Here is a 144,179-nt window from a genome sequence, read left to right on the forward strand (position 1 = left end):
TAAAAGCAAAAATGAACTATTGGGACCTCATCAAGATAAAAAGCTTTTGCACTGCAAAGGAAACAATCAACAAAACTAAAAGGCAACCAACAGAATGGGAAAAGATATTTGCAAATGACATACCAAATAAAGGGCTTGTATCCAAATCTATAAAGAACTCACCAAACTCCACACCCGAAAAACCAATAATCCAGTGAAGAAGTGGGCAGAAGACATGAACAGACACTTTTCTAAAGAGGACATCCAGATTTCCAACAGACACACGAAAAGATGCTCGACATCACGCCTCATCAGGGAAATACAAATCAAAACCACTACTGAGATACCACCTCACGCCGGTCAGAGTGGCTAAAATGAATAAATCAGGAGACTATAGATTCTGGAGAGGATGTGGAGAAACGGGAACCCTCTTGCACTGTTGGTGGGAATGCAAACTGGTGCAGCCACTCTGGAAAACAGTGTGGAGGTTCCTCAAATAATTAAAAATAGATCTACCCTTTGACCCAGCAATAGCACTGCTAAGAATTTACCCAAGGGACACAGGAGTGCTGATGCATAGGAGCACTTGTACCCCAAAGTTGATAGCAGCACTTTCAACAATAGCCAAATTATGCAAAGAGCCTAAATGTCCGTCAACTGAAAAATGGATAAGAAGATGCGGTTTATATATACAATGGAATACTACTTGGCAATGGGAAAGAATGAAATCTGGCCATTTGTAGCAATGTGGATGAAACTGGAGGTATCATGCTGAGTGAAATAAGTCAAGCAAAGAAAGACAGTTACCATATGTTTTCACTCATATGTGGATCCTGATAAACTTAACAGAGAACCATGGGGGAGGGGAAGGGGGGGAGTTACAGAGAGGGAGGGAAGCAAACCATAAGAGACTTAAATAGTGAGAACAAACAGGGTTGATGTGGGGGGGAGAGGGGAAAGTGGGTGATGGGCATTGAAGAGGGCACCTGTTGGGATGAGCACTGAGTGTTGTATGGAAACCAATCTGACAATAAATTATATTTAATATAAAAAAATTATAGACATGCCTTTGTTCCAAATCACTACTCTACACCTACAATTTTGGCCCTAGCTTTTTCCTAAGCTCATGTGAACAAGGTCAAGAATTTAGTAATTGTCACTCTGTTGTGAAAATTGTATTGCTATAAAGTAGTATGGTCAGCAAGACTTGTTTGGCAAGATAAAGATCTTACACAAAACATGAGGTTAAGGGAAAAATAATAAAATGGCAAGAAATACAACTTCAAAGCAGGAAGCAAACCTTCTAGAATCATCCATTTCCGGACGAAACCAGATTTATCCATTAAAACCTGCTTTGGTAGGTAAGTATTTTTTTGAATCCTCCCATCAGAAAAAAACTGCAGATTTTTCTGCTAAGACAAATTCTTTCATAAGTTTTATGTTTGGCAGACTCCATGGCCGCTCCATATACGAAAAGAGTTTATGGGCAGCTGTCTGGTCAGAAGATGGGGACTTGACTTGAAGCAGGATTATTTGCTATAGTAAACACCTTGGGTCAAATGCTTAGTTGCGAATTGAAAGCTAGGACTGTCAAAGTCCCCAAAACAATCCCCTTGACATCACTATGGTACAGACCAGGTTTCTTTTCATAGTTTCCAAACAGATATAGCAATTAAACATCATTTACATAGCATTTTCTTTTGTTGTAGTTGTTTTTCAGAAGTCTCATCAAATGCTTGTTCGTCAAGTATATTAACTAAAATATAACTCATGAAATGTTCATGAAGTATGGTAACTACACTTAATATTACCCTTGTCTCGACCTGATCTTTTACTCGTATATTAAAATTATGGGGCATGTAACAGATTAATTGTTCTGCACTATTTAACACACCTAGAAAACCCCGTGCTTGCCTTAAGAAATTTTGAAGGATATAAACTTAAATATATGTTGGATAATATTGGTTTCCTTTTTTGAAGAATGCTATACCACATTGCCATGGCTGTATTGGCCAGAATGGATGTTATCATTAAGAAGAGAAGCAAGGGAAGATAAATATCAGGTTCCTCTTGTCCAAACTTCTATTGTTCTCAGCAGTGTGCCCTTGGTGTTCTCTCTAGTTCTTAGGCGTTTGGGGTCTACACTAGACTGTATGCTCTCTGAAGCAGAGATTTGCTTTTATATGTATTTAACGCTAAAATTTCTAGCATTGCTGTATGTAAAAAAAAAAAAAAAACTTGTCACGAAGTATTTATCCTTGGAGAGATACTAAATTTCACAGGCAGGTAAGAAGGAAGTATTCAGGAGAGAACACAGTTTGCCAGAGCACTGAGGCATGGGGCAGGTGCATTCAGTGGAGTCCCAGCAGAGCAGAGGGTGCGTGGTGTGGTCTGTGAAGGTGATCTGCATAGCCATTTCATCTAGCTTCTTGGTCAAAGGGACACATGGTAAACTTACAGCCAACACTCCAAAAACTAAATTTCTCTGCCCTGCGTCTTCCTCCCAGCAGGAGTGAGGACTAGCTACCCAGGCGCCTTTGCAATGGTCATTCTTTCTTCTGCCTGCAGTGATCTTCCTCTGGGTCATTTCATGGCCACTCTCTTCTCATCATTCACAATTCAGCATGGGTGTAACCTTGTCACAGACCAATTCAACTAAGCATAGATCTGTCCAACCATTCTATCTTTAAGTATGTATGTAGCTTTCTTTACATATGTAAGTTTTCCATCAGCCCCATGCCTCTACCTGGCAATATAATTTGAACTTTTTAAGGGGGAGCTCTGAGTACCTTTTCTTCAATGTATCCCAGCAAGAGAAATGGTGCCTGACTCACAATGGCACTGTTATGGACTGAATGTCTGTGTCCCCCACCACCAGCAAATTCATGTGTTGAAATCCTTCCCCTCAGTGTGATGGTATCAGGTTATAGAACCTTTGAGAAATAATTAGATTTAGATGAGGTCATGATGGGGAAGACTCCATAATCGGGTTAGTGCCCTTACATGAGGAAGAGACACCAGAGCTTCCTCTCTCCATGTCAGGTCTCGACAAGAAGGCAAGCCAGGAAAATGGCCTTCGTCAGACACCAAATCTGCCAGGACCTTGATCTTAGACTTCCCAGCCTCAAAAACTGAATAAACATTTATTATTAAAGCTACCTAGTCTATGGTACAGTATTTGGTTATAGCAAGCCAAGTTAACTAAGAGACCCTCAGTGTATTTTCTTGAGTACTATTGACTCACTAACCCTCCACTGGCTGTTCTGAGACAGTCTTTAAGAAAACAAGAAGATTGAAGGCAATGTCCACCTGCAAGCTAAGGGTATCTAATATCAGTTTTACTTCATTGGCTTTGACACATGGGATACTAGGAACAAGCTCTGGGCATCGCCATAATCTCATCCTACATGTTTTGGACCCAACTGATGTTATTAGCAATAATAATTATTTACAGCTAAAATGTATTGAGTGCTTACCAAGTGCCAACACTGTTGTAAGTGGTTTACATATATCATTTCTTTGCTCCACACAATAAAGCCCATGATGTACATTCCATCAGAGGTCTCATCTGACAAATGAGAAAACTGAAGCCCAGGAAGGAAGAGTGACTTGTCCAAGGCCACACAAAATGCCATCAGTTTCCCTTCTTTGACTTCTCTTTCCGTCAGGATTGGAACTGTACACTGAATGCCTGTGTGTTCCTTCTGGAACTTATATACCCTTATGACTTGGGTGGCTTTTTGGTCCTGGGTGGATAGGAACTTCCTTCACTACCTTCCACCCTTACCTCGGGAACTTCTCATTCTTCAGGTCTCAGCACAAGCGCCATTTCCTCCAAACACCAGATTTCCCCAGGTAGAGTTTAAATGTCATTCTTGAGTGTTCATGCAGTCTATACTCCCCCATTGGAGCACTTCTCATCCTGTGTTAAAATTATTTATGTGTTTGCTTCTGTTCTGAGACTTCAAGCTTATGGGAGCAGGAACTGTATTATCCCATGTATGTGTAACTCAACAGTCTATCTCTAATATGCTAACCCCTAGCACGGTGCCTGCTACACTATAAGATGTTCAGTACGGAAAGGTTGTAAAGGAATGAAGGAGAGTAAATGAACACTGCCCTCTGGACTGAGTTATGATATGAATAGAACGCCCTCCTAGTCCATGACCCTGCCATTAGCCTGTGTCACTCAGGGTATCACTTCCTCCCTGGGCTCCCTTTGTTATTCTCCTACCTGTTGGATTCAATCCCCATTATGCTCTTCACTTGATCCATAGCTGAGCCTTTAGAAAAATTATAATTCTTTACAGGCAAAAGAATGTATTTGTTCACTACTATTTCCCCAGCAAGGAAGACAGTGCCTGGCAAATATAAATAATTAGATATGTATTTGTTGAAAGAATTAATGAATAAAAAAATTAATGAATGGTACATTGAAGAGTCCATTAGCCTCTCAGAAACCAGACTTCAGAACCCTGACAGATTACTCCCACCCTTCTTCTACAAGCCTCAGATTTCTTTTCTATCTCCACTAGCTGTGATGCTGAAAACCAAAAACATCTTACATTCAGGAGTGCCCTAAAGTGACATCATGAACCTGTTCTCATTCAGATTCATCCTGACAACATCTCAGATGTAATAATCCGCTTTTATCTGGCTTGTCAGCAGACAAACCCTCCTTTCACAACTTGTCAATGGCTAATACCAAGCAAATTCCAGAGCCTGCAAATTCATCCACGCCATCTCCACTGAACTTTAGACCTACCTGGATCCTGCCACTCAGTTCTGTTCCTTATTTTTTATCTGGGGTTTCTGAACGGCCCATAAAAATTTCGTTCCATATTTTAAATTTCATTACACTTGACCTTATTAAAAGAAGGTTTTTAGATATTTAAAGAGAAAGAAGGTTTTAAAGATATTGAAATCTCTATTTAAAATTTAAGCTTCATTTAAAGCTTTGCAGATATCATCCCAGACCGATTTTTTTACCCATGAGCTTATAGTTTGCTTTTGGCTTTCCTGACTTTGACCCCCAACATGTAACAAGAACTTTAGCTCACATAATCATTCTTTCTTTTTTCTTTTGACTTCAGCTACCTAAGGTAAAATATGTTGCCTTAATTTTTTATTTTAAGACTTGGTGTCAAACATTAACTCTTCTGACACAGATTCCAGCCAGGATGATCTTGGTCCTTAAATGGATGGAGATTGAGACTGGGATACTCTATTCTACTACAAAAGAATTAATATATCAGCAGCAAAATTATAAGTATGGTGTCATAGGAGAAGTACAAAGTCATTTGTATTCTCTTACCCTTGTTTATAGAGCAGCAAAACCAAAGAGGAACTCATTTCTTTTCTTTGATGCAACTGATATAATTTTGGATTATAAATTTTATGTGAAAGGTGGCTTAGTTATAGTTATATAAATAACTTGTAACAAGAGATAATAACACATTTGAAAACTTCTGGATAAATATGTGTATTTAGCACAAGTATTTAGCCCTAAAATGACTGTAAGTAAAATTTTTAAAAGACATAAACCCGCAAGGACAAAGAGAAAGGGAGAGATCCAGAAACTTAACAGCAGATTTATGAGTGGTAACTGGCATTACAAATCTGAGATTTTAGAAAATATTCCAAATTTGGAAAGCTGAGGAACAAAACTATTTACATTGTAGAACCTTCAAAGTCTCAGGCATTGATAGCTTCAGATATCTTGGAAAGTTGAGACCAAACTGGAGCTAAAAACAAAGCTTGGTTAAAGGTCTAAGAAACACGTGTCCACACAAACCAGTGTCCCTCTCTCACCCTGACAAAAGACTGGAGATTTGTTTTCTGGAATGGTAACAGAAAGTCTCAAGGTTGTGATACACTGACCATAGCCATAGATCAATGTGACAGGGGGAGGCCTCAATTTAAAATAGTTTACAACATAGTGGACACACTGAAGTTCAGCTCTTCAGCTTTTTTCCACCTGTAGCCTCCCAGAATGCTGACAACCAGACATAAATGCTCCAATCAAGAAACTGGAGAAGACTGCTCTTAGAAATCTGACCAGCTTAGGAAAAAAAAAAAAAAAACCATCTAAAGAAATTGGCATTCAGGTTTACCAAGTTACTCAAGGCAAGGGTTAGTTTCAACACTACAGGAGTAAATATCACATTTAAAGACACATGCACAGAGCTCTAAACAGCTTGTTACTTTCCCATCTTTATTTTTTTTTAATTTTTTAACGTTTATTTATTTTTGAGAGAGATAAAGAGACAGAGCGAGAGCAGGGGAGGGACAGAGAGAGATAGAAACACAAATCTGAAGCAGGCTCCAGGCTCTGAGCTGTCAGCACAGAGCCCGACCAGGGACTCGAACTTACAAACTGCGAGATAATGACCTGAGCCAAAGTCAGACACTTAACCGACTGAGGCACCCAGACACCCCATGTCCCATCTTTAAATATAAGGCAGAGATCACCACATATCTGAGGAAACATCTAATATGAAATATGGTAACCAAGAGAAAAACAGAAGAATATAATCTAGAGAGAAAAGAAACTATACAAAGAAAAAAAATCTTCAAATACTATCATTTCTAACCAGAAAGAAATAAGAAAGGACATTGTATATTTGTGAAGGAAGAAGAGGATGCTATTTTTTTTTTAATTTTTTTTCAACGTTTATTTATTTTTGGGACAGAGACAGACAGAGCATGAACTGGGGAGGGGCAGAGAGAGAGGGAGACACAGAATCGGAAACAGGCTCCAGGCTCTGAGCCATCAGCCCAGAGCCTGACGCGGGGCTCGAACTCACGGACCGCGAGATCGTGACCTGGCTGAAGTCGGACGCTTAACCGACTGCACCACCCAGGCGCCCCTAGGATGCTATTTTTAAAAAGGGAAGAGGGGGGCGCCTGGGTGGCTCAGTCGGTTGGGCGTCCGACTTCAGCTCAGGTCATGATCTCACGGTCCATGAGTTCAAGCCCCGTGCCGGGCTCTGGGCTGAAGGCTCAGATCCTGGAGCCTGCTTCTGATTCTGTGTCTTCCTCTCTCTCTCTGCCCCTCCCCCATTCACGCTCTGTCTCTCTCTGTCTCAAAAATAAATAAACGTTAAAAAAAAAAATTTTTTTTTAATAAAAAGGAAAGAGGGTATTTGGGAAAAAAAAGGAACTCTTGGAATTCAAAATATGATAGCAGAAAGGAAAAACAATCTCAATCAAATGTTTAGAAGATAAAGAATATGTTGTAAAAAGACGGAAACATGGAAATAGAAAAAGATGATGAAAAGAGCCCAAAATGAAAAAACAAGGGCGCCTGGACAGTTCAATCAGTTAAGCATCCAACTTTGGTTCAGGTCATGATCTTGCAGTACGTGGGTCCGAGCCCTGTGTCAGGCTCTGCGTTGACAGCTCAGAGCCTGGATCCTGCTTTGGGTTCTGTGTCTCCCTCTCTCTCTGTCCCTTCCCTGCTCATGCTCTGTCTCTCTCTGTCTCTCTCTCAAAAATGAATAAACATTTAAAAAATTAAAAAAAACAACAACAGAAAATAAAGGGAATGAATTTTTCAAGTAACTATTTTAAGCATTTTCCCAGAAATGAGCCTCTGGGTTGGCTTATTGAGTTGACTTGAGAAGAGTTCAGCCTCATGGAATGAAATGGACTCACAACAGTGCACGTCATCATGACATTTCATAACTTCAGAAAAAATACAAGATAATATACGCTCCCAGAGAAAATAAAACAGGCGTTATTATAAATAGTCAAGAATCGGAGGGGATCTAATGTAAAGCATGGTGATAATAGTTACTAACACTGTATTATATACTGGCTAAGAGAGTCGATCTTAAATATTCTCACCACAAAAAAGAAATGGTAACTATATGACATAATGAAGGTGTTAGTGAAGGCTATGATAGCAATCATTTTGCAAAATACATAGGTATCAAGTCAACACTGTGGTGCACCTTAAACTTATACAATATTATATGTCAATTGTATCTCAATAAAGCTAAGAGAAAAGGAGAATCAGAACATCATCAGACTACTCAACAGCAATCTGAAAGAAAATGATTTCCAATACACAAATCCAGCCAAATCACTAATCAAAGGTAATGGTAAAATAGAGACATTTCAAACATTCGAGATCTCAAAACATACACCTCCCATGTAGCCATTCTCAGAAGGTTATGAAGAATGTGAACTACCAAAACGAGGGAGTTAATCTAGAAAGAGAAAGACATGGGATCGAGGAAATGGAGATTAAACCGAAGAGAAAGGCAAAACCAGAGAAAGTTTATGAGATGACCATGGACAGAAGATTGAGAAATCAACCAGCTAATCTACAGCAAGTTACTAGTTTCAAGTGAAAAGTCTTCAAGGAAATTAAATTGACAGGGTACTTAATGTGTTTGAAAATGTTAAGGATAGATTTTAATGGCTGCAAAGAAATTGGCAGATAAAAGAAGTCTATGACAAATATTAGCCCTGGGTCAGAGGCTGAGGGATAGATTATACACAGAAAAGGAAATTTATCACAGTGGGCTGCATGGCTGCATTACGAATCTTGCTACATAATCAAAATAATATCAAGATTGTGTATTGATCTAAGCAAAATCAGTGTTCGTACACATCTATCCATGTTTGTAATGGGGCAGAGCAATGAAAGAGGGCTAAATCCTCATCTTCTATAGCCGGAAGTCAGTAAATACAAACTATAAGTTTTGGGGGAGGCAGCAATAAGGCATGTTATTTAGAGATATGTAGGTAAGTACCAAGACAATTGCATCAGTGTCATATGATGTATAAAGACATAAGAATCCCCAAAGATATATTACGTTGCCTGGAAAATAGAAGGAAGGACCTTCTTACCAGAGAGAACATCTTCATATGCTGTGGTCATAAGTCTACATCCTCATCCAAAGAGCCACCGTCCTCCCTGCCACAGCTTTACTCACACCCTAACTTCAGGAGTTCCTACACCATTCACATTTGGTTATTCACTTCAAACTTAGTTTATATTTGCTGTCAGTCCTGTCCAGCAGAGTTTGGTCTTTCCTTTTCCACATTCCCATCTGCCGTTTTTACTTTGCTCTCCACTTTCCCTCACAGCCACACAGAGCTTCTTCTCCACGTTCTGCTGCAACAAGATTGCCTGCCAGTTAAATAAAGGTCAAACACAGGCGCTCTCTGTTCTTCAGGCTGATATGGTTGCTCTGACGGATTGCTATTCTTACCAATATTGATGGCCTTATTAGATTCCAATTACAGCTCCCTTCAGCCTGGTACCTAATTGGATTAGAATCTGGAGGCTTCAACTACACAAGCTCCCTCTGCTCTTAAAAAATGCAGATAGTCTTTAAAGAAAGACAGTCTACTCCCAATTAAATTAGATACACAGTACACATGCCTGATAAGTTTTGATATTAAACTCCAACATAGGTGTCTGTTTTGTAGGAGGCTAAGGGCTAGCTAATGAAATAATTTTAATTTCTCAGGGAAAAAAGTACTGACCAGCAATACCATAACAGCAACATAGAGTAATCATTCATTTACACCCCCAATCATTCAGCAAACATTGATGAGAATCTGCTCTCTTCTTGGAATGCTGGTCAGTAGGGGTAGAGAATAACAGAGGCATGGTTTCTGCCCCATGGAGCTCATAATTGAACAAGGATGTCAGTCTACAGAACCGTTGATTATGATGTGTCTTCCAATAGCTCTGTGAGAAAGATTTAGACCTCTTTCACTCCAAATGCTAGAGCACATTTCCAAAACGTGATTGTCACTCAAATCTCCAAAGTTTTCAGTGATGCAAGATGGGAGCAGACAGGGGTATATTTATTATTTGTACTTTCCCGAGTGCCCATTTCTACTGCTAACGGGGATGGGATATAGTACCTTCATCTAAATCACCAAACCTTGCTTATTTGTAATAGGAAACTGCTGTGGAGACACAGGAGTCACCTGAGAAGGCATAAAATAAAGAAAATTGCCAAAATTAGGACCATTGCCCTTTCTTCTGTCACCGTTCCAACTGCACAAGCAGTATTTCCTAATGATCTTTGAGTCCATGGACTTCAGACACACTCCGTGTTCATTTATACCCTTATCTTGCTAATTGCCCATTCCAAGCTTAAAGTAGCCTCTCTGACTCTACAACTGTGTCAGCAGGGGTGAGCTGTTCCATAGTTTTCCTTGAAAGCTAGAAATAAAGTCTGATTTCTTTGGGGAGTCCCATGATAAAGCTCTATTGAGATTTCCTGCAAATGGTAGTCAATGACATGCTTGAACACATCCCTGGCAGAAAAAAATCACACCATATGATCATATATGGTGGATGCACTGATCCACTGCCTAGATCCCTCTTAAGGAGTGAAGGGCTGTTCTCCCAGCTGTTGAGAATACTGACAGAAGACGGTCTTTAATCACTAGCCCTCCTTGAGGACTGACTTGGCCGAAGAAAACTGCCCTGTTCAAGTTTATACTTCCTTCTAGGGGCAGCTTGCATTCACACATCAGTGTTAGATTATGAAGACTCTGCTCCTTCATCCCAACTCAAGAAAGTTCTTCTAAAGGGCCATCCAGTGCCAGAGCTCCCACAGGATCAGCTAACACAACTGTGCAGACTGGTTGCAGCTCAACGTCTTCCTAACCAATCCTGCTTTCTTCCACTCCCTATCACAACCCAATAGCAATCCCTAATATATGGCCTGTTCATTAATCTCCATTTCAAAATTTGTTCCCCAGGGAATGCAATTTGTGACCATAGATCAACTAGTTTAGAAACACTATGCATTCCTGCTTTAGAACTTTGGCTAAATAGAGACTCTGGAAGTTACTTTGCAGTTGTCTTTCATTAGATTTGGTACTGTTGGTAAACAACAGTGGTGGATTTTTTTTAAAAAAAGAATAAATGAGATCTTCCAGCCTAAGTTAAACTTCTGTCACTAAAGAGGACTTTGACTTGGCTGTCTTCAAATCTCCTCTCTTTCCAACCTTCCATTAAGGTGATCCCTTGCTTAAAAGGAGCATCAAAAAGGAAGATGGTGATGGGTTGCTTGCATGGCTCAGTCTGTTGAGCGTTCAACTTCAACTCAAGTCATGATCTTACGATCCATGAGTTTGAGCCCCACATTGGGCTCTGTGCTGACAGCTCAGAGCCTGGAGCCTGCTTCGGATTCTGTGTCTCCCTCTCTCTCTGCCCCTCCCCCACTCATGCTCTGTCTCTCTCTTTCTGTCAAAAATAAATAAACATTAAAAAAAAAGATGGTGGAGAGAACATCCTAGCTTCATAAAAGCTAGGGAATTCTTAGGGGAGAGGTTGGGAGTGAGAAGCTGAGAGCTGAAATATAATAAACAGGGGTGATGGAGAGGAAAAAATAAAAGGGAGGTGGTAAGAATTATTCACAGACATTGAGTGTCCCCTTCGTGGTGATCAAGAAGTACAAATGGAAGACTTGAGTTATGTTGAAATTTCATTTGTTTGTATATCCTCTTTAGACCAGAGCATCATTCAGGATGCACCTATGGGTCATGCCTTAAGAATCTTACCCATCTCGGGGCGCCTGGGTGGCTCAGTTGGTTAGGCGACAGACTTTGGCTCAGGTCATGATCTCACAGTTCGTGAGTTCGAGCCCTGCGTCGGGCTCTGTGCTGACAGCTCAGAGCCTGGAGCCTGCTTCAGATTCTGTGTCTCCCTCTCTCTACCCCTCCCCTGCTCACGCTCTGTGTCTCTCTGTCTCTCAGTAATAAATAAGCATTAAAAAAATTAAAAAAAAAAAAAAAGAATCTTACCCATCTCAGTGAAGATGGAATGGATTAGCCCACCAGCTACATGTAAGCTCCTCCCCAGCTGGACATCAACAGCTCCAAGTAATAGATATGTACATTGGAGTGAACACAAAGCATTCTGAGTATTGACCCCAAAATGCTGTAGGAAGAAATGACATTAATTATTCTTACTTTAAACATGAGAAGCGGGAAATTAACAGAGAGAATAAGTTAAAAATAAGAGTAAATAAATTTTAAAATGTGAAGATTAAAATGCAATAAAATCCATTTTACCTAAAATAATCATCACTTGATACTCTAAAGTAAAAAAGTACTTTGTTGTAAGACAAATAGAACCTGGAAATTATGCCTACTAAGTAAGCTAAGCTACTGTCTACACATCAGCAATTATTTATGTATTAGTTCTGAAAATCTGCCTTACACTGCAGGAATAGGCATGGAGATTTTTGCTATACAGGTGATAGAGCTAATGTGATCTTTTATGAAATGGCATAAAATACCTTGTGAAAAAAATTCAAATACAAGAGTAGTTCTTTCCCTGTGATAAAATCTGTATAATTTGAACTCTGGCTGCCAAGATAAGAAAGTGGACAGTGACCCAAAAGAACTTTATATGTAGGTTTCATTAAATCATACATTCAAGAGCGAGCAGTATGTGACCAAAAAGGGATGACCATAGTGATCAACTGTGGCAATCTAAGTCCATCAGGAGTTAGAATTCACACAGTAAGTTAAATAGTGGAAGTTTAATACAAAGAATGATTAACTGATAAAAGAATAACCAAGTTATGAGGGCACTCTTACATGGTACCGTAGGGCTAAGGAAGGGACCTAGGGAAGGATAAACTTGGAAGGGGTGAGTAGATGTGGTCAAGTCCACCATATTGCTGAACAGTTTACTGGTTTGGCTAGGTTAGAGCCAGTGGGTAGCTTCTGGCAAGCAATAGGTCACCCTCCAGAGTGCAGGTGGGGAACAAGAGATTAGCCATTGATTCTTTGCAGCTAGATGCTTGTTTCCTAGCTGGCTATAAGCTGAGGACTGCTCTATCTTTGTGGAAGCCATCCACCTTCTACTCATGCACCCCCCTTCTTCAGCAGTGGGGCATCAAGTCTTATTTATATTTTGAATCTTTCTGACTTCCCCTTTTGCCATCACTCCTTTCTGTGAAAGGGCTCATGGGATTAGATGAAGCCCACCTAGATACCCCTCAATGTTAAAGTCCACTGATTCTACATCTATATGATTCTTTTGAGTGTGTAAGAACACATAATAACAGGACTACACAGGACCACTAGAAAGTGGCAAAGACCTCCTCAAATTCCACTTACCACAGAGCTTCGCTTTAATCAACTCTTACTAAGAATACTTTTTTAGATCATACTATTGATTAAACAAATATTACACCTAGAAAATGGTGACTATAGACTCTTTAGTATCAGTACATTGGTAAGGAAATTTATGTTTGCTAAATTCCCTCAGATATTATATTAGTACATAATAGTTAACGAACATCAATTCTGTTGCCATTACTTTCTCATTCTGCACTCCAGATGCCAAGAACTATGGGCGGATCAGGTAAGAACTGTATGTGGCCTTTCAAGCCAACATAAGGCAAACTGCTTATTAGCTCCTCCCAAGCAGTGGAGAAGAGTCTGTAGTTGCAAGCTGTGGTGTTACTCAGTAGGATGGTTAGTACCTGCCGGAAAACTCACCCAACTCTTCCTTTATAAACCAAAATCCATAGTTTAAAGGGTTGGAGTCAGCTAAGAGCTATAGAAGATGCATTCAAAAACATCTTTAGCTCAATACACAAGGCTTCATTCTATCAGCATTTAACATATACACACCAAGGGCCTAGCCCAGCATGTTCTTGACCTTTGGGTACTGCCGTGAACAAGACAGAAAAGGTCTGTGCTTTCAAGAAGTTCACATTCTAGTAGAGATAGCAAAGAATAAGTAAACAAATATACAGGTAAGTAATAGAAATAAGAAACTCCCAGAAGGTGTTAAGTGTCATGGAGAGAATTCAAATAGCATGGAATAAGGAGTTAGTAACTGGGTGTATGCTTAAGTCTGGGTGGTCAGAGAAGATTTCTCAGAACGAATGATGTTTAAGATGACATCTGAATGACAAGAAGCTGGGAAAGCAAAGAACAAGTGAAAGAGCATTCAAACTCAAGAAAGAGTTTGTATTAAGGCCCTGATTCAGGCAGAGACCTGGCACGTTTGAGGAACAGGAAGAAAATCAGTGTGGCCAAAGCATGATTGGCCTGAAGTATGTGACAGAAGAGGCGGGTGGGACAAGAAGGTTGCTTATTAATATGACATGAGGTAAACATGGCGGGCAGGGAGCAGACTTATATAGGATGTTATAAGCTAAGAGAGACAGAGTTTGACTTTCATTCTAAGACTGATGAGAGCCTTTGGGGTATTTTAACAGGAAAGTGACATGAGCTTATTAATCATTTTAAAAGATTACTCCTAATACTTTAGTGAGTGAGAGTAAGGAAAATGGAGGCAGGGAAAGTAATTAAGAGGATAACACAGTAACCTAGACGAGAGATCAAGGTGGCTTCAGACTAGGAAGGTAGTGCTGGAAATACAGTGAAAATTAAAGGTATGTTTTGAGAGAAAGACAACAGAACCTACTGAGGATTTGATGTAGGGCTGGAAGAAAAAGGAAAGAACTGACAGTCATTCCTAGGTCTGTTCCTTGAGCAGCTGAGTACATTGTGTTGATGTTTAATGAGACGCAAAAGACTGAGGGAAGAACACATCTTGGGAGAAAACTAAAAGTTATAGCTGGCTGTGTTAACATAGAAGCATATAAAGATGTCCAATTCACAGTAAGATATATTTAGCTCTTGAAATGGGGAGCAGGCAATGACTAAAAATATATTTTTGAGGATGTAGATGGCAGTGGAATCTGTGGGATTCATAAGTCCACCCAGAGAGAGGATAGACAGCGAAGGAAAGTGAGGGAGGTGGTGAAGGACAGAGTCCTGCAGTAACCTGAGAGAAATCAAGCCCAGGCAGCAAAGCCAGCAAACACAACTTAGATGAAGTAGCCAAGCAGACAGAAAACACAGAAACTGCCATGTTCTAGGAGGTAAGAGAAGACTATGTTCCAAAAAAAGGAGAGTAATTGATTGTGTGATAAATTGGCGAGAAATTATTGGTATCATCGAGCAGAGCAGAACCAGTGGAGTAGATGGGATAAAAGTCCAATTGGTGAGAAAGTGCAGTCAGAGACCCAGACACCTATGTCCTAAAGATTTGTGGTGAAGGGAAGAAGAAAAATAGGTGATCAACCAAAGAGGATGTGAGGAAGGGAGGATTTATTTTTCAATACTTAAGGCAATTATCCAATAGAAATAAAGAAAGTGATGAATCTCTTTCCCCATGTAGTCTGTATTCTGCTCTAAAGCTAGAGGCAAATGTAATCCTCATAGGAGACTTTAAAACCTTGGGATGTGTGGTAATATGGAACAATTATTTTCCATGTCAAAAACAATATTTATTCCTCCAGTGGGTAACCAAATACTGGCTAGTCATTTGAGCAGAAATGAAAGGAAATATTCAACTAAAATAGAAGGCAGAGGGAGTAAGCAAGATACTCAAGTGTATTTAATACAGAATAAAATTGTTTCACAGGATATAAAATATATGAATGAGGGGCGCCTGGGTGGCACAGTTGTTTGGACATCCCACTTAGGCTCAGGTCATGATCTCGCAGTTCATGAGTTCGAACCCTGTGTCAGGCTCTGTGCTGACAGCTCAGAGCCTGAAGCCTGCTTCGGATTCTGTGTCTCCCTCTCTCTCTGCACCTCCCCTGCTTGTCCTTTGTCTATCGCTCTCTCAGAAATAAACAAACATTAAAAATTTTTTAAATAAATAAAAAATAAGCAAAATAAAATATATGAATGAGGTGTCATGTGAGATCAGTGGAGAGAAAAAATCTGGCATCAATATCAAGCTACTGTGCCAAGCAAGATGAGTGGTTGGTCACTGAATGGCCTTGGCCCAGTATAAATGCAGAACTAAATGGAAGGGAAAATGCTATGATCACTCACTTGACTAATGGAAGAATTATATACCTCCTACTAGATTATACTGGCTCCTGGGTTTGGAGCTCAAAATAAACCTCCTCATACATTGCACCTCTGTTCGTACAGAAAGACCTAGAGAAAAGAATAATTACAAATATACCATGCTGTATCTATTCATATCTCTGAATATTCGACTAAAATGTTAGCAACCAAAGCAGACTCGACAAATATTCTTACCTGCAGTTTTCCTGTTTTATCATTCTTCTCAATTTAATACTGCTCAAAGGGGAGCCCTTGGTCTATATCTTTTTTAAGGGAGGGTATTCATACAAATACACATACACTTTTATACATATTCCTCACCCCATACCCCCACATATATAATATATGCACACATACGTGTGTTTGTGGGTGTATATCTACATATACACAGAGACAAAAGCAGTGTTAACATGAATAATACAAACTTCAGCTCATATTAACATAAAAGTCAACATAAGAAACTGGAATGTATAGTGTTCTACAATAAAGTGTTTTAAAACTTGACTTTCAGTAACAACAGAAAGCGTAACCCGGTTTCATTGAAAACAAAATTGACAACTTTTTAATTTTTTTTACATTTTTAATCATTTTTTGAGAGACAGAGAGAGACTGTGAGTGGGGGAGGGGGAGAGAGAGAGAGGGAGACACAGAATCCGAAGCAGGCTCCAGGCTCTGAACTGTCAGCACAGAGCCCGATGGGGGGGCTCGAACCCACGAACCATGAGATCATGACCTGAGGACCTGAGCTGAAGTCTGCCGCTTGACTGAGTGAGCCACCCAGATGCCCCTAAAAGAAATGACAATTTTTTCAAATGTCTTTTTGTTTGGACCCTTACCTGGTTTCTCTCCAGAGAAGTTGTAGCTATAGGAATAAAACTTCTTCTAACATCAGTAGATTCACTAATGGATCCCTTTCTCTGTTCATGGAGACAGAGTTTGCCTGGTTAAATTCAGGGCCCTCTAGTAGACCTGGCTGAGTTCCCATCTTCCTCTGGCGCGTCCTAGTTATGTTTTGACAGACAAGCTAATTAGCCACTTTGCACCTCAATTACTTAACCATTTAAGTTTGGTCAGAAAGACTACCTACCTCATAGAGATTTTCTCAGGATAATGGAATCACATGCCCATGTCATGTTACACAGAAGCCACCCATAGTAAGCATTCAGTGAATGTTTTTTTTTTATTTTTTTAATGTTTTATTTATTTTTGAGACAGAGAGAGAGAGAGAGACAGAGCATGAGCGGGGAAGGGGCAGAAAGAGAGGGAGGCACAGAATCAGAAGCAGGCTCCAGGCTCCAAGCTGTCAGCACAGAGCCCGACGCGGGGCTCGAACTCATGAACTGCGAGATCATGACCTGAGCCGAAGTTGGATGCTCAACCAACTGAGCCACCCAGGCGCCCCATAAGCATTCAGTGAATGTTAATTATTATTTTATTATTCATTTGTTGGTGACTTACTCCATTAAAATGTATTTCCATTATTGTTGCTGCATTGTTGAGTACTCACCATGTGTCAAGCCTGTGTTAGGCGCTGGGATACAATGTTGAAGAAGATACAGATCTTGCCTGAAAGAACTCAAGCACAGAACCCTCACAGGCTCAGATGCAGACCAAGCAAAACTCCAGGGGATCTTCCTTATTATTCCTGCCATCCTCACATCCGTGTATCTGTCTAACAAATTATTCATAATATGTACATTCTATATGTGTGTGTATGTGTGTGTCATGATGATAATAGAAAGGGATCATTACAACCCTAGAGATATAGGAAAGGCAAACAACAAGCATAGTCAACATGTTCTTTATAATTTAAAGCTCCATGCCTGGTAGCCAAACAAAACAAAAAGATACATCATGAAATTTTCTTTGTTTGATAAAAAAGAATCCTATCAGTAAAGTGTGACAGACAGCAAGGCCCACAGCACTACCGCCTGCCAGCATCTCCCTGCTGGGACCACAGCTCCACCAGCCCCGCCAGAGAATTCCTATTATCCGCACACTGCCGACTGCAGTCACAGCAGCAAGACTCCCCTTCCAAACACTATTCTTTTAGGAGCAGATTTCCAAGATAGGCCATAAAAAATATTTTTCAAATGCATGATTTGACATTTCTTTTTCAAGAGAGGACTGGTAACGTTTTAGTTAATTTCCAGTACATTTCTTTAGATTTGCAAGATCAGTTGCAAGATCAGTTGTTTTGTACCATGAATGCCCTACTTCATTCACTGTTGCGGGTAAGTGGCTCTCTGAGAGAGCCTGATTTCCACACGCTTACCCACATTTCCCAGCAGATGGAAGTTCAGGGCTGTCACTGAGGGCCCCAGGCTCCTCTAGCCCAGGGCTCTGCCTGTAGCCATGCAGCTCTCTCCCTCCTGGTCACTCCTGTGGCCAGCAGTAATGCACTGTCCTCTTCTGTCAGTTTTAACTTTTCATGAGTCCATGCCTTCTGCCTCACTAAACAGATTTTAAGGCTCTTGAAGTCAGAATACTTGGAGGTGGTCAATAACTTTCATTTCATTTACAATCAAAATCAGGGGTTTTAAGTTTTAAAAGTGTTTCCTATAGTTAACCTAAAAACAGGGCCATAATTACCGTCTGTACTTGTTACTCGATCCCTGTTGTGAAACACAATTCCCTGCTTGTAGAACTTAACAAGGAGGTACAGGACCACATTAGATGTAGTCAGAGAAGATAGGGAGTAGCTAATAAAAGAATGCATTAGAGAGGGGCCCTTGGGTGGCTCATTTGGTTAAGCTTCTGACTCTTGATTTTGGCTCAGGTCGTGATCTTATGGTTGATGGGATCGAGCCCTGCATCGGGCTCTGCGCTGACAGCACAAAACCTGCTTGGGATTCTCCTTCTCCCTCTCTCTCTCTCTGCCCCTCACCCACTCCTTCTTGCTCTCTCTCTCTCTCTCTCACACACACACACAATAATAAATAAGCATTTAAAAAAGAGAAAAAAGAATGCATAGATTTATACAGGGCTAAAAACTCAGCTACGTATTTTTCAGTAAGATAATAAAATGAAAAAAGGTGCCATTATTTGAGCTTCCACTATATATCAGGATATATGTTTATGTATTAATTTTAAACCTCGTAAAATCATTCAAATTGGCTTGAATGGCCTCATTTTATAGATGAGGAAACCGAGTCTGAAGTTTAGTAGCACTCGTATTCTCACAGCTAGCAAATAAGACAACCAGGGTTTACATCCAGATCAGGCAAGGTATAAAACCCAAGTCTCAACCATTACACTCTCCCTTTTCCACGGTGGCAAATGCTATATACAATAGGCTGTCACCCAAATTCCAAGCCCTTCTGTAGCAACTGGTTATTACTGTGCTTATCGGCCTTTCTCAGCAGCCACAACGCCCAAAGCCCAGGACTCCCTCCCCCGCTGTTAGTTCTAGAAATCTGTATTGTTGTTTCCAAACTCCTAAGAGGCCCGGCAATGAAACAATGAAAGAATGAGAAGGCGCTCCCTTTAAGTCTAAGGAGGATAAGAGGTTCCTATAAAAGGAGCAAACTTTTGCTCTGGGGCTTTATCTTTCAAAGATTCTTTCATCTAAAGAGAGCTATACTAACATTCTCAAAGAAAGCAATGAATTTTTGTTTGAGGAGTAATTTGGGGTTATGTCAATTATTTTCCATGTTTTTAGACTGGATCTACAAGAAATATCCTTTAACCAAACTTTCTTCAGAAGGATTGCAAATTTTTCCATCAGAGATTAAACCTGTCAAAGGTTCCAGAACTGCGACTGAAATCATAATAAAGAATTCTTAGTATACAAATTCTTATTTTATATTTGCAGTGCATGTGGCTGATATTTGGAAAAGGGCCTAGAAACCCTACAATTATAATCAAGTTTATAAATTCTGGTCTCACTTAATTATAAATCCTGATTACATTTTCTCTGCCAGATTCCTGCCTAATGTTCCCATTTGATAATGAGCTCTATAAAAGCTATCCAGTGCACATGATCTCATGTGATGTTTCCCCAGGTACCAATGTACTCTGACTTGAAAAGATTACTCTAGTCCACGCATTTGGAAGTGAGTTTCCTGAATTCTGTCGTTCTCTGGTGTGCTGCAATGAAGCCCAACTAACTGGGTCAGAGAAGTAGGAAAGAGGTTCTCCTAAGTAGTAATGAGGATGAATTCTTGCACTTCATTCTCAATGTTAAGAATCCTTTCAGAACAGAAGAGATTTATGTAACCCTGCGCTGAGAATGGCAAAATCCAGATCTGGATGAGAAGGATATTTGGATCAACACATAACCATGAAATGTAACCTCCTTGCTGAACAATTTGCCTGGAATTAGTGAAGAGAATCGCCTAAGACACTCCTGCCCACTGAATTGTATCTGGTAAGGGGGTTCTCCCTTTTTGTAGAGTCCCAAAAGCCGTTCTTAGGACGTTTTTCTCTGAAGTAGGCCAAACATCAGTAGACTTCCTCCTAGAAAACTTACTGTTATAAGGAAATACAATGTGCAGCTAAAGTGTAATCTTGCGATAGCCAATAAAACAAAACTATGTTTAGATGTATTTTATTCTGTAGGTTTTAAGAAATGAAAGCTTATTTTCAGATATTTTTCTTAGGGAAGTAGCTTTCCTGGGTTCTGGTTTCAGGCCAATCCAGCTCAAAGTCCACCAAGGAAACAGGGAGGAAGGTCACCTGATTTTATGTATACAGAGTTTTGAGACTGGAGTTAAGAAGAAAGTCCACTGGGGCGCCTGGGTGGCGCAGTCGGTTGAGCGTCCGACTTCAGCCAGGTCACGATCTCGCGGTCCGTGAGTTCGAGCCCCGCGTCAGGCTCTGGGCTGATGGCTCGGAGCCTGGAGCCTGTTTCCGATTCTGTGTCTCCCTCTCTCTCTGCCCCTCCCCCGTTCATGCTCTGTCTCTCTCTGTCCCCAAAATAAATAAACGTTGGAAAAAAAAATAAAAAAAAAAAAGAAGAAAGTCCACTAAAAGCCTTCCCTAGCCCCAAGAGCACCCAAACAGGGAGCAGATGATGGAAGAAGGGAGGCAAAACTCACTGGGATTAAAAGATTGCCACCCTCTTTCCCTTTCTTACTTCCACAGTGACGGTGGAAAAAATGAGAGTTCTCTTCCTTTTTCCTTACATACCTTCATTATTATACAATCCACATTTACACAACGTAATGTGTGCCTTTTCACAAACTTTGCGTCAGCCCAAGCAATGAGTGCAATTATTCTGCTGAAAATGAAAAAAGCATTGCAAGTGATTTTCACACATAAACAAAGAACTTGAGAGAAGATGAGTCAGAACGAATGAAAACTGGAAAGGAGTCACTTGTCACAGGGTCAGTCAGCTGACTTTTATAATTGCTAGAGAGGAGTGAGACGCTCCTCCAGACTGTTACTCAAAACGACCACGAGTCTCCAGTCTCATTTCCGGCTCCTTTAACAGGCATTTTGGTCTTCCGACACAGCCATTAGTGCTCTCTACAGCCCAACCCAAGAAAGGAAGGAATCATAAGTAAAGAAGAGACAGGTTTTGTTTTGATTTTTAATTTTTTTTAATGTTTATTCATTTTTGAGAGACAAAGCATCAGCGGGGGAGGGGCAGAGAGAGAGAGGGAGACACAAAATCCCAAGCAGCCTCCAGCCTCCCAGGTGTCAGCACAGAGCCTGACGCGGGGTTCGAACTCGCCCGCAGTGAGCTCACGACCTGAGCCAAAGTCCTGCACTTAACCAACTAATCCACCCAGGTGCCCCAGGAAGAAACAGGTTTTGAAATAAAGAAAAACACCACGGGGCGCCTGGGTGGCTCAGTCGGTTAAGCGGTTAAGCGTCCGAGTTCTAACCGACTTTGGCTCAGGTCACAATCTCATGGTTCATGGGTTGGAGCCCCTGTAGGGCTCTATGCTGACAGCCCAGAGCCTGGAGCCTGCTTAGGATTCTGTGTCTCCCTCTCTCTCTGCCCCTCCCCAGCTCCCGCTCTGTCTCTCTCTGTCTCAAAAATAAAAACAAAAAAATTTTTTTACAGATCTCCAAGTAAATTTATACTCACACTAAAAAACAATCTCAGAATCTGATTTGTAAACAGAATTCTGAGTGATGCTTTCAAAAACAACACCAAGATGATCAAAAGTCTAAACTAATAATATCTATTGCTATATGTCTATTGCTACATGGGATGTGTCTGTTTTAAGGACTTTTGTGCTATCTTTCAAGTACGTGTGTATGAATTACTAATAAAGATGTGGTTGTCAGCTCTATGAGCTTCTATCTCTACATTTTATAAGTAGAAGGAGGAAGAATTAATACATCATGACTAAAGAATGATACAGAAAGTAATTTATATAAATGTCCATACTTATATATCCTGTACACTAGAAAATGTTTTAAAAACTGTTTCAGGGGTGCCTGGGTGGCTCAGTAGGTTAAGATTCTGACTTTGGCTCAGGTCATGAGCTCAGGGTTCCTGAGTTCCAGCCTCATGTTGGGCTCTGTGCTGACAGCTCAGAGCCTGAAGCCTGCTTCACATTCTGTCTCTCTCTCTGCCTCCCCAGACTCATTCTCTTCTCTCTCTCTCTCTCTCTTTCTCTCTCTCACCCTCCCTCTCAAAACAAATAAACATTAAAAACAAAAACAAAAAAACTGTCTCTTCCCTTCTCCCCCACTGGTTTTGGGTAAATCAATAGCAGTAATGAACTATATGCATTTTTACACCACTATGCTTACAAAAACATAATAAAAGGAAGCTGTGTCTTGAATGTGGTAAATAATTATGAACTAAAAGTACAAGTGAAGAAACTTCTAGAGAATAGGATCATTAGATAAAATGGAAGGGGCCTAGTTAAATTTGAATTTCAGATAAACAGTAAATCATTTTTCAGTGTTAGGTATGTCCCAAATATTGCACAAGACATTGTTACACTAAAAAAAAAGTAAGTTGTGTTTATCTGAAATTCAAATTTAACTGAGAGTCCAATTTTGTTTTCTTTTTTTTATGAAATCTGAGAGCCCTAACTAAAAATCTGAATGGGGCTACATTGTTGTATCTTAGAGAGCCACCAAGATATTGCCAAATTTATCCTACACACTGGACCTTGCACTGTATTATGCGTCTATATTTTAACAGATTTTTTTTCATCTTTTATTTTTGAGACAGAGAGAGAGAGAGCATGAGCAGGGGAGGGGCAGAAAGAGAGGGAGACACAGAATTGGAAGCAGCATCCAGGCTCTGAGCTGTCAGCACAGAGCCCAACGACACAGGGCTCGAACTCACCAGCCGTGAGATCGTGACCTGAGCTGAAGTCGGACGCTTAACCGACGGAGCCACCCAGGTGTCCCTGAATAGATAGGTTTTGTCTGCACCATCATTCGAAAATCAAATTCCTCTTTAAGCGTGATTTTGAATCAACTATAGCACCATACTTGCTGTTGTATATTTAGGGTCCCATTACTTCACATTTCTTTTCCTCAGTCTTCTTACTTGTAAAAGTTAGGATAATACATACCTCATAAGTACCACAAAGTAATTGAAATATTATCCATGTCATGCATAGTATAATACCGGACAAGCAGAAATAAATTTAGTAAAGTGCAGGGATTAAGAGAGAGGGCTCTAGAACTGGGTATTCTGGATTCAAGAACTAACTGCATCCCTCCCTAGCCATGTGACCTAAGGCAAGTTACCACACTTCCCCTGCTTCAAGTTCTTCATTTGAACTTAGAGATAATGATAGTAAATTTTTCATAGGGCCGTTATGAAATTTAAAGAATCATTGCACATATAGCCCTGATTTTGAACTTTATAATAATTTGATGATGGTGAATTTAAATAATTAACACTCTTGAGGATTTCAATAAATACTTGTTAATTAATGAATTAAATGCACAATTTGCAGCCCAACATTACTAAATGCATTGGATATACGTTGCATTCCCAGTTTATTGTGTCAAAGTTTTGCCTTTTACTTTGGATTTTGTGCTACAAATCACTTCCTAAATTCTAAGCTCTACATTAGAATAGAAATTCACATGTAAATAGTAGCTATGTTTACCTGAACATTTGAAATATAAATTTAGCAAGACTGTATATTCTCTCACTTGGCTTGAAATTAACAATGCGGTACCTGTTTATAAACTGTCAGATCTTTTTTAAAAAAAAAAAATGTTCCTATCCCTTTCATAAATGTAATATCAACCCTGGAGCCTATACACTGATTTGATTGAAAGATGTTTTTATCTAAAGAAATAGAATGCTCAGGGCAGTCGGGTGGTTCAGTCAGCTGAGCATCTGACTTCCACTTGGATCATGATCTCACTGCTCGTGAGTTCGAGCCCCATGTCGGGCTTTGTGCTTACGGCTCGGAGCCTGGAGCCTGCTTCAGATTCTGTCTCCATCTCTCACTGCACCTCCCCTGCTCGCTCTCTGTCTCTCTGTCACTCTCAAATGTAAAAGAAAAAACATTAAAAAAAAAAAAAAAAGAAAGAAAATGCTCAACTAATGAAATTACTAGGAAATTGTAGTGCCCTGGCAGAAGTGTTCACATTTTTACCTGTATCTAGTGGTGTTGACTATGATCCCATGAAACAATCCCTGAAACAAAAACAAAGGCTTTAAAGTAAAGTTGAATAAGGGTGCTTGGAGTGCTCAGTCGGTAAAGTGTTCAACTCCTGATTTCAGTTCAGGTCACCATCCCAGGGTCGTGGGATCAAGCCCCACATTGGGCTCTGTGCTGAGCATGGAGCCTGTTTGGATTCTCTCTCTCTCTCTCTCTCTCTCTCTCTCTCTCTCTCTCTCTCCCTTTGCCCTCTCCCTTGCTCTCTCTCTCACTCAAAACATAAATATAAATAAATAAATAAATGAAGTTGAGTAAAGAGTTAGAAACTATGGTAGTTTGTCTTCTACTCTCTTTACCTCTGTAAAATATATGCATTTTTAAAAAGTAAAATGGAATACTTCAAAAGACAATAACAGAGCAACAAAATCCATATGCAGTCCGAATTAGCTACATCTATGCAATCATATTAATTAGTACACACTGAATTATGCCACACTAACAAATTAAGCCCCAAGCTTAAGTGGCTTAATACAACCCCAGGTTACTTCTGGTTCATCTAAAGGCCAGTGCAAGTCAGTGAAGGTTTCTGTCCCCATATACTCTTTTGGGGGTCCCAGCAGGTGAAGATTCCACTTTGGAACTCACAGTGGCAGAAGAGTGGACAGCTTCCACCTGTCCAAAAATGCCTTGGCCCAGAGTGACAGGGTCACTTCCTCTCCAACCTGTTGGCTAGAAAGTGATATGGTTGCATGTACCTGGAAGAGAGCCCAGAATGTGAGAGAGCAAAGGAGGCTTGGTGAACAGTAAGTGTCCCTGCCAAGAGGCGACCGTCATGAAATAGTCGAGTGTAACTCTGACCATCGCAGCTCTTCTGAAAGACATGAAGTTCCCAGTAACAAAAGCCTGCCCTTGCTTCACAATATACAATCACTGTTCCACCCCCGCCCCCAGTCAGTCAAGATAAAAAGTGAACGAGCTTATGGTTCAAGGAATTTAATTATTTTCTTCTAACCAGCTATAGTTGAACTTGTCAGCCATGTTGATATTGAGTAATTGCCTATATATCTTGTCTTTCCTCACAATTTGATTTCTTTTCGTAATGAAAGCTCAAGGAATTTGTTGTTTCCTTTAGTACAGATGTTCCTCATTTGATGTTATAAATGTGCTACTGAAAAGTTGTGCGTAAATCAGATTTTTATAAATTGAATCACATTCCCATTAACTTTATCTTTGCTTCTGCTTCACAGTAGCTCTGGACAATTTATCTTTAAATTAGTCTCAGTTTTATAAAGAAGAGTGACAGGTCAGAGGGTATTTCCCAACAGGCTGGGATAAGAATAGACCTTCCATCACCACGATATGGACTAGTTCCTCACACTGACATGTTATCGGAGTCCATTTAGGAAAAAGGTACCCAGTTTTTGAGAATAAAAACAAAAAAGAAAAGGAAAGGCTGTCAGAGAAACAGGTACGGGAGGAAGGATTTCCTTCCATTTTAAGAGTATGTCACCCAGTAAACATTATTTAATCCAAGTGAAAGGGACTTTTCTGGAGGGCAGCATGCTCGTACAAAGCACTGAAAGCTTTTTCCTCAGATATAATGGGTCCTAGTCAAACAAATTAACAACGAGATTTCATGAACCCATTTGATAAAAAAGAAATGTTCACATTGAAATAAAGAAAAGGAAGGAGGTGTCAAAAAGATGTGGGCAAGATGTTTGACAATTTGTCCAGATATATGTTCCTGCACTAATTTTGTTAACTAAACCCTGAAAAGAAAAAGCTGAACAAGACTTTTTTTTTTTTTTGAAAACTGAACTGTACAATTCTCTTATCTTTTCTCTCTTTGCCTTTTTCCTTCCAATGATTTGCTACAGTCTCTAGGGACTCAGAGAATAGTCAGTACAGCATGAAAGAGCTTTCTTTATCTGTTACGTTATTCTGAGTTGTTTTCTCCTTATAGCCCAACTTTATTCCGATGGCCATTCACTGATCCACAGCAATCACAGACTCATGAAATCTTAGGGTACAGAAGGACCTTTAAAAAATCACTAATCCTCTTGTGTGCATTCTGGGCCATATCCCATGAAACTAAGAGGAAATGTCAGTGAAAACTAAAAAGTCCAGAGGATGCATAACACAGAGCACAAATGCCTTTGTGGGCAGAGAGAAGAGCTAGGAACATACTAAGTAACTATTGAAATTAGAAACCTAGTAAGTCTCTGTTTTGCTTTTCTGGTCCCATTGCTGTTCCACAGATATCCCACATCTATACTGATCCCAGAATGTTATGACCTAGCCCTCTTTCCAGTAATATGCATATTAACTATGCTACTGTTCTGTAGGATAAATTGCTATTTGATACATATTAAATGTAATGAAGATGCTTGAGAATGGTAGCGTCTTGTCAGGACCAACACCCAGTGTTAGAAATTGGTAAAAACATTAAAAGAGAGATTGGGGCACCTGGGTGGCTCAGTCGGTTAAGCATCTGTCTCTTGGTTTCAGCTCAGGTCATGATGAAATTGTAAAGCCTGCTTAGGATTCTCTCTCTCCCTCTCTCTGCCCTTCCCCCCACCCCCCACCTCTCTCTCTCTCTCTCTCTCTCTCTCTCTCTCTCTCACTCTCAAAATACATAGACAATAAAAAAGAGAGAGAGGTTAAAAAACAGAGTTATCCTTACAAATTAGGGAAAGTCTGGGGTTAAATTACAAGGACTTAATTGTTTGGTTAAGACCAGAGATCAGAGAACAATTTTAGAAGCAGAGTAGAGGGGATAACCTATCAAGGAATGAGAAACTCAGGATGTCCCTTGGAGCCTAAGAAGTTCCCTGACACTCAGGACAATACCTTGAGAGCCCCTGGATTTGTAATTTGCTGCTTAATTTCAGGTATATAAAACAATGCACATTTTGAAGGAATATAAACACGGACAATAAATGCTTATGAAACATATGAGAAAGGGGGCAGAAGGGATGATAAAAGGCAAGCAAGCAATCCTCTCCGTCAGTGAATCCAAAAGGGACCTCTCTCTCTGAGCCCGGCAATTGTGGGAGGACTGAGAAATCCTAGTGGCTTTTGACGGCTGAACTGAGCAGACGTGCAGAGTTGTTTACTGCAGTAGTGACTACAGATCCCACGCGGAGTGGATTGTCAGGAATTTTGTCAAGTGGTAGAGTGATCAGGGGCTCTACGGACTTAAGGGGACAAGGGGACCTGAGACAGAACATAGGAGGTGTCGGTTTCATCCTTTTAGGAATCAGTGACTCAATTAGGAGCATATTAAAAATACAGACCCTAACTTACTCCTAGACATTCTTACTCAGAGGTGGGGTAGAGCCTAGGACCTCGCATACTTAACAAGCTTTGTAAGTGACTGTGAGGAGACGGGCCATAGAATACACTTTGAGAAGCACAGCTTTGAGGAAAGTAGCAGGAAAACAGCTTCTCATCACATTCTAACAGAAGAGACGTAGGGCCAGGAGATAACAAGGGAGGGCAACAAAGCCAAGTCCACACACAGACCTGATCCAGATATTTATAACAAACCAGACTTCCAAACAAATTTGCCAAATTTTATAGATATCTTCAGACTCCTTCAATATTACAATCATATGATTATCTAAATGAATTAGATAAAGGTACGAAGGGATTTGAATCTTCCTAACAGTTACATCAAATCTGTTATGACGTATCTGTAGAAATCACCTAAATTAGGTGAGAATATCACTTTGTATATAGAAATCACTCACACAAAAGGGTTTTAAAAATGCTCACATTCTTACAGCTTCAAAGGCATGCTGCCCTAATTTAAATTTGTTGAAAAACGTGTCTTTGTGCAAGTGCTGTATATAGGAAACATGATGCTCTATGTATTAGAAATATTTTTCTTTTTTTTTTAAGATATATTTTTAAAGTTTACTTATTTCTACTGAGAGAGAGAGAAGGAATGTAATTGGGGGAGAAGGAGGAGATGGACAGAGAGAATCCCAAGCAGTCTCCACACTGCCAGCACAGAGCCTGACCCAGGGGCTCGAACCCAAGAACTGTGAGATCATGACTTGAGCCAAAATCAAGAGTCAGACATTTAACCAACTGAGCCACCCATGAGCCCCACAAAATATATTTCTAACTCTATCTCATCCAGTTGTAGGACCTCCTTTCCCCATCAAGGAAATTTTCATAATTTTTCTGAAAGTCAATAAATACTTTCCATCTTCAACATGACGTCAATTCCTTTCCCTTCTACTCCAACAATCATCAGAACAGGAGAACATGCCTCAGCAGGACAATTTCTCAATGTCCCTCCTGCTGCTGGTGCATCAGTCACATTGTGCCAGTTCCATGAGGCACGGAAGCTGGCCCACTGATGTGGAAAGAATCACTTCCTCCTCAACCCTCAAGTGACTTTGTGCCATACTCTGCCACAATGATGCCAAATGTTAAGCCACAGGGGAAAATTTCCTCTAAATACTGAGTGTTAAAGCCACTGTTTCTGTCCCTTTTTTCATTCCCACTTTCCCTCAGACTCAGACCAGAAAACACAGGAGCTGGTCAGAAAACTAACCTTGAAAAACACTCCCCTCTCTTCCAAACATCCCATCCCAGAGCAAAGATTATCTTTCTCTGTCTTCCTGTGCTATCCATACTCCGACAGAGTTTTTAAATGGGATTCCGGAAACTCCTGGATCAGATCTCCAAAGCTACTACTTGTGAAATAGGCAGACTCCCAGGTACCATTCCAAGCTGCTGGCTCAGAATCTCTGGGCTGGATCAAGGAATTTGGCTTATGACAAAGCATTCCAGGTAATAATTATGCATACTAAATTTTATGATCCTTTAGAATTGTGCAATTAGCTCATTCTACCCAAGGGTTTTATTTCACTTGGAAACTTTACATTAAATGAGCAATTAATGTCTCCTTAAAAACTGAGACTTAGATATAATTGCAGCAGGCTCCCTGAACCAGTTAGTCTCAGTTGGGATTGATCAGAAAGGATCTAGAAAGTTTAAAAGGCTTTATTTATACTTGTAGAAAAACATTATTTTATAATTATTATTTGCTCTGATGCTATTTCTGTCACATTTGCTTAGAAAAAATGGTAAGAAAGAAAAATGAGTCCCTCTCTTAGAAAATTACAATAGACATCTATAAACCAATAACAAAGCAGCAGAAACAAAAATCAAGGAATTGATCCCATTTACAATTGCACCAAAAATCATAAAATAGGAATAAACAGAAACAAAGAGATTAAAAAAATTTATACACTGAAAACCATAGAAAGCTTATGAAAGAAATTGAAGAAGATGCAAAAAAATGGAAAAATATTCCATGCTCGTGGATTGGAAGAACAAATATTGTTAAAATGTCAATATTACCCAAAGCAATCTACATATTCAATGCAATCCCTATCAAAACAACACCAGCATTTTTCACAGAGCTAGAACAAACAATCTTACAATTTGTATGGAATCAGAAAAGACCCCAAATAGCCAAAGCAATCCTGAAAAAGAAAACCAAAGCTGGAGGCATCACATTCTGGACTTTAAGATGTATAACAAAGCTATAATCATGAAGACAGTATGGTACTGGCACAAAAACAGACACTGAGATCAATGGAACAGAATAGAGAACCCAGAAATGGACCGACAAACGTACGGCCAACTAATCTTTGACAAAGCAGGAAAGAATATCCAATGGAATAATGGTGTTGGGAAAACTGGACAGTGACATGCAGAAGATTGAACCTGGACCACTTTCTTAGACCATACACAAAAATAAACTCAAAATGGACGAAAGACCTAAATGTAAAACAGGAAGCTATCAAAATCCTCGAGGAGAAAGCAGGCGAAAACCTCTTTGATCTCAGCCGCAGCAACTTCTTACTCAATACGTCTCCGGATGCAAGAGAAACAAAAACAAAAATGAACTATTGGGACCTCATCAAAATAAAAAGCTTCTGCACAGCAAGGGAAACAATCGGCAAAACTAAGACAACCAACGTAATGGGAGAAGATATTTGCAAATGACGTATCAGATAAAGGGTTAGTATCCAACATCTATACAGAACTTATCAAACTCAACACCCAAAAAACAAATAATCCAGTGAAGAAATGGGAAAAAAACATGAAAAGACACTTCTCCAAAGAAGACATCCAGATGGCCAACCGACGCATGAAAAAATGCTCAGCATCCTTCATCATCAGGGAAATACAAATCAAAACCACAATGAGATACCACCTCACTCCAGTGAGAATGGCTAACATTAACAACTCAGACAAGAACAGATTTTGGTGAGGATGTGGAGAAAGAGGAACCTGTTTGTACTGCTGGTGGGAATGCAAACTGGTGCAGCCACTCTGGAAAACTGTATGGAAGTTTCTCAAAAAGTTAAAAATAGAACTACCCTACAACCCAACAATTGCACTACTAGGTATTTATCCAAGGGATATAGGTCTGCTGTTTTGAAGAGGCACATGCATCCCAATGTTTATACCAGCACTATCGACAATAGCCAAATTATGGAAAGAGCCCAAATGTCCACTGACAAATGTATATGTATATATACATACGTATATATATGTATATATGCATACACACACACACACACACACACAAAATGAAGTAATACTCAGCAAATCAAAAAGAATGAAATCTTGCCATTTACAACAACATGGATGAAACTATAGTGCATTATGCTAAGCAAAATTAACCAGTCAGTGAAAGACAAATATCATATAACTTCACTCATATGTGGAATTTAAGATACAAAACAGATGAACATAAGGGAAGGGAAACAAAATAACATAAAAGCAAGAAGGGGGACAAATCATAAGAGACTCTTAAATATAGAGAACAAACTAAGGGTTGCTGGCAGGGTTGAGAGTGAGGGGATGGGCTAAATGGGCAAGGGGCATTAAGGAAGATGGTGGTTGGGGCTCTTGGATGGCTCAGTTGGTTAAGCATCTGACTTTGGCTCAGGTCATGATCTCACAGTTTGTGGATTCGTGCCCCGCATCAAGCCCAGTGCTGACAGCTGGGAACCTGGAGCCTGCTTGGAATTCTGTGTCTCCCTCTCTCTCTCTCTGCCCCTCCCCCATTCATGCTCTGTTTCTGCCTCTCTCTGTTTCTCTCAAAAATAAATAAAAACATTTAAAAAAAAAAGGAAGACACTTGTTGGGATGAGGATTGGGTGTTATATGTAGGGGATGAATCACTGGATTCTACTCCTGAAATCATTAATGCACTATATGCTAACCAACTTGGATGTAAATGAAAGAAAGAAAAAGAAAGAAGAAAGAAAAAAAGAAAGAAAGAAAGAAAGAAAGAAAGAAAGAAAGAAGAAAGAAAGAAAGAAAGAAAGAAAGAAAGAAAGAAAGAGAAAACTATAATAGACATGGCATTAGATTGGTCCGAAAGTTTATCTACTTATTTCTTAGGGTAAAACCACACACCAGAGTTAGCAGTATATCACCAAGGATTTAGCTAATAAAAGAAAGAAAGCTGATATTGGGGGAAAAATGGTGTCTTCCAACTGGTACATAGCATAGATACTGTCTAAGAGTGAGCTAGATAGTTTATGCCTAAAACTTCTTACAAAACATGAGTGCTATTGTTCTAACTCAAAAGAGATGTGGTAGCATTGGCTGATATATAATAGAGCTTCTCCAGGCCTCCAGCAACATAAAATCTAAAGTTCCCACGGGACCACATCAGCTACAATATAGGAAAATTGAATAGGGTGGACCCTCTTAAGAAAGAAGCAGCATTTCATATTGACACGTTTAGAGGATGCTTAGCCTTATGTGGATGGCATCCCTGGTTGAAGGACCCGGTGTGAAACGGCACTGCAGTGAAGGTTCTCGGGCAGGGGAAGGTAGAAATTCTCAGTTTCAGGTAGGTATCCGAGGTATGGGTCAAGAAAGTTCCAGGTTCAGTTCCTTGATATGGAAATAAAATTCATAGCAAGAACCAAATAAAAGGGAACCAAGCCGAGGTCCCAATTCCAAATGGAAGGAGAAGCCTAAGCAGATAGTCTGCCATATGGTAAGGGGTGACTAAACAGGGAGATCTCACCTACTTCCAGAGCAGAGCCAGAAGCAGTGGCATCAAAGCAGCTGACTTCTAGGCTCACCCGATGAATGAAGATAGAGCTCCTGCTTAAAGCCAAGCACTGTTGTTTCTCTCTGCCTCAGGGATTGGACACAGCTAAGCCTGTAGGGCATGAGTGTTTCATTTTAGGTGATTTGGTGTTGTTGGGAGGCAGGTAGGTGGCAAATCAATGTTTTCTGGAAGATCACTAAAATAACTAAACCAAGAGCAAACTTTTGGTCTCAATCTAAAGAGAAGACCGGGAGAAGAAAAGGGGGTTCAAGTGATAAAGTGACTCTCCTATATGATTGAGGCAAACAAGAATGTGTGACTCCTGGGTATGCTTAGCCATCGGTAGGAAAGCTCCCAAAAGTAATACATTATTGGAAGTTGGGAATAACTTACTGATGAGAACAAATTCTGCAACACCAGGAAGATTTCAAAGAAAATGTTTTAAAAACAGAAAAGACAACAGAAACTGGAAAACTATTGCCTCGTATGTTGCAATATTGAGAATTGGGTGAAACATGTCAATGTTTATATAACACTGTCCAAAAGAGATTGAGTAGCTAATTAACATAATATTTTAATCATCAGAACAGTGTTAAGATGCATGAAAATATTTTGTAATCTGAAAGTCAACAGGTTTTTTTTTTTTAACTGCATATTTTTCCTTCATATTGTGCACACTTGTGCCATGGAACAGAGCAAGGCCCTTCATGGATTGCTCAGAAAGGGTACTCACCTCAAATACATACAACCTCTGGTTATTCAAGTCTTTTCCCCAGATGTCTTGTTGCCTCAGATGTAGCTAGCGTTTCCTATGTATTCTTTAAATGCCAAGGATTTGGCTAAGGATTTTTACATACATTGCTTCATGTAATATTCTAGTGTGCTTTATTATATATTCTTTTATACTGTGCTCAGTTATAAGTCATACTCCATATTACAAATTAATAAATTGTCACAATGCTTTATAAGATCAATCGGTTGAATTTGAAAAGTGAATCTGTTCTGTGGGAACTAATTATTCTTTAAAAATTTGTGGATTTTGTCCTGTAGGAAAATCAACTCTTGACTAAAACAGTCTCTCAACCCCCCCCCCAAACCAGCCCACAATGATATCCATACTTTTACTGTATTTACCTATTACAAACTAGGTCATTCAAAATAAAAACCCAATTTTATTAGAATAACTAAAAGCCTTCCTTTGAGACATTTAAAACAAAACACTTATTCTTTAAAAGGGTTCAAAGTTTATTTCTTTTCTAAATAATTCTCTGTGAATTGTATGATTCCTTTAATTTTCCTTTAAATGAGGAAGCAGCATTGAGTAGTTCCCTGAGACCAATAGAGAAAAATCTTCATCTTGCCTTTACTCGCCTTTCCTACCAAGACCCTCTCTTGGGAGAAACATAACAACCAGAGGTAACGCAGAGCAGAAGGACACGATAGGATAATGGAAAGAGAAATGTTGTCTATACATCTCCAGCTGAGAAAGACAGCACATATTAATAAAGCAACCATAAAACTCTTTCAACTTCTTCAAATGAAAGAACTGCATAGAAAAAAAAGGTGATTTAACGAAAAATCTTTTAATAAATACCAGCACTGGATTATAAAGATGGCAGATAAGAGCACTTAATAAAACACGTGTCAAGCAAAATCCAGGCCAGGATCATTTGAGATAAAATAGGCTTATTATCATACAATCTATAAAAGATTAATGAAACCTTTAATGCAAAGCATTAATGGAGCTGGCTGCATTCTGACCTTACCTAGACTTTTTTAGGACTTTTGCAGTCTTAAGTAGAAAGAATAGCTTTATTCAAGAAGGTTTCTTTTCCTTCTAAAATTTGTTCACATTTAAGAAAATTCAGATATATGGGCTTTTCCCTTAACATATAGTGCTGTTATCATTCATCTATAATTGTCCATAAAACTCCTTGAAAAGTCTATTAATCTCTTCAGTATCCATGAACTTAATACCATAATTGTTCTTAACTGTAGCTGTAGTAGAACTGCTTGCCTGTTTTCTTGCTAATAACCCACTGGTTTTATGACTGAATTGAAATAAAGCCAGTTCTTCTAGCAATAAAGGTGAGGGTGACCCAGATGAATTAGATAATTGGCTTCACAGCCTATTGATCTTCTATTTGAGGTCTTTTAGGTCTGAATATTTTCTCTTTACTAATAGAGCTTCACATTTTTTTTTTCAGTTGCTAAGAGATGTAGCTGGAGTCTAAAGAATATTAGGGGGAAAAATTGAGGGCAAGATAATATTAAAACCTGCCTGGGTTCAAAAGTTCTTTCAGTTTCTGACATCAAGATGGCATTTTCCATGACAAAACATGGAACCTAGAGCATAAAAAGTAACTCATTTGCTCACGCAGGTGTATTGTTACCGTGTGTTGTTCACTATGTTAGACCTGCAGTTTGAAAAAAGAAATCTGTCCTGAAGAACCTCAGAGTTTGGTGAGAAGAAAGGTACATATATAGATACTTAAATATCAATCATACAATAGAAGAATGCTTAGGTTATTACGAGAGCGGAGATGAGACACATCCAGCCCAGAGTGAGGGAAAGGAGTAGAAAAATGCAGATGCGCAGAATATGCTTTGCAGCCTGAAGTGCCGTCTCAGGTTAAGATTTCCTGCTACAAAAAGTGAGAATCCGTTAAGCCTCCTTGCCTTTGCGCAAGAAAAAGGACACCTCAGTCATTGAAACTGGAACAACAATAATCAAGATATTAGTGATTGAAACAAATGTGCAGTTAAAGTGGGCATTTTAAGGGAATTGGAGAGCTGGCATGGTAGGAACAATAGGAAAAGAGGATAGAAGTTTACAATTTCAGGGCAAAATTGCAGAAGAGTAATTGAAATTGGAATCACAAAGATCATTCTAGAAAATGCAGCAGTGTTATTACAACCAATCTGACCTTCTGCCAGTCAGACCACTTTCCTTGAGTTCTGCAATTTGCATTTTGTTCCAACCTTCATGTCCTTCTTATTGGAATTTCATCCCCTTCTCTTTCACCAATAATCTTCATCCTATATGAGACATCGTGTTATATAATAAGAAATATAGATTTGATCTTTGTCCCTATTTCTGACACAGAGCTCCTAAATCCCTTGAAATTTCTTAAGTAATGAGGACTGTAAAGGTGTCTTTTGTTATGTTCTTGATGTGAGTTTTGGACCACGTCTAAGGAGGGGGCTGGCTGTCAGGAGCCAGCCATGTGATTAGAGAGCTGGAATTTTCAATCTCACCTTCCACCCCATCACGTAACTACTCCGCACCTCCCCCCGGTGGGAGTGTGGGGTTGAGATTAAGTCCAATCACCAAAGTCCAGTGACTGAATCAATTGTGCTTATGTAATAAAGCCTCCATAAAAACACAAAAGGATGGGATTCAGAAAACTTCTGGGTTGGTAAACACGTGGAGACTTGGGGAAGGTGACACGCTCTGAGGGCATGGAAGTTTCACGCCCTTTCCCACAAATCTCGTTCTATGCATCTCTGCTAGCTCCCTATTCCTGAGTTGTATCCTTTAATAAAAAACCAGTGAACTAGTAAGACGTTTCTCTAAGTTCTGTGGGCCACTCTAGCAAATTAATTAAACCCAAGAAAGGAGTCATGAGAAGCTCTGATTTAAAGCCAGCTGTCAGAAGTCCAGGTAATAATCTAGACTTGCCATGGACATCTTGTGTTGGAGGAGGGTCATTGGAACCTCTAATCTATCACTGCTCAGCCAGAAGCCCTGGGCTTGCAACAGGTGTCTGAAGTGTGTGTGTTTAGGAAAGGGGAAGAGGGGAGTCTCTTAGGACTGAGCCCTTAACCTGTGGTGTCTGATGCCATCTCCAGGTGGATAGTGTCAGAATTGACCTGAATCATAGGACACCAAACTGGTGTTCACGAATTGCTTGGTGCTGTGGGGATACTCCACACACATTGAAAATTTGGTATAGAACCCTTTTACTGTACTTATTGATGATCCAGCCCTAGACTTTGTCTCTTATTCTGTTTGGGCTGCTACAACCAAATACCATAGACTTGATGGCTTATAATCAACAGACATTTATTTCTCACAGTTCTGATGGTGCTGGAGGCTGGAAAGTCCCAGATACACTTGCTGACAGATTTGGTGTTTGGTGAGAACTCTTTTCCTGGTTCACAGACAGCCTTCTTCTTGCTGTGTCCTCACATGGCACAGGGGATAAGGGAGTAACTGAGATCTCTTATAAGGCGCTGCCCTCATGACCTAATCACCTCCCAAAAGCACCACCTGCAAATACTATATAACATAGGGAATTAGGTTTCAGCATAATACTTGAGGCAGATGGGACATAAACATTCAGTCTATAATACTTACCTTCCCACAAACCTGCAGACTGTTTCAGCCACCACTGATCTTTCCATACAACCGAACCACTTGAATCACAAGGTTTTAGAATTGGATCAGGAGGTTTTCACATGCACCCTACTCATTTTACATATCAGAACAAGAAAACTGAGTGAGTTTCAATGATTTGCCCAAGATGTGCCCAATCCCATGAAAACCCCCTTTAAGGAAATATTTAGCGTGTTAATTCCTTTGTGGCAAGCTTACATGGAACTAACTGAAATTGAAAAATATATTTCTATATTATTATATTAAATATAAGCACACAGAACAAGGAAGTATTGTAGGGTTCTGCTTAAAAACTCAAGAATCACTGGGGTTCCTGGGTGGCTCAGTTAGTTAAGCATCCAACTCTTGATTTGAGATCAGGTCTTGATCTCAGAGTCGTGAGTTCAAGCCCCATGTGGGCTCCAGGGCATGGAACCCACTTAAAAATTTTTCTTAAAAAATGGCACAAAAACAGACACTCAAATCAATGGAACAGAATAGAGAACCCAGAAATGGACTCACAAACGTATGGCCAACTAATCTTTGGCAAAGCAGGAAAGAATACCCAAGGGAATAAAGACAGTCTCTTCAGCAAATGGTGCTGGGAAAACTGGACAGTGACATGCTGAAAAATGAACCTGGACCACTTTCCTAGACCATACACAAAAATAAACTCAAAATGGGTGAAAGACCTAAACATAAGACAGGAAGCCATCAAAATCCTCAAGGAGAAATCAGGCAAAAACCTTTTGACCTTGGCCACAGCAACTTCTTACTCAAGATATCTCCGGAGGCAAGGGAAACAAAAGCAAAAATGAACTATTGGGACCTCATCAAGAGAAAAGCTTCTGCACAGCAAACGAAACAATCAGCAAAACTAAAAGGCAATGACAGAATGGGAGAAGATATTTGCAAACGTCATGTCAGATAAAGAGTTAGTATCCAAAAGCTACACAGAATTTATCAAACTGAACACCCCCCAAAAAATAATAATCCAGTGAAGAAATAAGTAAAAGACATGAAAAGACACTTCTCCAAAGAAGACATCCAGATGGCCAACCGATGCATGAAAAATGCTCAACATCACTCATCATCAAAGCAATTCAAATCAAAACCACCATGAGATACCACCTCACTCCAGTCAGAATGGCAAACATTATCAACTGAGGCAACGACGGATGTTGGCGAGGATGTGGAGAAAGAGGATCTCTTTTGCACTGCTGGTGGGAATGCAAACTGGCTCAGCCACTCTGGAAAACAGTATGGAGGTTCCTCAAAAAATTAAAACTAGAACTACCCCACAACCCAGCCACTACACTACTAGGTATTTATCCAAGGGATACAGGTGTGCTGTTTCAAAGGGGCACATGCACCCCAATGTTTATAGCAGCACTATCCACAATAGCCAAAGGATGGAAGGAGCCCAACTGTCCATCGATGGATGAATGGATAAAGAAGATGCGGTATATATACATACAACGGGGTATTCCTCAGCAATCAAAAAGAATGAAATCTTGCAATTTGCAACCATGTGGATAGAACTAGAGGGTATTATGCTAAGCGAAATCATTCAGTCAGAGAAAGACAAGTATCATATGACTTCACTCATATGAGGAATTTAAGATACAAAACAGATGAACATAAGGGAAGGGAAGCAAAAATAATATAAAAACAGGGAGGGAAAAGAACATAAGAGATTCATAAATATGGAAAACAAACTGAGGGTTACTGGAGGGGCTTGGGGAGGGGGGATGGGCTAAGTGGGTAAGGGGCACTAGGGAATCCACTCCTGAAATCATTGTTGCACTATATGCTAACTAATTTGAATGTAAATTAAAAAATAAAATTTTTAAAAATTTTTAATTTTTTTTTAAAAAAACTCAAAACTCTCTGCATATATACTTGTGTCCTCTCCCTACTTAGCAGCTTATGTCAGCGCTCTTTGAAAAGAGCACCGCTCACAGAATCCAAAGATATTCTGGTCAAAGGGAGAATAAAGGATCCAGAGCACGGGAGCACTGCTTTGGGGTTTCTCTGATGAAACGTGATACAAAGTGGTGGAAATAGACATGCACTTCAGAAACATGAGGAGACCCTACACTTGGTACACAGCGCATGACCACCCTGGTGGAGGCTGAGTACCTAGCAGCAAGTCAATGACGAGCACCCTCCAGCAGCTTCATTGGCAGAGGATGCCAGTGAGTAGATCTGAGCCACAAAGGGAAGAATATGTCAGATGTGTGTGATGGATGACACATTCTGAGGAATTTCCAAAACCATAGGTGAAATTTTGAGGGGGGCGGGGGGTGCGGGTGGAGAGTATGGCAGGTAAGAGTAGGAGTCAGGAAAATATGACTTTCTAATGTTAATGTGACAAAATTATACCAGCCAGTTGGTATAAGTCTGTGAACAAAAACAAAGATCTCTATTTTTATGGAACATCTATGTTAGGCTAAAGGAGGGAGATTCATGATTTTTTCAACCTTATTTTTTCAATCTTTCTCATGCCCCCTCAGATAACTTTTATTACCATGAAGGACTCAGAATTATAAGATAACCAACCACTCTTTTTTTTTTTTAATCAGCTAATTCCCATTCTATATCCAATTTTTAGGAATTGGATATAGCATTCCTACAATTATATAAAAGGGTTAACAAAAAAATTTCACATACCACAAGGTGGGTGGGTCACAGATATATTCATTCCATAAGACATTTTATGTCACACATAGTTACACTGGGTCGCACCCTACACAAATCAGTTAGGTTAAATACAGGTTAAGAGACCTCAGTCAGCAGTGGAAGAAAAGGGTTCCTCTCCCAGATAAACCATTTGTATCATAAGTAGCTAGCTCATTAGCAAGGAAAATTGTAGCATGTTTCATTTTCTTCTAAGTTTTCTAGCTAAAAGAAAGGATAAAAAAGAATTCGAAGCACATCAAAAGAGCTGGCTGTCCTGAGGTAATTCACTCTGGGTGCCGAGCAACTTAACATTCCTTGGGAATAGACAACAAAGTATCCACTAGTTACACCAAGGACTGTTAAACCCTTCAAGGAAAAAAAAAAAAAAAGAATCCAACCACTTCTTTTGATGAGAATAACCCTGAAGGAACTAATAATAGAAATTGAGTAAAATATACTACTGATGTCAAGAAATCGATGTAATTTAGATCTTCTTTAAAGAGGAATATTAATAAAATATACCCTGAGATCACAGGGTGTATTTTTTATTACTTTGCAAAGATAAAACTTCATTAACGGGGACATAAAAAACTATAACAACATGCCAAGGAATATGGATGCAATCAAATTAATTGAGATTATTTCACAATAGTGATAAATCAGACATAGAACCTTACTAACCTTCATTTTATTATTTACCCTACATTCTTTATGTACAAAGTCAAAAGTTGCTATTCTCACAATATTTCAGAGAAAGGTCATTAATATTAATAATTGTTTTATAGAATTCAATTGAAAAAAAAATGTGTTGAGCTTCCCACTCTCTGCAAAGAGCAGGGCAATGAACTACAGAAGCTTCAGGAAATAGGAAGCAGTCCTTTCTCTCCAGGTGTTTGTACCAAGAAGTGGGGAATGACCTGCGTGAAAACAAATAAAGCCTCGTTTTAAATGGAGATAGAAGCCCTGAAGGGGGAGCTCTAACTCAGGTACCACTCACCGCAGCCTGCATAACCAGCAGGAAGAATGAAGATAATTATTTTGACAAAGGAATTTTTTTAATGCTTGTCTATTTTGAGATAGAGCTTGAGTACAAGATGGGGAAGAGCAAAGAGGGAGAGAATCCCAAGCAGGCTCTGTGCACTCAGTGCAGAGCCTGATATGGGGCTGAAACCCACGAACTATGAGAGCATAACCCAAGCTGAGGTCGAAGAGTCCTATGGTTAAACAACTGAGCCACTAAGTTGCCCCTGGAAAAGGAATTTTCACGTGGGAATTTATCTCCTGCCTGTAAGAAAAAAAGAAAGATCTCTCCCTGCCCAGCAACAACATGCTAACCACTGACTGTAGCCAGTAAGAAAGCACTGCTACCTTGAATTCTTGTTCTTCTCCAATAACATTTCATTCAGAAACCCTCCCCTATTTCCTCTTAAACCCTAATAAAAACTGACCATCCCTTTGTCTCTTTGGACTTGCCCATAGTTCACCATAGCTTGCTTGTCCTGAATTGCAATCCCTGCTATTCTCAAGTGAATTCATTTTTTTACTTAAAGAAAACTGCCTTGGGGCGCCTGGGTGGCTCAGTCGGTTAAGCCACTGACTTCAGTTCAGGTCATGATCTCGCGGTCCATGAGTTTGAGCCCCGCATCGGGCTCTGTGCTGACAGCTCAGAGCCTGGAGCCTGTTTCGGATTCTGTGTCTCCCTCTTTCTCTCCCCTCCCCCACTCATGCTCTGTCTCTCTCTTCTCAAAAAATAAACGTTAAATTTTTTTTTTTAATTTTTAAAAAATAAATAAATAATAAAACTGTCTTTGTTCTATTTAAAGCTAGCACTTGTAAACCACAAAAATAATTGCAAAGTAATATCATAAAAAAGAATGTAGATTACTATAGAAATCCTTTAAAGATGGTGGGAGTAATACAACTAATAAGTTTAGGGGAAAGTTTGGGTTAAGTGGTGGCATTGAGGAAGATCCTGAAGTCAGGATAAGATTTTTGTATTCATAGTTGAGAAACGTTCTAGGTAGGACCATTTCAGCAAACATGGTTAGTAAGTTAAGACCAAGTGAAGGAAAATATATGAACATGTTCTGATTCTACATGCATTGCCCTTGTAAAACTTAGATTTTACGTGCATTGCTTTTGTAGAGCACTCCAGTCTCCAAGAACTACTTAGCACATCATCTAATTTTAACCTGAAAATATTCAGGAATTATATGCAATCAGAAATTAGCATATCCATCTTACAACTAAATAGAGGAGACACAGCCAAACTGAAACTCAGACAGGACAGGAAATTTGCCAAAGGCCATCATGCTAATGGTGTACGATCTACATTAGAAATCCTTACCACTGCCCCTTTACTTAAGTAAGCTTGTGTGGACCACAATTCTTTGCCTCTTCCTAAAATTTTAGTTGTCGCCAAGTAAAAACTGTGGACAGGCAAGATAAAGTCATCTCTTATCTTTGCCATGAAAACATTAAGGAAATGTTTCTCCATTTCCATAGTATTGATTTTGTCTTGTCTATTCCATGAAGGATTAGTTTCATTTTTAAAGAGAACAAAAACTTCAAAAAAGCAATTCAATTATCATGAGGAAGACCATTTTATCATCTATAAAAATGTAATTAAAAATACATTTTTCTCAGAGTTGTTTTGTGCGTTAAATGAGGTAATGAATGTGAAAGGCCTGGCACAAATCAATGCTCAATTAGTATATTTCTTCTCTATCTGAAGAGGGAGTCTTAAAAACCAAGTTTCTGTAACATATTTCTTATACAACTTATATCATGTTATATCTACTAGTAGGTAACACTTTGGATGGACGTAAGTAAAATTTACTACTATGTACTCAGCTACAGTGAAAATTGTAGAATATATCAAGGAAATACTCCATCCGCTCAAATAAAGACCAAAAGTTATAAAAGTTATTCAAATCATTATTTATTAAATATCTGAGTCAAAACATTTCTGATAATTTTTTTGTGAAATAACTCTGCTACAGTGCTTAATTTTTGAGTCCTCACTGGCAAAACTTTTGCTTCCTTGAGTAAAACTGGTTTGAAAAAGTTGGGAAAATAAATTGAAAACCAAAGGCGATTAATTAACCAAATGGTTAGCAGATTAAGTTAATCATTTCATTATGCTGTCAAAGGAAAAGAAATGCAAATCCTTACGTTCGTAGGGAGAGACTACGTTAAGGAAACTCTTGCAATAATGCAAGGAAGGGAGTTAGTGCAATAGGGAGAAGCCTCGAAATGTAAGATCTGCAAATGTCTTCTGTGAAAGTTGAACGAGAAGGGGTTTCTTTCATAGAGAGAAGTAAAACAACCCAGTGGAAAGAGCTGAATGTGGGCAAATGGAGTGAGCAGGTGGCATGATGGGACAGTTTAGAAGGAATTATTTTTCACCAGTCTCCAGATTCTCAGGAGGGGGCAGTAAGGGAGGTTCGCTCCATGTTTCAACGTCTGCTTAAGCTCAAAGGTAAGCAAAAGTTCTGGGGCCTGGGGAAGTTTGGTCAAGTCAAGTCAACAGGAATTTTATCCATATTGGTCAGTGAAAATAAAGAATTTGGCTAATCATTTACAAAACAAAGAATGGGAATTTGGAGGGTCTGTCTCTGGCCTTGTCATAGGTAATAATCTATTCATAACAGAAGGCAAGCAAATAAAACTAAACAAAGAAAACAAACAAACAAAAAAACCACCATATAGCCACCAAAAAAAAAAAAAAAAAAAGCATTTCCTAGAACAGAAAAGGGTGAGATTTGTTAACTGTTACTATTTTCCAGAAGCATAGGGCTTAGGTAAAGTTCAACATCATATGTGTTCATTAGGTCAGGAATCCAGGTAAGATATAGTAGAGAAGGGATGGTCTATGCTCAGTAATCTCTGAGTCCTAGGGGAAGATCCAAAGCCTAGAAGTAGCTTGATGGCTGGGGACTGGAGTCATCTGGTGCCTGGGCTCAGTGACTTGAAGATGAGGACTGCCAACTGGAGCATCTTTATGTGGCCTTTCCATGTGGTTGGTTTCCTCACAGAATGGCAACCTCAAAATAGAGCTCAGGGCTCCAAGCACCAGCATGCAGATGAATAAGACAGAAGCTGCTGTATCTTTTATGACTCAGCCTCAGAAGTCACAGAGTATTACTTCCAGAGGACTCCACTGGCCAAGGGGAAGCAAATTAGCCACTTCTTAATAAAAGAATGACAAGGCCACATCATGCAATAGCACGTGAGAGATTTTATTGCTACTGTCTCGGAAAATACAACCAGTCACAATCTTCAGATCTATATCTATAAATATCACAGGACTATTTCTGGGTAAAATATACAACCAATTGGCATTTTAAGTGAATATTGAGAAATAGAGACCATAATAAAATGCCAGACTCAATCTAAAGATAATTTTAACACCCCACATACATATTAAATACTGTACAATTATTTTATTATTTGAGTACTTTTATTATTATATTATAATCTCTTTTACAGATACACGTTTTTATAAAATTATGTAAATGTACATCTTCTCCTAAGAATGAAGTTTTACTGGGAGTTAGCATGTCATAGCAGAAAGAAACTTTGCTTTTGCATTAAGGCAGATATACCTAAAAATTCCAGCTTGGTCACAAGCTGGTATTGATGCATTTCCTACAAAATCAGGAATAAAGTAGGATGTCCACTATCACCAAAATAATTTAACATTTTACTAGCAAGAAATGGATAAGACCTATTGTTCAAAAAATGTAAGCTTTTCTAAAGGACGAAAACTAATACTTAAGTAATAAAAAGCTACATTAGGAAGACATAATAAAGACATAAATTACCCTAAATTAATTCATGAATTTAGTGCAAAAACAACAAAAATACGATTTCAAGGGAAAAACAAACAAACTGATTTGAAAGTTTATGTTTAATAAAAAAAAAATTAGCCAAGAAATAAAGGAAAAAATCTGAAATACAAGAGCAAAAGAGCCAGAGGAGAATTTGTCCCATATAATATTAAAACATATGATAAATCTCCCAATATTAACAGTGTAGCATTAGCTAAGCAAATAGGTGGTTCATAAAATTAGACTTTCACCTCATAATAAATTCAGTCAACATGGTTTATTTGGGACTACCCTGGGACAGGATGCAAAGTATTTCATATATATGCCTCATTTTGAAATTATATTGATATAGTGTTTCTTTATGTAAATAGCTAATGTTGACTAATTTAAGCCACTTTCATTCACAGCTGATCACACTTTCAGCATCCAACTCCTTAAAATATCACAAATTTCTGTTAAACATCCCATACTAAATATAATACTCTCTTACCCAAAATAATAAGGAAAATCTCTCAAATTAAATATATTTGTACTATTTGTACCAAATAGTCCTGACAGCTGTTCTAGCTTTTCTTTAGAATACTTTTACATAAAAATTTAATATTGGTGAGGCATCTGGGTAGTTCAGTCAGTTAAGCATCTGATTCTTGATTTCAGCTCAGGTCATGATTTCACAGTTCATAGATTGAGCCCCACATAGGACTCTATGCTGACAGTGGGGAGCCTGCTGGGGATACTCTCTCTTCCTCTCTCTCTGCCGCTCCCCTGCTCACGCTCTCGCACTCTCTCAAAAATAAAAAAAGTAATAATAACATTGGCTTACACTCAAGTACTTAAACTTTTATATTATCGTGCATAGAATATAGTGGAATACATTGGAACATACTACCTTCCTCCCAAACCATTAAAAGAATAAGACTTTCTCTCCTGACTGCCACATTTCTTTTCATCGTATTACACTTTTCTAATCCAGAAATTTGAAATTTCTGTTTCATGCCTTCATGTCCCTCATACCATATCCCCAGTCACAGAAGCACAAGGGACTAGATATTTCAGTAAGCTCTTGCACTACAGAGCAAGTATCTCCTCCATAAAACCCATTCTTCAGTGCACTAGTGAACTGCTCCAAAGTGAGGAAAGGTCCACCCCCAAAAGAGCAAACAAAGCAAAACACACACACAGTAAACCGAGAGCACAGAAAGGACTGGAGGGCAGAGAGCAATGACCATTGGACAAATCAGAAAGGTAGTGTCGCCACGAGTGTGAAGCTATAAGTTTGGCTGACCCTAAGACACCTGCGCCGAACTAGGGACGCTGGAAAGGACTTCAGTTTGGGAGAGTACCTGGCTGCCATGGGACCTCTCTACAGAGATGTATCTCGATTATGACTCCCGGATTCCCACTGATTATGATCAAGTAAAAAACATGGTCTCATCATCAAATATCATGAAACACCCAACAAACCAGCCATTACTAGTGAGCGTCTGGGGAAACATCACACAATGGACTTACATATTAAATGTTTTCAATATTTGAAATATTGGGTGAAGGACATGTTTAAAAGTATACATTTTAAAGGAAACTTTGAGAAATAAAAACAATTAAAAATGAAGAAGCAATAAGAGCGTATAAAGGTTACTTCAAACAAAATAGAACTTGTTAAAGTGAAAAAGAATTTTGCAATAGCAAATTTCCCCTTGACATGCATCTCACAGTTAGTTTCCCTTCCAATAACATTTCCACCTCAGATTATCTCTCGTTGATTTAAACAAAGCTATGTGGTGCAGTGATCTGTCATCCAGACCCTCCCCCCCACCCCCAAACTCCAGGTCTGCAACATTGATGCTTTCAGTTGCCTGGAGAACTGGCTGCCAACACATTCCAGCAAGTGCCTCTCTGGGATGTGTCCTGGGTGGAAGAACGATGCCTCCAAAGGTCACAGCCTCTTCTGGGAGCAGTTCACGTCTAATAACCTGTTGCTGTCATAATAAGAAGACCCACCTCCTTCCCCCAAAACAGGACACCCCCGAAGGGTCCGCCCACTGGAGTTCCCCCGGATTAACTGACGTCTTTGTTGTGACGGAGGAGAGGCAGGTTAACTTGCTCTCCCAGCCAGACTCTGATTCCTTCATTCTGTCATTCTGAGAGCTGTCCCGAGGAATGGCTGCATGCAAATCTCCATCTCAGAGTGCCTTCCTAGGGAACCTGAATCATGATTGGATACAAACTATCCCCATGCTTCAGGTATCTCACTTCTTCCGTGCACTCACTTCTTCTGTCATCTTGATTTGGACCTGACAAGAATCTTCAATAGTTACCCATTACACATAGCAAATATACTACCTTTGTATCGTTTAAGACACTATATGGAATTTGTTGTCATCTTATCTTTTCAAATCTATAAACTTACATCAAGCCCCTTTTTTCCAGACCTCTCATTCTGTTCTACTCCCTCACGGGCATTTCCAATCCTTGTCTGGGTTCATGACCAATTTCCGAGCCAGATTAACGATCCTTCACCCCCACCCCAAAAGCTAGTTTCACACTTTCTATCCTTTAACACTCGGCCTAACCCCCAATTTTTCCAAAATGCATTTCTTAGCCACAGAGGCACAAAAGCAATGCCTGAGCCAGTGGTTTGTTGCAGCAAACTCTGTGTAGATTTGCAATAGCCGATTATAAATTGTCATGAACTTTGATAGGTGATCCATTTCGCACTCGCAGTTTGAAATCAGCTATGGTGGAAGTATTTAACACCACAGAAATCAGCAGCCCCTACAGGTGAGGACTCCTCCCTTCCCCTCCTCAGAGAGCCAGTCGTGTACCAGAACACCGCTGAATGCTTCCGTCCTGTTACACAGTATGGCTCTACCTTCCTTCGGCAGTAGATTTGAACCCCCAACTGCTTCCCGACTTACAGATTTTGGTAGCCATGACATCCCAACTGGCCAGGATAATTTTTGTGACGGAAAGGACATTTTATCCAAGTTCAAAACACTTTTCTCGGCCTTTTCCACGTAGTAGTAATCCAATCATGGTTTTTATAAGAACAATGTACCCTTCGGATTCATCCTGCACAGAAGATTTGGGGAAAGAAAAACAAACAAATGGCGGTCATGAGGTTTTTGTTTTCTGAATATCTATCTCCTTTACCCTTTAAGTTATTCAGCCCCAGCATTCTCCCATATTTTTATTTCCGTCAGCATATTATGGACTTTTCTCAAATCCAATATAAAAGCACTCTACAATTTTCAGTTTATATTACTTTTTCCCCAGGAAGTTATTTTCTTCACATAGATATTTGCTTCTTACTTAATAATTGGACCCTCTTTGAAAGGAACTTTCTAAAAAAACTTCATCTGTAAAATGCATGAGTCACGGTGTTTTTCTCCCTGGACGATCATTCTTTCTTCAAAGATGTCCCTTGTCACACTTTTATTTCACCTCTTTTGCCACTTGGGAATAGGTTTTTAAGACTACCAACCGCATTCTTTATTTACTGTTAAAGATAATTAATACAAAATAACGTTGACTTCAGTCAGTACAGTGTTCTGAGAGAACAACAGAATATAAAGAAATTTCTTTGCCTTTCCTTCTGCTGACACTCTGTACTGTTGGCTGGGCACCGTGGAGACAGGAGATGTCCTGCCCATCACTTCGGATTCATGAGCCTTGTCAAGTGAGCTGCTCTTGTGCCACAGGCTCTCAGGCTGGACGCTGTCAGCACTGCATGCACTGCTGAGTCAGCATGGTGACAGAAACATGCTTCCTTAAATCACTCCCAGCACCAGTGAGCTGAGCCTCCCTAACCGGGAGCCCCGTGTGACTTCGAAACCAGATGTGACTTGGGGCTGTATGCCCTCTGGTATGTCTCTTTTCACCGGTGCTGCGCTTCCCTATTTGTGACTCGGTGGCAGATGACGTTACTGATACTCACTGTCCTGCCCCTTAGACAAGCTCCCTGGCTCGTGTCCCACCCTCTCCCCTTTCCACACTTAGTTCCCTATATTGATGCTTAAGCACTCACACCAGGTATTAGAGCATTTGCAGGACGCCCTGAGCCTATCGCTGCACATGTGTCTGAAAGTTGCAAGCTCTGTTCTCACACAGCCATGTTGATCAAATCCCTGGTACGGAAAGGCCTGGCTTGAGATCTCACTGCTGTGCCTTTCTGGAACAGTAGAGCAGCACTGGGTCACCTGGGATTAGAGTACGAGCAAAGACAACATTTTAAAATAAGTGGTGCTGGAGGGTCTCTTAGACCAGGGCCCCCACGTCTCACTTCTGTAGTGAAATATAGGACCATATTTTGCTTGTGTTAAGTGTCAGTAAAGAGAGAGAGAGAGAGAGAGAGAGAGAGAGAGAGAGAAAGCGCACTCACAAAACTGGGTCAAGAAACTATAACACTTGACTGTATGTTGAGTCCTGCACCTGCTTTTGCCATGATGCTTTTATATCACCGTTGGCAAGTGGTGTAAGGTTTCTCTTTTCCAAGATATTCCCTGCTCACAGTTAGAATGATTTTCTTTAATTCTGTTCCTCAGGGAGATTGCAGGAGGAACAAAATAGCATTTAATGAACATTTAGAGCTACTGATATGAGATCTCTGAGAGAAGAAGTCACCTGTCTCATTGTGAATTTCATTAGTCAAGCCATTTATGTAAAAATAATGTGGGTCTTCTGGTTTTATCTCCAACATGGAAAGAGCTTAGAACTTGTCACTCCCTGGGCACCTGGGTGGCTCAATCGGTTAAGCGGCCATCATGATCTCACAGTTCTTGAGCTCCAGCCCTAGGTCAGGCTCTGTGCTGACAGCTCAGAGCCTGGAGCCTGCTTCGGATTCTGTGTCCCGTCTCTCTCTGCCCCTCCCCCACTCAGGCGCTGTCTCTCTCAAAAATAAATAAACATTAAAAAAAAGAAGATTTAAAACATAATTAAAAAGGGGGCGGTACCTGGGTGGCTCGGTCAGTTAAGCATCTGACTTCAGCTCAGGTCATGATCTTGCGGTTTGTGGGTTTGAGCCCTGCATCAAGCTCTGTGCTGACAGCTCAGAGGCTAGAAGCTGCTTCAGATTCTGTGTCTCCCTCTCTGTCTGTCCCTCCCCTGCTCACTCCCTGTCTCTCTCTCTCTCTCTCTCTCTCTCTCTCTCTCTCAAAATAAAATAAAATAAATAAAAACATTTTTAAAAAAAATTTTAAAGAAGTTGTCAATCCCATCATTACAATAAAAAAAGTCTGAGATAGGGGAGCCTGGGTGGCTCGGTAGGCTGAGCATCTGACTTCAGCTCAGGTCATGATCTCACGGCTCACTGTGATAATACAGTCGGGCTCTGTGCTGACAGCTCGGGGCCTGGAGCCTGCTTCTGATTCTGTGTCCTTCTCTCTCTGCCCCTACCCCACTCATGCTCGTTGTCTTCTCTCTCTCTCAAGAATAAATAAAACATTTTTAAAAAAATAAGAAAAGAAGAAAAAGCTGGATAACTGAAAATCAATGAGTCGTCTTAGACCCATTGGAGAACTGAGGCTACAGGGCATACGCCACATGAAAATCTGGAGAAACCGTGCATCTGGAGCCCCATCTGAGACCTACTTACAAAGTGCCAAAGCTGTAGGAGCCAGAAGCTGGTGGGAACACTCCACTGGAATTTTAAAGGATTGCTGGAGGCTGAACTCCTAGGTACCACAGTCTTAATGGAGCTCCCTATACCATCATGGGTTTTACCTCCAAGAGCCCCTCTGGGTTCATAGTGAAGGTCCACAAAAGAAACCTCATAACTCTAGCAGGAGGAAGGGAAAAGTGATCATTATGAAACATACCCAGGGTGTTCTCCATAACAAAAGCCTATTCTCTAAGGGAAAAGAATTTACTAGAGATTTATTCCATCTGGGAGAAGGCATTCTTCCTACTCCATCCTGCTGTAGCTTTCCTGCCTCACCTGAAGGGAGAAACACATATTCACCAGGGGTCAGTTGCTCAAGGAAATAAATGGAAAATGCTGCAGCCAGTGAAGAGAATGGGGGACAAGGACAGGGATGGGGGAAAGAGACCACCAGAGACATGCTCGTGAAGGTCATAGTCCTGGGACACAGGATGACTAACTGATTGAGATTTAATCAGAAGACTATAGAATGTCTCCTCTCCACACTGGCCACAACTTACCCGCCCCGACCAACAGGGCACAAGTATCGCAGCCTACAGCTGAAAGGGCTGCAAGATCCAGACTCTCCAAGAACAGGAGCACTCAGGGCAGACCAAAGTCGAGAAGACAGAGAGAGACAAAAACAAGGGCACCAAAAGAATTCGAAGGCTCTGTCACCTATGGCTACAGCAAACATTACAAAGAGCCCAACTCCTGACAAATTAACATAAATGCTCACACTAAAGAACTATTTACAGAAATTCCCATTTCCAGTACAACATATCTAGCTTTCAACAACAGCAACAACAACAACAAAATTACAAGGCATTCCACAAAGTCAGAAAATGCAGTCTGAAGAGATAAAGAAATCATCAGACCCCAACTCAAATATGATACACGTGTTGGGATTATTAGACAAGGAATTTGAAATAACTGTGATTACAGTAAGGACTGTAATGGAAAAAAGTAGAAAACACATAAAAACAGATGGTAATATAAGCAGAGATGTAAACTCTCAAAAAAATAAAATAAAATAAATAAACACTTAACAAATGTTAAAAAAAAATGGGGCGCCTATGTGGCTCAGTCGGTTGAGCGACCGACTTCAGTTCAGGTCCTGATCTCATGGTTTGTGAGTTCGAGCTCCGCATCAGGCTCTGTGCTGACAGCTCAGAGCCTGGAGCCTACTCCGGATTCTGTGTCTCCCTCTCTTTCTACCCCTCCCCTACTCATGCTCTGTCTCTCTCTATCTCAGAAATAAATAAACACAAAAAAAAAATGTTTTAAATAAATAAATAAATAAATAAATAAAAGCTAAACATCCACAACCCTAACAGAAATGGAAAATGCCTTCAAGAGGATCATTGGTAGACTCAACACAATAGAAACTTCCTTCAGTGAGATGCAAAATAATGATAATAATAATAATAATAGATAGAACAATATATCTAATAATCTGAGAACTCAAGGATAATCTCAAAAAGTGTAATATGCACAGAATTAGAATGACAGATGAGAAGAGAGAAGAGACCGAGAAAAACATTTGACACAATAATTGCTAAAATCAGTCCAAAATTAATGAAAGAAAACAAACCACAGATTCAAGAAACTCAAAGTAAAACATTCAGAATAGATACCAAAAAGTAACACACCTAGGAATATCATATTCAGAATCCAAAAAACTAAAGACAAAGAAAAAATCTTTAAAGAGGCCAGAAGAGAAAAATTCTTTACCTATAGAGGAGGAGGATAGGAATTACAAAGGACTTATCTGTAGAAATCATGTACATAATAAGAGAGTGTAGTCAATTATTTAAGTATTAAATTAAGAAGAAAAAAACCCCAGCAACCTAGAACTGTATATCCAAAGATATCATTTAGAAGTTAAGGAGAAACAAAGACACATATTCAGACAAACAAAAACTGAGTAAATTCATTGCCATCAGAATGCCCTGCAAGAAATGCTTAAACAATATCTTCAGGCAGAAGAAAAATGATATGACATAGGTCAGATATAAAATTAAATGTCAGAAATGTGTATCCACATAAAGAAAAGGATTGGAGAAGAAATACATCAAGGTAAAAAAAAAACCTTCATTTTTCTTATTAATTGATTTAAAAGAAAAATGTATTTTCAAAGTAATAATAGTAACAATGTATTGAGTGATCATAGCATATGGATAAGTGAAATGAATGACAGCAATGTCATAAGGGACAGGAGAGAGGAATTGGGAATACCCACACTACTGTTTAAGTGGTGCAGTGTTATTTAAAGGTAGACTTAGATTACTTAAAAATGCAAATTGTAAACTCTAGGGCAACCACTAAAAAAATAAAGAAGTATAATTAATACATAGGCTAAGAGAGTAGAGGAAGGAAATCATATAAAATGCTTAATTAAAATGAGAGGGGAAAAAGAAGAAAAAGAAAAGAACAAATGCAACAAATAGAAAACAGTTACAAACATGGCAACCCAAAATTGAGAAGAGACAAAACAAGAGCACTAAAGGTATTGACTATATCAATAAATCACTTTAAATGTAAATGATCTAAATAAACCAATTAAAAGGCAAAGATTGTCAGAATGAATTAAAAAAAAAACCAACACCCAAATATATGTTGTCTACATGAAAACCACGTTATCCAGAAAGACTAAGGTTAAAAAGTAAAAAGATGGAGAAAGATATGCCATGCCAGTGCAAATCAAAAGAAAGCTGGAGTAGCTATTTTAATTTCAGACAAGGAGCAGGCATCAAAACAGAACAAATGATCAAAGATAAAGAAGGGCATTGCATGATGATAGGAGTGAAGTCTCCAAGAAAACCTAACAACCCACAGAGTATATGCACTTAACCATAGAGCATATAATGTGAGCCAAAAAATGATAGAACAGAAAGGAGAAATAGACAAATAGTTGGAGAATTCAACACCTCCCTTTTTGGAATTGATATATCCAACAAGAAGAAGCAGTAAGGATATAGCTGACATGAACAGCAGCACTATCAATCAATTTATCTAACTAGAATTTATAAACTACTCTATGGACAAGTACAGAATATACATCTTCTAAAACTCACGTGGAACCTTCACCAAGCTAGGCTACATTCTGGTCGTCACAAATTTAAAAGAATGGAAATCATAAAAGGCATGTTCTCAGACCAAATGGAATTAAACTGGAAATTATGTATTTTCTCTTCCTTATGATTTTCTTAGTGATATTTTCTTTTCTCTCGCTTATTTATTTCTCTAGCTTATTTATAGTATATATTATGCACAACATACAAAATATGTGTTAATTGACTGTTTATGTTACTGGTAAATCTTCTAATTAACATTAGGCTATAAGTAGTTAAATTTGGGGGGAGTCAAAAGTTACACATGGATTTAAAACTGTGCACAGTGTTGGCACCCCTGACCCCCACATTATTCAAGGGTCAACTGTATCAGCAAAGAAAAAAGATCTAAAATCAAAAATCATGAAGTGGACCTTGATGTATTCAAATTTTAAAAATTCATTTAAGAGGTTAAAGAAATCCCTGGACAGGATATAGAATATGAACAACAATCTAACTGTATTATAAATGTATAAAACAACCTCACCAAAGGGATCAGAGGGGACTGTGCTGACCTAAGTAACTTTAGGAATGAGTGGAGTCTACAAAACTAAAGGCAAAAGGAACTATGCATAAACACTGCACTCTAGTTGCTAAAGTTATTTCCCACAGGGATACAGGTTAACAATTCTGATACTGCAATACATAAATACTAGAATTATGCAATTACATAAATTAGAAGCTAATGGTGGGAGCCAGTTTTCTCACCGTTGCAGGGGGAATTTACGGATGAACAAGGGGATATAGCCAGAATAATTCATGTGTTAATGGACCAGAATTGGAGACATCAATACAAACTGATTTTTATTTGGATATAGATAATTACATACAGAAATGTTTGTAAATCTTGTAAATTTTGTTTACACACAAATTAGTACACACACACACACACACACACACACATTTTCTTCTTCTGTGAACTCAGAAGTCCTGGAAACAAGGATATCCCAATAATAACTAGCACATGTAATGCCCAGAGGTTTATTTCTAATACCATTCTCAAATAAGAGGACCCAGGGCTTCTTGGGAAAATGGTTGAATCTGGAATTCAGGTAGAAAATATACAGGATGAACCTGAAACATCTTGTAATTCCAGACAGTAAGAAAGTACTTCAGGTAGATGATAGATAGATAGATAGATAGATAGATAGATAGATAGATGATAGATAGATGATAGATAGATAGATAGATAGATAGATGATAGATAGATAGATGGATAGTAGATAGATGATAGTAGAGGTATACTAAAGTGACACAGGCTCCACTGAAAAGACTCTCAATAGTTGAACAACAAAATAGATAAAGTAGCATTGAGTTATAAGCCCAAGTATAAAAGAAAACTCCATACATCCTTACTGATATAAATGATTGAACAAATTACTAAATGGTGATGAGACAATATATCACATACAAAATAATTCCACATAACATATATATATAAGTATACTATAGTATATATATATAATATATATACATATATATTATATATACACATATATATATATATTCCACCCTCAAGAAGGGGATCATAACTCCTTTTAATTTTATGCTGTACATAGTATACATAGTAGAGAAAGGGAGGAAAGGGGAGCCTGATAAAAGTGACCTCAGCCGAGTAATGAAAGTCAACATCAACAATAATAAGTCATGTTACTATTATGTATCCGTGATGTGATGTGATGTGATGTGATGTGATGTGATGAAAATGGCACTTTGTGCTCTGCCTCCCAAAAACCCACAGCCCCAGTCTAAAAATGAGAAAAACATCAGATAAATTCTTATTAAGGAGCATTGTACCAAACACCTGACCAGGATTGCTCAAAAGTATGAAGATCATCTAAAGAAGAAAAAAGAAAAGAAAGGGAAGGAAAAGGAAAAGGAAAAGGAAAAGGAAAAGGAAAAGGAAAAAGAAAAAGAAAAGAAATGAAAAGAAAAAGAAAAAGAAAAGGAAAGAAAAGAAAGGAAAAGTAAAGAAAAGAAAAAAAGAAAAGAAAAGAAAACCTCAGAAACTATTACAAAGCACAAACTGCACCAAAGTCAAATAGGCAAGGAAGGCTTCAACAGGGGAGAACTCAAGTTCATTGAAACAAATGGCAAGAGGGTGTGTAAGTGCTGGAATGAACTAGTGGAAAAATACCAGAAGACACTAGGGGAGAGATTGATCAATGGGATGTGTCAAGCACATTGAGTTATTCCTGAGTTTGCAAATGTTTTTCTCTGGGATTAGGCCATCTGTGTTTGCTAATTGGCCCCAGGAAGTTAGGTTCCTACCCTCCTAGAGAGGCTAGGAGATAGGGATGCCATCTCCCAGCTTAGGTTTATATTTCAGCTTGTCTTCAGTTTCTATTTATATTATATTGATACTCAGTTTATATTTATATTTTAATGTATGTTTATATTTCAGAGATGGTTCCCGGGTCCTTGAGAAGGAGTCTATGGACTGTGAAAGTGGTAAGATATTTCCATACATCTCAAAGGAGTGGAGACATAATTTACAATTGCATGTCTCCTAAAGAAAACTCTCTTAAAAAAGGGATATCAGAGGCCTCCCATCACAGAGAACCTTGTCTAAAGTTTAGTTAAGTTAAGGAGAATGTTAAGGCCATCTTTGTCACTGTCAAAGCTGAGAAGAACTTATGGAGATACGGCAACTAAATTTAATGTGGTATTCTGGATACTACATTAAATTTGAGGAACAGAAAAAAGATTTTTGGTGAAAAAATAAGAAAATGTCAGTAAAGATGGACTTTAATAATAATCTATCAACCAATATTGATTGATTCAATACTGTGATTGGTTCATTAATTGTGACAAATGTACCACAGTAACATAAGATGCTAATAATAGGAGACATGAGTGTGGGGTTTATGGAAATCTTTCTACAAACTCAAAATTTTTCTGCAATTCTGAGACCATTCTAGAATTAAAAGTTTATTATAAAATAGTAGTAAGTCGGGCACCTGAGTGGCTCAGTGGGTTCAGCGTCTGACTCTTGATTTTGGCTCAGGTCATGGGATTGAGCCCCAAGTCATCATGGAGCCTGCTTGGGATTCTCTCTCTCTCTCTCTCTCTCTCTCTCTCTCTCTCTCTCTCTCTCCCTCTCCCTCTCCCCCTCTCCTCTGCTTGTGTGCACTCTCTCTCTCTCTAAAATAAGATAAAATAAAAATAGTAATAACTCTGTACTATTCTGGACCTGACTTTCTTATTGTTTAAAGAATGCACTTGTTTCATGGCGGCCACAGAATAATAGGACATGAGTTGTTCTCCCTGTGGCAGACATTTGAATGCCTGTTTTACGAAGCAGGAGCTCCGGAGAGAAACTGTTGCTCAGCGTAGGAAGGCTTTACGTGTAGAGTCCTTGAGGTCTTGTTTGAAGTAAGCATGAAAAGATAAACATCATCCTAGAAAGATCCTACATAAATTTTTGGTTTGTTAAATATAGGGATGGAGTATTGGCAAAGCAGCATTTTATTATCCATTCACCGCCTCCACCTTTCACCCTGCCTTAAGGACAGGCATCCAGGGACCCACACTACAACTGCTGCCCACGCTGATGCCAAAGGAATACTGGTGACTTTCGCCTTAGGAATCATAAGCTCTAGGAAGCTCAATGAAGACCGACCCAGAGAAACTGGAAGGATGTCAGATTATGTTGCTGGATGCTAGCTGTAGGTATGCTACGAGGAAGTTTAAGGAAAGCAGAACATGCAACTGATGACTATGCCTAGAGACAAATAAACTAAGAAGTATTTGCATAAAGTGCCTGCTAGTCTGGGCAAGGCTTGATTGGGCTGGTCTGCCCGGGGCTGGGCTGGGCTGGACTGCCTCTCAGCTCCTGACTCAGTAACTCACTGATGACTTGAAAAAGCTAAAAGAGATGGGCTGCATTTAGTTCACGGAAATTTTGTTTCTTGTTTGTTTTTAAGTAACAGCGTATCTTTCCTTTCCAAGTTTCTCCTCTAAGAAATGGTGTACACATAAGCTGTAATATTTTTAAAGAATCATTATATCACAGTCATGTCTCACAGTTACAGTTACATTGGTGACAGCATACCATGCAACTTTGACACCTTTAGCTGGAAGAAGTGTGGTTGAAGTTAATTATGACATAGTGATATATTTTCGTACTGTTAATGGAGTCTAAAGATGCACAAGGGCACAAGGCAATTTTATGAAGAGACTGATATTTCAGCAATTCTCCTGTAGACTTCTGATACTATTTGGTCATAATTTGATTATAGCATTTATGGCATTTTATTTCGTAGGGGTTTTTTTTTTTTTTGGTTTGCTTTCTTTTTGTTTTGTTTGCCTCCTGCTCTGAATGGACTATTAACTTCAAAGAGTAGGGCAGCTCCTTCATTCACAAAATTGATAATCAAAATGTATCTGTTGTTAGGACAAAATCAGAAAAATATGCATTCTAAGTCAACATTATTTGGTATTTAATATTTCATGGACTCTCTGACCTATTTCTTCTTTTTATTTCCTGTTCCTCAAGCCCTCTTCTTTCTACAAATATGGTACCAAGTGAAAATATAATCTATTAGTTCCAATAATTTTTTAAATTAAATTTGATTTATATCCTGACCTCATTTCATATTCCTCCAAATGTTGAAAGGTAATTAATTATTTATTGTTTATTACACCCTCCTAGTGTGCATGGAAGTGATCAGAATTAATTAAAACACACAGGCATCTCAATGAAATCCATAAGCACTTCACAGAGATCTTTTATCTACCTCTAATCATGCACCACTTAATTATTTTATAAGGACACGTATTTGCTCAAAAGGCAACAGTCAGGGGCGCCTGGGTGGCTCAGTCAGTTGAGCCTCTGACTTCGGCTCGGGGCATGATGTCTGTCACAGCTCATGAGTTCGAGCCCCATGTCAGGCTCTGTGCTGACAGCTGAGAGCCTGGAGCCTGCTTCAGATTCTGTGTCTCCCTCTCTCTCTGCCCCTAACCCACTTGCATTCTGTCTCTGTCTCCCTCAAAAATAAATAAACATTAAAAAAATTAAATAAATAAAATTAAATAAAAAATTTTTTAAATGCAACAGTCATCCAACAGTTTTGTAAGGACACAGGAAAAGTAAAGTTCATTCAAACAGAATGAAATTACTATAGTACATATCATATTTATAATTTATACTTCCAGGAATATTTCTAAAGCCTTTTGGAGATCCAAATGTTCAATGGTCACATTTCAAGTTTTCATCCTTCTCAGAAATCGCCATTTTGATCAATGCTATGAAGTTTCTTGTCAAAAAGAAATTGAGCAAAAAGGAATTTATGTGACAGAATATAATCCACGCGTTTTGCCTCCCTCTTCACCTTGTTCGTTGAGTTTCTTCACTTATACCAAGAGCTTACTCACCCAGCACTGGTAGAGAAATCACAATGGAAAATTACGAATTTTTGATTATTAAGTTCAAAATGCCTCCATCCTGGCTTTAGATAGGCAGGATTTGAATGGAATATTATCTAGCAGAATCAATTGGCACCCCCCTCTCTAATGTCTATATAAATGAGAGAAGAAAAGATGGAATAAGAACAAGGAAAAAGGGACAACCTTGTACTCTGCCAGGTACCCCAGGACAAAGAGAAAGGAAGTTGAAACTTCAGATGTGTTTGAGGAATTCAGAGCACAGAAAACCAAATAAAAGGGAAACCAAATTCTTCCTTTTCATCTTGATCTCTGACCCGACAGCCGTCTTCTCAGATTCCCCACTGAAAGTAACAGAGGGTTGCTGGGAAGCCATCCGACACCCCCACACGCACATCCGACACCCCACACACACACACGGCCAAGAATGGCAGAGCAGTGACACAGGGCTGGCTAAAGCAAAAGTCTCACAGTTGGGACAGAGGGACACTGCTACAGAACTTGATATAAACTGTCCGTGTAAGCACCAGATTGGGGTGCAAGACACCTGCACAAACCACTAGAAAGAAAAGAACAACATGAGAGGATTGAACCTCCCAGTGCATGACCATGGTGGGCACAGGGTACCCATGGACCAGACGCCCCTCCTCATCCACCAACACACCCTTGCCTGGCAGAAAGTCTGGCATTCAGCAGTGCTTTTGCAGAGGAAAAGGAAGGAGACATTTTAATCATCTAAGTTAAATTTGAAATTATTAAGACAAGTTTTGAAACATTAGAATTTCCTCAGGAGAGGAATGTTTTTTCATCAAAGGGAATGAAAAGTCCCAGGAATATTAAGTTCAAGCATAGGTTTGAAAACAGAAAACTTAGTAATTTTGCTCATGAGCCTATGCTGTGAAAATTGTAGCCCAGCACTTATATGGCAATAAGAATAAATATTATGTTTTGGAAACACAAAACTTTTTAACTATTGAACTCTCTCTCTCTCTCTCTCTCTCCATCCATATATATGGCTTTATTTGTTGCTCCTGACAATATGGCAAGGTAATTAAAGAAGAGGGTATTAAATTGTGCCCTAGAGTATCATGTAGGGCTAACAAGTGATTTCCCAAAGGGCAATCTGTTAATCAGTGGGGTGAGACAGACCTAGAACCTTGATCTTTGACCACAAGTCTGGTTCTCTTAATACTTTACCAAAATGTTACCTGCATTTGAGAGCTGAAAAAATCACTAGACAGAATTGTAAAATAAATTGAGACATATGCCATCCCCAGAGGTAAATTATGCTTCTGACCAACTCCAGAGGGAGATATCCTGGACACAGCTGTGCCAGGGCCAGACCTGATTAATCACTGCCCAACTAGGTGTTTGGATCCACTCATTCATGGACAGGCACAAGAGCAGATGTAATATTTTACTCCTCTGGGTTTCCAAGGACAAAGGAGTGCACAGAAGAATTAATCAAACAAACCCACAATGAATTATTCATTTTAAATAATATATACACATTAATAGAAAAGAATTGACAAATATTATATGTTTCAATAATACGAAACATCTTGTCTCTAGAAACCCTAAATTAAGTCTATAACTAAGTGATATATTTATTAAAATTGTCTAAAATTACTGATATTCAGAGGCTCAACAATTTTTCAATTGTCACAATAGTCTCAAGGTCCATGACTCTATGTGTCCAATTGTCAGAACTGAAAGAAGTTCCAACAAGGTACAATCCACTCCATCATCCAAAGATCAACTCTCTCTTTCCAAGCAGAAAGAATAAAAAGTATTTTATTGGTAAGAAATCACACTCCATAAAATCAGTTCAACCACCAAAAAGAAGTAAATCTGCATAATCGTAAAACTCATTCAGAAGGCCTCCTAAAGAAGAAACTGGCTTCCTCAAATTTGAAAATCCTACTTTAAGGGTTGGGGAGTCCTTTAAGGAGTGGAAATGACAAGATTCAAACAAGCTTCAAGAGCCAGCCTATTCAAGATCTAGGGTTAAGTTTCTTTTCCTGGGATGGTGTTGAAGAGCACTGCCAGTGTTGGACTTTGTAACTCTCTTTTATTTATTCTTTCTTGGAAGACCAAGCCCCTCCTTTCATTAATGCCATTTCACTTTATGTATGTTCAGATATTCATTCAGGTGACAAAATCAAGTTTCATAGCCTTGAGGATTCTTTATGCTTACACGTTCCGGTTATCCTGCATTGATTTTCCAACTAAATGTGCAGAAGACAATCATGGTTTTCTTGTTTCCAACATCTTAGAAGAATGTCATTGAAAGCCACATAGGCTGACCATGGCAATACTCGTGAGAATTCTAGTTCTGGGAGTAAAACCTCATCATGTATGTGAAGAAGAAAGAGGACAATAACAAGAGAGGTAATGATGATGATGGTGGTGATAACAACAGTAATTGTACCCACATATATGCTTAGTTCTTAATAATTGACAAAGAAAAGTGTTCGCATATATTATCTCATTTAGGAGGAATAAACTATCGCCGTAAATCTAAGGACTGCTTAGGGTACCCAGATACCTCCAAACAGTACATGTTGCTTAGTGGGAGAGAGAACACAGCTGAAAACCTGACGTGGTAACCTGCTCAACAACGCCTTAATCTGTGACCCAGGGAAAGTGAAAAACACTAAGTGTAGAAAATCTAGTCCAAGTTCATCTAGGGGGAAAGACATAGTAACCAGAGATGCACTTGCCAATCCTGGTTTAGGCAAATTGAGTGCACCAAGATTCCAAGCAAAAGGAATGAGATCTCTCAACATTGAGTGGAGTGTAATAATAGGACATGCAGGGCAAAATTACACGTAAGTGCGTCAGTTTGAAATGTTTTTTGCTGCAGAGAGCAAACCCCATCCAACTCAACTACTTGTAGCTTTTATCATTTACCTAACTAGAATTCCAGAAGTAGGCAAAGTATTGGTTCAATCACTTAGCAAAGTCATTGTGGATCCAAGCTGTTTTTGTCGGTCATATTGGTTTGTCATCCCTGTACTTTCCCATTCTGCCACAACATGGCTTCCCCGACTTCAAGTTACCATTTTAGTCTTCCAGGCAAGAAGGAAGACTTAAGGGAAGGCTTTTTTTTCTTGCTGTTAGTTTGGAATAAAATCACCTCAACAGTTTCTGTGTGACTCATCGGTCAGAATGAGGTCACAAGACCACTGCAGACCAATTACTGGCAAAGGAGAATGAAATTATTAACTGATTTAAATCAAGTATCATTCATCCACTAGACAAAGAGGACAGTAGAAGAGTTGAGATAAAAACTGAATAAAGGAGGCGTGCCTGGTTGGCTCAGCCGGGTGAGGGTCCGACTTCAGCTCAGGTCATGATTTCATGGCTCATGGGTTCAAGCCCTGTGTCAGGCTCTGTGCTGACAGCTCAGAGCCTGGAGCCTGCTTCAGATTCTCTCTCTCTCTCTCTCTCTCTCTCTCTCTCTGCCCCTCCCCTGCTTGCGCTCTTTCTTGAAAATAAATAAATAAATAAATAAATAAACAAACATTTTTTTAAAAATTGAAAAGGGGAGAGGATGTGAAGAAAATTCTCTCCCTTATTCTTAGGACTGAAGTTTTGAAATAGACTGAGCTTTCTGACTCTTCCTTCTGTCTCCTTTCCCCACCCCACTCTTGCTGTGTAATGGTGGCCAGCACTGCCCTCTAGAAATGCAGGACGGAGGCCTGCTCTGGCCCTCAGAGAAGTTCATGTTTGGGAGAAGTGCTCACACTCTGGATCACTTTTGGCAGCAGAGTATTTACTAAAGGCTTAGATCTAAGGTGTGAAAGACGGAAAAGAATTGAGGATGAACCCAATTTGGGGGCCAACAATGAAGTCAAAAAATGAAGATGGGGAAATAAGAGGAATAGACATTCCTCTCTCTTTCTCTCTCTCTCTTTCCCTTTCTCTCTCATCATCTAGACCCACGGAGACATGAAGCTCTCTGATTTTTTTCTTTATTAAAGTTCACGAGACACCAGTTACTTGGGGGCAAAACTCAGACCAAGGAAAACGGTGATTTTCTGCCAAGACTGCTGAGGCTTTGTAAGCAAAGAACTTACAGAAAAGAGTAAGCCATGTCGACAAGGTCCTGAGATTGAAGAATAAGAAAAAAAGTGAGTGAAAATATTTAAACTTTCCAGCAATTAGTGATAAAAATAGAAAGGCAAAATAATGCATGCACTCCAAGAGTGTGCCATCAGATCTGCCTCCATTATTTGTATTCTAAAGAGAGCCCCTTATGAGGCATTTTTTGAAGTCAAATCTAAAAACAGGAAAAATAACGTCTTTTAAGGCTTTAATCTGATCACAAACAATTGCGACTTTTCTCCGCTTTTGTTCTTTTGAAATATTATAATAGAATAAAATCAAGGGAAGTCATAGTCTGAAGTCTGTGGGGGGAACAAGAGTGAAATAATGTCCTTTAATTCTTTCCCTACCTTCCAGAAGTGATGTTGTACCTGTTACTTAAGATTCTCTGAATGCATAGCACCAAACAGTGACTCCATAAAATCAGTAAAACATACGCTGCTTAATTCCTGTCAGAGGCACCATCAATACAGGAATATATTACCATTCAATGAGGTTTCAACTGCCAGCTACCGAGATGACCAAGATAAATAGCCAGCGTCATCTTAATCTTCAAAGGTACTTGTTTCTACCATCATGAAAAATTCCTTCTCTCATGTGATGGAGTTTACCCTGTAAATTAAATCTCTCAAGTAATGGAAGAAATAACCCATGACACTAGTGAGGGAAATTAAATTAGAGTCACTAATAGCAGGTCAGCACAGTCTGAGCAGAGGTAATGGAAGTGACCACATGAATGATAAGCAGGTCTCTGTGAGGCTGTGACAAGTGTCTCCCGGAGAGTGTGATGAGCATTCATCTAGGTGGCAAGCAATTCACAGTCAAGACACTAACATGTTTATAGTGCAGCTCAGCCCCCATCTATGCCAGAGCATGTCAACCTTTCTGCGGAGGATGTTCTAATTCCCTCGTGAAGGCCATTAGGAAGAGTTAAAAACAAGGCTCCTTGTTTTCTGGGTAAATCAATTTCTCATCGCCTAGAAACCTTTCTGGCCAGAGCAGATGACCTTTAGAGACAATAAGAATCCCAGAACTATACTTAAATAACTTTATTTTCTAAAGGGTTAGAGAGAAACAAAAGCAAAATTGCTCTACAATTCAACAGTCAGAGGGTGGCTAAAGCAAATGCAGTTATTTTAGCTTAGCTGTGTAAGGCCTGGGGAGCATGGTAATGCCAATGACAAAATAACCTATTATGTGGGAAAGTCAAAATGGTACCTTGCCCTTTATAGGTAGCCCTCCTGGATCTCGGCTGTGATTTACTTTGGAACGCCCAATCAAGATCACTGGACTCTTGATATAAACATAATAACCAAGTAAATAACACAGCTGTTGAAAATGCAAACATGAGCAGGAGGAGGGGTGGTGGGAGGGGCAAAGAGAATAGTAAAGAGTGACTTCTGGAAAACCACTGATGATCTGATGGCTGCAATGTAATCTATCCAATTAAATTTTTTTTACTAAGATTTGAGATTATAAATGATAAGATCATCATAAATGACCATTTTGAAATAGAGGAATGTCTATATTGCCTGCAATATTGTTTTGAGTATTAACAAACTGAAACATACCCTTAAATCATTACCTATGTGAACTTTATGACACAGACCAGATGACCATAAGGGAAAGGAAGCAAAAATAACATAAAAACAGGGAGGGGGACAAAACAGAAGAGACTCTGAAACATGGAGAACAAACAGAGGGTTGCTGGAGGGGTTGCGGGAGGGGGCATGGGCTAAATGGGTAAGGGGCACTAAGGAATCTACACCTGAAATCATTGTTGCACTATATGCTAACTAATTTGGTGGTAAATTAAAAAAAATAAAATTTAAGAAATTTTAAAAAGAAGCTCCTGTAACAAAAATAATAAAAATAATTTAAAAAAAATTTTAAGAGAAAAAAAATCATTACCTATGTGAGATGGTGAGGCTGCGATGGTGACAGTACAACGCTTGTTAAGTATAATGTCTCTACAGTCGCTGATTTACAAAAAGAAGTCACCTTTGCATGCTCTCTGCTTTAGTCAGATAGTAATTAGGCATTGTTGGTGATAATATTGAGCAGTTTTTATTATTTGTATTAGAAAGAGAAAATTAAAAAACAGCAAGGACAGAAAGTCATTTGCCCCAAGTTAATTTCCTACTTTTAAAATAGGAATATGTTTCTTCATATAAAAAGCAACATAAGGGGCGCCTGGGTGGCTCAGTCGGCTAGGTGTCCAACTTTGGCTCAGGTCATGATCTCGTGGTTTGTGGGTTCGAGCCCAGCTTTGGGCTCTGTGCTGACAGCGTGGAGCCTGCTTCAGATTCCGTGTCTCACTCTCTATCTGCCCCTCCCCCACTCATTCTCTCTCTCTCTCTCTCTCTCTCTCTCTCTCTCTCTCTTTCAAAAATAAATAAACATTAAAAACAAATTTTTAAAAGCAATATAAAATTATCTTTATCTTCATTTTTAATAACTCAATCTCAGTACAATTAATCAAGAAGAGCACAAACTGGATTTTGATAATATTATGCTTTGCTGGTACATGAAGTCAAGTCAAAAACCACAACACTAGAGTCAGAAAAAAGGAAATGAATGGCTAGTTGAAACAGTGTTTAGTAGAATAGAAAGCTTAACAGAGTGTCATTTTGGAAAACACATGGTGTGCACAGTCTCTGAAATTTAGTAAAGCAGGGAATGTGAGTTTCAGGGAACATGGTGAATTAATGGCCACACAGTATATGGGGCTGTGAGTTCTGCCTCATCCCCCTTCTAAATTCTCACGTCACTTGGTCAAAATATTTGTTTTGTTTCTCTGAGTCTTGTTTCCTTACCTTTAAAGTAAAATTATAAAAATTAAAACCTTACCAACTCTGTTTAGAAATTGACTTTTACGTGGGTTTCCTTGGGTGTACTCAACAGAGCACATTAATTTCATAGCTGACACAATTATCAGCAATAAAGTGGAGCTGTGAATTTAAGGGCTTTGAAATGTGAAGGGGCTTATACTCAGCTCCAAACACATACACAGTTCCCCCAAATCCAACTGCCTGGTTCTTCTGCTTAAACAAATGAAGGAAGAAAGGGGTCCTTGTTTAACAAAGGATAACATTATTTCTTTGAATAATTCATTTTCAATTACTGTTCTGTTTTTATCAAAGTAGAATACTGAAAAATTGGGAAACTTTCAGATGTTGGTAGCAGTTTGCTTAAAATAACATCTCTTGCCTTTCTTTCATATGGTAACAATATCTCTAAGTCTTGGGCACCTGGGTGGCTCAGTCGGTTAAGCAGCCAACTTCAGCTCAGGTCATGATCTCACAGTTTGTGAGTTCGAGCCCTGCGTCAGGCTCTGTGCTGACAGCTCAGAGCCTGGAGCCTGGTTCAGATTCTGTGTCTCCCTCTCTTTCTGCCCCTCCCCCACTCACACTCTGTCTCTCTCTCTTTCAAAAAATAAACGTTTAAAAATTTTTTTTAAATATCTCTAAGTCTTGATTATGAGGCCAAATCAAATCAGACACTTAGTAAAGAATATACAACAAAGGAAATAAATCTTTCTTTGTAGGCAAATATGTATGTATTATTTATTATGAATTTTTCCTTCTCTTTATAGATCTTTCCCCTTTCAAATGAACTGAGCAAGACTGATCCTAACTAGATTACTTTTAAAATTAAATGAAATATTCTTACTTGTTACTTGTGATAAATAAAAAGAAAAACCTACACTTTTCAGGTAGATCTACTAAATTTAGTGATGTAGGAAATTATTGACAATGTTAGAAAATGAAAAAATACTAGTCAAAATATTAATATTAAACTTTGCTTTTTTTAAAACTTTTTTTAAACATGTATTTATTTTTTTGAAAGACAGAGAAGGAGTGGGAGAGGGGCAGAGAGAGAGAGGGAGAGAGAGAATCTGAAGCAGGTTCCAGGCTCTGATCTGTCAGCACAGAGCCCAACGCGGGGTTTAAACTCACGAACTGTGAGATCATGACCTGAGCCGAAGTCGGATGCTTAACTGACTGAGCCACCCACATGTCCCTTGTAGAAAGAAATTTGAGCATGAGAGAGGTGGAAGAGGCATTCTGTCATGTTATAGGGAGGGCTATGGGGCAAAGAAGAGCCGGTAACCTCTAAGAGCTGAAAGTAACCCCCAGCCAGCAGCCACAAGGAAAAAAGGCCTCCGTCTACAGTTGCAAGAAACAGAATTCTGCCACCAGCCTGAATAAGCTTGGAGGGCGACCCTGAGCAGCCCCATCAGCACCATGACTGCTGCCTTGGAGACTCCAGACAGAGGATGACGTTAAACCAGGCCTGGGCTCCTAACTCACAGAAATGGCGAGAAAGACATTTGTGTGGGTTTAAGGCACAACGTCTGTGGTACCTGTTATGCAGCAACACAAAATTAATGCAGAGAATTTATGCTTACTTAGCCTGGTTAAGGGAACATGCTTTTTGAAAACTTTCAGCTGAATACATCAGTTAGAAGATAAAGTTTTCTATTATTAACTGTTTCTTAAAGTGGATTTTAAAGTAGTTCTTTGCCAAATTTTGTTGGCCAGACCTTTGTGAATTGGAAGAGGAGGATTAGATGGAAGAAAGGAAAACCCCATGACAATGATGGCAATAGGTGATGACAGTAAAACAGTGTTTAAAGCGTTGATGGCGGTGACGCTGATGACAAATAATTAGTATGACCATCGAGATTATAGCCTGTATTTATTTCCATGGGTAGCAGAGAGCCAAGAAAATATTCTTGTCATCAGTAAAGGAAATATCATTTTCGAGTCAGACATTGTTGTGTTATTCACTAGGTAATAACTGACTGAGCCGCTGGGCACCCCTAAACTTTGCTTTTAAAGCTATGCAATATAGGGGCGCCTGGGTGGCGCAGTCGGTTAAGCATCCGACTTCAGCCAGGTCACGATCTTGCGGTCCGTGGGTTCGAGCCCCGCGTCGGGCTCTGGGCTGATGGCTCAGAGCCTGGAGCCTGTTTCCGATTCTGTGTCTCCCTCTCTCTCTGCCCCTCCCCCATTCATGTTCTGTCTCTCTCTGTCCCAAAAATAAATAAAAAACGTTGAAATAAATAAATAAATAAATAAATAAATAAATAAATAAAACTATGCAATATAAATATATATTTTTTATGCATGCTTGGTTATGTATATTCACACACAACACACACAAACACTTCACACACATACATACCCATATCATAATATAATTGGATTATGGGTAATTTCCTCTTTCTCTGAATTTTTCTGCATATAAATTTTTTCTACTAAAATATGTATGGTATTTATAATCATAAAATGTTACAAAATAAATATAACTTTTCATTCACCAATATGGAAGAGGTGGGCTAATATATTCTGATACTACTCTTGCATTGATCACTTTTGCTAGGCATTCTTAGGTAAAAGAATGTGTCAAGTTAATACCATTTAACATAAAAACACACCAATTTTCTAAAAAAAATACAAAATTAACAATATTATCTTGTATTATTGTATAGTTCAGTGTCTCAAATTTTTAGTTAACCTAACTGTGCAGCATTTTATACAAAAATATATATATAATTTTTCTGTGATATTGAGACAGCTGAAACAATTTGATATTTCTCTAGTATGAATTAGGTATTATTACTTAATTGACTGTCATCCAGAACAGTTGACAGATTTGGCGATACAATGTGTACAGGGCACAGGCAAGAAAAATAAATGAGTAAAGCTGGCTATGTATTGAGCAATATGCCGTGATGAAGAGATCAGAAACTACTCTGCTCGACTGATTGTTGCCATGCGGAAATGAAGGCTCACTGAAGGACGGATATTCCAGTTCTTTGTGAGAAGACAAAAATCTGGATTTTCAGTTGCAATCTACCAATTTTTAAAACACTGTACAAGTCAAGCAAAACAATAGTGCTAACCTAATATAACATATTGCAAACCTGATCTAATCAGTGCTAGGCTAGCGTATTTCAAATATACTGTATTTCCGCTTGGAGCAGCCAAGATGGCGGAAGAGCATGGAAGCTTTTTGTGTGTCTCACATCCATGAAATACAGCCAGACCAACACTAAACCATCCTACACACCTAGAAAACTGATTGGAGGATTAACACAACAATCTGCACAACCTGAACCACAGAATTCAGCAGGTACGCGGCACGGAGAGCTGAACTTGGGGAACGAGAAGCCGCAAGAAGGGAGGTGCTTTTGCGGGTGGAGAGAGGACAGAGACTGGGGGCAGGGGGAGAATATGGGAAAAGCAGCTGGAGAGAAAGTGGAAAATTGGAAACAGCAGCAGGGACTAAACTAAAAAGGGAGAAAGGAGAAAGGAGAGGGTTTAAATTCCATTAAGACTGTAACAAGGGGAGCACAAAGGCTGCAACTCTGCAGCTCGATACCTGGCGGTGCTCTGGTGGGAAGAGCGAATCCCCAGGAACAGAGTGGGGTCAGGGAGGTTCTTGAGCCACACGGATAAAAGCGGTTCCACTGCTGGAAGGACATTTGGTAGAGACTGTTGAAGCCACCTGGTCCCAGCAGACCCCGGAAGGTGGCCGCATTCACTGGTACTGGGGCAAGGTCGTTGAGGGTGAAGGCTGGTGCCAGATGTGTGTTGTGATTTTCCATAATCCCTGAAAAGCTGCTGCTACATTATCTGGCGAACATTTTCTAGGGCGGGCTGGCACCTGGCCGCAGTCTCAGGGCACCGGCAGCAGCAGGGTCCAGCAAGCATTCCAGGGTGCAGCCGATATTCGACCATTGTTCATTCGGCCATTACTCTGTGAGACCCTCCCGCAAAGGGGCAGAACGGGTCAAAGCCACAGTCCTTCAGAAGTAAGGAGTCGGGGAAAACAGCTGCATCTGAGACAAACCCCGGGAGAGAGGTACTGCCTGGGGCCTGGTCACAGACCGTGAAGAAGCGGGCAGTGGATGAAAGCTGAAGACAGAGGACTGGTGAGTGCTGATCAGAGAGAACAGAGTTCCCATACTAGAGACTGAGTAACTGGGTGATGCTATTTTCACTGCTCCGCCGCATGCGCATATGCACCTACGAGCGCCACAATGCTCCACCTCAGTTGGCTAGCAGCGCCATCTAGTGGAGAACAGAGCCGTTACACTGAGGCCCCCCTACTGGGCCAGCCTTGCTCTTCAAGTACACAAGTCTCACCGCTTACTTAGTTTATGGACTATAAAGCGCTTCAAAGTCTGACTTCTAGGGGAGAGCAAAGTAATTTCAGTCCTATTTCAATCTGTTAGCAGGTCCATCTATTCAATTTTCTTCCTTTTTTTCTCCTCTCTTTTTCACTTCTTTTCTTTTTCTTAATACAGAAAGAGAAAAAATTCATTTTTATTTTCAATTTTTATTAAAAATATTTTTCTTGGGGCGCCTGGGTGGCGCAGTCGGTTAAGCGTCCGACTTTGGCCAGGTCACGATCTCGCGGTCCGTGAGTTCGAGCCCCGCATCAGGCTCTGGGCTGATGGCTCGGAGCCTGGAGCCTGTTTCCGATTCTGTGTCTCCCTCTCTCTCTGCCCCTCCCCCGTTCATGCTCTGTCTCTCTCTGTCCCAAAAATAAATAAACGTTGAAAAAAAAAAATTAAAAAAAAATATTTTTCTTTAATTTCTTTTACTATATTTTTTGCTTTTATGTAAATTTTTTCAAATTCTATTTTACATCCATCATTTTATTTTAGTCTACTACAGTGTATTCACTTTTTCAAATTTTCAAATAATTTCCTTCTTTTTTCTCTATCTCTTTTTTCTCTTTTTCATTTTTTTCTTTTTCTTGAATACAGAAAGAAAAAAATCATCTTTATTTTTAATTTTTATTAAAAATATTTTTCTTTAATTTTTTTCTACTATAGCCTTTACTTTTGTGTAAATATTTTCAAATTCTATTTTACTCCCATCATCTCAGTTTAGTCTACTTTAGTGTGTTTATCTTTTCAAATTCTCAAACAATTTCCTTTTTTTTTCTTTTTCCCCCTTTTTTTCCTCTAATCTGTCAAACCACTTTCAACACCCAGCCCAAAACACACCTTGGATCTAGCATCATTTATTTGATTTGTGTTTGTGTATTTTTAATTTTAATATATTTTTAATTTTAATTTTTCTCATTAATTCCTCATTAATTCCTTTTCTCCCTTCAAAATGACAAAATGAAGGAATTCACCCCAAAAGAAAGAGCACAAAGAAACAAGAACCAAGGATTTAACCAACATAGATACAAGCAAGATGTCTGAACCAGAATTTAGAATCACAATAATAAGAATACTAGCTGAAGTCAAAAATAGATTAGAATCCCTTTCTGCAGAGATAAAAGATGTAAAAACTAGCCAGGATGAAATAAAAAAATGCTATAACTGAGCTGCAATCACGGATGGATGCTGCGGTGGCAAGGATGGACGAGGCAGAACAGAAAATCAGAGATACAGAGGACAAACTTATAGAAAATAATGAAGCAGAAAAAAAGAGGGAGATTAAGGCAAAAGAGCACGATTTAAGAATTAGAGAAATCAGTGACTCATTAAAAAGGAACAACATCAGAATCATAGGGGTCCCAGAAGAGGAAGAGAGAGAAATAGGGGTAGAAGGGTTATGTGAGCAAATCATAGAAAACTTTCCTAACCCGGGGAAAGACACAGACACCAAAATCCAGGAAGCACAGACGACCCCCATTAGATTCAACAAAAACCGACCATCAAACAAGGCATATCATAGTCAAATTCACAAAACACTCAGGCAAGGACAGAATCATGAAAGCAGCAAGGGAAAAAAGTCCCTAACCTACAAGGGAAGACAGATCAGGTTTGCAGCAGACCTATCCACAGAAACTTGGCAGGCCAGAAAGGAGTGGCAGGATATATTCAATGTGCTGAATCAGAAAAATATGCAGCCAAGAATTCTTTATCCATCAAGGTTGTAATTCAAAATAGAAGGAGAGATAAAAAGTTTCCCAGACAAACAAAAATTAAAGGAGTTTGTGACCACTAAACCAGCCCTGCAAGAAATTTTAAGGGGACTCTCTGAGGGGAGAAAAGATGGGAGAAAAGATGAATATATATATATATATATATATATATATACACACACACCAAAAGCAACAAAGATTAGAAAGGACCAGAGAACACCACCAGACTCCAACTCTACAAGCATCATAATGGCAATAAATTCATATCTTTCAGTACTCACTCTAAACGTCAACGGACTCAATGCTCCAATCAAATATACTGTATTTCTGACCACTAAAGTTTGTGGCCATGCCAATTACTTGTCAATTAAGATTTCATAAATCTTATCAACTACTCTGTAAAGATTGATTACCATATGGTCAATTTATATTTATAGAATACTTTGATATTTGCCAGTATGTGAACTACTGTTATTTATGGAGAATCAAGATTAATTTCATTAATCAGAAATGATAAATAGATCTCTGTGAGAATCCTCCTCAATGATCCCCAAAGCAGTAACACATGGGCACTTCCCTTCAGAATTTTTAAAAAGAATTTGTTCAACCTAATTGAATCTTATGAGTATCAGCTTCTTTTATCCTAGTCATTTAAAATAGATGCTTGCCATTAAGTGATTTCATTCTTATTTGTGTTGAAGTTTGAAATGCTACAGATAATGAATTAGCATGGTATGCATGTAGGCCTCAAGGCCTAACCCTAAAACATGCATATATCTATGTAATGCACACACCATCAAGGGAAAGACTATCATCATAAAACCTTATAAATAGGAACTTTTATGTCACATGAAACAGTCCATCGATCTGGCAATTTCTTTTGTTGGTGATTCATTTCTTCTTAGTCTTTCTCTGATTTAATTAAAATATACTGATATACTGCCAATCCCAAAAAAAAAAAAAAAGGGATCAGTTTATAGATATTGCTTTAGCTCCAAGATCCAGACACAGTCAGGAAATTGAGTCTGCTTGAATATGTAGCCTCCACTCCTCAATTAGCACTCATTCAACACATTTACGTATAGCAACTATTATGAGCTAACCCATGTCCCAAGTGCAGCAGATAAAGTGAAGGACCTGATCTCATGATTCTGGCAAAATGAGACAGACAATAAATACTAAACATGAAAATGTCATAGAATAAATGTTCTGTAAACAATTAGAGTAACGTGATACAGTGACAGGGGTCACCTTAGATTGAGTAGTCAGGTAATAGGATATCTAAGCTCTTATGATATCTAAGCTGAGACCTGAATTACCAAAAAAAATACTCACCATAAAAAGATCAGAAGAAAGGCAATTTTAGTAACAGAGAGAAAACCAAAGTCACTGGGCACCAGGTGCAAGCGGGAGGGTGTTGAGATGTGGAATCCAAAACAGCGACAGAGATGGGTTCCTGTAGGACTTTGTAGGACGTGGGAGGGATTTAGAGTTTGCTCCAAGTGAAGGTGGGAGGTTAGATAATCCAATGTCTGCTTATCAAGATCTCCCTGCTGAGTCTGTGGAGAATGAATTATACAGAGGCAGGAGTGCAAATACAGACAAGGATTCTAGGGAGGGATAAGGATGGGTTGGACCAAGCAGTAGTAGAAGTGCAGGAGATATGTCTTCGCAGGTGGGATCAATTTTACTTGCTAACAATTTGGAGGTAGAAAGTGAGTGAAAAAGAGGAAGTCGAGACTCCTCATAGATTTTGGCCGGAGCCATGAGGTGGGTGATACTGCTATTTGCCGAGGCAGAAAAATGGGAGAGAAACAAGTTTGGGTTAAGGGAAGGCAATCTGTTTTGGAACAAGTTCAACATGCAGTGCTTTGTAAACATCTTATGGAAAGCAAAATTGGCTGGATATCTGATTCTAGAGAGGGAGAAAAATGTCAAGACTACAGCAGTCCCATAGGAGTCATCCGCAAAAGAATGATATTTAACAAAATGGAGCAGGAAGATACTACCTAGAGACAGTGTATTGTCCAAAAGGAAAGAAAAAAAAAAGTCCAGCTCAGACCTTGAGGTACTCCATCTTTTAGACATCAGAGAGGAGACAGAGAAGAGAATCCAGCAAAGGAATCAGATAAGGAGCATCCAACTAAGTGAGGGGCGGGGGGGCGGCGCTGAGGGAAGGAAGTTTCAAGAAGAAGGAGTTAATTCTATTGCATGCTGCAGTGAGGCTGATTAAGATACAGAAGGAGAAACTGGCCACTGGATTTAGCAATATGGGGGCGCCTGAGTGGTTCAGTCAGTTGAGCCTCCAACTTCAGCTCATGTCATGATCTCACAGTCTGTGAGCTCGAGCCCTGCGTCAGACTCACCGCTGTCATCCCGGAGCCCGCTTCAGATCTTCTGTCCCCCTATTTCTCTGCCCCTATCCCACCCACACTCTCTTTTTCAAAAGTAAACATTAAAAAAAATAATAAAGAATGTACTGGAGAGTGAACTAGAGGTGATTTATCAGAAAAAATGACTATAAAAAGCAACTCTTTCAAGAAGTTGTGCCTTGAAGACAGGTATAGAAATAGGGCAGTAGCATCAGGAAAAAAAATTTTTACTTTGTTTTGTTTTACTGTATGCCATGCTGAGGTTACCTGGTGACCAAGATGCTCAAGTTCTCCTCAACTCGACTAAATTTCAGACAATCTTTTTCCTGATAGCCTCCTGACCTCCCTTTTCTGAGAGCATCTACTTAAAAAAACAAATACAAAAACAAATAAAAACTTGTAATTATAACTTCTTTCTCTGATACTTTGAGATGTAAATCTTTTTAAAAGCTTCTTGTCAGTTTCATAGGATAAAATGTCTTTCTCAAGAATCTAGCAACCATCCCTTTAAAATGTAATTAAGAAAGATACTCCCCTTAGTTTCTGAGGGGAGGTCATAGCCTAACTTTGATGGGGGCCTTGCTCCAAGTTGCAAAACTATCTCTTGTCATAAAGATATATGAAGTTTATTAGCAAACAGAGGTGACCTACGACCTCTTCCTAATATCCTCCAACACTTTTCCAGTTGTTCACCCTAGCCTTTAAAAATTCCACTATTCCAGGGCACCTTGCTGGCTCAATTGTTAGAGCGTGCTACTCTTGACCTCAGGGTCGCCAGTTTGAGCCCCACATTGGGGGTGGAGTTTACTTTTAAAAACATTAAAAAACAAAACCCTACTTTTCTTTGTTTGGGTGAAGTTGAGTTCTAGCCTCACTCTCCTATTGAAATGGCCTTGAATAAATTTGTTTGTTGAATTTTTTATTTGTTGAATTTTATCCAGTGTAATTTTTGCTTTGACACTGATTCACCCTCTAATTCACTATCCACTTCCTCAACTACTGCATGTTCTCTCTTGCCCTCTGTCTGCCAGTGGGGAACATGGGCAGGAGATTCCAGAGGGAAGGAGGAGAGAGAGGAAGAAAAGTTTTTATCACCGCACCCAATCCCTCACCATGAGGTCATAGGGGTTGGCTGTGCCCCACCCCTTACAGGAAACCATTGCCCTTTTAGGCAACATTTTCCACATAGCTCTCTCTCTGACTCCAAGTAATGGCTCACTCCCCCCACCCTTCAGGCCTAGGGACTAAAAGAAGTAGATGTGGGAGTAGAGAGAGTCTTACTTCACTGGTACCACACTACCTATCATGGTGTCCCTACTACACCTTATCTATACCTGTGTAAATATTCTCTTTATTAATACTTTCTTGAATTACCCAATTGAAATGTACCATCTTCTTCCTATAGAGAGGCTAACTGACACATAAGCTAAGAAGAATGATCTAGTAATTTATGATGCTAAAGAACTACACGATAATTATAGGAACAAAGTCCTTGAGAAGATACCATAGAATGAGATACAGAACATATGTGGAGGGATTGACCTTTAACGGGAGTATTGCAATAGGAGAAAAGACAGAATTTGTGGGGTTAGATAAAGAGTAGATCTAACGGTGGGGAGATGAGGAAGTTCAAGTCTGTAGATGTGTGAGGCAAGGTCACAAACTATGAGTGAGTCATGGTAAGGGTTTAGAAGCTTTTCAAGGAAGTATAATGTAGTCTTCATGAGGTCTAGAAGGATCGAAGCGTGTTAGGCAAGCAATCTACAAATGCAGGAGAACGCAGAGTGCCCTTTTAGGTCTATGTTCATGATTTTGATGGAGAGCAATCAGCAGAACTTGTAGTTCTTTCTCCCAGGCATGGATTAGACAGATAATTGGACTTAACTAGGGTTCTAGTTTGACTAAAAGTAGTCTGATATTAAAAAAAAAAAACTAGTCTGATATTTGGAAGGAGATATAAGAAAGTTAAGTAGTTTTCAAGGTATTGAGAATAATAATATACCACAGAATCTGCCCTGGATACAGTGGAAGGTGAGGATCCCATACCACATAAGGATATCATAGAACAAATATAGATGCTTGTGGTCAGGTAGACAAAGAAATGATAAAAGTCTGCCCAACAAAACACGTATTAGTATAGATTTTCTTGTTTCAGAATAAAAAATGAGCAAATTCACCTTATCTTCTAACCTGGGAAAGATGTGAAACCAGATAACCCCATATACACTTATTGATCGTTTGTGTTTGAACAGAAATGTGCTAAGCAGCAAAGCAGGGTACAAACAACTGCAATAAAAGAAAAGGAATGCGGGTCTTTCATTTTTGTGACTCCATCCAACTCCAAAGAAACAAAGACGAGGGGCTGGGCCGGAGGCTGCTGAAGATACAGAGTCCCAGTTACTTCCTTCCATAAGAACACTCAGACCCTGACACCAGGACACTCTGAACCTGCTTGCAACGGGAGGGCTGAGTAGAGGAATGAGGAAGTGCGAAGGCATTCTTCTGCCTTTGAAAAAGATGCCCTAAGAAAAAAAATCTCTACTTTTATTGCATATGTGTATATGTGCACATTTTAAATGTATTTGTATATATTTTGTGTGCATGTGTATACATGTATTTCCATACACACATGTGTGCACATACATATACATGCATACATACATAAAACAAAACGAAGAACCACCAGAATCAGGACTTTGAGATTTTTTTTTTCCATCCCCGACAAACAATGTCAGTATACAGTGCTTGGATATGATGGAAAAGCAGGGCTTAAGGTGGTGTTCTGGTTCCCTTCTGCTGACTCACGGTCCCGTCCCATCAACACGCCTGCATTCTCAAGGCTTCAGCTTCCTCACTGGTAAAATAAAACACTGGATTAGATTTTGTGTGAATTTATTTCCATTCTAAATACGTGGGTTCGCAGTGAATTAATATGCAGAAATGAAGGAACAGTGATGTTGATAATGAATGACAACGGTTGGCACGTGAGGTGTGGTTTAGGTGCAGGCTAGAGGTGGGAGTCTTTGCGCAGACTGCGTGGGAGGGGCGCCCAGCGACACCACACCCTTGCTGGCGTGCTTGGAAAAGTTGCATGCCCTCGCTAAGATTCTGTTTCTCCAATTGTGACACTGGAATAACAGTGACATCAGAGAGTCATGGTGAGCACTGTGTTAACACATACAAAGTACGAAGAATAGTGGTGCCTGGCACATAGTAAGCACTCGGTAACATTAGCTGTTATTATGACCACTATTAGAGAGTATTAAGTAAAAAGAAGTTATGTATTATGTAGCAGTAAGTCTTTATGTGGTTATAAAATTTTAGTTACTGCTCAGGGTGGAAAAAGGTTTAATATTCTGAGTATGCGATTCAGTTTCTGACTGGGCGGACCCTGTCTACCGCAGACAAATTAACCTAACCCATTCCACGTGGTCTCCGCGTCCTCTCCAGCCATTGCTCAGGTCTATTCAGGTCAGGCCTCAGTCACAGTCCATTCTCGAACTTCTTTTCCAAACTTGTCTTCCCCAGTGCCAACCCCCTCCCCACGCCTCCACTGATTCTAATCACCTTGGATATTTTACACAACATCAATCACAGACAAAGCTTCTCATTGGAACTGGTTAGAAGATTATCCCCTATTTCAATTCGAATTTAGTGACCCCATTAGCCTTACAATGGGGTAGGATGATGTTATTCTATGATCCTGGATAGCTGGGATGGTTGTTTTTATAGCTAGAACCGCACGGGTGTTTCACTGCCAAATGCGATTTAATCTACTTCTAGCAACTGAATCCTGACGTCATACCTTCATTAGGTAAATGTATTGTACATATGTTTCTCCTTTTTCTTTAAGTAAATAGATAATTCCTAGGAGAAAGTCTGTGGCCTGTTGAGCCAATAATTTTCATTTCTTTTATAGCTTTTAGTCCACTCACTTTAGAGCAATTAAAAGTAGTTTCAAAGAAGAGAAAGACAAAATTAGGTCAGATAGGCGAAGAAATAGCTGTTTATAAGGGACCTCATAAGTCATGTGAAGAATTTCTATATTTCTGGGGTGCCTGGGTGGCTCGGTCGGTTGAGGATGTGACTTCAGCTCAGGTCATAATCTCACGGTTGGTGGGTTTGAGCCCCGTGTCAGGATCTCTGCTATCAGCACAGAGCCTGCTTTGTATCCTCTGTCTTTGCTCCTCCCCCACTCATGCTCTTTCTCTCTCTCTCAAAAATAAACATTTAAAAAATGTTGTTAAGAATTTGGGTGTTTCTGATATTAACGAACATAGAAAACTGTGGTTTATACAAAGGAAATAATACTATCAGATTTCCATCTTAAAAAGATCTCACTGACTCTTCAATTTTGCATCCCATCTGCATTGATAGAGGTAACTTTGTACTATAAGTGTGTGACTGAATCACTCAAACTAGGTTGCAGATGTCATTTTCATCCTGTCTTCTTCCTACCATCCCTTCCTGTTAGCACCTAGTAGAGTATTCAGGGAGCATTAATTCACTGATTTTCCCTCCTCTCTCAAAACCCACAGTATACTAAATATAGCACCAAGGGCATGAAGAAGTAGAAAATATGACTCTTCCTCAAAAATCATTTAAAATGTTCCTGGGCATAAAAGATATTTATTGAACTTCTATCACAGAACCAAACCGTCCTATAAGACAAATACGAATAGAGAACCATCACAAAAGATGAATAAAACTAGCATGGGAGGTTCAGCAAGACTCTGGAATCTAGAATCAACAAACTCTTCTGTCCCTTCTTTCTATCCTGATATGTATCATCAGATCCCTTTATAGCTTGAAAATATATTTAGGCATTGGTTTGAACTGTATGCATAGTAGATCAAAGAGATTCTTCCAAAGAAAAACAAGCAAATGGGCAAAGGTTATGACTGACAGAAAATTCATCACCTCTCCATTTGCCCCTAAGCCATGGCACAAAGGTCTTAGAGCATTAGATTAGGACCATTTACTCATTTATAACGGAAAGTTAGCAGCATGGGCTGAAAGGATACACAGAGAAGGAAATAGAACTGAATGATGGCTAAAGCCCTGGGGAATGAATATTCACAAACAGCAAATAGGAAGAAGAAAAAGAGCCATTCAGAAGAACAGAGAAGGATCATTTTTTAACCTAATAATGAAATGGTAATAACCAGTGGTTTGGCATATTATTTGTTTCCTTTGGAGACCAATTTTGATTTCTTATTTTTGACAGACTATATCTGTAATAATTTTATCCAGTCATCAATTGCTATCTCACAAGTGAATATAATACATGGTACTTGATATAAAATGCTATGAAAAAGAAAAGAAAAATTACTTTGTATATAACATTATAATATTTCTCAGTGTTTGTAAAACACCTCTTGTACATAAAAGCATATTGTGACTTTTCTCATCTACACCCTTCACATGCATTCTTGCAACCCATATGAGACACCATTTATATGGGAATCGTGTTCACAGATCCAGCAACACTACTTGCGTAGCATCACAGCATCTACCCCTCAGGGAAGAAAGTGTACACACACACACACACGCGCGCACACACACACACCCAGGGAGAGAGAGAATAATAAAAGGTGAGTGTATCTCTAATCAGCATATCTAAAATGTTTTGTTCAACCCAAATCATATTGCACTATAAGCCAATAGCTCTGGAAGCACTGTTTGAAATGCCAGCATTGGTGTTGAAGAAATCATTCTAGAACAGCCACAATAAATCTCAAATTGTAGCATACAGCCTCTTAGACACTGGTCATTTAATCCTTCAGCATGGCATTCTGTTCCTATAGGGTGTCTATCTCTGTGCCCATTAAGTCCCTGCCTCCACTATGGATGTCATTTACAGCCATCATTTGGGGGCTTTCCAACCATTACTTACACTAATTTCAAATATCCCGGGACTTAGTCCAATGTTAAAAATGTATTGTTTTCTAAAAGAACCTCTTAATGAGTCATCAGAAGACTAATTCTCTCTAAAAGAATAATTATCTAGCCCAGGGGCACAGAGCAGAGGTTTGATTCCAAATAATAAAGCAAATTTAACTCCCCAAGCATAAAAGCTGTTGCTGCTTTTGAATAAAAGCACAATTTTGGATGAGAATCCAGTTACTAGCCCTCTTTATTTGACCCACTGGCTGATCACATCTGAATTCCACTGGAGAGACATAATACGGAACTCAATAAAGTAGGAGCTTAACTTTTCTCCTTCCAATTCAGGAAAAGAAGAGCAACATTTGGTGCCCTTCTGATATCTGCAAGGCTTGCTATGTGGGCATATGAGGATTTCACTTTTTGTGTGAGATCCTGGAAGCATGTATCCAGATAGAAATAGAAATGAGAGATTCTAGATCTGTGACTGCAAACTGGAGAGTCAAAAGCCACTTGACTGTCACATGTGTTTTATATGAACAGCTCGGTGTTCTGGGGAAAAAAAATCTATTTGAAGGTCCTTAGATAGAGCACACATTTCAATCTCTAAATCTCCTCTGTACTTTATTAATTATACCTGCTCACTTATACAGGAGGTATTGAATTTGCAATGACCTGTGTTTGGTGGTGGAGGGTGGAGTACTTACCTGGGTTCTAGAAGAAAACAATGTGTGATTGCTACCTTCAGGTAGGGCAAATCACCTTCAATCCCTGGAAAAGAATGAAGCCCTTTTCGCATCCCAGGCCTCTGTCTCTGACATTCAGTTTTCAAATGAGCTTCAATTTTCTTTGGTTTTAAATATTATTTAATGTTTGCTCTCACAAGGATCAGCTTATTAAAGAAAATCTGGAAAGATAGAAATGTAAGGAGGGTAATCTGCAACTTTATCAAATATAATCACTTTCAATATTCTGAGTTATTTCTTTCTGCATTTATTTTCTGTGCATACGTTATATAATTGTATACAATAACTGTACAATCATATTGTATAATTTTCATCTTGCCTTCTGCATTTACTATCTCTTAAATATTTTCTTTAATTTTCTACCTTTCATGAGCAATACTATAATAAATATTATTTTTTATAAACATTGCTTTTTATTTACTAGGTAGACCATAGTTTCCAGCAGAAACAAAAATTGGGTTTGTTTCCAATTTTTCACTATATAAACTATATATCCCACCACACTTCTGAATAACACATTTTTCCATAGTTAAAATTATTACCTTAGTATCAATTTTCAAAAGAGAGTAAAAGATCATTTTAAGGTTCTTAATAACCACAGATGGTCCCTGCCTTAACAATGGCTTCACTTACAATCTTTTGACTTTACAATAGTGAGAAAGCCATATACATATGCTACAAACCACTTTGCATTTTGCATTTTGGTCTTTTCCCAGGCTAGCAATATGGGGTATGATTCTCTCTTGGGATCCTGGGCAACACCAATGAGCCACAGCTCCCAGACAGCTAGCTACTCGGTCTCTAGGGTAAACAACTGATACACTTACAACCATTCTGGACTCATATAGCCATTCTGTTTTTCACTTTCAATACAGTATCCAATAAATTACATGAGGTTGTCGACACTTTATTATAAAATAGACTTTGTGTTAGATGATTTTGCCCAACTATAAGCTAATGTAAGTGTTCGAAGCTCGGTGAAGGTAGGCTAGGTGACGCTATAATGTTTGTGGCAGGTTAGGTGTGTTAAATGCAGTTTCAACTTACAATATTTTCAACTTACACTGGATTTATCCAGATGTGACCTGTCATAAGTCAAGGAAGATCTATTTTAACACATTTCCATAGGCACTGAACCATTCTCAGTGGCATATTCAAGAGATGCTAGATATGGGTGTTACTGAATTCTAAACATCTTTGAAATATGATGCATAAGCAGAGCAAATGCTTAATGAGCTATTTTTTTATTTGAACTTCTATTCTACACTGTTCCTTAAGTTCCAAGAAGTGTATAATTGAGTGAAACCTCCCAAATCATCTGTTCTGACCCTTTTATGCAAAGATTTGGAAATTTCATGCTAGAAATATGAAGTGACTTGTTGGATTTGGCCTGTTTGTCTTTATTTTTAATTTAAGACCATTAAGCTTCAAATAGTGAGAGAGGAATGAAAGCATTTCTAGTTCGTAAGTTCTAGCTGATGGGATAAGCCAGTGGATTCTGTTATGAGGCTACTTTTTGCCTAGAAGCTCCTGGTCATGCCAGAGTAGCAACTATCACAATGAAACAAGCTATTTTTCCTGGCTCCCCTCAACTCTAATGCTATTGTCCAAGTCACCTTTGCCCAGCTGTTCCCAACAGTTTCATTTTCCCCCACACCTCAGGGAATCCACCATTTCTCTCTTCTGTCAGCGTCCCTGGTTCCTGACCTGCTCAGTGTCTTTGCTTTCTGTTTTGTTCTGAATCTCTTATTCTCTCTGTAGTGTCCCACTACAATCTTGATCCACCTTTCATCTGGTTTCAGTACATGGCTCAGTCTTCTCTTCCATCCAACACCATCATAATCACTGACCTACAATGAAAACATAAAATACACTGGACTTTCAGTGTCTTTACTGTCTTACTTCATGAACCTTCTTCCTCCTTTCCGCTTAAGTATTCTCATGGCCCCACCATAGAATTCATCATCATCAGAAATTATAATACCAATTAACTTTAAATTAAAAAAAAATAATAAGGTCTTTGACCACTGCTCCATCTCCTTGTCTTTTTTCCCCTGCAATGCCCTCCTTTAACAGTAATTGCTAATCCATTGACCTCGGAATTTTCATCACTTTCCATCAAACTTCAATTCCTTCATTGGTCAGTTTAGATCATATGACACAGCATCATAATTAAGTCTTTGCAAATATCCTCAAGTTACTTGCCTCTTCCCATCTTTCCATCAGCCTCAAAAACCCTAATCCTGTATGAACCCGACCATCTGCATTCTCCACACTTGCACCCAAAGAGCTGAACACTACTGAACAAAAGTGACACAAGCAAGTAATTGATTTCACCTTAAATGTGTGGACATAAGCCTTCCCTGTCCATGCAACTGTGCACTCTTATTATGTGTCTCTGATCAGCTCATATTCTCCTTCTCTGAAACATTTCATACTTTATAGCTTTTCTTAAATCTCAAAAACCCCTTCCTCTTAGTCCCAGTTTCAGCTGGTAAATTCACTTCAAACTTCACATAGAAAATAAAAGCCATCTAAATCCACAATCACGAATCTACCCACAGCTGAACCCACCCTCTTACTCTTTGGTTCTTTTTAAAAGAAAATACATGTTATCAAATATAATCTCCGCACAACTTCATGAGGATTGCATTCCTGCAATTATCTCCTCTTTCTCTTACACTAGCCATCTCTTCTAGTCTCCTCAAACATTTCCATGAACATGCAAATATGCGGTTGTGTGTTAAACACAAAACAAAGCAAAAAGTTCCTGTAGCCATGCATCCTCCTCAGTTACTGTCGCAATTTTCTGCTTTGTGGAAACAAAAGCATATTACATATGCTTCAAACAAAACAGAGCACAATAGATTAAATTCAGAAACAGATAGGAGGATTCAGCAGTCTTCCATTAAGCCAGACTTTAGAGAGATTTGCAAAAGTGTAAAACAATGTCATTGTTCTCAGTACTTTTTGTGTTGATAAGTATAGTTATTTTTCATGAAAGTAAGTTATTTATGCTAATATGAAATGGATGCATTTTGTTATTTTTTTTCATTTTGCTATTTTTAAATGAGTAAATACACACCTTAAATTTTTCTCAGTTTTAATTTCTGACATGGTACACATTGATAGATATAATTCACAAAAACAGAAGCCTCTGGGGGTTCTCCAAAATTTTTAGGAGTGGAAAGCATTCCAAAACGTGGGTGAAACCAAAATGTTTGAAAATTTACCTTTGGTTTAACTCACCCTCAGCAATACAGCTGACACATTATCCTCTTTGCTTTTATAACATCACAACTACTAATTGTCTGTATACTTCACTGATTTTCTCTTTTTTTATGAGATCCTCCTTGTTTACCCATTCGCTAAATTGCAGACTTACTTTGAGCTTTCTGGTAGACCCTCCGTCTTCTCTTTCTCTGTTTTCCTTCCTACAAGGTCTTATTTGTTATCATGGCCTTAAATTCCATCTCTAAAGAGTAACTTACAAATTTACATCTTCACTGTATTATTCTCCAACTTCTCTCAGCTCCAGATTTTACAATCACACATGGTATTTCCAAATGAACGTCTCCCAATTATCATGTTCAAAATTTAATGCTTGATTCCATCTTCCCAAACCAGCCTTCCTCTGATCTTCCCATGTATTAGCCTCACAGGCTGAAGACCTAAAGATCATTTTTAAATTTTCTTTCCTTCTATTCTCCACCCCCAGTCTAACAGCAAATGCTGTTGTTTCTTGCTCTAAAATACAGCAAAGAGATTTCCACTTCTTCTTATCTTCACTCCCACTAATTTAATCCAAGTCGTCATCCTTTCTGACATGGTCCCCCAGCAATAGCCTCCTTCTGTCCACCAAATTTTGACTCTTGCCCTACCTAATGCATTCTCTAGAATAATCACTCTATTATTCTCTATCACAGCACGCTTTAATTCTTTTTGTGCATTTCAAAATGGTAACAATTTTTTGTGCTTTTTGTTTGTGGTTCATTTAAGGGCACGGCTCTTGTCTGTTTTGTTCGCCACTGTTTCTGAAGAGCTTAATACGGTGTCTGGCATGCCCACTCTATTTGTTGATCTCAACCGTCAGTCTACAGTGTCTTGGAAATCTCCTGTGGTGGCTTTCACTGGGTCGACTCACCTCAGCTGGAATTACATATCCTGGGATCCCATTCCCTGTGTGGTTCAGAATGCCGGCTGACCCCTGGGGAAATGTGAGATTTCAAAGGCGGAAGTGAGACAGTGACCATGATGCTCTGAAATCTGTGGGGAGTGCAAGGCACCAGCACAAGCTCACTCACGTTGCCATGATTTCATGGATCCCCTTGATACGGTGGTGGCTCCTTCAGCTCCTGCTGGCTCGTCAGTAACTTTGAGCCCTGAATGTCTGACAAGGAGCATTGGCTTTTCCTGCTGCTTACCTACATCACTGAGGTTCGAGGCATTGAGGAAAGTAGATACGGGGGGAAGTTTGTCCTGACTCTCTCCATGGCTTCCAGCATGTCCTTGCCCTCCCACAGTTCATATTTCGCTTTTCCACCTGACCACCAGCCCTGCACCCCTGCAGTTATTTCAGGCCATAGCAGATGCAGAGACAACAGCTTGCCAAAGAATTCTTCAGCACCTCAGACAATTGCATAATGTCTAAACCCTACAATAAATTCCTTCTGCCATATCGCTCAGAATTTCTGCTTCTTTGATTAAACCCCAGCTGATACTTCCCCTTAACAAAAGTAAATCACAGATAACCCAGTTGGTCTAGCCTGCTATCACCAATAAACTTAAGCAAATTGGAAACTGCAGAGAGAAAAAAAAAGTCTCAAAAATCTCTCTTTATCAATTACTCATTTTCTGAGGTCCTGGGAGGTTTTTGCCGAATCCTAGAATAGAAGCAGTGAAAGATAAGAGTCCAAAATTCAAGTGTACAGGAAAAACTCCTTTGTAACCGGAATCCAAAGGACTTTTTAACGTTTTTGGACAAGTTGACAAGCCAGGAATATTTGCTTAGCTGCTTGTTTGTTTGTTTTTACTAAAACTGTTAAATTGGCACATGTTACGATGTGCGTGAGCATAGCAACAATGTAAGTCATGTAAGAGACTAGTAAAGAGAGAACACTCGTTTGTATTACTTTACTAGCTTTCTCAAATACTAAGCTCTGAATAGAAAAAAGAACTATAAAAATCTGTTGTTAGAATCAGATAGCTTTTAAAACCGACTGGAGTCAGGCTCACCAGTGACCAATTTCACATCCATGTAAGAGAGTTTATGCTAGGGTTTCCAATTTGGCAGTCAACCAGCAGATATGAGCAAGCCTGCAATCCTTCACCAGTCACCCTAAGAAAGAGTTGTTCTCCAAGTTCAAATTTTCTGCCAGCTACTGACAACAGCACCAATTATTTTCCTTCCATATTCAATCAGGGTGGGTGGATAAGCCTGGGCCTCACTGACAGAACTATAAATTTGTAGGTTGTAAAGATTTAATGGAGGGACCCTGCTAGTGATGGCTCTATTTGTGACACAGACGCTCTCACAAGAGTTGATGGAGGTCTGGGGCTCAGGGTCCAGTTCAGTCCTTTTACATCTTATCATCCTCAGTTTTCCCAAGCTGCTCACTGTGAATTCAGGGAAGATTTAATAACAGTATTCCCAGAAATAATATCAAGTTTAACATTTTCCTGATATTCTATCAGTTTGGGTTTCACGTTAGAAATAACACTATTAGCCTGAAATTCATCTCCTGAGGGGTCTTCTTACTTATTGTCATCTCCTCTGAAACCAATAAAGAGGGAATACCTCATTTTAGAAATGCACACTGAATTCAGAAGGATTAAATGCCCTGCCTCAAATCGCATAGGAAGTGGGACAGACTGATCCAAAACACTCTTCTCTTGAACCCGGTCCTTTTGCACTTCTGCCTCGTTGTTCTTTTAAGGACCTTCCTTAGTCGCAATTAATCGTTATTATCCTCAGCACTAGCGTTTACAGAGTGCCTGACACCCTGCAATGCCTTTCTGCACCTGCCCTCCCACGACAGTCGGCTGAAGGCTGAATATGTGTTTTCCTCTGTGTGGTTTGGCCATGGAGCCAATGCGTCAAGGGAAGAGTAGGCTGCCATAAACTCGTCTGGGAATAGGTCTATAGTGTATCCCGGAACAGGAAGATGCTTATTTATTATAGAGGACTGGGGTTTTAGCAGAAGTCATCGTTTTAATAATTACTGTTTACAGAGTACATTCTGGCACTGTGTCCAGTACATTCTGTGTAGAAGAGCATCAGACAGGTTCCTGACCATCACAAGCCCACAATCTAACACAGAAGGAAAAGTGAACTGCAAGATAATATGCAGAGCCAAGGTCAAAAGGCCAAACTGCAGAGCAGCCTGGAAGTAAACGGGAGTTTGGAGGAAGCAACCCTCGGTATAGACTGTGGAACTGAAGCCTTGTGCTTTAGTGAAAGAGCACGGGATTTGGAATCACAGCAAACCCACCTCTGCCACTGTGCTGGACCTTTCACAAGCTTATTTGCATCTCTGAGCCTCAGTTTGCTCACCTGTAAAATGAGTCTAATGACAGCACTTTGTAGTGAGGTTATCAGAATTCTCCCACTTGAACAGCCACATAAACTGCCTGGCATGGAGCAGGGGCTCTGCGGACCCCAGCCCTAAACATTCCAGGAGATGGCATGGAAACCCTCTCACCGAAGACTGTCAGTCCGCAAGGAAGCCTCAGACTGGGAAACTCCTCAGCAATATAGATGCAATGATCATTTTGGGATACTAGCAGATTTTAGAGACAGTTTCAGATTGCAAAACAAGAAGAAACCGGTTAATTAATAGAGTCGGTGAGCCACAAAGTGTTGAGAGTGTTAAAAGTAGCAGCAGCTTAGAGCTGGGAAGGCGTTGACATCTGAGTGCCCACAAAGGTAGGAGGTGATTGCCCAGGAGACCACATCCGGAGATTGTTGTGTTCAGATTATAAACAAGCTACTGAGTAGGGGTTCATTTGGATGCAAAAAGAATCACTTTGGCCCGTAGTCAAAGGGTACACTCACAAGAAGCTGGCTTCCTAAGTGGACAGGAGAGCCAGGAGAACATGTTCTGTTTTCTCTGCAAAGTAGAGGGTGAAATAATTCTCAGTCTCAACCACGCTATTGCTACGCAATTTCTACTTGGCCTTTACTCCAAGATGTCCTTACCTCGAAGGAAAAATATAAATGCCCATCTAAGCACAGGTTCACAGAATGGGTCCCGAGGAGGGAAGGTGTGGTAGGAGGAACACTGGCCCCTCAGAGACAGCTCCCTGCAAACCCCAGGTTTGCAAACCCCCGGGTATGCAAACTGTGCATACCTTACATGACCCGGCAGAAGGGACTGAGCACATGTGGTTATATTACGGATCTTGTGATGATCGTGGAGTACCTGGTGGGCCCAGTGTAATTACAAAGGTCATTGCAAGAAGGAGGAGTGTGTGAGTGAGAAAGGAGCAGTGCCAGTAGAAGCAGAGCCAGTGAAGGAGTTATAATGATGCTGTGATGCTGGCTTTGACGACAGGAAGGCCACACACAGCTGCTCCCCTAGAGCGTCCAGAAGGAAACAGCCCAGTGAGACCGACTTTGGTCTTCTGACCTGCAGAACTGTGAAGATAATAAATTTGGGTTGTTTTAAGGTGCTGTGTATGGGATTCTAGGAGAGCAACGATAGGAAACTAACGGAGAAGAGTTCTACAAAATTGGGGTTTGGGGGATCCAGTTGTTACAGGGGAAACTCTTAACTCTGGCTCAAGGCAACCGTAAGTGAATCAGGGAAGGGTCTGTGCCTAAGCACAACTTCTGTGTTGGCTGTGTCTCAACGGGCAGGGTCAGACATGCAGTCTGTTCCAGCTGGACAACAATGATGAAAACCTGTGCTGGGATGAATCCCCTGCATTTTTAGGATTTGAATGTGCCATAGTCATCCTGTTGTGACACTGTGATGTATTCTGCTCTCTATGGTTGCAAGTGGTCCAGGGAGATTCGCTCACACAGCCGGGCAGTCGGGGGCCATCCAACAAACAGCATTCTGTTCAGACGACTTTTCTAAATTTGTTTCTTTTATGCTGTATACTATTCTTGTGTGTGTGTGTGTGTGTGTGTGTGTGTGGTTGGTTGAAACATTCACTGAGCACTTACAATGTGCTGATGTTACAGCAGAGCAACCAAACGAAGTGGCTTGTGTTCTCCCCACTTTGCATATGTGGAAACTGAACATCTCAGAGGTTAACTTACTTGACTGCCACACAGCCAGCAGGCAACAGACCTCGGTTTTTGTCCAGGTTTGCTGATTCCAGTGGTCATGTACCCACTCTTCTCCACCTTGTCCGCGAGAACACATACTGCTCTTCCTCAGCCCCCTGTAGGTTCCGGCCTCTGTCTGCCTATTACTAACAATTTAAACTCTGCTGCAAGGTCTGGGAGACAGAAGGTGACTCCTGCTCCTGACAGGGTTTGCCACTCTGTGGCTTGCTTCCTGGCAGTGCCGTTCCTGTGTCTGAACACCCCCAGACCCACTTATTTGCCTAGTACCGCTCCTGCCTTACCTGGTTTCCCCCCCCCAGAATGAACCTCCCCAGACAGGCCTGTGAAGGCCACCACAAGCCAGTTCTGTTGGCTCCCCAAGACATACCCTCTTTGAATGAAAGGCAGACCTTTCCTGATTGACCACCTGCTTGCTTGATCGCCTGATGAAGAGAACTGTCTATCCACTGCTGCCTATATCCTACAATGGGGTAACGTTGTGTAAAAGTGGTTTCAAATTTTTTGCTATTTGAATAATCACGCTACCTACTGGCAGAAACACCTAAATAAGTGAAGACCATGTTATACAGTACGTGACTAAGAAATTAACCTCTGGATTAAAAATACAATGTGGAGGGGCGCCTGGGTGGCTCAGTCGGTTAAGCGTCCGACTTCAGCTCAGGTCACGATCTTGCGGTCCGTGAGTTCGAGCCCCGCGTCAGGCTCTGGGCTGATGGCTCGGAGCCCGGAGCCTGTTTCCGATTCTGTGTCTCCCTCTCTCTCTGCCCCTCCCCCGTTCATGCTCTGTCTCTCTCTGTCTCAAAAATAAATAAACGTTAAAAAAAAAAATTAAAAAAAAATACAATGTGGAACCCACGAACTATGATCCAGACAAAAATTTATCATGGATGATACAGCACTGCAGGAATATTATGCAGGAATATCAATGCCACTGATGTTGATGAATGACCCCACACCACACAAATGGTGAACTGCCATTCGAATGTCAAAATTTCAGGTTCCAAGGCAGAAACTATTATCTCTCTAACTAGTCTGAAGGACCCCAGAGCGCACATCAGACTCTCGAGTAAGCCATCATTTTGCTGCTTCAGGCTCACAAAGAGCTTCAAGGTTGCTCTTGCCTCACAGAGCATGAAATATTTCACTGATTATCACTTTGTGACAGATTTAACATTTTTAATGTAACGTCTAATACACAAGATGAATCTTCCACTTTTAAATTCCCTAATAGAATCAGAGATTCCTGGCGCTGCAAGGCTCTTAAGAGGTCATCCGATTCATCCCCCGGCCTCCCAGCAAGCCCACGCCACTCTCCACATCGCATGAAAATCTCCGTGATTGTAGCCCTTTCAGCGAAGATGATTTAACAAATGCTCTCCATGCCCACGAAATGTTAACAGCTCTCACTGTCAGGAAATTTTTTTTTTTTTTTTTTTTTTTTTTTTTTTTTTTTTTTTTTTTTTTTTTGCTGTTAACCTAAAGGCCTTATGCTGCCTTTTCAGCACGCGGTAATGAAATTACATGTACTTTGATTTTATGGTTTTCAGTATTCCTTTTCCTCTCATCACCTTCCACAATAGTAATTTTCTTATAATTATCAATCTCCTGGTGGATTGCTTACACTGGAGTTCAGGGATTGGATCCCTTTATACATGCACCTCACATTTCTAACAAGATCCTAAAGCTACTATATGTATTAGCTATGTACTAGCACCTTACCTGGTACCATTATGGAACTCAGGATAGTGGTTGCGATTCCCTCTTTAGTCTTCAGACACTGTCTTCCCCATTAGGAGCTGTCAGAACAGGGACAGAAATGGGAATGTAGACCCAAATATTAACCAAGCCCATATATATTTGTCAAGCTCTTAGAAAAGACTTTCAACTTCTAGGCTATGCAACAGATAAACACTGAAAATTGTTTCCTTTAGTGAACCCTCAAAAGGAATCCCAAATGCTGTCACAGGGCAGGGCTTGTACAGCTTCAGATCTATCACAACCCACTCATCTATCACATACTCTGACGGCAAATATGACCCGAGCCTCCACTCAGGCAGTTGCTATAGGCGATTGAGTAAAATGGAAGTCAACTGTTTTAAAATCTACTTTTGACCATTCTTTTCTGACTTAAAAGTGGGCATTCTGGCTAAAGCACCCAATCTGATTTATGCAGTTAAGCCTCCAAGCTGGAGAAAAATGACAAAGTTTATATTCAGTGGTGCTTCTTTTAGGATGCCATGCCGTTCCAAAAATGATGGAAATAACTTGCAGACATTTCTTCCAGGATGGCTACTTGAAAACTTAATAGGAAAAAAGAATTCAGAAACATATAAAGACAGGGACATATATAGAAATAAGAATGAGGGGCGCCTGGGTGGCTCAGTCGGTTAAGCATCCGACTCTTGATCTCAGCTCAGGTCTTGATCTCGGGGTCATGAGTTCAAGCCCCGCATTGCGCTCCAAACTGGGTGTGGAGCCTACTAAAAAAAAAAAAAGAAAGAAAGAAAAATAAATAAGAATGAGGTAAACTACCATGAGGAATCAACCTAGCTCTTGGGAAAGTCAAAACAAAAAGTCATAGGTTTAGAATTTGTCAGTAATAGATGACCCAAATCACATTAATTAATGAAGGAAAGCCTAAAAGTACATCTTAGAAGTAAATATTTCCCCAGAATGAAATTGGAAAAAGAATCTATAAGGTAATCTCTCATTCTAAAAACTGAGTATTTAGACAATGTTTTCAACAACTGGTGTGCAGAAGTTGTAAAAATATGCTTCCAGTGGCCATTTCATATATAGACTCTCAATAGAAGACAACAAAGTCCATTATACTAAAAATGTTGGGTTTGACAATGACCGCTTAGATACAACACCAAAAGCATAATCCATGAAAGAAAAATTGGACTTCATTAAAACTAAAAATGTCTGCTCTGCCAAAGAAAGTGTTAAGAAAATTAAAGGGCAAGTCCCAGAAAGTATTTGCAAAACACATATCTGATAAGACTAGTATCTAAAATATACAAAGAATTCTTAGGGGCACCTGGGCAGCTCATTTGGTTAAGTGTCCAACTCTTGATTTCAGCTCATGATCTCATGGTTCATGGGTTTGAGCCCCACACCCGGCTCTGCACTGACAGCGAAGAGCCTGCTTGGGATTCTGCCTCTTCCTCTCTCTGCCTGTCCCCCTTCCTCAAAATAAATAAATAAACTTATAAATAAATAAATAATCCTTAAAACTCAGCAATAAGAAAGCAAACAACTCAATTATAAAATGAGTTGATACACAGATAGCACATAAGTATTTGAAAAGATGCTTTCTATCATATGTCATTTGGGAAAATGCATATTAAAACAACAATGAAATACCACTACACATCTATTAGGATAGCTAAAATCCAAAACACTGACAATACCAAATGCTGACGAGGCTATGGAGCAAAAGAATACTCATTCATTGCTGGTGGGAATGCAAAATGGTACAGCCACTTTGGAACACTGTTTGGCAGTTTCTTATAAAACTAAACATACTTTTACCATGCAATTCAACAATAATACTCCTTGGTATTTAGGGGCACTTGGGTGGCTCAGTCGGTTGAGCGTCCAACTTCTGCTCAGGTCATGATCTCATGGTTCATGAGTTCGACCCCTGCATTGGGCTCTGTGCTGACAGCTCAGAGCCTGGAGTCTGCTTTAAATTCTGTGTCTCCCTCTCTCTCTGCCCCTCCCCTGGTCATACTCTGCCTCTGTCTCAAAAATAAATAAAGATTAAAAAAAATTTTTTTAATACTCCTTGGTATTTATCAGAATGAGTTGAGAACTTCCACACAGGGAAGAAAAAAAAATCTGCACACCAATGTTTATAGTAGCTTTATTCATAATTTCTAAGACTTGGAAGCAACCAAGATGGCTTTCAATAGATAAATGGATGAAAGACTGTGGTACATCCACATAATGGAATATTATTCAGCTATAAAAAGAAATGAGCTATCAAGCCACAAAAAAGACTAGGAAGAATCTCAGTTGCATAGTGCAAAGTAAAAGATGCCCATTTGGAAAGGCTACAGAGGGGTGCCTGGGTGGCTCAGTCAGTTAAGCGTCCGACTTCAGCTCAGGTCATGATCTCGCTGATTGTGGGTTAGAGCCCCGCATAGGGCTCTGTGCTGACAGCTCAGAGCCTGGAGCCTGCTTTGGATTCTTCCTCTCTCTCTGCCCCTCCCCATTCATGCTCACTTGCTCTTTCTCTTTCTCAAAAATAAATAAACATTTAAAAAAAAATTTTAAGGCTACATAGTATATGTTTCCAACTATATAACACCATATAAAAGGCAAAATTATGGAGATAGTAAAAAGACCAAAGGTTCAGAAGGAGAAAAGAAGAGATGAATAGTTGGAGCACATTCATGAATGTGCATGAATAGGTGGAATTTTTAGGGCAGTGAAACTATTCGGTATGACACTATATAGGTAGATACATATAATTATACATTTTTCAGAACCCATAGGATATACAACACAGACTGAACCTTAATGTGAACTATGGACGTCAGGTAACACTAGTGTACTGATATTGGCCCATCAGTTGTAACAAATGCACTACACTAATGCAAGATGTTAATAATAGAGGAAATGGATGGGTGGTGGGAGGGAGTATGAGAAGGTATAATGGACCTCTCTGTGATTTCTGCTCAATTTTTCTGTAAATCTAAAACTATTTCAAAAAAAGAAAGCCTACAAATTTTTAAAAAGTCATTAGCAGCTAACTTAGAATAAGTACTTTTTTAAATCATGATCTAACTTGATACAGAATAAAACTTAGACAACCTAGAAGAGTAGTGGTTATGATACTTCCAAAGAAGACTTTCTCAACCTCAGGATCATTGACAATTTTTAGCTAATAATTCTTTGTTCGGGGCAAAGGAGGGGGGCTGTCTTGAGTATTGAAGGATGTTTAGCAATATGCATGGCCTCTACCAACTTGATGCCAATAACAGGTCCCCATCCCAATTGTGACAACCAGAAATGTCTCTAGACATTGCCAAATTTGCCTTGGATGGGGGGCAAAATCACTACCAGCTGTGAACCCTGTTCCAATGCTATCTCTTCCAAATATCTATTATATCAAACCCACTTTCAACAAGAGCTGAGTTGCACATAATTGAAGATTCAGGTATCTACTTAGAGGGCAGATATTCTATGTAATTGATTGAAAGATTCATATAGTTTAGATCCCAGATAATCAGATGAAAGAGTTGACATTCTGTTATGAAAAGTAATTTGTTCTTGTCAGTTTCTGCTTGTGTTCTAGTCTTCGCTTCCTTCCTCATCCTGTAGTGAAGGCATTTGTCCTCTTATGTAAGCTAAGTCACCCCTCAGTTTCCTGGCTCCCATCACACTTGCCTTGCAGTCCAGACCAATGAATGGGCTTCTGTTTCTTCCTGAAGAACTTTGCTTAGGATTCCAATGCTGAGCACAGCAGAATATTTTTCTACACTGCTGAAAATATGAAACTTCTTGATAGATTTATGCATTATTTTCCATTTGAACACTAGAAGAAAGCTTTCCCAAGCAACTTTTCGACGATGTTGAGATTTTCTTTCTGATTATGACAAGCCAAAAGATTGAACTGTTTCCAAATTCCTGATCCTTTTCCTCTGATTTTCTTTATATGAGAGAAAACAAGGAAAACTCTCCCCAGGCCCCAATTTCTCCCTCAATTCACTTTCTTATCCTCTTTTTTTTTTTTTTATTTTCTAAGACCTTTCTTGAAGGAGTAGGTTATTTTACTGTGCTACATTCTCAATCCCTTTCACTCCCCAGCCCATTTTGTGTGTCATTCTCTCCAGTTCATTGAAACTGTCTCACAAGTATCCCCAGTGGCCCCTTGACTAAAAATTCCAGTGGCCAATTTTCAGACTTCATTCTATTCAACCTCTGCTACTATTGCTTTCTTGTCATCTGTGAAACTTTCTCCTTTCTTTGAGGGGTGGGGGGAGGGCTTCTAGAACACTAGCTTATCCTCTTTTTCTTCTCCAAATATTCATGTTTGATCTTTTTCATTAATTCCCCCTCCTTTTCACACAATTTATATGCCATCTACCTGGTTTCCACCATTAGTCACTTTGAACTTTTTCATCCACATGAGCCCTTTGGGTCAGCTCACACACTTTACTTGACCAACACCAACCTCATCCACTCCACCACCTCTGATACCAATTAATAATAAAACCACAAAGGAAAAAAAATCTCTGCTCCTCCTTCTCATATCTGCATTCACAATATGAATTAATGTTATCGTGTTTGCCTGAACTAGAAATGTTTTTATATGTATCTCTTCCACAACCATCATACACAGCCATCAAGTTCTGTTTCAAAATTCCCTGGTCCCTTCTTTTCATTTGCATTGCCTTGATATAGATCTCTGCCATCTCTTGCCTAGACTTTGGCAATAGTATCGTTACTTACCCATTCAACCTTCACATGGTCTTTCTAATATGAATATGATCTTGTCAATTACCTGCAAATTGTCCTTCTTTGACTTCCTGTTACCCACTTCAAAACTTTTATCATGCTATAAAAGGGTCTTTCACAATCAGCTTCCAGTACATGTAGTGCACTTCAATCTCATACTACAGTGTTCCCCACCATGCAAACCAGGCTCTGGTTGAAATGCCCTCCTTTTCTTTCTTTTCCAGGAAAATCTCTACTTTTCATTTAAGAACTCAAATATTAACTACTCTATCAACACTGTCCTTTTCCTTGCAAAGTTTTAGGTGTTCGTCCCTTGTACTGCCACCATACTCTCCCCATACCTCTTTGTATGGTGAATATTGTCATTGTATTTTCCTGGTTGCTTTCTCTCAGTAGAAGGTGAGGTCCTTGAAGGTTATGTCTTTTCTAACTTTGAATCTTTCTGCCTAATGCAATATCTGATAATACTATCCCTTTAATAAATACTTGCCGACTAACCACATAAATAATATCATTGTTATAAAGTAAACTAATTTCTTTCCAGGTTGTTCTGGCAGAAGGGCATAGATCCAACTAATCAAAAATGGAACCAAGTTATTTAGTCATGTGTTTAAGATATGACAACCTGGGACAAAGTCAACTCTTACACTGCTTAAAATTGAAGACCACTCCCACCCACACAAATTCTATCAATAATTGAGGATAGGAGTTGAAATAAATTTATAATTTATTCTAGAACAAGATCATAGACTTTGAAACATAGATGATTCCTTTCTGTGGAATCAGCAGTACCTACCAGATCAATAAATGCAGAAAAATTCTTACCTTGTTTTTAATTGACCTCTCAAAAAGATAAAATGATATAACAGTGTTCAACTGGAGAACTAATATATTTAAAATGTTCTTCTTCCACATAAAAGATAAGAGATTAAAAGACCAAGTCTCATAAATGGGTAAAATTTTAAGATGTCTAAGCAAATAAGGGGTTACTGATTTTGATCAAAAGTTTATTCTTTTTGAAAATGTGATAAAATCTCCTTCAACTCCATCCTTCACAGATAGATGCTTTGACTTACTCATCTTTAGAGATCAGAGCTGATCAAGATACATGGAACAGAAGAAGGGCTTAGTGAATGTTTATCAAGTCCATAAACAAAAGAAAAAGAAGGAGAAGTGATTACATTGTATATGTAAAGAAATATGTATCCTTCAAATGAGAGTATCAATATTTTGGGTCCCCAAAGATCCTTTCTGGTAGGATCTTTCTTGTTTCTTTTAACTTACTTTTCAATAATTCATTCAACAGATATTGAGTCCACATTATGTTAGGTGAAATAAGTCAGTTACAAAAAAAAAAAGTACGATATGATTCCATCTACATGAAGTAACTAGAATAGTCAAAACCATAGCAACAAAAAGTGGAATGCTGATTGGTAAGGGCTGGGGAGGGGGGTCTGGGTAGTTATTGTTTAATGGTACAGAGCTCTGGTTTCACAAGATGAAGAATTCTGGGGAAGGATGACGGTGATGGTTGCACATTACAAGTGTATTTAGTATCACTGGACCGTACACTTAAAAATGGCTAAGATGGTAAATTTAATGGTTTTGCATTTTTCCACAACAAAAGAAACTGGAAAAAAAAATACTGAACCCTTCTACATTTAGGTACTTGTACTCAGCCTTGGCAAAACAAAAATGAACAGGACATAATTTCCATCTTTAAAAAACTCATACAAACTAGTAAGGGAAAAGAAAGAAGATCAATGCCTGAAACGTGGAACATTTTCCAATGTATTCTAGAGAACACTAGCCTCTGAGATGCTGCCCCCCCCAAAAAAAAAAATGCCACATGCCCTGAGCATGAGTGGAAAATGGTCAATACTCTGAGAGGTTCGCGACAATAGGCAATTATACTCTGAAACATACAGCAGGGAAGGGTGTTTAAGTCCAAAATTCCCAAAGCTAATGTGGTGAAAACTTTTCTTTGCATAATACTTATTAATACAGCAGCTTCACAGAGTACACTTTGGAAAGTAGGCAAATAGCATTCAAAAGTTCTATAAGCAGGGGAACTTAAAAGCAGAGAGGGAAAAAACAAAGGAGGGGCCTCTAACCCAGCCGGGTGGGGATGGAAGCAGAGTGGGGTGGGGGCTGGACAAGACGCTCCACAGGGGGAAAACGTCCAGACAGAATTCCAGGATGAGAAAAACCCATATCTATTAAATCTGAGGCAATAGCTCATACAGTCATCAAGACAAATTACATTTCCATAATTCCTAGTTTACATTCCTTATTGGCCCCTGGGTATACTGTTAAGCTTTTAAAACTAAGAAATCACTTTGTATGAGAATATGAAAGCATCTGGCATTCAGTCTCAATTCTAGAACTAGTTTAGTTGTTCTCTGATAACTTTCACAAGCCAGTTCTTCGAAGTGTACCTTTGCCCTGTCTCTGAGAACTGAATCCTCATAAGCCAAGTTTAGGGACTTAAACCCCATTTTATTCTTCGTGTCTCTGAACCTGTAATAGTGATTTTCCTTATGGGGCGCCTGGGTGGCGCAGTCGATTAAGCGTCCGACTTCAGCCAGGTCACGATCTCGCGGTCCGGGAGTTCGAGCCCCGCGTCAGGCTCTGGGCTGATGGCTCAGAGCCTGGAGCCTGTTTCTGATTCTGTGTCTCCCTCTCTCTCTGCCCCTCCCACGTTCATGCTCTGTCTCTCTCTGTCCCCAAAATAAATAAAAACGTTGAAAAAAAATTTAAAAAAAAATAGTGATTTTCCTTGTATCTTAAAAGGACTTTGACTTGCTTGTAACGACGGTGCCTTGACTCAGCAATTTCTATCCAATATCTGTCCCTGGCCCTGCTGTCCAGCCCAAAGCAAGCTCATACTTTGCCACTGTAAATGGACATCTCTAGCCACCTAGGTGGATGTTTCGTTCCCATTTGCTTTGTTCCATTTGTGGATGAAGTTCCATTTATGCTCTGATGCTTGTGGGTCGCTCTGAAGCACAAAAATATTGGGTGTCTTATTTAACGTCTTGGCATATCCAGAGAACATCTGGACCCTCTGTTGAGGCGCTGTTGAGAACATCTCAGAGCCTATGTCACTCATGCCCACACTCACTCCCAGGGCTCTCCTCTCTATCCATTCAGCAGGCTCTTTAATGCAACCTGCTTTCTTTTACCTTTGAAAGATACTCATACCAGGGCACCTGGGTGGTTCAGTTGGTTAAAAGTCAGACTCCATTTCGGCCCAGGTCATGATCTTGCAATTCGTGAGTTCAGTCCCTGCATTGGGCTTTGTGCTGGCCTCGCGGAGCCTGCTTCGGAATTTGTCTCCCAATCTCTCTCTGCCCCTACCCCACTTGCTCTCTATCTCTCTCTCAAAATAAGTAAAAATAAACATTAAAATTTAAAAAAAAAATAAAGGTACTCATACCAAATACCATCAGAGTTCTTCCTTGTCCCATTCACAGACTAATTGGGAAACTGTCATCCAAGCCTGCTTTTCCTTGCTGAATTCCAAGAACACGTCTTCTCTGTTTTTCTGCGATTTTATTGCTAACTGCTTTGAGGAACTGAGAGAACAGGGAGAAAAGAACAAGCATGGGATAGTGACAATGTTTTAAAAATTGTTACAAAATTCTCAAAGTCATAGTGCTGACTCTGTACATAATAATGCCACTTATTCATACATCGTATAGATCATCTGCACACATTCTCAAACAGACGCACATATCCTACGTACCCCAAAACCAAATCTATGTAAATTCGTGTAAACGACTGGAGAGTTTCAATGCCTGAACCAATAGCAATAGAAGAAACAAGTTATCAAGAAATTGTTGCCAAATAAAAAGTGGCTTAATTTAAATATTTTTACTTCAGTGGAAGTTTATAAAGTCTAAGTGTTCAGAAAGTCCACAACACATTTCTTATAAAAATTAAAGGAGGGGCGTCTGGGTGGCGCAGTCGGTTAAGCGTCCGACTTCAGCCAGGTCACGATCTCGCGGTCCGGGAGTTCGAGCCCCGCGTCGGGCTCTGGGCTGATGGCTCGGAGCCTGAAGCCTGTTTCCCATTCTGTGTCTCCCTCTCTCTCTGCCCCTCCCCCGTTCATGCTCTGTCTCTCTCTGTCCCAAAAATAAATAAACGTTGAAAAAAAAAATTAAAGGAAAAAAGTTAAACCAAACTGCTTTAAAATGCCCAGGTAGGTACCATGAATATAGTTACCTATCTCTGTGTGCATGCGTGTGTGTACCTTACTGTGAAGCCACATTAAGATCTGGAAAAAGACATCACCACGGTACAGAGTTCAGCATTTATCCCTCTGTTATTATCTAAAACCAGAAGAACATGCTCGTGTTTGTTTCCTGCGAGGTTGGATTTTCATATGGGATGAAATCAACTAGAAGCCTGGGATACAACAGAAATTATTCTCTAAAAGCCAGAACTCTAGTAAACCAATGATTTTAAATCTACTTTTCCAAGGAAATATCTCAGTTATTAGGAGGCCTGTTCCAGAATGTTCTCAGTGTCCAATTAAATCCCATTATTTGCCTTTGGGCACAGAGAGTCAAATGATTCCGTAACTGCTAATTTTCTAATGTTACTGGTGCTGAACAGAATTGATTTATCTAGACCAGTTCTACATAAGGACAGAATTTATGAGTTTTATATACCAGGCCATCTGATGAAAGGACGAATTTGGTAAGGAATCAGTCCATGACAATGAATTATAAAAACCAATGGTTGTAATGAGTATGATTGGATGGGGTGAATAAAGATCATCAAGATCATCTTGAAGATCTGGGACACCAAAGAGGAAAACTACGTAATGGGAGGGGAGGGGAGGAAGCAATCACACCAACAAGCTAGACGGTATACGTAATCATCAAGCAATTGAAGAGGCAGAAATATCTCCATGTTCTCAACTGGGTAAATTCTGGATTGAAAATTAAATTTAGGAACAGATTATTAATAGTATTTGTTAGTTAAAATGCTTTCAAATAAAATTCATGTCAAAATTAATTTGCAGATGCAAACCAGTATGTGAAAGCTATAGGAGACCTTACTCCCTGGGGTCCATGTAACTCATAAGATTCCTATGGAGGGTCAAGGTAAGGCCCTGATGGGATCTAAGTAGCCATGTGATTTATGTGGTTGGTGTACTTTATGCATACCTCAGTCCAAAATAATATGCTAAGTATAAACCCAAATTTAGATAATTTCTCTATTTTTCTTGAAAATAGAATGAAGATGGGGAGAACATCCTAAAAAGGATGCGTTTCAAGCTCTGAACTGAGAATACATAAACACTTTTGATCAGTTTTAGCTTAGAACCAGTCTCATATGGAAGAATTTTAACAGCTTGGTATGGATTCCCTAGTCTTCTGCCTTTCAAGGAGTTTTACCTGAAGCAATACCTATTCGTGTGAACATCCACAAAACTCAACCTATAAGAGCCCTTTTGGGTAAAACTTTTCGCCTGTTTTCTTCCAGGTTCATAATGCTATATGTCTGGCCATTTGCAAGAGGATCTATGAAGATCAGGCATTTTAGTCTAACTTCTTGCACACATAATACTAGTGATATAGCAATAGCACCATTACAGTAATTTTGCAAAGATGTCTCTCAAGTCAGTGCATTTATTTCTAGGATGAGGGTAGAAGAAAACAGTTTTGGGAAACCAAAGTAGCAAAAGGCGTCATTATTCACATGTCCAATGAGAGAGCTTTTTAAGGTTTGTAAATGATTGAGAGATAACCATATAATTCTGCAATGAAAACTATGTACGGTGATGCCTAAAAAGAGAGAAAGGCAATTACTTTATTGTCAACTAGAGTTATAGGTTAGTGGAGTGAGTAGCAGTATAGATTATTATGTGCTAACACAGCTGTTTAGGAAATTTCTCTCATCCACTATGCCATTTTATGAAGGGTATTTAAGAAATTAAAAGGATTGACTCAGCTGAGGAAAGAGTAAATAATAATGGTAATAATAAGAGCAGCAACTTCTTAAAGGATTTGAACAAAACTCCTTTGCCTGGAAACCCAGCTCCGTCTGGATTAAACTCCCTGTCCATCTCTGACTACACCTGACCAGGAGCTGTGCTCCTGTCACCTGACTCCCAATCTGTTTTATGGACTCGGCACCCCCGTGCTCACTTACCCTGGCCACGTGTGCCTTCTTATTGCCCAACACCCTCAGGACCAATTACCTCCCTATCACATCTTCCCTGACACCCAGGCAGAGGGAGTTGCTACTCCCCCAAGCTCCCTTAGCATAATCTATTGTAAACTCTAGTGTAACTACATGTGATGCTTGCATCATTATTATTCTCAATAATTCCAGCTGAAGTGCAGCAAGTCAGAGAAAGACAGATATCATATGTTTGCACTCATATGTGGAATTTGAGAAACTTAACAGAAGACCATGGGGGAAGGGAAGGAAAAAAAAAGTTACAAACAGAGAGAGAGGCAAACCATAAGAGACTCTTAAATACAGAAAACAAACTGAAGTTTGATGGTGGGGGCGGGGGGGGGGTGGTTGGAAAGGACGGGAAAATGGGTGATAGGCATTGAGGAGGGCACTTGTTGGAATGAGCACTGGGTGTTGTATGTAAGGGATGAATCACAGGAATCTACTCCCGAAGCCAAACCTACACTGTATACACTGTACGTTAGCCAACTTGACAGTAAATTATAAAAAGTAAGAATAATAATAATTCCAGCTAAAATCTCCTCATTTATTTTCTCCCATTTCTCCCTTTCATTTGTCTCCTATACTCAATTTTTTCATGCAGTCCTGCATTCAGCCAAAACAAACTGGCCCTAAATGCCTAGATGTTGAGACCTCTGTGTCCTCTGCCCAGTCAGTGCACAGCCCTCCCAGGGAGTGTGTGAACGGCTCCCTTTCCATCCTTGCTGCTCTTAACCCACCCCCAGCCCCGCTCACTCCCCAGGAACCCACAAGTCCACTCATCGCTTTTAAAGTAGAGCTGCTGTCATTTCAATTTTCAAAAAGGCTTCTCTAAAGAAAAAGAAAAAAAAAATCAAAATTTCCCAGCCTAGCATAGAAGGCTGTTGATGATCTTGTCCTGAATTTTATGCCTTTCAAACCCAGCCTAATTCATCTCCTCACTGCTCCCTAAACACCTGCACAAGTCCTCGCTTTCATTCCTGCTTAGAGCCCCTTGCATCTGGGCTGCCCTGCTCTTTCTCTCACCCAGCCAGATCTTGATGCTTTTCAAGACCTCGCCCACAGAGCCCTCCTCTTCATCCACAGTCCAAACTAACCATTCCTTCTTCCGTGCTCACAGTGCTTTATCACTTCCCTTCTCAAATACACTTTCCAAACCTTGGAGCGTGTTACTTGATAATTAAAATGAATAGGTCTATATACCGCACCACCTACCTCTTTCCAAGTAAATGTGTTTAAAAAAAGATTGGGTGTGGGGCGCCTGGGTGGCTCAGACGGTTAAGCGACCGGCTTCGCTTCAGGTCATGACCTCACGCTTCGTGAGTTCGAGCCCCATGTCAGGTTCTGTGCTGACAGCTCAGAGCCTGAAGCCTACTTCCAATTCTGTGTCTCCCCCTCTCTCTGTACCTTCCCTGCTCATGCTCTGTCTCTGTCTCTCAAAAAATAAATAAATGTTAAAAAAAAATTTTTTTTTAAGTTTGGGTGTCAAAATGGTTGTGATAATCACAAGAGATTTAATTATCCTAAAAGTTTAAAAATTAGATTTTCTGATGATTACAATAAACAGAAGAGATTAAAGAAAGTATTTCAACACTAAAGTAATGTTAAGAATCAGCATTTAATTTCCATGGAGTTGCTGTTCCAACAGGGCAGAGAGCCTTCTTCCTAAGAGAAGTTCCTAAATCCAGGCATTCCCTTTGAAGACAAAGATAAAAAAAAAAATAGATATACATACACACTATTACACATCTATATGTATGCTTTATGTATATATACTACATACGTATTCAGATCCCAGGCATATAATTCATATCCTCTGGAAAAATCTCCACCCACCTCATCGCATGTCTATTAATGGAATCAGTCAAGAGCTGGGAGGATAGAAAGACAGATTCTTGACTGCAAGGCAGCCTTCCTAAATATCTCACTCTGGTGACTAAGACAACCTTACCATTCCCCTCGGCGTGACTAAATTTTAGACAGACTTCTTCCTGACTATCGACCCCTGACCTCACTTTCCTTAGATCGTTTACTTTGGAAAGCTTGCAATTGTAAATTCTTTCTCTGCCTCTTTGAGATAAAATCTTCTCAGCCTCTTGCCACTTTTACAACCCAGGAATATCTTTCTCGAGGCCCCGGAGCCATCCCTTTGAAATGTAATCATTAAGAAAGATAGCACCCCTATCTCCCAGTCTCTGTGGGAGGATAGGAGCCTAACTTAGATAAGTGCCAATTAGCAAACACAGATGGCCTAATCACCCTGACAACCTCCCCCTAACATCCTCCAGTACTTTTCCATTAGCTCTCCCCAGAGCTTAAAAACTCTCTGCCTTTTGTTTCAGTGAAGTTGAGTTCACGCTTTCTCCCCTATTTCAGTAGTCTTGACCCCTATTGCAATAGTCTTAAATAAAGTCTTCCTTGCCTGTTTAACTTGTCCGGTGCAATTTTTCTTTGACATGACAAGCTGAGCAAGCTAGTGCATTGCTGCTGACCGTTTAAGTGAGGCAAGTTTCAACGTGTCATCCTCGATCATCTTTTGATCAGAGTTAAGCTGGGATGACAGGTTGTTAATGTTCCCCACCTTCATGATCCCATGGTCATATGCAAAGGGTAAATGGGAGAAAAGGCATCCTACTTACTGCTTCAGGGGATTAAATTCAATTGAAAAAATAGTCTTAAACAAATAAATGGAATTGTTTTTCTAAAAGAATTAGTGGTGTTCCTCTCCTCCCCTCTAACTTTTCACAGTAGAGTCCAGCTGTTACTAGAACCATCCACTTCTTATGATGATACTGTAATAATGGTTCACATCCAGATGCTTTGATTAAACTAAGTTTGATTTACTCTTGACTGGTTTTTACGGTTTAGGGAAGAGAATGACACCATTAATATATCTAGACAGCATAGGTTTGTGACAGCATAGGTCACAAGGCTACAAAAACCATGGGCAGCTGCCCTTGAACCAATAGCATATCCGTGCTTCTCAAATGTATTTTTTCAGACATTACATTTGAATATTCCAACCCACTTTCTTCTGTCTCCTGTATCAGAGAGCGAACAGTAAGTTGTGAGAATAGGCGTGTCAATACTAATTACTAGCGATTTGCAGGAGCACAAGGATAAAACCAACAAAGAAAATGGAAACAAAATATATTCAGAGCGACATGCAAGAATTCACAAAAGACATGTTCCGTGAATCACTTTATGAAATGTATTTCGTTCAGATATACTCTCCTCTTTTAAATCATTCTTTGAATGGTTCTCCCTTTGGACATTTCAGGATAATTTAGCTACAAAGCACGGCATACAAAGGTGACAATTTGTGATTTATTGCCTGTGATGCCTATAAGGTAAAATATAAAGGAAAGTTGGTTATTTCAGTTTGGGGAAGAAATCCACAAACGATTTCCTATACCTCTCATCTGATTTACATGTTTAAATGGGGCTACAAATGGAATTCTGCATTGGACTAGGATTTTAAATTTTTTTTTTTTAATTTTTTTTTCAATGTTTTTATTTATTTTTGGGACAGAGAGAGACAGAGCATGAACGGGGGAGGGGCAGAGAGAGAGGGAGACACAGAATCGGAAACAGGCTCCAGGCTCTGAACCATCAGCCCAGAGCCCGACGCGGGGCTCGAACTCAGGGACCGCGAGATCGTGACCTGGCTGAAGTCGGACGCTTAACCGACTGCGCCACCCAGGCGCCCCTTAAATTTTTAATGGTATTTCTTTGAATATGAAGTGAAGTTCTCATGGCAGGCTTTTTATCTTCTCAGAGTTCAATGCTAAAGACATATTCCCAATTCAAGTGAGAGCAATTTTGAAAATTTGAACCAAAAAATAATTATATGACAAAATATTAACAGTGATTGTCTCTGGGTAGTAAAGTAATAAGCAATTGTATATTTCTTTTTCTTTGTTACTTTTCCTTTCTAATTTTCCTGTATTAAAATGAATCATTTGTGCAATGAAAAGTTAAACACGCTCAAATAAGTTAGCAGACAGTTATCCATCAAAAAATCTATGAACATCTTCTAAAAATAGGACTTTTATAAATTGTCAGCTTCCATTTACTATTTAGTATATTAACCATGGTTATTTAGTATAAACTTGGTTAAAGTTGCTTTTTATACTAGATTCACAAGGCAATATTATTTTCTACAGAAAACAAGGTATAGGGCTGGTTGAGACATGGTGCTCAGACATTACCTTGCGTTATGCAAAATGAGGGTGATCTTCAAGATAGGAACTGTGGACTCAAAAGTGGCTTAAAATCCCACAGTGGTTCTCCACTGTGCCCAGAATGAAATTGAACAGTCCTCCCAAGGGCCCATAGATTGTGGGTATTATAATAATGATAATAAAAACAGGTGCTAACATTCATTGAGCACTCTGTTTCACAGGTTATGCTAAGTACTTTGCAAGCATGAACTCATTTAGTCTTGAAAACTGCCCTCTGTGGTGGGCAAATTGTTCCCCTTTTCCAGATGCAGACTAAAGCCAGAGTGATCAAGGTGCCTCCAGGTCATTTGCCTGCCAGGATGACATTAGCATGGCTCAATAACAATTTTTTATTTTCTCCATGATTTTGAACCCTGGACCATGGTTACAAATGGAGGAACATGGGGCACCTCGGGTGGCTCAGTAGGTTAAGCCTCCAACTTTGGCTAAGGTCACGATCTCAGGGCTCCTGGGTTCAAGTCCCTGCATCCGTCTGTTGTCAGTGCAGAGCCAGCTTTAGATCCTTTGTCTCTCTCTCTCTCTCTCTCTCTGCCCCTCCTCCACTAGGGTGTGCACACACATTCTCGCTCTCTTTTAAAAAATAAACGTTGAAAACAACAAATGGAGGAACGTGGGCTCTCAGAAAAAAAGTTTTCTTAAGGAAAAGAACCCTCTGCTAACAGACACCAATATTTATACTACTCATTCTTTATATTATCCTATATTTATACCCAAAGTTATAAACCTATTTGGGGGCTAACAGGCTATTGATCTTGTCAATTAATTAACAGGAATATGTTAAAAATTTATATAGTTTTTCACTGTTCACAATATGCATCAATTCATTTACTCTTCACACCAACTACATGAGACAGGATTAATTTACAGGGAAGAAAACTCAAACTTAACAGATTAAGTGGTGTCTCACCGGCTATACAGCAGAAAAGCAGGAGACGTGATACTCAATTCCACGATCTTCTGACTTGGGCTGGTGTTTTCACTCTATTAAGTTTTAATATTAATATTTCTCTTTCATTCATTGTATTATTGTCAGTAACCAAGGAACAAAAGAATTACACTTTGGCAATGAGGCAGCGGTGGTCATTAGATCGCTCCACTTGTCAAAAGTGAGCTAATGGCATCCATGGAAATCACGTTCAAGATGTCCCTCCCCCACTCTCCCATTGATCCACATCCCCAACAGGGCTTTGGAAACTGGAAAAGTCACACAAATGCCCAGTGGACAACGTGGAGGCCAAGTTGCCCAGGGCAGCTCCTTCTCAAGTAGGAGCCAAGCATGGCATCCGTGATGGGGGAATTCAATTACCTCTCTGGGTTATATATATTCTAAGAATAAAAGCTATGACATCTTTAGGCCAGAGCTCCAACGAGGCATTTCAATCACAAATTGCAGGTTTCCACTTTGTCCGTCGGGTCTGAACACTCAGTGTGAAGCTAACCACCAAAGAAAGCCATTTGGGGAATAGCTGGACAGCAATGAAGTGCAGAGTGAGGCTGGAGGGACATTTTAGCAGCTCCCTTGTCTCAATCTCTCCGTAAGGGATTTTACTGCCTTAGGTCAAGGCCTGTTCCAAATTCAGGTCACCAGAGCCTCCTAAGTGCCAGCTGGACTGAGCTCTGAGTTTTCGCGTGTGTCACTCAACAAAGCAGCTATGGCAAAGTACAGTCAGAAGAAGATTTTATTAGTACTTGCCAACAATATGCAGTGCACTCAAAGGTACCAGAAAATGTAATTTTATAACTGGTAGAAAACGAAAATATAAATGGCATGTGCCCTGAAGAATTTTAAAAGCACTACAAACGGAAAACCTCTCAGCTCTTCACTGGATCATGTAAGACCTCTGTTTACCTGGATCTGGTCTGCTTCTCTGACTTCCTCGCCCAATCCTCCTTGACCCCATGCTCTAGCCAAATGCATATTCTTTTAGTTTCGTGCCCTTTCCTGTCCCTTCCTTTACACAGTTTGCACAACTTGCGCAGTGCAAATATTTCTTAGGAGCTAGCACTCTTACGTGACTCTCGTTTATGGAGCTACCATTATCCATTCCACACGGAAAAAATGCCCGATCTTCCTCCATTCCTCCATATCTCCTGGGATCAACTTCTGTTACCCGTCTCATGAAATCACCATCATTTGTTCACAGGATGCTAAACAGTTCACTGGACAGTAAGTTCCACTAAATGATCATTTCCTCACTCACGTCCTATTCATTTTCATAACTCCAAGACCTAAAAGAGCACCTAACCATGAATGGAACTGGCTGAAATGAAACGGTGAATAAATAAATCACATAGATCCTGTAGAGATATCACCCTAGTGGTTGAAAGCACAGCGCTGAAGCCAAAGTTGCTGAAGTTCAGAACCGAGCTCTACCCCCTAGTAGCTTTGTGATGGTCAAATGGTCACTTCACCTCTCTGTGCCTGAGTTTCCTCATCTGTAAAATAAGCTACTGTGTGATTTCAATGAACTAACAGCAATAAATGGAAAAGCACTTAAGACATAGCCAGACGCAGTATAGCTTCTTGACAAATGTTAACCGGCTTTATCATTGTGTTCCCACGACATGGCACTATGACATACTGGCCAGGATTTTGAGGTACACGATACAGCAACCCCGAATTCAAATTATGCTCTGCCACCTTCTCGTTATGTGGCCTTGGGCAACTTGCTTGAGTTCCCTCTACTTTGGTTTTCTTATCTTTAGAAAAGGGATAATAATACTGCCTATATCATAAAACTTGTTGGAGAATTATAATGAAATGGAGCACATAATTAACATACAGTCTGGCACATGGTGGATTGCTCCAGAAAAATAAACCACTCACTACTGTAGGGTTTTGTTTTTTACCTTAAATCAATATCAGTATAAAATCCCTTGGGTAGTGCCCCAGGACAGGCACCCTCACCTACCTGGCACTTTTATTTGTGCCTCATTCACTTTGGGAGGGCAGGATAAAGTCACTGAAGAAGTACAGAGTGTGTTATATTTTGGGCAAAAACAAGACAAGTTAATATCCCTGGCTCTAGTTCTCCAGGAAATAGGATATACCATTTGCTGCTTCTGAACAGGTTAGAACATAGTTATTTGTGCCAGTCCCAGCCCTGTTTGCCCTTAGATCTGTTTCCAATCTTTCCCATTGACTCGATATAACATATGTATGGTGAGGGGAAAACTAGGTCTTGCAATGGAGAGGCACTGGGAAAAGATCGGATAGTGAGAAAAAGAGGAAGAGAGAAGCCAATGTATTTCTCCTCCTCCCTCTGTCCAGTTCCAACCAGAGAGGCCCATCCTGGTTCCAACTTTTTTTGCAGTGACCCTGATCCCTGAGCAACAGGTAATAGCACCCCTCTTTGTCTCCAACTTGGGGTAATGGTTGTTGTTGTTCATCTCGGCCTCCTTTTATTTTTAATGTTTATTTCTTTTTGAGAGACAGACAGACAGACAGAGTGTGAACAGGGGAGGGCCAGAGGGAGAGGGAGACACAGAAGCTGAAGCAGACTCCAGGCTCTGAGCTGTCAACACAGAGCCCGATACGGGGCTCAAACCCACAAACCATGAGATCATGACCTGACCCAAAGTCTGACACTTAACCCACCGAAACACCCCAGGTGCCCCTCCTCTTCCCTTGCTGTTTGTATATAACTCTCAGCTCAACACATCACCAGTGAAACCAATGCTTTGCATTAGTTCCCTTGTGGTTTCTATTTTCACAGTTCAGCCCTGATTGATCCAGTGATCTTCTGCATTATTTCCCTCTCCTTTCATTTGCTTTAGAAAGTGGTCCCCTTCAAGCATACATACATGGACGCCCACACACTATGAGTGCTGTCACCTGTGTTAAAGAAACAAAGGCAGGTCTTCTGTGATCTGGAACAAACTGGTCATGTGAGTTGATTCTGAAGTGACTTTATCATCTATTGCAGTGGCTCTCAACTGGTGAATATTTTGCCCCTCCCCCAGCTACAGGGACCGATGTCTGGAGAACTATTTGGTTGTTCCTGTTGGCAGAGAGGGGGGTGCAGTGATACTGGAATTTTGTGGGTAGAGGCCAGGAGTGCTGCTAAATATCCTACAATGCACAAGACGAACCTCCCCCTCCTCCCCGCCCCCCCCCGGCGGAAAAAGAACTCTCAGGTCCCAAGCGTCAATAGTTAATTGAGAGACTCTGATCTAATGACACAAAACTCCACACTGTCGTACTGCTGGATGCTTGTTGTAGTTTCCACTACAGGTCACAGAGAGACTATTCAGGATCCAAAGCTGTTGATGGTGATCACGTAATAGAGATCGTGCCCAGTTGTCAGTTGCAGTATACAATTCATATTTAATTGATTTGCATAAACTTGAACTTCACTACAGATTGCTTTGTTTATGTGCATACTGAGCAGACAAAGGAGCAACATGCATAAAAAGACAATGAATTTTCAGCTAGGGAGCTTTGTGTTAAATAATTTTTTTTTTTTAATTCTACCGCTTGATTTTCCCAGCCAACCTGTGTAGCAAATAACAGATTTTTCACCAAATACTTAAAAACAAAATTAGGATTCTGGTCCCATGTGTTCTACTGGAATATTTGTAACATTTTCCTTCACGAGGCGGAAGCTGGCTAGGTGGCTCTCAAGCACATTTCTCTTCCCTGTTGTGTATTAACTCATCTGTTTTCATCTCCAGTGTGGTGTCACACAGAGTGGGGGGTCTGTGGCTGGGTCCCCCTAAACTGAGCACCGCCAGCTGTGTGGCCATAGGTGACCACTTCCTTGGCTAAGATCTCAGGCTCCTCATGGGTCGAATGAGGAAGGTGAGCTAGTTAAAAGCTCCTCTCCTGTTGTAAAACTGTATTTAATTACGCATCTTCAGCACTCAAGTCACATGTTTGTATACCGGCTCTTTTGGGAGAAAATTTATACAAATGTAATAAAAGTTTCCATCCGGGCCTTGTTCATTCAATACACAAGCCCTAATAAATAAAAGCAAAGCATAGAATGTTGCTAGACCCATGTTCTGTCCTCCAAATCCTGTTAAAATATGTATGAGTGTCTCTGAGAGGTGACAAAGGACAAATCTGTCATAAACAGAACCCCATGTCTGCTGCTCTCATTCTGACAATCTGGGGTGAGAATGTACCCCATGTTGCAGACACTGAGCTCCAAAAGACACCGACTTCTGCAATTACCCAGCAATTTCTTCTTCTCTGCCTACTGAGGGGAAATGAAAAAATATATAAATCGAGTTCCCTTCCTAAGACAACAGCAAAAAGAGGCATGGGCCACTATATCACTATATTCACTTGCATGTAAAAAAAAAAAAAAAAAAAAAGTTGATTTTTTTTTTTTTTTTTCTAAAGAATGAGCTTAGCCTTAGAAGGAAAAGCCTCAGGGAAGCCTTGTCTTTATTGGCTGAAGCTTCGGAAAACAGCTGCTGACAGATGCATCCGATTCTTTCAGCCTGAATCCACAGGCAGCCCCATTCCTTGGTGTCCTACCTATCTACCCTCCACTTTCTCGAGGTCTTGCCTGTCTGTCTGCTCTGATAACAATCTCAGTGAGGGGAGATTATGTCTCAATTCTGCTCTCCTTGCAGCCTCCACCACACCCCCTCTTTTCATTAAGTGTTAAATCAGAAGATAGCTGAAGGTGAAACCCTAACTCTTTGAAAAGCTGCAGCAAATCCCTCAGATTTCATTCCCAAGATATTCGTGTCCCCAAATGATCTCTACCCTCTTGGCACACCTCCACGAAGCTGTGGTAAGGGAGGAGTTAGAATCCGGATCTGAGCAGTCAGAGATTCAAAGATACCTCAAGGAAGAACAAAGTGGGGGAAAAGTGTTAATTTTTTGTGGTATGTTAATGAGATCATCAGTTCCTGTCACCTTAAAAAAGCCTAAGATACATTTCTCTCTCTGACTCCTCTTTCTTTTCCCTCTCCTCCTCCTTCACCATCCTCCTCCATATTTAAAGATGAAGGTTAATATTAAGCATCACATTAACAGTTGTCAAATCAATCATGATTGCCTCTGAGTTATGTTACACAGAGCAACATGCTTTATCAGAAATCAAAGAAAGGACAGTGCCAAAAGTGGATGAGCTAATGTAAAATCACTTACATGAGCACTCTGGGGACGGAAACTCGTTTAATATTTAATGTAGTCATTAACCTAAGAATGAAAGGGAGATGGTAATGGATGGTCCACTCCCTTTGCCTACGGGACAGGGTACTGAAGTGAGCTGTCCCTTCTGGGATCAGATCCACACAAGTTTAAAACCCATAAAGTGGGTCACAGGTGAAGGGAATTAGAAAAGACTCAAGTCTCCCAGATGCATTGTTTTAAGAGCACACTTATACTCAGCAGTCATGTCTGAACTTGGCCACACTGCAGGAACCAGAAGCCGTATCAATTGAATTGCTCAATTAGTTCGTTACGGCGACAGACATGCTGTCCCCGACATATGTGGTCAAACCACAGCAAATAATCAATTATTGAAAGAAACTATCTCCAAGAAGCATTAATCCATCAGGATATCGAAGGGTTTGTTTTTGTCTCTACTTAGATTTTGTTATCATTGAAGGTGTTTATCTGCTTGACAGCTACCCAGAGCTGTCCCTGAGAGTCCAAATGTCAAAACCAATTGAAAATGAAATGGGGGGGGGGGGGAGGAAATACAGGAAAACTCTGTAATAGTGAAGGTCATCTGAAAAGGAACTTTGTCTACATGTGAGCATTGTGTTGTAGGGACTGTTCTATTTAGGCACATCCTTTACACATTCTTTTAAATAGGTTCACTCTAAGCAAGGAATGCCATTACAATTGCTTTGCTTTCGCTCCAGCATTAGAGCTTGATAAGATACAATATACATTAACCCACACTTGTTGTTTTATTACACTATATTGCTTCTGTCACATATTATCTTCTCAGGTGTAAATTTCCAGGGTCTCTGAGAATTCCACTCTACCAAGGAAATCAATTATTGTGTTTTCATGCACACGAGACATCTTCGTCTCTACCACCCAGCCACCACCCTTTTTTCTTTTTTTACAAGTTAAATCTAAATCCTTTTACCCTGTAGAATTCACCCTCACTAAACTAAGTGATTTCTTAATCTGACAGCCAACGAGGCTGTCTATCTCGGACTTGAGCAGTAGATACAGACCTCTACAGAGTGCCAAGAGCACCTAGCCCAGTAAAGTATTGCCCTCGACATCTACCTCTACATCTACAAGATATTTTTAAATTAGGGGCAATTTTTTCGTATAGTTTTCAAGTTAACTTGTCCAAAGAACATTTCACTTCATATAAGTCCATTTGATTAAGTATACCAGCTGGGGTAATAAACAACTATTATTATCTGCTTTGGTTGAGATTGGCAAATATCTTTTTAAAGAGAAAAATTCTGTGCTGGTTCATCTGACTTCCCCCAAAGAAGTTAGTTTCAAAGAGCCTACAGTGACAAATAAAGACTTTTTAATTAAAAAAAAAAAAAAATAGGCTACTGTTAGTTCTAATGAAACTTCTTGGTAGAATTGGCTTCTATCTGTCCTAAAAAGCTTCTCTGAAAGAACACAAGGAAAGAGGCAGCAAGAACACATTTGCCAAAGACTCCTTTAAAGTACTTATTAATTGAGCTGTTTGTATTTCTCTTCGCTTTCTCTCTTCTCTCTGAGGAATGCAGACCACTGTTCAAGACGAGAAGCAGCAGGGCCATCTACCAGGAAGGAAAACTCTAATGCATTCATTGCATTATCACAGGCATCAAAATATGACACAGGATTTGATCTAGATTTTCCACTTCTAGAAATTTATCCTTAAGGAAAAAAAATACGCAGTGACCTGTAAAACGATGTTTATTACAGCATTGGTTATAATAATGAAATATTATGGGACCAATAAAAATATACATATAAGAATATTTGATGACATGCTATACAAGCTATTCTTTGGGCCAAGAACGGTCTTCAAACTCCCCCCTCAACCCTTGTCCCTCACCTAACAAATTCCTGAGCTGGCCAGTTGATTTCACATCACAGAATCTCAGAAGGGACACAGTGAAAAGCAGTCATTACCTCTGATGGTGGCTACAGAATGGGCTCCAAACTAACTTGGTTAAAAGTCTACAATTAGCAGTATTTAGACCTTTAGAACCCACCATCTTTCATATTTACATGACTATCTCTCTTTCTACCCCAGCTAATGACTTAGGGTTTCTCTATGGAGAGAGATTTTTTGCTAAGGATTACTAGACTTACCAGATTCAGCTGCTTGAGGACACTGTCCTGAAAAGAAGAGGATAAAGAAAGAGAGATATCAAACAGGAAAGGGCTTCATTCACCCTAGCAGATGATTGGAGGATTTCTGTCTAAGGGAAAGAACAACCAAGAAACCCCACACACACACACACACAAATACTGACCAGTTAAGGAAGCACAACAAAATGCCCCATTTGGATCACCCACCTTATAATGAAGGCTACCAATTGGTAAACCCTACCTACAAAAATGCACAAATCAGCTTTTTTTGGACTATAATCTTGAAAATGAAAAAGCAGCCAAGATTGTCATCAACTTAGGGAAACTTTTAAAAATGGTTCAGTTTAAAAAATAAAAAGTTCTAAAGGAAAAAACCCTGAAGAATAAGAGACATTGTAGGAAAGAGAAAAAAAAAAGACTTTTAAAATTACAAGAATATCCACAGAGAAATAATAGAAGATATTTCATTCATAAAACAAGAACAGAAGGATATTAAAAAGAGCCAATCAGAAAACACAAAAGAACTTTTGAAAATTAAAATTAAACATTTTTTTAAATCATTAATACAGTTTGAATATAGAATTAAGGAAATTTCCTAGAAAGAAGAAGAGAAAGGATAAAATATAAGAAAAGAAAACAGACGGGCTCCTGGGTGGCTCAGTCGGTTAAGCGTCCGACTTCGGCTCAGATCATGATCTCACGGTTCGTGGGTTCGAGCCCCACATCAGGCTCTGTGCTGACAGCTCAGAGCCTGGAGCCTGTTTCAGATTCTGTGTCTCCCTCTCTCTGACCCTCCCCCACTTGCACTCTGTCTCTCTCTGTCTCAAAAATAAATAAACATTTTTTAAAAAATAAAAAAATAAAAATAAATTTAAAAAAAGAAAAGAAAACAGAAGATGAAGCTAAGAAATCTAACATGCATTTATTAGGAGTTCCAGAAACAAAGATAAGAGGAAACATAATAAAGAAAATTATCAAAGAAAAATTCTAAGAAAACTTTACTGAATAGAGAATTAGACATTAAATGGATCTATCAAGTTCCCAGCATGAAAGATGGAATGAGACAACAGTAAAGGACATCATCATCATGAAATTTCAGAGCCATGGGGACCAAGAGAAGCTTCTAAATACTTCCAGAAAAAAAATAATCTTTTTATATGAAAAGAACAGTTTCTCAACAAGACTCTAGAAGATACAAAGCAAAAGAGCAATGTCTTTAAAGTTCCAATTTCTAAAATCATTTTCAATTTAAAATGTAATATATAACCTAGCTATTTTCCAATAGGAAGGATAAAATAAAAGTTTTTTCAAATAATCAACTTGAAATTTTTACTTCCACACTGTTTCTGATGAATCTCCTGGAGGAACTTCTCCAGGAAAAGGAAAGTGTAAACTGAGAGAGAAAAGTAAGACATAGATCCTGGAAGCAGGGTATTCAACACAAGAGAGAACACCTGAGAATCCCCAGAATGACAGTAGAAGAAGATTCTTTTTTTTTTTTTAATGTTTATTTATATTTGAGAGAAAGAGAGAGAGAGAGAGAGAGAGCGCCGGGGAATGGCAGAAAGAGAGGAGACAGAGAATCTGAAGCAGGCTCTGCACTGACAGTGCAGAACCCAAGGCGGGGTTTGAATTCATGAACCATGAGATCATGAGCCAAAGTCAGATGCTTAACCAACTGAGCCACCCAAGTGCCCCAGTAGAGATTCTTAAATGACAACTCACTAGCAAGTCTAGATAGAAACAATCCAAATAGGCGCAAGAAGTTAATACTGCCTGAAAGAATATTTCTTTAAAAAGAAATAGATAATTTCAGATGCCTGACAGTATTTGCAGGGACCTTAAATTCTATCATAGAGTTTGGGGATGAATTGGTGATACACAGTGTAAGCCAAAACTGAGTATTTTTTAAGTGGAAGAAAACTCTTAACTCCTAGAAAACCAAAAATACTGTGCAAGATAGGAAATGTAACCCTAGCTTAATAGGTGGCTCAGTTGCAAAAACATTACATCATCATGATAAAGTAACCACTGAAAATGAATCAATGAAAGTTGTGTTATATCTACACTGGGAGGACTAGAGAGGGAGTGAATACATGTATGTAGGGAGAGGGAAGTAAGAAAGCTAAGTCCTTACCTTCCACAGTAAGAAGTCAAATCAAACATCAAAATACACAAAATAAGCATATGTTTTAGTAAAATGGGGATATATTCCAGAAGCAGCAGACAAAAATATTGAAAATGGTCCCTGAAATTCATTATTGGTGATAGGGAAGTGTGGGTGAGAGAACAACTACATTTTCACTGTATGTCCTATAAAACTATTTGACTTTTAGGCTCACTACATAAATAACTGGAATGTAAATACAAATTTAATTTAACTTAATTTTAAATGCAAGCAAAGATATTTATTCCTCCAACAAACATTTGTTGAGACACTAGTATATGAGACAACAAACATGTATGGAGAGACAAACACTGGATGATGCTGGAAATGCAAAGATAACAAGTCCTGGGGCCCCCCATCTTTATCCCTTTATAGCTATTTGACCTTGGGCACTTAATCTCACCATGTATGTGCTTCAGTTTCCACATTAAAAAAAGAATAGGATAGTTAAGTACGATAATGTAAATAAATCATGGCAAGCTAGATAAGGAGACACAGCATCCCAAAAACGTCAATGTAATTTGATCCTTTTTACTCTGAAATTACATACCCACTAAAATCAGAATAAAGAGAAAGAATCACATTAAACCCATAGGGATTCAAGTACCTTCCATGAAAGCAAGGCTTCCAGCAAATGCCAGGCCCTGCGGGACTAGACTAGATAAATTTCCAAGTTCCTTCTCCAAACCCATGGATGTACTGTGAAGATACATCTCCAAATAGATGTACAAGCAACTAATTGCTTCAGACTATTCATTGATTTGGAAAGTTAACAATTCTGTTTTAGGAATATTCTTTTAATCCTTTCTTTTAAAAAAAAAAAAGTATTTATTTTGAATTTACTTATGTGCAAAAGACAATCTATGCCAGACCCTCAAATGACTTTCAAGAAACACAGATGTGGACACTGTCCAGAGACTATACTAAGAATTAGAGTAGATAAGTGTCCTAAAACTATAAATTAAGGGATTCATGAATATGACAGCTACCCTATGAACATTAGAAAATAACCTGGATTTTTATATATTGAAAATTATGAAGTGAGAAGAATGGTTGAAGGAATTATTGATATCTTAATTGAAAAAGAGTCAGGGCACTTGGGTGGCTCAGTTGGTTGAGCAACCGACTTCGGCTCAGGTCATGATCTCACGGTTTGTGAGTTCGAACCCCACATCAGGCTCTGTGCTGACAGCTCAGAGCCTGGAGCCTGCTTCAGATTCTGTGTCTCCCTCTCTCTCTCTGCCCCTCCCCCACTCATGCTGTCTCTCTCCATCTCGGAAATAAATAAACATTAAAAAAAATCTCATAAGCTTTTTAAAAAAAGAAAAAGAGTCTAAATAGAGCTAATTTCAAATCTCTGAAATTGCTGTCACATGGAAGATGCAATAAGCATGTTCTGCATGTGTTAGAGTATCAAACTGAGAGCAACAGGGCAGGAGCAGGGGAAAGATAATAGGAGAGGGACTTTGGCTCATAATCAGAAGGAACATACAAATATGAAATTCGCTGCCCCCAGAAGATCTGAGAGCCACCACACTGGAAGTGTTCAATAGAGTCTAGAGAACATTTTCAAAAATATAGAGGTAATTCTTGCTTAGGAAATGAGGTCTCAGGGGCACCTGGGGGGCTCAGTCAGTTACGGATCCACCTGTCAATTGCAGCTCAGGTCATGATCTCACAGTTTTTGAGATCGGACACTGTGTGGGGCTCTGCGCTGATGGAGTGGAGCCCGCTTGGGATTCTCTCTCTCCCTCGGTCTCTGCTGCTCCCTCACTTGCTCTCTCTCTCTCTCTCTCTCTCTCTCTCAAAATAAATGAATAAGCATTTTTTTAAAAAAGGAAGTGAAGTTTCAAACTAAGTGAACTCTAAATTTTCATTCCTCTTTAGGATTCTGTGTACGTTACAGATTACAAGCACAGTCAAAGTTCAAAAGAGAAAGAGAATTCCATCAAATGGTCAAATGAACAAAAAGAAAACAATCATACCAGTTAGTCATACCACTGGGGAATAGAAGGAAGGAAAGCGATCAAACAAGCAAACATATCAGCACACACCTAAAGTGTTAGAATATTTCCTTTTACATCTAATTGTTTCAGGATTGAGCCGATGCAGACATATTAAATTATAATGGAAACAGGTTGTCTTCTTACCCTGAGGGGGGAAAAAAAAGCAAAGATGTGTTACGTAAAAATACTGGACTGGAATGCTAGCTAGTTAAAGACATTGAGCTGTAGAAAGATGAGCCACCTACTGAATCAATAACAGCATTGTAGTTAGGACCTTGAGGGTGTTTGCTGCCTTATTGAGTGGCTGGTTCCATTCTCTTTAACCTGTGACAGCTAATGGGACTGGACCCTGGAGCAGAATTACTACCCAATTCATTAATGATGCTTACCGAGCACCCACCAGTGAATGAGGCCCTGGAACATCCTTCTTAATGCTAAGCTATCTGAATGAGGGAATTTAGTATATGTACTTTTTACATCATCTGAACTTTCCTTCTTTCCTAATCAACTCTTTATAATACCTGGCCACAGAAGCAGTATACAAAGACAGTGGAACACTGAATTAGAAATCACTTTATAGCCTAAAACATCATCGTTACATTTAGCCAATAAATCTGAAAGGCTAATAAGTTGAGGGAACTTCTAACACAGATTCTATCCATTTATGAAGCATGGTGTACAGCCGCAGGTAAAGTGGTCTTAAATCAACTGAAATATTTGTGAAATAATCATTTAAAAATGGATTTTGGATAGTAAAACTGACTGGTGAATCATAATATTAAAAGAAATGTTCAAGTAAGAATAACTTTTCATCTACAGTCAGGGTAAGCGATGGTAACACTGAAATGAAATACTTAATAGGAGAGTACTTGGAGATGAAATCTAGATGAGATAGCAGAGCACCGCTGTTAATGACACTTGCAGATATATTTGAACTCACTTTTTAAATTGATGGTACCTTTGAATGCTACTGATGCAGCCAGAGTCTTCTGCCTGCCTGGCTTTCACAGCATTTTAGCATACTGATCACGCCATCCCCACCCCTGCCAAACGGCCTATGAGAAATTTATTTATAGCATGGCCTCTTGATTCAGTTATGGGAGAAACACAGCGGTACCAATACGGTCACTAAGCAATAATCAGCATATTTAAGTAGAAATGAAGTGAAAAAAGAAACAAAAGATGAAGTAAAAAAAAATAAATATCTGAGATACTGGATTTTTCATAACATCCAGGAATCTGAAGTTACAGACAGCTTCAGCATTTTGCAAGGTAAAGCTATGTTAAATATTGTTCTGTCCTTCTTCTTTTGCTTCAGGCTAATTTTTTTTTTTTTTTTTACCTTGTGGAGACGCATAAACCCATAGTTGTAGAAAAACCACAGGAAACAAATCCTTAATAATTAGAGTGTAAATATGCATGCTAGACTTTCAAAGACACCAAGCGGTATTTGTGTTCATCTGCTCAGTGACGGTAAGCGAGAAAGAGCATACACCAACCCTAGGTTTCAAGGTTGAACATCACGGGTTAAGAGCATACATAATCTGCAGAGAGCTACACAGATTCAATAGTCCTCATGAAAGAAAAATGTTTTTATATTGTGAAAGGAATCCTTCTTCTAGAACAGATGCTACGGTTTTCTCCAGGTATTGTCTTGTTTGGTGGTTTACTCTTGCACCAAAAATAAAACCCAAGGAAGAGAAAATACAATTTATGCTCATCGATGACATTTACCTTATATTAAAGTGTTCTTTTCACTAAGATTACAGATAGCTTTCACAGCACTAGAGTCAATATGGAAATGAATTCAAACATTTTTGATGTTGAATCAAGATTTGGTTTAGTGATACCATTAAAACATTAAGCTCTAATTCTACAGAATTTCTAGAGAAAGCGTGTGCTAATGGGAGCATGTTCTGTTTCATAAAATGTCATATGTGTAATCTTCACCATTGAGTACATGATCAAACCACTTTCGTTTGTTCGTTTATGTATGCCAAGTGTTTACGGTTCAAAGTTAGCTATATGTCATGGAACAAAAAGATGAGATAAACTGGGCATTGCTCTGACTTCCCAGCTGGTAGGAAAGTTTACATCCTAGACCATGGAGGAATGCTCTGGAGAGAAAAGTTTAGAATGTGGAAGAACTTGTCCTCAGAGGCAGTGGAGGAAAAAAATTGTTATATTTGTTTTCCATCCATGGCTGCAAAGGGCATATAAAGAAATGAGAACTTTTGTAGGACCCAGTAAAGGAAGCATGAGTCATTGAGGAAAGCTAGATTCTTACAGAATCAGAACAATGTGTCTTTGCAGTAAATGAGCTCAACAAATTCTTTAGCGTTGGAAACTATCACAAAATATTATCTCTCGTTACACAAAGCTGTGGTTCATCCATATCTAAACAGTTGGATTAGATGTGATTGACATTCTCACAAAGGGCGTGGTCAAAGTAGAGGCGGCCTGCCAGTGAGGCAGAGCACGGAAAATGCTAAGTAAACCAGAAGAAAAAGTGGGGATTTTTGCGCATTTGTGTGTCAGTAGAACTTCCCCAGAAATGGAAACTTCCTGTCTGATCAGCCGCTTCTGCTGAGACATTCACAAGAATGTCTGTTGTCCACCCTTATTTTTCACCCCCTGCAGAGGGAAATATGATCTAAGTGATCCAGCAGTCATCAAGTCTCTGGTTGCACACAGGCAGACAGCAATCTCTCTCGACGCTACCTCAGTCCTTCCATCAGCTCTTACTCCTCCAGCCCCATTGTCGATTTGCCTACACCCTGTTCATCCTCCTTCCTTCGTAACTGAATGTTATCTATGCACAATCTCATTAATATCTATGGCTTCCATACTCTGTGGAGTACCTGGGTGGCTGAATCAGTTGAGTGTCTGACTCTTGATCTTGACTCAGGTCATGATCTCGCAGTACGTGAGTTCAAACCCCACATCCGGCTCTGTGCTGACAGTGCAGATCCTGCTAGGGATTCTCTCTCTCTCCCTCTCTCCCTCTCTGCCCCTCTCCTGCTTGTGTGCTCTCTCTCTCTCTCTCTCTCTCTCAAAATAAATAAATAAACTTAAAATATATATGTCTATGGCCTCCAACGGCTTCCACCCACATGGAAATGCTGAAAACTCTCAGAGAAAAGTCTCTTCTGAGTCCCAGACCAATGCAATTGCCTACTAACTATCTTTACTTGAGAAGGCAACTCAAACCAAAGAAGCCCCATAAATGCACAACTAAAATCATACATTTTCCTCCCACGCCAGCTGCTTCTTCTGTTTTCGGTCTCAAATAGTGGTACCACATCCCCCAAATCACCAGGGAGTGCCTCTCTATCACTAACATCCAATCAGAAACAATAATACCTTGCAGACACTGTTTTAAATACATTTCACATGGAAACATTTTTTAAGATATAAGTGACATAAACATTGCATTAGTTTCAGGAGCACAACGTAATAATTAAAGATTTGTGTATATGGTGAAATGATCGCTACAATAAGTCTAGTTAACATCTATCACCATATACACCTATAAAATTTTTTCTTGTGCTGAAAACCTATAAGATCTACTCTCTTAGCAACTTTTAAATGTAGAATACAGTATTAACTATAGTGCTCATGTTGTACTTTATATCCCCATGACTTATTTATTTTCTAGCTGGGAGTATTTCACCCACCCTCCACTCTTCCCACCCTGGCCTCTGGCAACCACCAATCTGTTCTCTATATCCATGAGCCCGTTTTTTCTGTTTGTTGCTGTTGTGATTGTTTAGATTCTCAGTATAAGTGAGACCACACGGTAATTGTCTTTCTGGTTTATTTCACCTAGCATAATGCCATCAAGGCTCATCTTTATAGTCTCAAATGGCAAGATTTCCTGCTTTTTCATGGCCAAATATTATTCCATTGTAGACACACACACACACACACACATTTAATCCTCTCAGCAACCCAATGAGGTAGATTCTGCTATTACCCCCGTGTGACAGATGAGAAAGCTGAATCTCCAAGTTAAGTAGCTACTCAGGTCGGGAACTGATATGTAAAAGAACCAATTTTTGAGCCCAACCCATCTGACATTCCCATATCAAACTACCCCTTTATAAAACTCATCAATTCTACCCCTTAAATATCTTTCAGTTCCTTCCTCCATGCCCTCATCAGCACTGTTACTTCTTAGTTAAACATGTACCATCCAGACCAGGGATCTCCTAACTTGTTTCCTTGCCTCAAATTTTACTTCAAACCCATGTTCTTTACTGCATTTTCTAAAATGGGCATCTAAAAGTATTACTTCCCTGCTTTTAAACCATCACTGGCTCCCCTTAACTGATGACTGTGTTTCTAATTTTTTTTTTTTTTTGGCAGAAATCAAAGCCATTGAAAGTTAGGTTCCTACTTTACTAAATCATTCCTGGTGCTCTACTCCAGACACACCATATGTTTCCATTTCAATACCTTTCATTGGATTCTTTCATCTGCATAGAAGGCCTTTCTCCCACCTTCGCTAAGGCTAATTCCTAATTATTTTAAGACGTAAATTTAGGGCACAACACAGGAAAGCCTTCCCTGATTCCTGACTCCGTACGTGGCATCGATGCCCACTCTCCTGTGCTCCCACACACTCCCCTTTAAATGTCTTAACACCTGCTCTCCTTGATCCCCACAGTGGCCAGGAGAATGGACCTCAATGCCAGGCACCCTGGGTTTGACTCCTGGCTCTGTCACTTACCAGCTTTGAGACTGGGCATTCACAAACTTAGTCACTATTATTACTGCCCTCTTCCTACTGTGCCAGATTTGTCTCGTATCTGTCGTCCTTGACAGACTGTGAACCAAAGGGCAGAAGTAGCTTCTACGTGTGGCCATCTCCAGCTTCTACTATAATACCTAGCCCATATCAGATGCTCGACTAAGATTAAGCTAAACTAAAAATAAAACACAGAGTCCTACTTCACATTGAGAATAATAAATATACATGACTTTGTACAGGAAGTTTTTGAAGTAATTTCTAAAAGGGTTTGAATTGATCTATGAATGTAAGACATAACAGACTACAGAAAGATGATGGGATTGGCCTCACCTTTACCAGTGCCATTGGGGGAAACATATCAAACCCTCTTGCTCAGCTGACAACAGAATATAATATATCTGACTTAGTGTAGCAATTCTGTGTGCAACGTTTGATGGTGCATGAACATCCCAGAAAGAAGCAATCAGACTGAAGAATAAATTTAGAAACGGCATAGCACAATCTGGTACTTCCTTTGCAAGACAACTGGTGATCCTGACTTCTACTTTGTATTTTGTGTCATACCATTATTCTAACAACCTCTGTTTAGGGCTTTTTTTCTCCTGTGTACCATCTTTTTTTTGTAATGACCCTCCAAATGGATTTGGTTGTATGTTCGTGATAGCAAACTGGGTAGACATTTAGCTTTCATCTTTATCACTTTAAAATCAGGGGTCCAGAAATATAAATACATTGTAATGAATTATACTTTATCCCATTACCATCCCATTTTAACAAAATCGGTTTAACTATGCTTTGGAGCAAAAGTTTAAAATTTATTCATTTGAGGCTTTCTCGCACACGTTGTAATAATTATTTAATTCTTAATCAAGTAAATACTGGTTTGCATTTGATATAAGTGTTCTAAATCCAGCCATGAAAAATGATAATAGCCACTCAGTCTTGCGTCCAAAGTCCTAAAAACAATTAGTCCTGAAAAGATTCTGCCGGCACATCTCACGCAATTTAGTGATCTCTTTCTGTCTCTTACTTTAAATGCTGTGGTAAGATTTTTTTTTCAAAATTTGTATCGTGGTGGAAGGCTACTGGCTGTCTGAGTTTGAAAATGCTCTGTTTTCACTTAACATAACTGTCCTAGGAACACCAGAAGGCTGCCACCAAGCAGCCCTTCACATATTAGAAGAATAGGAATCAAAGGGCAATTATCTCCGGGTGCCATTACCAGGATGAATCATCCCAAATCATTTCCTACCTTTGGTGCTATGTGTCTCCACAAAATGATTTAGATTCCTAGGAAAGAAACTGGTTGACTCAGCTGGAGTCAGGAGCCATCTCTTTGACCAGAGGGCAATCTGGTGATTTGGAGGGGTGTGTGTGTGTGTGTGTGTGTGTGTGTGTGTGTGTTTATCACACACAGGCCTTAGATTTGTGACTCGGGCTAGACCAATGAGATGTAAGTCCTAAACTATCACAGGAGATTGTGAGAAAGAGATTGTCTCTTTCTGCTGGAATCACTAAGCTTGTAGGATATAAATCTGGAGCCACTAGTGGCCATTTTGCCACTTTGTCACCTCTTGGGAAGAACTTCCCTTTCTTAAAAATGAAGACAGAACGGAGTCGAGAGAAAGAAATCTGTTGTGAACGTCTGGGAGTTGGACCCATGTTTTCTACCAAATAAATCATTAACCTTTTAGGGCTTTGGCACTTGGCTTCCACTGGAAGAGTCAGGGTTTTCTTGGGGGGGAAAAAAACTTTGAATCTCTGAAGTATTTACACAAGTAGAATGCCACCCTAAGATTCTCTGTACAACCAATTTTGAGGGATTGTTACCACCTAATACCTCAATCAGAAAAGAACATCAGTGAGACCTCTGGACATAAAATAGACCCTAACATAAAAGGTCTACTTTACTAACTTGCTTCTTGATGAATCATTCAAACAGTAATGGCTCTAAAATGTATCCTGGCAGCAAGTAAGTAAAGGTAGATATTTATTTGAGTAAGGTAACATTTATCTCAAGGAAAGAAGATTCAGAAAAGATCCTAAATTACAATGACCAAGGTGCAAGGGGGATATTTTGGAGACTGGACTGAGTTGGAGGAGAGGGAAAGATTGGGCATCTTAAAAAAAAAAAAATACACCACAAAGGTCACCGCTGTTAACTATATACCTCTAGGAAGTGTGTATGTCTCCAAAGAAACAGCCTGTTAGTTTATGCCTCAGAAGAGCACATTCTAAAATTGAATGTGGTCCTAAATGATAAAGGTTTTGAGAGAAGAGAGAAGACAAGGAGGAAGTGATTAAGCCCTTGACAAATGAAAGAACTTATAATGAGTTCCTTAAAGAATATGAATAACTCAGGCAGAAAAGCAACTGGTGCAAAACCGGTGCAGAAAAAAGGCATTCATTTGGGGGAGCCGTAAGTCACTCTGCTGAGAATGACACCTCCCAATCTCAGCACAAGCCCAGTGTAGTGATATCAACACCGGAACCCTCCAAACACGCAGCTCTTTCAAGAAAGATGATAGTGTTTAACACTGTATCTGTGATTTGTTTATTATTGGTTCCGAGAGCTACAAGCAGAGAAGGTTTTGCAACTGAGCAGAAAGCATCCCCAGTGTTACTTCCACCCTGCCAGTAGTGGCTTGGTGCTTGTGGCAGCAGAATGCAGGGGAGAAAGACCCACCCTGCATTGAAAGTGCTGGGTATGCTACTGGAATCCAGCTGAGTCCAGTGTCCAGTCAGCCTACCTCTCCCGTCTGCTTTCCCTTCTTCCTTGTTTGTCCGGCCTCCCTTTCTTCTTCTCTCTTCTCCTCCACCCCAAAACCACAGAAACGTTGCTCGCATACCCAAGATTGCACAGGTGGTAAATAGAAGAGCCAGAATTCAAAACTAGCCTGATTCCAAAGCCTCTGCTCTTTCCACAAAATGCAAACCTATGGTGGAAACTTTGAAAAAACTGTAGTGAAATATTGTACAACCATTACAATTGATGAAGGCAGTCTCATATTAAAATGGCAGGGGTGCCTAGGTGGCTCAGTCGGTTAAGACTCAGACTTCAGCTCAGATCCTGATTTCACTGAGACCGGCATCCTCCACTCTCCTGGTAGTGCAGAACCTGCTTCCAGATCTTCTGTCTCCCTCTCTCTCTGCCCCTCCCCTCCTCATGCTCTCTCTCTCTCTCTCTCACTCAAAAGAAATAAATTTTTTAATGGGAAAAATAGGTTACATAACTATATGCATGTATATATACTAATTCATTTTTTATAATTACAATCACTTTTTAATATTACATGCATAGAAAAACCTTGGAAAGAAATACATTAAATGTTTAACAGTGTTTCTCCCTGGGTAATTGAATTGTGAGTGATTTTTTATTGTCTTTACTGTACAATTTATATATGCCAATTTTTTTGCTATAAATATTCCTTATAGTTAACAATTGTAAAGAAAGATACTGTACTCATTCATCCAACAAATGTTTATTGAATACCTAGTAAGTACCACTGGAGGCATAAAGGCTACGGAACTAGCACATTAAAAAAAGACGTCCCTGCCATCTTGGACGTCACTTTTCACTTTATTTCTACTTGACTTGGGTGGGAAAAGAAAAAGCAAACAACAAATAATAAGATGAATATATAATATCCAGGTGGTGATAATTCTATAGAGATATTTAAAAATGTGTGGATCACATTAGCTCAAGTACACAGATTCTTTTTTGTAAAAGTACAATAGATTGCCAAAATCCTAAAAAGTAATTCAAATGCTTTAAATCATCCACTCAGTTATTTAATAACAATTTTTCTATATATCTTAGACAATGCCTAAGAGTCTTGAAAGTAAAAATAAATAAGATAATTATTGGCCTGAAGGGGATAACAGTGCGGTCAATAGCAAGTTGTATAAGAAGGGAAACAGATAGTCCTCGATAAATATTATGGTTGCACCATCTTTGGCAAAAAGATGCATTCAGAACATTTACAAAATAGTTTATTGGTGTATTACCCCTCACCCAACTTACCAAAAGCACTGAGTTATGATAAGGTTGACAAAATATGAGGACAGCAGGTGACAAACACTGTACCATAGATACAGTGCTACAGATATATCTCTTCATCAATTTTGCTCCTTAAATTTCTTAGGATTATAAAAGTATTTCTCTTATAATTATAGAGTAGTATTTTTCAATGCTCATAGAGTGAAAAATTGGGACTTAAAGAAATATTTCTAAAAGCAACAAGAAAACTATCCATAATTTTACCACCCAGAGGCAATCAATCACTGCTAATACTTAACTTTTCGTCTTTCGACCAAAATATAGGACTTGATTGTGTGAAGTGGAATATAGATACACAGGATGGTAATTTTTGTGAAAAGATAAGTTGGGGTCACATTTCATCTACCCAGTCTGGTTTTAATAATCTTCAAGCTTGGGGCGCCTGGGTGGCTCAGTCGGTTAAGCGTCCGACTTCAGCTCAGGTCACGATCTCGTGGTCCGTGAGTTCGAGCCCCGCGTGGGGCTCTGGGCTGATGGCTCAGAGCCTGGAGCCTGCTTCCGATTCTGTGTTTCCCTCTCTCTCTGCCCCTCCCCCCGTTCATGCTCTGTCTCTCTCTGTCTCAAAAATAAATGTTAAAAAATATTTAAAAAAAAATAATCTTCAAGCTTAACATTTTAATAGCAAAATTTTATTCCCAGTGATCTTCATTTTCCCTGTTTCCTAATCTCTTAATTCGTTTTCTTTCCTACCTGGTCCATAAGGTGACACTCTTACATGGTTTAAAGCAAAAGTGAAATGTTAACCAATTTCCAAAAGCGTCTATCAAGGAGGTGACAAGTGTAATGTTGATAGGTACAGAGTAGTGACGTGGCTGACAAGATGTGAATGCCCATGGCACTGCACTTAAAGATGACGAGCAAGTGACAACAGCAACAGACTGTGTGTTGACCAGCACAGAGGGGGCCAGGCAGCCTCCAGCAACACACAAGACAGGAAGATCAAGATGAAATTGTCAAAAGCACATAAGAGGAGTGAGCATCCAATGACAGAAAGCCATGTGTTGAGTCCAAGAGCTCCCAAATTCTTCACCACAGTGTATAAAGGAAATGACACTTTTGGTCTGGGTTTTTTTTTTTTCTTTTTCCCATACCTCTGTTCATCCCTATTTCTCTTCCTAATGTTTCATTCTCCCATATTTTCTCTTGGTTTCCTGCTTGCGCTCTCTGGATGCTCCTTACCAAGATTCAGAGAAGTCCACACACCCTCCTCTCAACAGCAAACGTGAAAGCAGAGCAGAAATGAAGGCGAGAAAGTCTCCCTCTTCGAGAGCACACAAACTAGCAGTTTCTGGAGCCGTTTGGCAATCCCTTTGATGATCTTTGCCAAGCCCTGATTGTCTCTATCTCCTGGAATGACCCAACCTACCACATGTTGTCTGTCATGAAAACTTGTTTCTCCGTTCAAAAAAAGAAGAAGAAGAAACCAGATGTCTTTGTATTGGCTCACATTTTCAGAACAAGTACTAGAGAAACAGAAGAGATTAATTAGGGGTGTTACGTTAACCACAATAGATTGCAATGCAGTTTGGCTAGGTCTCGGAAAAAAGTTTCGCTGCCATGGGGCTGTTAAATTTTCGGTGATTTGTATTTTGATCTTCACGACAATGAGTGATATATGTATTAAAAGTGACCAGAACTGTAATAGTGTTGTATAGTGACAGATGGTGGCTGCACTTGTGAGCACAGCATAATGGAGACACTTGTCAAACCCCTATGTTGTACACCTGAAATGATGTAACACTACGTGTCAACTATACCTCCATTAAAAATAAATAAATACATTTTAAAAGTGAATTGAAGTTCTCCATTACTCTTGAGCAAAAGTGGATGTGCCGGAATGCTGGATTTACCCCCTGATGCTTACGTTTCAGAGCTTTACCCTTGGAGCTATTTAGAAGCCCCTTGTCGCTGGAATTTCTGGAAGAAAACAATAACTTCATTATTGCAGGTCTAAAGAACTTAGCCTTTTTTCCCCTCTTTTTTTTCGTTTAAATTATTATTTTTTTAGAAATGAAATTTGCAATAATTTGTGTTCTCCTGGGAATACTACAATGGAATTCTAGGAGAAGACAGTGATGCAGGCAGGCAGGGTCAGAGAACCCAGGGTTGGGTCCCCCAGGACCTGCCGAGAGGGTCCTTGGCTTCACACAGGAGCCAGAGGAAGTGGAAACAGAGTTTACTGAAGAGGGCGAGGGACAGACAATAGCAGAAGGAGTGTCTGGGATACTCGGAAAGGAAAGAAGGAGTCTCATCACTACTCAGGATTAGGGATTTATAATAGAAATGGGTCTAGTGTATGTGTTCTTCTTTGGGACTTTAGATGAGGATCCAATCAAAGGCAAGTGCCAGGTGAACAGGTGTGACTTTATAAATCACTGAAGGCAAGGAAGGGTGTTGATGCCAACGTCAGCTAAAGTTTGTTTGAAGCTCAAGCTCCTGGAACATGTTCAGGATCTGGCTCTTCTTATGTGTTATCAGGTGTTAGGGGCCTGGGACAAAACTCAGAGAATGAGTAACTTTCTTGCTTCCCCCTTGAAGCGGGACCATAGCTTATCTGGCTTATTCAGGGGCAACATACGGAACATGAATAAATGGGGCCAACCAGTAAGACAGCAGAGAAGGAGAGTTTCTAAAATGGACTCCCTTCAATTTCCACACTTCAACAGTGTTTGCATATATGGTTTGACAGACATTTGCAAAGAATTAAAATTTGGAAAACCACCTCTGCCCAGTTTACCAAAAAAGGATTTCACATAATTCCCCAATATTTTATGAACTTCAAAGAGGAAAGAAGTATTATTTTTTCAAATACTACAAAAATGTGCCCCGAATGAAGACGGACGAGGTTGTATACTCACTGAGTCGACCAAAGGGGGCAGAAGGAGCCACTTCCTCCCCACCAAAAAAAAAAAAAAAAAAAAAAAAGGACCTGAGTGCAGGTGCACGTGTGTGCATGTGTGTGTGCTGATTCACTCTCTTACCTAAATATTGTCTTCTTCTTGCTCCTCTTTAACAATCAAAATAATCTCAGTCTCATACTTTCTATTCCTCCTTGCCAGATAAATGCCCCTGTCAGATTCCTTTTGGCGACACTTAGTGCCAAGATGGTACGAAAGCAAAAGACTTTCAAGAGACAAAGAAAGAAATCCAAGGGGTTTACTGTCTTGGCCAGGACTGTCCTTAAAAGCGAACGACCCAGGACTCTGTGCTGATGTGATTAAATCTTGGCATATGGAAAACACCACGCACGTTTTACTTCAAATACCACGTTTTGTGGTGGAATTTGTTTCTAACACCATAATTATTAGTTTATTTGAATAATGTATAAGACATTCATTTAATGTGATAAAATAACCTGCCTGTTAAAATGTGTGGTTTTAAAATAGAGTTGCCAAATTTTAAGCACATGTATGTTACTTCTTTACGATTACAGCACAAACTATTTCCTAGAAGAACTATATCCAATTCTTTACGGGTGGATCTATGGGAAAGTATAACTCAAAACCGGACTCACTATAAAACCAGCCTTTCCAGAGCATATCTGAATTGCATGTTGCTGAATAGGATATAGGAAAAGGAGGAAAACACCCAAAGATAAAACAATGAAGAGGTGATACATTTTGTTTTTAATGAAGGCAGAGGTCTTTGGGCAAGTAAAACTTTCATTGACAAGCTCACTCTTGTGCGCCTTTGTAGCATGTTGTAAAAGGAGAAGGTAAAAAAGTATCTATTGTTTCCACATCCTGACAAAACGCTCATCTTTGCAATCCTACTGACACTGATCTCCGTGGGCCTCTTATGCCACCAAAAGAGTAGTTCTCTGCTGCCATTAGCACCTAATTGGCCCAGCAGCTAACCCAGCAGAGACCTTTCCTTCAGTGGTCACTGCCCCCCTCAACCCCCGCAGTGATTTGCACCCACTGACACCATAGCAGCTAATTCACCTTCACGACCTGTCAGCTTCCACTCAGGTCACTTTAACTCTGCCTCCTTTGTGACACGGATCTGCTTTTAAAATGGTGATAATCTCGGAAGCTTTCCTCTTGGGATTCAGTTGTGATTATATAATCCGTCATAGACCCGAAGGAGTTCTAAATACAAGCGGACACGGAGATTTCACCAGGGATAAGGCACTGGAGAGCTCTTGTGTCAAATAACTTACTTGCTTCCCCTTAGAAGAAATTGTGGTTTTTTTTATTCATGTACAAAAGCATTCAATGAGGGCAGCATTGTTATCAAAGGGGGAGTAGGGGAGAGCTCTTAGCCATTAGCCAAACATCATTTTCCAACTTACCCTCTGATCTAGGAGCTGAAATCAAAAGCACACACTTTGGAGTGAATGGTAATTGGAACACTAAGTGATTTGAACAGTGATAATTGGTGTGTCATTGCCCGATATAAGCAAAAGAGAATACATAAATAGGAATAATTCTGTGCTAGCCTATACAAAGCTCACATACTTTAAGCAATGAAGCTACAATTACCCATGGTACTGGAGCCCCTGGCACCTCAATTACATATGTTCCCTTCAACACAGCTCCAATTTCCACTCTCAGCTCGCAGTTAACTTTCTTGCGATTTTTTAAATGTAAGTCCTTCATGCCAGCAGATCTGTATACGTAATTTGGTAAGGAAATAGTAATCTTGGCCAAACGCCAGCCAGCATCTTATGCTGGCCTGAAACCAGTCATGCTGAAAACTGATTCTCACCTTGTCTTGCACAGGAACTACTGACATAAAGTATATTCATCTACACCCACCTGCACACCCACCCCATGGAGTGACAGACACATCCCCCACGCAGGCATCAATCCACACATACAGATAGGGTGCCGATAGAATAGTGCCTCCCACAGCCAGATATTTATTATAGATATGTATATGCATGCATGGACACTCACGGTCACATACTGATACATGTGGAGGTAGTCACACATACGCAACCACAGCTGTTTTCAATCAATAGGACAAACACAGCATTTCCCAAAATCTCTACCATGGGCCATTGCTCTCATGAAATATTCACAGCCAAAGAAATATCTTATGGACAAGACTCCCATAGGCAAATATACCAGGGAATCCTATGCAGTGTCCTTCCACCTCTTAGAGTTTCTCAGTGTGCGTTGACCAGTCTTTCATTAAAAGATCACATGTAAATAAGTATCATTCAATATTTCCCCCCATTTAACTGTTCTTTTCCTGAAGCTTCTTCTATTCCTGAAACAATGAGGACAAGGCTAAGTCACAGGTTTATTATTCATTATGTATTGAATAGAATGAATAAGTGGGGCAAAAGCAAAAGAAAAGAAAGAAATATATTCCTGGCTGTTGATAGGATGTGAAGGATACACAGAATAGGTAAAAAAAAAAAAAAAAAAAAAAGAGAGAGAGAGAGAGAGAGAGAAAGAGAGAAAGAAGAAAGAAAGAAGGCATTTATTATAAAACAGCATTAAATCTGTTCAAAACCCTATTTAAACCAAACAATGTTAGGGGTACCTGTATGGCCCAGTTGGTTAAGCACCTGACTTTGGCTCAGGTCATCATCTTATGGTTCATGGGTCCCAGTGCTGCAACAGGCTCTATACTGACAGCTCAGAACTTACTTGCGATTCCCTGTCTCTCTCTCTCTCTCTCTCTCTCTCTCTCTCTCTCTCTGCCCTTCCCTGACTTATGCTTTCCTCTCTCTGAAAATAAATAAACTTTAAATTAAATAAATCAAACCATTTTAAAAGGTATTTATTTTTAGAATCCCGTCCTATAACCAGACGCTCTGTATCAAAACCTAGTTTGTTTCTGAAAACTCTGTGACTAAGATTTATTGCAAAGAACCTACATTTCAGTGTACATGAACTCCAGTTACAGATGGTAACACACACACACACACACACACAGATTCCAGAGATATTTCTTTCTTCAAAGAAGAAAAAAAAAAAAAGACAGGAGGACCACTTGCAGTGAAAATTCTGAAACTGACATGGAATTCTACTGATATGAAGTATCGAATCTAGTTTCCCCCGGCCAAGGAAATAACATGAAGCAGGGCTTAGAATGAGTTTGCAGCAAGAGTCCAACATGGGCTTGAACTCACAAACCTTGAGATTGTGACCTGAGCTGAGATCAAGAGTCCGATGCTTAACTCACTGAGCCACCCAGGCGCCCCAGCATTTTGATACATTTTAATAAGAGATTCTACTTTTTATTTGCACAAGCTGCAAGTAAGAAAAAAAAAATGGATAACCAGATTAAAACACGTTCCTCATCAATTACACGTCCCAGAGCACCAGAGGTCACCTGTGGCCTCACATCCTTATCACAGATTCAGGTCATGGGGTTAATCCAGCAAACTTGCACACATGTGGTAATGAAATACATCACAAAAGGCCAACTGTAGTATCCATTGAGGCATTTCTCCCTTTTCTGTGGACAAGATCTTGCTCATAACCACGTTGCACAGACCACTGAGCTGAGGGCTGTCCATCAAAAACACACTGAATTATGAGGTTAGGTTATTCTGCTCCACCATGCTTGCTGTCCCCAAAATAATACTGAATCTTAAGGCAACACAATCTATGGCTTTTGCCCTAGGCTATGAGTCTATGCGTCTACAAAAAAAGAGCATGATGCCATCTCGATATCTCACTTTTGGTTTTAATCAGAACCTAATTCTAAAGGCTCAAGAGTGATGGTGGTAGAAAGCAGGTCCATATAATTTGCTGTGCAAACTGAGATACTTTTGAGAGTGTAAAAGGAATCAACAAGATTGCAGAGCAATGGGTACCAACTGGAATTGTCTGGGGCAAGTGGAGACATATGATCATCCTGTGAAGAGGGGACTGGATCCCAGAGCCTAACCCAGCCTGGTGCTTCCAAACAATGCATATGAAACTTCAGATCAAAGGCACTAGGTAAAATTTCCACTCTGGGTAGTTTGGGAATTCTCCTTACCGTTGCTAGGCTTTTTACACATTCCTGTCCTATCTGGCTGTGATCTTACTTTCAGACATACATACAAGTGAATATTGCAATATTTTACTACGTTTTAGTTAAACTGTCCGCATAGTCGATTCAAAGTTCAAGAGGAAGATCACAAAAAATTCTAGTAACAAACATGTTTTCAAAAGATGTCATAAGGTCAAAGAATAGCTCTTCTTTTTTCTGCTCAGCCTTTTTAAAAAGAGGAAGCCACAATGTTCTGTTTTTAGATCTATTCTGATTTCTATTCTAAAAATAAAAAATAAAAGGCATCACATTGAGAACATGTAAAGAATGAAAGAAAAAGTCAGGAGACTTACACCAAAGAATTGAAACCCAAGGTCATGAGCATAACAGGCTCTGTTGGCAGTGTGGGCAGCAAACCCAAGGGACGCTCTGAAGAAGCATGAATAAAATCAGGACCGTGACTTAATGATTTTATTTATTGGCTCTTGTTCAGGGGTCAGGTACTTGAGTTCAAGGTTATGGACTTCAGATCATGTATTTCAAAGTTCAGTCCTAAGTGTAGGACAATTGCCTTCATTGTGTGCCTTGACATGTTCCAAAAATTTTCCCTGCTGAAAGATACATCCCTGTAGTTTTTGATGGAACCTGCTGACCCCTGGTACTTTGTTGCCTGTCATCTTCTGTAACAGTGGTTATTACTTGTCTGGGTCATAAGATCTCTTTTGAGAATCTGAAAGAAAAAAATGCATCCTCTCCTCCTTACCCCTACCTCCAAAAGAAAAAAAAATGCATGTACTTAATATGGTGAATAATTTCAGGAGTTTTCAGGGATTTTGCCCACCCATAGACAAGTTTAGACTTCTGCTCCTTTAGGACTTTAGAAAAAAATATGTTTTTAAAAATGAACTAGGGATTTTGCCAACTTGAGGGCAATATGTTCACAGGTTAATCCTGTTTTACAGTTTAGGTAATATATTTTAAACTATTACAGTATATTTTCATCTGGTAATTAGTGGCATCTTCAAGAATTAAGACACTGAAAATGTGAAAGGTAATAAAAGTAGGAAAGCCTACATTTGTAGATAATTCACATTAAAACTTTCTTCATTAAACCAATAATTATTAATCATTGACTATGCTTCAGACATTGCTCTATGCCCTGGGAATAGAACAAAGAATAAGTTAAAGACTATATCATCTAAGGCTTACAATAAAATGGTGAGGGCTTTGGAAGGAGAGCTGATTTTTTTAAAAAAATTTATTAAGAACTTGCTATATTTCAGGCTATGTGATCCATCTATCTTTACAGCCAAGTATTCTTATTTAAATATTTAGTTATTTAAAAAGAATAATAATAATAAAAACAAAGAATAAAATTTAGTTATTTTTATAGTATCTTTATTTTAAAATTGTGTTACAATATCTTATTCTAACCCAGAGAGCCAAGGTCACGTTTGCATTATCTAGTTTTGCTTTTTTTGAAGCTAACTCTAGAAGGCAGGTGGAGGATAGAAAGAAAACCAAGACTAAGGATTAGGGGAATACTAGTTACAGGCAGTTGTCTGAGTTACTGAAGGGTTGAACTAACACAATCTTGATATGGTTGGACAGGAAGTATATTTGAGAGACTGAACTTAGTGATTAATTAGACAAAGAGGTTAAAGGGAAATAAAAAGCAAGGATGGTTCCCAGGTTTCTGATGTAAGTGACTTGGAGAATGAAATCATCTGAGATGGAAAATGGAAGAGAAGAAGCTTGGAGAAAGGGAAGGAAATGTGGCCAGTATCCAATTAAGATTCTTGAGTTCATAGAGCCAATGGGATACCTAACAGACCACTGAATATATGGGTCTAGGTCTCAGGATATGGTTTTGAATCAGTGCAGGACCCCTCAAAGTGTCGTCCACTGATCCACAGTGTTCTCTGAGACACTTTGAAGAAACTCATGAGGTCTATTTAAATAATATCATGAAGACATTAACCTATTTGCCTTTTTCACTGGATTGGTATTTGCACTGATGATGCAAAAGCAGTAGTGGGCTAAAGTAACACCTTAGTTAAAAACAACTGATGGGGCGCCTGGGTGGCGCAGTTGGTTAAGCGTCCGACTTCAGCCAGGTCACGATCTCGCGGTCCGTGAGTTCGAGCCCCGCGTCAGTCTCTGGGCTGATGGCTCGGAGCCTGGAGCCTGTTTCCGATTCTGTGTCTCCCTCTCTCTCTGCCCCTCCCCTGTTCATGCTCTGTCTCTCTCTGTCCCCAAAATAAATAAACTTAAAAAAAAAATTAAAAAAAAAAAAAAAACAACTACCAACTTCATTTTATTGGAAAATTTAATGAAAGGAAGTGGGCTGAAATGCACAAAAGGGCTCAGGCTAGCACCTACACAACTGTATTGACACTGGAGCATTAGAAAGTTTAGCATCCCTCAAAGATCAAAAGAAAAATAGTAAACTGGCATCTTAAGTATGAACCTTTAAAGAGTCTGTGGTAATATTTACAGGATATATTGGTGTCCGGTGTGTGTTGGTCTGATGTGACACTGTCATTCAACTAGATCAGAATTTTTACAGTCAAACCTAGTACTTTAGGGTAATGGCAAGCAACACATAGTAAAGTTTAGGGAAATATTTCATTTCATGAATATTCCTGGCCAGAAAAAAAAACGCATCACTCTGTGTGACAGAAAGCAATACTTCAGGTCTTAAATTCATTAAGCTCCAGAGAAAACATTGCCTCTACTAAAGCCAAGTATATGTAAGTTTCTGTGAAGTTTTGTTTTAGAGCGTGTATATGTGAGTCGGTGTCTGTGTGTGGGTGTGTGCCTGTTTGTGAAGAATGAGTTATCTTCTGAGTTTGTTCATCAAATTTGAAATATATGCAAAATCTTTTCTTTTTTTCCATTTGGACCTTTAGAAGCATAGAAATACCTACGAAGCCTCACTGCCTCCTCCCTTGCATGCCGGACTATCCACATTATCCATTCCAGAGAGGCAAGACTGCCAGGCAATAAACCCTCTGTGGAAGCAAGGCTATCACACCATAACAGCTCAATGACACCCTCTAGTGGGAACTCTCTAGCTATAATTTTGAGGAGGGGGAAAATGTCTTATCTCTACTTCGTCTTTAATTGTAATGCATGGCATTTTAGAAATTAGACATTGTGTAAGAAAAAAAAGTCTTTAATGGTGAATATATTCTTATTGGAAGACTGAATAAAAAACAGAAATTGAGTGTCTAAGACAGTCTTGGAATCCTATAAAATATATTAAAAAGCAAACTGACTTCAGAAAGGCAAAAGGAACCTCTTCCTCAGCTGTAATGACCCACTTAAAGCCCCAGCGATAATTTTCTCAGTACAGCCTGACTGCAATGACCAGAAACATCCTTCCTGCCGAGACATATTCAAACTAAAAGCAAGGAAAAGCCTATTATAAGCACAACTAAGCCAAAAAGCCTATGTGAAAAGAAGAAAGAAGAGAAGAAAGGAAGGTATTTTTGTATGTCAATACATCTTTGCTAGGGCAAAAATCCCAGGTGAGCTTTCTTTGGTTTGGATATAAGAGAATACACAGGCAAGCCGAGAAGAAAAGAGAGTCTGTAAGTCATTCTGTCTTGGGTAAAGGGTTGAAGGACATTTGTGAACATACACTTACACAATTTAGAGCATGATAAGGGAATAAACACATATTGCCATTGTGTATGTCACCATTGTAGGAGTCCATTGATCAAGACCTGGTAATCAATTCTCTGTAGTTGGGTCCATTGCAAAAGTCAATAGTGAAAGTTAGTCAAATGCCCTGGAACAGTACAGGACACACTATCAGGAGTGGAATTCTTTGGAATACACTGTGGAGGGTCCACAAGACCAGCTGCAGGCAACTCTCAGCTACAAGTGACAAATTATCAACCACCCTTTTGTGAGTGAAAACTGAAGATTTATATCAGAACCTACTGCATGTTTTTTCATTTTATATGTCTGAGTATTTCTACTCCTCCTGAGTGAATGTAGGTTTAGGCACTCAAAAAAAGATCCTTTTGTAAAATGCTCAAGTTAACACATAGAAATGTCTCAGTGACATAGACCTGATCTGATTCTTCAGACTCAAGCTTCTGGTCTCAGGTATGAAATCATTTCTACTCTTTTTTTGCTGAATTTTACCTCAGTCTGGATGTGTTCTGTAACACATTTTATATTCTAGATTAGTGGGCAGACGGTCATCTCAATGCCGTGTAGCATAAGAGAGGAAACTGGTCACCACTTGAGTCAGAACATTTGGATTAGAATTTTGGATTCTGACTCTGCAAATAACAAGCTGTGCAGCCTCAACCAAGTCATCAAACATCCTTAATGCTATTTCCTTGGCTGCAAACATTGGGGAAATTGTCCATGACCTTCATATCTAATGAGGCTTACTGAAGGATTAACAAGATCATATATGCAAAAGCACCAAGTGTATATAATACTCTATTAACATTTGGTTTTCTAACTGATTCTCATAACTTTTTCTTTTTTTTTAAGTTTTTAAATTTATTTTGAGAGTGAGAGAGCACAAGCCGGGGAGGAGCAGAGAGAGAGTAAGAGAGACAGAATCCCAAGCAGCTCTGTGCTCCACGTTGAGCCCAATGCTTGGCTCTATCCCACGACCCACCATGAGATCATGACTGAACCAAAATCAAGAGTCGGACACTTAACTGACTGAGCCACCCCGGTGCCCCAATGACTTTTTCCTTTTTAACAGTTATCTTGAGTTTTATTTGTAGTTGTTTTTTATTCACCAAACAGATATTAAAATAAAGGGCCTTTTTCAGTTGTAAATGAAAAAAGATGAGCAAGGCTGGTTAAGTGCAGGAACTCAAAATTTTCAAAATAAGTGTATCTCCTTGCTGGTATGTGCCCACCATCCCTTTTCCCAACAAATTCCTGTGTCCCCAGAGGAAGGACCCCACATCGGTTTGCAACAGCAACACATCTATTCCATCTTACTATGTAGATGTTAATTGATGCCCAAGAATCAATATAAATGGTTTGATTCCTTTTATCCTGAAACAGAAAAATCTTCCTTTGCCAATCCTAATTAAAACTATAGGGGCGCCTGGGTGGCTCAGTCGGTTGAGCGGCCGACTTCAGCTCAGATCATGATCTCGCGGTCTGTGAGTTCGAGCCCCGCGTCGGGCTCTGTGTTGACAGCCCAGAGCCTGGAGCCTGTTTCATATTCTGTGTCTCCCTCTCTCTGACCCTCCCCCATTCATGCTTTGTCTCTCTCTGTCTCAAAAATAAATAAACGTTAAAAAAATAAAAATAAAAAAATAAAACTATAATGTAACAGTATGGTGACTATAGCTAATGATACTGCATTGCATATTTGAAATTTGCTGAAAGAGTAAATCTTGAAAGTTCTCATCACAAGAAAAATATCTTTGTAACTACATAAAAATGTATTTAAAGGCACTCAGAACTATGAAATTGGACATGTTTCCATACTTGGAAACATTTTGACTTCAAAAAAAGTTTTTTAAGAATATATGTCTACCGTGCTTCCTTTCTCACTAAGGCCCAACATAATGGCTTCCACAAAGAAGGGTGACAGAGAAAGAAGGGCTGTTCTGCCGTTGACAAGGTAATGACCAGGGAATACACCATCAATATTCACAAGCACATCCACAGAGTGGTTTTCAAGAAGTGTGCCCCTCAAGCACTCAAAGAGATCCAGAAAATTGCCATGAAGAAACGTGAAAACTCCAGATGTGTTCATTGACATCAGGCTCCACAAAGCTGTCTAGGCCAAAGGAATAGGAATGTCCCATACCTATCCATGAATGGTTGTCCAGGAAATGTAATGAGGCTGAAGATTCACCAAACTCTAAACATTGACCTATGTACCTGTCACCACTTCCAACAATCTATAGACAGTGAATGTACAGAAATCAGTTGCATTCCTACACATCAATAAGGAAGCAGCAGAAAGAGAAATCAAGGAATTGATCCCATTTACAACTGAACCAGAAATCATAAGACACCTAGGAATAAACCTAACCAAAAAGGTAGAAGATCTGTATGCTGAAAACTATAGAAAGCTTATAAAAGAAATTTAGGAACACACAAATAAATGGAAAAACATTCCATGCTCATTGATTGGAAGAACAAATACTGTTAAAATGTCTTTACCACCCAAAGCAATCTAAACATTCAATGCAATCTCTAGCAAAATAATACCAGCATTCTTTACAGAGCTTTAGAACAAACCATCTTAAAATTTGAGAAGAATCACAAAAGACTCCAAATAGCCAGAGTAATATTGAAAAAGAAAAATGAAAGCTGGAGCCATCACATTCCAAACTTTAAGTTGTATTACAGAGCTGTAATTATCAAGACAGTATGGGACTGGCACAAAAACAGACACAAAGATCAATGGAACAGAATACAGAACCCAGAAATGACCCACACGTGGATAGTGAACTAATCTTCAACAAAGCAGGAAAGAGTATCTAATGGAAAAAAGACAGTCTTTTCAGCAAATGGTGGCGGGAAAACTGGACAGTGACATGCAGAATGAACCTGGACCACTTTCTTACTCCACACACAAAAATAAATTCAAAATGGATGACAGACTTAAATGTGAGATGGAAACCATCAAAATCCTAAAGCAGAAAACAGACAACAACCTCTTTAACCTCAGCCACAGCAACTTCTTACTAGACACATCTCTAGAGCAAGGGAGACAAAAGCAAAAATGAACTTTTTGGACCTCATGAACATAAAAAGCTTCTGCAAAGCAATGGAAACAATCAGCAAAACTAAAAAGCAACTGACAGAATGGAAGTATATGCAAATGACATATCAGATAAAGGGTTAGTATCCAAAATCTATAAAGAACTTATCAAACTCAACACCCAAAAAACAAATAATCCAGTGAAGAAATGGGTAGAAGACATGAATAGACACTTTTCCAAAGAAGACATCCAGATGGCTAACAGACACATGAAAAGATTCTCAACATCGCTCATCGTCAGGGAAATACAAATCAAAACCATGATGAGATACTACCTCACACCTGTCAGAATGGTTAAAATGAACAACTCAAGAAACAACAGATGTTGGTGAGGATGCAGAGAAAGGGGAACTCTTTTGCACTGCTGGTAGGAATGCAAACTGGTGCAGTCACTCTGGAAAACAGTATGGAGGTTCTTCAAAAAACTAAACACTACTAGGTATTTATCAAAAGGATACAAAAATACTGATTTGAAGGGGCACATGCACGTTTATAGCTGCACTATCAACAATAGCCAAATTTTAGGGAGAGCCCAAATGTCCATTGACTGATGAGTAAAGAAGATGTGTTTTATATATGTAATGGAATATTACTTGGAGATGAAAGAGAATGAAATCTTGCCATTTGCAACAACATGGATGGAACTAGAGTGTACTATGCTAAGCAAAATAAGTCAGTCATATGTCACTCATTTGTGAAATTTAAGAAACACAACAGATGAACATAAGGGAATGGAAGGAAAAATAAGATAAAAACAGAGAGGGAGGCAAACCATAAGAGACCCTTAAATAGAAAGAACTAACTGAGGGTTGCTGGAGGGAGGTGGTTGGGGGGATGAGCCAAATAGGGGATGAGCATTAAGGAGGGCACCTGTTGGGATGAGCAGTGGGTGTTATATGAAAGTGATGAAACACTGGGTTCTACTGAAACCAACACTATACTGTATGTTAACTAACTTGAATTTAAATAAATAATTTTTTAAAAAATCTACAGACAGTTGATGTGGATGAGAACTAACTGCTGATTGTCAAACAAAGGTATAAAACTGCAATGTGTGTGTGTGTGTGTGTGTGTGTGTGATGAAATATTACTTGGTCATAAAAAAGAATAAAATCTTGCCATTCACAACAACATGCCTATACCTAGAGAATATTATACTAAGTGAAATAAGGCAGACAGAAAAAAAAAACAAATACCATATTATTTCACTTCCATGTGGAATCTAAAAAACAAAACAAACAAAAAACAGACTCATAAAGAGGGAGAACAGATTAGTGGTTGCCAGAGGGGAGGGAGGAGCAGGGATGGGTGAAGGAGATTAAGAGATAGAAACTTCCAGTTATAAAATAAATAAGTCATGGGAATGAAAAGTACAGCACAGGGAATCTAGTCAATAATATTTAATAAGTTTGTAAAGTGATGAAGAGTACACTTATTGTAGTGAGCATTTCACAATGTATATACTTACAGAATCACTATGTTATACACCTGAAACTAATATAATATGTCAATTACGCTTCAACTAAAAATAAAGAGCAATATGCAAATTTTAATAAATACCAAATTTTAAGTAAAATTATTATAATAAAAAAGTTTAAAAGCATTGTAACTTGAGCTAAATGCTTTAGAATAATGTTTAATATATCTAATAATATTTGCAGCTAATAAATAGTGTTGGTCACCTTTCATGAGCACATGAGGACAAATGGAAAACCTCCATTTCCTTAAAATGTTGACTTCAAGCAGTGACTCTTGTTTGTGAGCCACAATTCTCTAGATCAGAGAGAGAGTTTTAAATATTAACATTATAGTTATTAACCACACTTCTAATTTTAGGCATTTGTTTCAATTTCCTCACTAGCAAATCTTTTTACAAGAGTTGTACTATGGAAAAAGATTGATAAATTTTATATTTGCCTTCTTTCATTTTCCCTGAAGCAAATAACTAGCAAGAAGCTGGGAGGATGTCAAGATTATGAGAAACTCACGCATAGTAAAAATCCAAGCAAAACTGAGTAATGGGAAGAGGGAGGGGCTTCCGCTTAGAGCTGAGTGCAAATCCCTGTGCATCCTTTCGTTAACTACATAACCTCAGGCGAGCGATTCAATTCATTTTAATCCCTACAACCCTGGAAGATTGTGGACAGATTAAAGAGCAAGCAAATACAAAACAGTGGATACAAATTAAGTGTGTGGTTGGTGCTAAAAAACTGATTTTCAAGTGTTAATATTTCAAGCCTGTTTGTACTTGCCTCAGTTAATGAATTCATGTCTATCAGTGAAGGTCTTTTAAAAAAATTGCCTCTAGGGACACCTGGGTGCCTCAGTCGGTTGAACATCTGGCCCTTGATTTCAGCTCAGGGCCCTGATCTCACAGTTGTGAGTTCGAGCCCTGCATTGGGCTCCTCGCTGACAGCACGGAGCCTGCTTGGCATTCTCTCTCTCCCTCTCTCTCTCTCTGCCCCTCCCCCACACTCATTCTCTGTCTCTCTCTCAAAATAAATAAACTTAAACCTAAATTTTTTAAATTGCCTATAAAGCAAATATTGCCTATGATACAATTTTGCTTCCCAACAGCGCCTTCTTTTATCTAACCAGCATAGCTTAAGAAATGGGTTTTATTATAAAAAATGAAAGTATCATATTCACTTTGTGCAAAAATAGGGAGCGAAGTGATAATACATGGCATAATCAGGATAACAAGAATCACAGACTCAGTCGTCGAACTCCATACAGCAAATGAACAAGACTTTCATAAAAGAAGGTGCCGACACACAGGTGTGTCCTCTCAGATTGGTTCCTTCCTTGTTTGCATTAGGGCCAAGCTGTGCAAATATTTCATCTGTGTTCTCACAACTTTGCCTTTCCCTCCTTCACCCCTCTTCCCAGAAACTATCCTAAGCAACTCAGTGCGGCTAACTCCACCTTCCTAACCCATCATTTTGATCCATTGCTGGACTTATTGCCTCAATGATATTACAAGTAATGCTCAAAAGGTTTATTCTATCAGCCGAACAGCCCCAATTCAAACCCAACTCAAGATTTACCCTAAGGGGTCACTCTTCTTGAAAGTCATACATGTTTCGACTCTGGGGTATTTACATGCCATACTCTGTAAATGTCAGCAGAGTTAAGGAGAGGATTCCATTTTTAAAAAGTGGAAGTGCCAGGGGTACCTGGATGGCTCTGTTGATCAAGCATCTGACTTCAGCTCAGGTCATGATCTCACGGTTTGTGGGTTCGAGCCTTGCATCGGGCTCTGTGCTGACAGCTTGGAGCCTGGAGCTGCTTCATGGATTCTGTGTCTCCCTCTCTCTCTCTCTGCACCTCCCTCACTTGCTCTCTCTCTCTCTCTCTCAAAATTAAATAAACATTAAAAAAAAGTTTAAAGGGTCGCCTGGGTGCCTCAGTCGGTTGAGCGTCCAACTTCTGCTCAGGTCATGATCTCACAGTTCGTGGGTTCAAGCCCCGCGTTGGGCTCTGTGCTGATAGCTCGGAGCC

Source organism: Felis catus, chromosome B2 (genome assembly GCF_018350175.1).
Source record: "Felis catus isolate Fca126 chromosome B2, F.catus_Fca126_mat1.0, whole genome shotgun sequence".
NCBI lineage: Eukaryota > Metazoa > Chordata > Mammalia > Carnivora > Felidae > Felis > Felis catus.